The 115740-nt window shown below is 52.1% G+C and overlaps 2 protein-coding genes across 2 annotated transcripts; one reads left to right on the top strand and one right to left on the bottom strand.

Annotated features, from left to right (window-relative positions):
• The first annotated feature begins 10859 nt into the window (after positions 1 to 10859).
• ZNF609 (zinc finger protein 609) lies at positions 10860 to 83316 on the top strand. Its single transcript, XM_075099736.1, has 10 exons — positions 10860 to 11014; positions 25370 to 26234; positions 67365 to 67590; positions 76671 to 76758; positions 77157 to 79509; positions 79835 to 80201; positions 80363 to 80538; positions 81145 to 81361; positions 81564 to 81642; positions 81837 to 83316. Exons 2-9 carry the CDS (start codon positions 25488 to 25490, stop codon positions 81635 to 81637), a joined length of 4248 nt encoding a protein of 1415 aa, XP_074955837.1. The 5' UTR covers positions 10860 to 11014; positions 25370 to 25487; the 3' UTR covers positions 81638 to 81642; positions 81837 to 83316.
• A 2655-nt stretch (positions 83317 to 85971) lies between these two features.
• OAZ2 (ornithine decarboxylase antizyme 2) lies at positions 85972 to 99180 on the bottom strand. Its single transcript, XM_075099745.1, is given in 6 exon segments — positions 85972 to 86782; positions 88526 to 88611; positions 90378 to 90553; positions 95622 to 95702; positions 95704 to 95779; positions 99031 to 99180. Coding segments are annotated over 6 exon segments (573 nt in total). The 5' UTR covers positions 99051 to 99180; the 3' UTR covers positions 85972 to 86648.
• Positions 99181 to 115740: the final 16560 nt, after the last annotated feature.

Below are 115740 nucleotides of genomic sequence, written 5' to 3'. Positions count from 1 at the left end.
CTGTGTTGCTGCGTCTATGCTCATTGCATGTTGGTGTTTGCTGGGCTGGGAGTCTTTCGTGCCATGTTGCTCCAGGCTCTGCCTTGCCGTGGTCTAGGTGCTCCTCATTCCCCAGAGCCCACCCTGCTCCAGAGGGGACCGAGCAACTCCCCAGCACTGCTGGCATCCCTCCTCCTCCTCCTCCTCCTCCTCCTCCTCCTCCTCCTCCCTGGGGATGTGGCAGGGAGCAGAGCAGGGCTGCAGGCTCAGCTGCTTGGCACGGTCACTGGTTGCAGGTTGTCCCAGCCCTCTGCCTCAGTTCCTGTTGCTACCCCAGTGGAGAGGAGGAAGAGGGTGTGAAGCCTTTGTGCCAGCTGTCTGCCTGCCCTGAAACTTGGCAGCTGGACACTGTGTTTTCCCTGGGAGTCATCTTATAGCTCCTCTTTTATGGGATCTCTGGGGCACTGGAGATGGTGGATCTGGATTCCATGCCATTCTTGTTTGGGAAATCCTACGGGTGTTTCACCTCAGGCTTGGCATGGAGGTTGTGGTACAGGAGCTTCTCTTTGGCCTGGCAGAAGAAGATGGGCTTCTCCTGCTTCCTTCCTCCTCTGCCTGTGTCCCCCCATTCACCAGCCTGTCCCTGTCCCTCGTGTCCCACCAGTATGGTCCCAATCAGTTGTGCCGGCACTCTTGGTGACTTCCCTGCACACATTTCTCTTCTTGTATCATGGAGATTCTCCTCTTTTGGGTGGATATTCCTTGAGAGCTGGGGAAAAATGCCTGCGGTGCCCATAGGAGCCGAGCTGGAGAGGAAGGTGGGGCTTGGGGTGGCGTCCCGGGGTCCTGGTGCCATGGGGGAAGGAGGCAGGAGAGGACTCAGTCTTGGTGTCTGGGTGGGAGAGGCAGGACATGGAGGTCACTTCACCCGCAGCCTGCAGCTTCCCAGAGCATCTCTTCTCGAGGTGGCAGGCGTGGACCCTGGAGCAGCCAGCACAAAGGCAGTGCTCGCAGGATGATGGTGGGGGAGAGGCTCTCCCAGGTGCATGGAGAAGCAGCATCCCGTTCTGTGGTGGACAATGTCTTTCACAAAATCTCACTGATGTCTCTGCTGCCCTGTGCCTCACCAGCATGGCCTGGGAGGACCGGGATGCTCAAGACATGGAATGCCCAGAGTGGTGAAGCAGTCAGGGAGGATGTGCTCAGCGCCCGGGGGTTGCACCCAGCCTGGGCTCCGTGTGCCGCAGCCTTGAGGTTTCCGGCTCCTACTCCTTATCCCAGGAACGCAGCACCATTGGACAAGGCCATGACAGTGGGATCTTGTCCCATCCCCATGGGACAAGGGGGCTGTGGGGTTCATGTCCTGTCCATCACACCTAATTCCCATCAAAATCCCCATCTCAGGATGCCACTTCTCAGGATGGGTTGCTTGCCCCCCTACCTAAGACAGGCTTTTAATACGAGCCTGCAATTTGGCTTTGTATTAAATGAGATCCATCTTCTGTATCCACCTCCATGGGAGTGGCAGCTGCTCTTTATCAGTTCCCTGTCCTTTATAGCTCTTACAGCTCACATCTGCACGTCACCTAATGGCGTCATCCCCAAGGATTTCATGTTCTCCATCAGTTGTTGGTAAAATCCATGGAATCCTGCTGGGCTGGCAGCCCAGTGGCAGGCCTCCAGCAGCCCCAGGCAGGCTGGATCCTGGATGCCACTCATGGTCACGGTGAAATGTACCATTGGAGGGATGCTGAGGTCATTTCCAACGAAGCTGCTTTGCTCAGTGGTGTTTGTATTTTCTTCCTGTATTAATTACATAATTTATGGTTTTAGCCGGGAAACGAGCAGGCTGATGCATCTACCCAGCCCTGGTTTATTCTGCATTCCCAGCAGAAGCTGGTTTTCCCACCCTTTGGAGCATCATTCCTGGTCTGGGATGTGCTGAAAATCAATACTAACTATCCAGAATAGAATCACAGAATCACAGAATGGTTGGGGTTGGAAGGGACCTTTAGAGGTCACTGTGCTGGTTTTGGCTGAGAAGGGGTTAATTCTCCTCACTGTGGGGGTCAGCTACCTTTCCAGCTTCCCGCGCTCTGCCGCGTGGCGTGGCAGGGGGGGCTGGGAGGGGCAGGGCCATGGTGGGGGCGGCTGACCCCGACTGGCCAATGGCAGGTTCATTCCATACCATGTGACACCATGACCAGTATATTGAGGGGGGGCAGTGGCAGCGCGCAGGCGGCGCGGCGTCGGGTCGGCGGGCGGCGAGCGGCTGCGGCGCGTGCGGTTTGTTCCGGCGGTTCGTTCCCCCTCTCCCCTCCCTTTCCCCCCTCCCCCGGGGCTTTGCGCCTCTCGTTGTTCTCCTTTACATTGCATTTCTACTGTTGTTTCTTTTAATTTTCATTATTAAACTGTTCTTATCCCAACCCACGAGCGTTACCCTTCTGATTCTCTCCCCCATCTACCGGTGGGGAGTGAGCGAGTGACTGTGTGGGGCTGAGCTGCTGCTAAACCACGACAGTCTTTTTGGCGCCCAACGTGGGGCTCGAGGGTTGGAGATAACAACAGCTGCTGGTCCCAGCACCATGTTGTCCTTTTTGCAGTTGGTGTTAAAAATCGGTGTTGGTTGTTTGAGTCTGCTGTGTTCTGCTGTGATTAGTAATGTTTTGCCTACGAGATTTGTTATACAAACACTCGTTTTCAGCTTTATCTGGTATTTGGGGTTTTTGCTGAAACCGTTACTGTACTTCGGATACCACCTTGTTGAGGCAATTAGCAATTATACCTCCTCCTCTGAGAGATTTTACATGGAGGAAATACAGAATTGTACCTTTGCAACTTTGTTCTATGATGTCTGTGCCTTTGTTACAACAACCTTTATGTATCTTGAACATCCTTGGGTGGTTAAGGTGCAGTCATTGTTAGTTTTTGGGCATGTTGTTTTGGTTTTGACTAAGCAACTTAAGAATATCACCCAGAAATCTGCCCCGAGGCTTGATAGTTACGAGTGGCAGGGCATGTGGGATAGCATGGGCAAATACCTAGGGCAGTGGGCACCCCCAGTGTTTTGGAGTTTCACCCCCGAGCAAGTGCAGAATCCTAAAAAACTAGTAGAATATTTGGAGAAAGTATGTTGTTACGCTGGGAACTCCAGAGAGACACAGATAACTGCAACGTGCTGGGGTCTGGCCCATGCATACCGAGCCCTGCTCAACAGTATTCAGTGCCCCCAGGGGGAAGAGAATGTCTCTGGATTGAAATGCAAAGTGACTGGCACTGTAGACAATCCAGCCCTGACAACAGGCACTGCAGCCACTCAAACCCCCACAACAAGTACCGGAGCTAGCTCAGAAAATAAACCCGTACCAGTATCAGTTGCCCCCATACATAAGACGAAATATTGGAAGCGGACATCAACTCGTTTAGAACGGGATGATGAAGAACCAGGGCCATCGCGGGGAGAGGAGGGAGAAGTAATAAATGAAATAGAGACCACCCGATCCCTGTCCTTAAGCGAGTTGCGAGATATGCGAAAAGATTATAGCCGTCGTTCAGGTGAGCACATTGCCACCTGGCTGCTCCGATGCTGGGATAATGGGGCCAGTAGCCTGGAACTAGAGGGAAAAGAAGCCAAACAATTGGGATCCCTTTCTGGGGAAGGGGGCGTTGACAAAGCAATTGGAAAAAAACCACAAGCCCTCAGCCTCTGGAGGCGACTCCTGTCTGGAGTGAAGGAAAGGTATCCCTTTAAAGAAGATGTTACATATCGCCCAGGAAAATGGACAACTATGGAGAAAGGCATCCAGTATCTCAGGGAATTAGCTGTGTTTGAGGTGATTTATGGTGACCTGGATGATCAACGGTCATCCAAAGATCCAGATGAAGCCGAGTGCACACGACCCATGTGGCGGAAGTTTGTACGGAGCGCACCATCTTCGCATGCAAACTCATTGGCAGTGATGTCCTGGAAAGATGACGAGACACCAACGGTGGCAGAGGTGATAGATAGACTCCGGGATTATGACACAAATATCTCTTCCTCGCTTGTCTCTGCTGTGGAGAAACTATCCCAAGAGGTCCAGCAACTCAAAGAAGATCTGTCCTACTCCCCACCTCGACAGAGCAGTGTCTCAGCTGTTAGGAATAAGCGTCCTTTGGCTCAAAGAAGGGGATACACACCACGGGCCACCCTATGGTTCTACCTGCGTGACCACGGAGAGGACATGATGAGGTGGGATGGCAAGCCTACTTCGACCCTACAGGCACGAGTACATGAACTGCAAGGAAGAACAGTCACTCAGGGAGGTTCTTCCAGGAAAGCTGCTGCTCCAGTTTCCAGCGAGCAAGTCCCCAGACAGAGGAGTAGAAGCGCAGATTTTATTTCTAAGTGTAATAGAGGGACTCCTGATTCACATTTACAGGAAGTGAGTTGTGACTGCCATGATCAGGACTAGAGGGGCCCTGCCTCCAGCCGGGTGGAGGAAAGGGATAACCGGGCTTACTGGACTGTGTGGATCCGATGGCCTGGCACGTCCGACCCACAGGAGTATAAAGCTTTAGTGGACACCGGCGCACAGTGCACCTTAATGCCATCAAACTATATAGGGGCAGAACCCATCAGCATTGCTGGAGTGACAGGGGGATCCCAAGAGCTAACTGTATTGGAGGCCGAAGTGAGCCTAACTGGCAATGAGTGGCAGAAGCACCCCATTGTGACTGGCCCAGAGGCTCCGTGCATCCTTGGTATAGACTACCTCAGGAGAGGGTATTTCAAGGACCCAAAAGGTTACAAGTGGGCTTTTGGTGTAGCTGCCTTGGAGACGGAGGAAACTGAACAGCTGTCTACCTTGCCCGGTCTCTCAAAGGACCCTTCTGTGGTGGGGTTGCTGAAGGTCAAAGAACAACAGGTGCCAATCGCCACCACAACAGTGCACCGGCGGCAATATCGCACCAACAGAGACTCTCTGATCCCCATCCATAAACTCATTCACCAACTGAGGAGCCAAGGAGTCATCAGTAAGACCCACTCACCCTTTAACAGTCCCATATGGCCAGTCCGGAAGTCTAATGGAGAGTGGAGACTAACAGTAGACTATCGTGGCCTGAATGAAGTCACTCCACCGTTGAGTGCTGCTGTGCCAGACATGCTAGAACTTCAATACGAACTGGAGTCAAAGGCGGCCAAGTGGTATGCCACAATTGATATTGCTAATGCATTCTTCTCAATCCCTCTGGCAGCAGAGTGCAGGCCACAGTTTGCTTTCACATGGAGGGGCGTCCAGTACACCTGGAATCGACTGCCCCAGGGGTGGAAACACAGTCCTACCATTTGCCATGGACTGATTCAGACTGTACTGGAACAGGGAGAAGCTCCAGAACACCTTCAATACATTGATGACATCATTGTGTGGGGCAGCACAGCAGAAGAAGTTTTTGAGAAAGGTGAGAAAATAGTCCAAATCCTTCTGAAAGCTGGTTTTGCCATAAAACAAAGTAAGGTGAAGGGACCTGCACGAGAAATCCAGTTCTTAGGAATTAAATGGCAAGACGGTCGTCGTCAGATTCCAATGGATGTGATCAACAAAATAGCAGCCATGTCTCCACCAACTAGCAAAAAGGAAACACAAGCTTTCTTGGGCGTTGTGGGTTTTTGGAGAATGCATATTCCAAATTACAGTCTGATCGTGAGCCCTCTCTATCAAGTGACCCGGAAAAAGAATGATTTCAAATGGGGCCCTGAGCAACGACAAGCCTTTGAACAGATTAAACGAGAAATAGTCCATGCAGTAGCTCTTGGGCCAGTCCGGGCAGGACAAGATGTAAAAAATGTGCTCTACACTGCAGCCGGGGAGAATGGCCCTACCTGGAGTCTCTGGCAGAAAGCACCTGGGGAGACCCGGGGTCGACCCCTAGGGTTTTGGAGTCGGGGATACAGAGGGTCTGAAGCCCGCTATACTCCAACTGAAAAAGAGATATTGGCAGCATATGAAGGGGTTCGAGCTGCTTCAGAAGTGGTTGGTACTGAAGCACAGTTGCTCCTGGCACCCCGACTGCCAGTGCTGGGCTGGATGTTCAAAGGAAACATCCCCTCTACACACCATGCAACTGATGCTACGTGGAGTAAATGGGTTGCACTGATCACCCAGCGGGCTCGAGTAGGAAACCCCAGTCGCCCAGGAATCTTGGAAGTGATTATGGACTGGCCAGAAGGCAAAGATTTTGGATTATCACCAGAGGAGGAGGTGACACGTGCTGAAGAAGCCCCACTGTATAACAAACTGCCAGAAGATGAGAAGCAATATGCCCTGTTCACTGATGGGTCCTGTCGCCTTGTGGGAAAGCACCGGAGATGGAAGGCTGCTGTATGGAGTCCTACACGACAAGTAGCAGAAACTGCTGAAGGAGAAGGTGAATCGAGCCAGTTTGCAGAGGTAAAGGCCATCCAGCTGGCCTTAGACATCGCTGAACGGGAAAAGTGGCCAGTGCTCTATCTCTATACTGACTCCTGGATGGTGGCAAATGCCTTGTGGGGCTGGCTGCAGCAATGGAAGCAAAGCAACTGGCAGCGCAGAGGCAAACCCATCTGGGCTGCCACATTGTGGCAAGATATTGCTGCCCGGGTAGAGAAACTGGTTGTAAAGGTACGGCATGTGGATGCTCACGTCCCCAAGAGTCGGGCCACTGAAGAACATCGAAACAACCAGCAGGTAGATCGGGCTGCCAAGATTGAAGTGGCTGAGGTGGATCTGGACTGGCAGCATAAGGGTGAACTATTTCTAGCTCGGTGGGCCCATGACACTTCAGGCCATCAAGGGAGAGATGCAACATACAGGTGGGCTCGTGATCGAGGGGTGGACTTGACCATGGATATTATTGCACAGGTTATCCACGAATGTGACACATGCGCTGCAATCAAGCAAGCGAAGCGGGTAAAGCCTCTGTGGTATGGGGGACGATGGCTGAAATATAAATATGGGGAGGCCTGGCAAATTGACTATATCACACTCCCACAGACCCGCCAAGGCAAGCGCCATGTGCTTACAATGGTAGAAACAACGACTGGCTGGCTGGAAACATATCCTGTCCCCCACGCCACTGCCCGGAACACTATCCTGGGTCTTGAGAAACAAGTCCTGTGGCGACATGGCACCCCAGAGAGGATTGAGTCAGACAATGGGACTCATTTCCGAAATAGCCTCATAGACACCTGGGCCAAAGAGCACGGCATTGAGTGGGTGTATCACATCCCCTATCACGCACCAGCCTCTGGGAAAATTGAAAGGTACAATGGACTGTTAAAAACCACACTGAGAGCAATGGGGGGTGGGACATTCAAGCACTGGGACACACATTTAGCAAAAGCCACGTGGTTAGTCAACACGAGGGGATCTGCCAACCGAGCTGGCCCTGCCCAGTCAGAAATCCTACATACTGTGGAAGGGGATAGAGTCCCTGTAGTGCACACAAAAAGTATGCTGGGCAAAACAGTCTGGGTTCTTCCTGCCTCTGGCAAAGGCAAACCCATTCGTGGGATTGTTTTTGCTCGAGGACCTGGGTGCACTTGGTGGGTGATGCGGGAGGATGGAGAAATCCGATGTGTGCCTCAAGGGGATTTGATTTTGGGTGAAAACAGTAATGAACTGAATGGCACAATGTGAACTGCTATATAATATTGTGTGTCACCTCTGTGTTGTATCAATGATATCAGAGTACGAGCCTCCCAACCCATGGAAGATCAACTATGAAACAAGCCGTGCAGCAGTGATGGAACGATGACTGACTCGGTATGCAGCAACCCAACGCCACACACCATCTCTCCCACCCGGAAAGACTGATACAACAGATGGAGCCCAGAGTCATGGACTGGGTGAACTCAATGGACATTTTAATGGACATTTTACAGGGAAGGTCCATGAACTAAGGGAATGATGTCTGTGTATTATGTTAAAGGATGGGAAGGGGAGGGGTGGTGGTTGGTACGGTTGTATTGCATCATATGGGACCTGGGCATGGTGTAAGTGGTATGGAATAAGGGGTGGAGAATGTGCTGGTTTTGGCTGAGAAGGGGTTAATTCTCCTCACTGTGGGGGTCAGCTACCTTTCCAGCTTCCCGCGCTCTGCCGCGTGGCGTGGCAGGGGGGGCTGGGAGGGGCAGGGCCATGGTGGGGGCGGCTGACCCCGACTGGCCAATGGCAGGTTCATTCCATACCATGTGACACCATGACCAGTATATTGAGGGGGGGCAGTGGCAGCACGCAGGCGGCGCGGCGTCGGGTCGGCGGGCGGCGAGCGGCTGCGGCGCGTGCGGTTTGTTCCGGCGGTTCGTTCCCCCTCTCCCCTCCCTTTCCCCCCTCCCCCGGGGCTTTGCGCCTCTCGTTGTTCTCCTTTACATTGCATTTCTACTGTTGTTTCTTTTAATTTTCATTATTAAACTGTTCTTATCCCAACCCACGAGCGTTACCCTTCTGATTCTCTCCCCCATCTACCGGTGGGGAGTGAGCGAGTGACTGTGTGGGGCTGAGCTGCTGCTAAACCACGACAGTCACCTAGTCCAAACCACCTGCCATGGGCAGGGACATCTTCAACTAGATCAGGTTGCTCAGAGCCCTGTCCAACCTGACCTTGAATGTCTCTAGGGATGGGGCCTCCACAACCTCTCTGGGTAACCTGTTCCAGCGCTTCACCACCCTCTTTGTAAAAAATTTCTTCCTTACATCCAGTCTAAATTTACTGTCCTTTAGTTTAAAACCATTGCCCCTTGTCCTGTCACAACAGGCCTTGCTAATGAGGTTGCCCCCATCCTTCCTACAGTCCCCCTTTAAGTACTGGAAGGCCACAATGAAGTCTCCCCACTGCCTTCTCCAGACTGAACAATCCCAACTCTCTCAGCCTGTCCTCATAGGAGAGGTGTTCCACCACTCAGATCATTTTTGTGGCCGTCCTCTCGACCCAGTCCAACAGGTCCATGTCATCCTTGTGCTGAGGGCTCCAGAGCTGGATGCAGCACATCCAGCTGGGGTCTCACCAGAGCAGAGCAGAGGGGCAGGATCACCTCCCTCGACCTGTTGGTCACGCTGCTTTTGATGCAGCCCAGGATACAGTTGGCCTTCTGGGCTGCAAGTGCACATTGTTGGCTCATGTCCAGCTTTTCAGCCACCAGTACCCTGAGATCCTTCTCCTCAGGGCTGTTGTCAATCTCTTCATCCCCTAGCCTGTATTGATATCAGGGGTTGCCCTGACCCAGGTGCAGAACCTTGCACTTGGCCTTGTTGAACATCATGAGGTTCTCACAGGCCCACCTCTCCAGCTTGTCTAGGTTTCTCTGGATGACATCCCATCCTTCCAATCCTTTAAAAATTCCCAATCCTTTAAAAAATTTAGGTAAAAACTGATGTGAATTTGTTAACATAGGTTGTCTTGGGGCCCACCAGGGTTGGGTTTGTGCCATGTGAGGACAGTTTATCCTCATTGTGATGAAGAATAATTTCTCCTCTTCCTCTCCCTCAGGCTAAACCAATGCTCTTCTCATCCCTCTTTTCGTACTGCTGTGCTCCTCTCCCACCTGCTCCAGCCCCAAAAGCCAGAGAAACAGGGTGATGGTGCCCAAACCCAGCCCTTTGTGGCATCCCACCTCCTTCACCAGGGCTTTGGGTCTTGCATTGTCCTCTTTTGGGGGCAAAAAAATCAGAAGAAATAGGTGTCTCCCTCGGCATCATCCTGAAACCATGCCAGAGGAGGAGACCCACTGACCCCAGGGATGGTGGCACCTCTCTGGGCTGGGATGTCTCATGCTGGAGCCCTGGTGGGTAGAAGGAGGTGGCATTCCCTGTTCATCACCTGTGCTGGCTCCAAGCTTGGCACTGCCGGGTTGCCGCCTTAGATCATATGTCATGTCTTCCATTTTCACAATTGCCATGCCGGTTGACCTTGCTCGGGGCAGGTTGCTCCTGTGCTGGGCTGATTTTGGGGTGTCCTGGGGCCAGGGCTGGGACACCCCTGGCTGTGGTGAGCCCACATCTCCTCACTGGCCAGTGTGGGGCTGGCACTGGGGCTTTGGGTTTGGGGAGTGGAGTGTTTGGGGGGTGCAGAGGGCTGGGGATCCTGATGCTTTTGGGAAGCAGGAAGATGCTCCCTCCGTCCAGCACCAGAGACCCACCGGGGATGAAAAATGACCGCCTAGGCATTGATGCCGTGGGTTCTGGGGGTTGCGTGGGTACTCCAGGGCGCACCCCGGGGCCCATCCCCTCCTGTCCGCTCCCACTGGTCTGTCTGAGCGCTTCTCTGCCGGCTCAGTGAGGCGAATCGGCGGCGGTGCTGCTGCCGGCGCCCCCGAAAGCACAGCCTTGGGGGGGCGGGCCGGCAGGGCGGGGCCCACACGACACCCCGCAGCGTGTAAAACACCCCCAAAATTTTGCCTCCCCCACCTTTCCGAGGTGACACCGCGGCGGCTCCGGCTCCGCAGGGAGAAAACGTTCCGCTCCGGGCTCTGGCCGCCGCTCCTGCGGCCCGGTTCCCGGTCGCGATCGGGTCTCCACGTTTTCCGGCCGCGCCGCGCCCGCTTTTCCTCCCCGCTGGGGAAGGCGCTCCCGGTCCTTCCCGCTCCTGGATCCACCTTCCGGGTTTTGTCTGGCTTCCGCGCCACTCCGCTCCAGCTGCCGGGCGAGTTCCGGCTCCGGACTGCGGCGTCCGAGCCGAGCCGAGCGGGGGCCGAACGGTGCCGAGCAGGGCCGAGCCGAGCCGAGCAGGGCCGAGCCGAGCCGAGCAGGGCCGAGCCGAGCCGAGCATAGCCGAGAGGTGACGAGCGTAGCCGAGCGGTGTCGAGCGGCCCCGAGCTCCCGGCCGGCCCCGCCCCGCCCTGCCCCGCCCCGCCCCGCCAGGCGGACACCGGCGCGGCCTGCGCGGCGCGGCGCGGCCCACAGGCGCGGGCGGCATGGCGGCCCCGGCGGCCGGCCCCTAGCTGCCGGCGGAGCAGAGGAGCGGCCAAGCGGGCTCCATGGAGGAGACTTAGGGCCACCGGGGACGGGAGCGGAGCCGGGTGAGTGGGGGGCCCGGCCTGGCCCCGCGGCGCTCCGGCCACCCCGCCCCCCACCCCCCCCGCCCGCTGTGACCGTTGGGCCCGGGTCCCCAGCGGCTGTTGTGGCACCGGTTACCACTCGGGGGCCGTTGGGGCCTTCCCCCGCGGCCGTTTGTGCCGGGACCCTCTCGGGCCCCCTCCGCCGGTTGAGCCCCCTCCCGTGGCGGGGCGCCGCCACCGTGGCCCTGGTTCGCCCCGGGACTATCGGGCCGCGGGGTGTGTGCCCCCCGGCCCACACCCCCCCGTGGTTGTCGGGTACCGCGTCCCCCCTGCGACGGCGGGGTCACCTTCTCCGCGGCCGTAGGACCCGGAGGCACCCACAGGGCGGCTGGGGCTGGGGTCCATCCTCCCCACTATGATGGGGGGGCTCACCGTATATGTGGGGTACGGATTCCCCCGGGAGGGGGTTTAGGGGCTCGGCCCCCAGCGCGTCCCATCGCCAGGGTGCATGGGGTGGTGTCACGGAGCCCCCACAGCTGCGGGGTGTGTGGGGGGGAATCCTCCCTATGTGGGGTCACCGCAGGGCATGTTTTGGGCTGAGGGTCAGGGCTGGGACACACACACGCGCACGATATGTCCGGGCCGTGGATCTGGAGTGGTAACTGGACACGGGGGTGCAGTTCCCGAGGGGGTGGCTGCGTCCCTGTGGGGGAGCGGGTTGTGTGTGTCCCTCAAACCTCTCATCCCCGCACAGAGCGGGTGCGGGGGAGTGGAGATGCCCCGGGAGGGCTGGTTCCTCTCGGACACTGCACCCTAGACCTTTTGGGGTGCTGGGGGGAGTTGGGGGTACAGCCCTTCGCGGGGGGTTTTGGGCCCAAATCACGTAAGAATAAATTTTCCCAAAGGCATTTAGCAAGCACGAGTTGACTGTGTGCACTCGGAGAGGGGCAAACAGTGAGAATGGAGCTCCTCTGGCGGGGGGCTGGGTGCCAGCCCCCCTCAGCTGCACTTCAGAGAGGGCCTGTGGGGCCCCTGGGTGATGGTGACCCGGTACTGCAGGTGACCCGGTACCGCAGGACGAGCGGCTGTCCTTCGAGCCCCTCACGTTGCCATTTTGAGGGCCAGTGCGGTGGGGCCGATCCTGGGACAGGGATGTGGGTGGGTGACACCGCAAGTGACAACGTGGCTGTGCTGGCGGTGAGGTGTCCTGTAAAGGCTGTGGGTTTCTGTGGGTGAAACGGGGGGCTGAGGACGGCTGCTTCTGCCATGAAGCTCTCCTGTCGTCTGTTGTGTGCACAGGGAAGGTCACAGGTTCAGGTCTGGTCTGTGAGGCTTGGCTCCCCTCCATCTCCCAGCAGCCCTCTAATTTTTTTTTCCCTTTCTTTCCTTCTTCCCCCCCCCCCTTCTGGGAAGGCCCTTTCCATTGCAGGAGGTGTCAGACACACATGTTTTTCATGGCACACACCAAAGAGCTCGCATGCCTTTTTTTTTTTTTTTTTTTTTCCCTCCCTTCTCCAGAAGAATTAAGGATGCAGGCATTGGGGCTGGCTTTCGGGCTCAGGCGCGCACAGGGACGGTGCGGGTGCTTGCAGCCTTCCTTGCCTGGACATCCTCAGGAAAACCTATTTCCACGCTTTGTGCGATGACTCTGGCATTGGATTATGCTGCACATTTCTAGCTCTTTGTTGGCAGTATGCGGCCGCACACACAGAGCACTCAAAAAATCCAGTCAGCTTATTTATTGATTAGCTCTTGACCAGAAATAATTTATAATTTATTATTTTGAAGCCATTTCGCTCTCAAAACAAAAATCTTTGCCCTTTTATGCCCTCATTCATCCAGCAGTGTTTTCTCCTCTCCCTGTGTCCCTGCAGGGTAGAGCTCACTGGAGAAGGGAGTCATGCGCAGCACCAGGTGCGTGGCCGTCTCGGTGGCGCAAAAGGACAGGGATTTAATGTTTCACCTAAACTGGCCTCGCGTTCAGGACAGGGGCTGCAAGCCAGTTAGAGCCACCAGAGGAAATTGATTATCAAGCAAGTTCTGATGATATGTAATTGAGTATGTCCGGGAGGCCTTTTTTATTTTTTTTTTTAGGTTTCCAGCAGAGGGTCTGTTTTGTGAGTTGCTATTAGGCTGCTCGTTAGCAAGAGGGGCTGGTGCGTGCCCATAGACGCGTATAGGTGTCTCTTAATACATACATGTGCTACCCTGTTGCACAAAGTGTTGGGTTTTTCTGAGGGTGGGAGAAGCTGCTGCGAACAAGGGACGTTTGTCCGTCTGTAGCCCTGTGCTGCGGGCTGAGATGGCAACTGCAGATAATGTCTCTCCCTCGCTGCAGCTGCAAGGTTGCAAAGTCCCCTCGTGCTCGCTGTGCCTGACTTGTCGAATGTCGATGGGCATGGCATCTGCTTCTGTTGCCTCTAAAGCTTTTTCCCTTTAAATTGTAAGGCTAGCTGAAAGCGTGCCTTTTTCGGCAAGAAAGGGTTCGCAAAGTCAAAAGGCGGTTGTGTTGGAGCTACCTAACAGCTTCTGTGTCTTTATTATGTATGAACAAGAAGGAAGGGCTAGAGTTCGCTCCATCTCATTTATTCTCTTTGAGAGTGGGACCGTGTTGAATTGAAATTTGCTTCCAGATTATATTTACAGTATCTGTTTAATTTTAATTGCATAAATTAAAGAAAACCAGAAGCTGCCTTGTCTTTCTAGCGCTTCCACGTAGGCATCCCTACCAAACCAAAGTCGATGTCTGTGAGTCATGTCTGCCATGGCAGAGGTTGGAGACCCATGGCTGGTATCCCAGGGCTCAGCCACAATAGAAAGGCAGTCAGGGACCAGAGTTGCATGTCATGCCCAACACTGTGATTTACTTGGTATTTCCTGGGAGTATGCTGCCTAAAAAAGGGATCTTCCTCTGCTTGCTCATGGAGGGAAGGAGAAGAGCTGGGCTGTGCTGTGTCGCTCTTGACCTTGGACGGGCTGGGAGTGGGGATGCACCTCGCTGCTGTCCCACTGTGCCCCATGCGGCAGGGCTCTGATTTGGATTAGGGCCTCTGGGCGCTGATGCAACACTAGTCCCAGATGTAATGCAGTAAGCCTCTTTGTCCCCTTTATCCAGAGCATTATGTAAATAAGATGGTATTTATGGTCCCAGGTATGTTGTTCTGGGGATGTGTGACAGCCTGTGTGCGCAGCTATGCCCTTTGAGTGTTGACGCTGTTGCTTCTGGCGGGCTTCTCCAGCTGGAGGCAGGGACCCGCTGGGGACAGGCAGTGAGAGGACAGATGCTTGTGGGGAGCATGTCACGTGCCAGCTTTGTACTGAAAGGAGGTGAGGCCGCAGGTGACCTTGCTGGGGCTGGTGACAGTTTAACTGTGCTTGGTTGCTTGTACACAGCGAACACGGCAAGCAGATCAGCTTTGCGTAGTCTGCAGGAGATGGGGTGCTTTCCCAATGAGTTCAAGGTGAGGTCTGTGTTTATCTTTGCAGACTTGCTGCAGAATATAGGCTGATGTTTGCCCAGCCTCAGGGCCGTGAGAGCTGTGGGTCCATTCCCAAACTTGACCCATATTTCCTTGTGGCTGATGGTGTTTGTGGAGAGATTTTTACGAGAAGCAGCAAAGTCCCTGAAGCACTTGGAGATGGCATGGGCTGTCCGCAGTTCTCCTGCAACACCTCTTCTGATGCTTCATGAACCATGGGTCAAGCGTGCCTGGACTCTCCGTGTGTGAGGAGAGCTGGTCCCTTCCCCATGGAGCTTGCCCACTTATTTGGGAAAGTCATAGTTTGGATGCTTGTGCTGCGGTGGTAGTGGCTGGAGGGAGGACAATGCTGTTGCGTGGGGGTACCTGACTTCCACAGGGTTTTGGGGATGTAGGGGTATGTTGAGGAGCTCATCTGGGCGTGAAGGGTCTTTCATAAGATCAAAGGGAGGTAGGTGAGCTTGCTCGGGGCTCACTGGTGGCCACGTGTAGCTACTGAACTGGAGCTTTGGCAACCCTGGCAGCAGCTGGTCTGTTCCGCATCCCCGTGCCAGGTTGGTTCAGGTGGGGAAGGGATGCTGTTGTTTTTGGAGAAGGGAAGAAAAAAAGGTCCCACCAGGACGTGGCTTCTTTTGCTGTGCAGTTGCATTGAAAATGCACTTTCCTGCTGATGAGGATCAGTGCCTTGGTGTGATGCAATTTCAGAGGAAAGAGTGAGGTTTTGCGCTGATGGTCCCATGGTAAAGAAAATAGGTGATGGCTGCCTGTCTGGGGAGCTTGCTCTGTGGCTGCAGTTACTTATGCAATTTCTTTTCTTTGAATTTATATTGTTTCTTCAAAGGAAATACCTATTTCACTTCTGGGTTTTGGTGAAAAGCCAGTTTTCAAGATGAAACCAAGAAGTTGTTTTGCTTTTGCAGCTCAGTGTCCTTCATGTGCACAAAAGTTACTGATGTAGCTGCTTAAGTGTCAACTCAGGTATTGTGTGGTGGGAGTTGTGTAGAGAGGGAGTATAAAAGGATGCGAGTGCATTTTTGTGGATGCACAAAGATAATTTCAGGAGAATCTTGATATTTTGTATTTAAACATCAAATGCTCAACTTCCATAACTCCTTTCCTTGTTTATGGAGTAAGAAAATAAATGAAAAGGGAAGATAATAGTGTCCTGTTATGCGGCTCCTTCCCCAGCCATGTTGTGTACACAGAAAGGTTTTGCGGCATCGGATTTTCCGAGCTGTTCCTGGGCCCCCTCGGCCACTCCTCTGAGGGCTGGAAGGATGACATCTTTGTACCGTGCTATATCACACGCAACATCTCGTTTCTTTGAGTGGCTACGCTGATTTATTGATAACAAAACAAAGCAGTTTGAGAATGATTTTAATAAATTTGCTGAACCTCTTTGTGGTTTTGATTAATAGACCGTTTCTGGCTTGAGCCGAGTCCAAAGATTTGGCTCGGAGTTATCCCAGTGCTTCTCCAATGGGAGAAATGGTGGCTCTGAAGGAGTCTGCTTTGCAGATTTTAAAGGAGTGAAAATGAGGTGTGTAATGACTTCCCTAACATTAACTGCCATGAATTCAGTTGAAGAGGTAGAGTCTTGCTAATCTCCATGAGAATTACTGCTCCTTCCCCAAAGACTTAGTAGCTGATGCCATGATGAAGTTTTTTGTCCTGAAGAGCTCCTGTTTATTTTTTTTGGGGTTCGCATCTAATCCGTACCTTCCCTCTGTACCTATCACCACAAGTATTTAAAAGTGCACTATGATTACCAGAGTAAGCCAAGTACAATTTGATGCACAGTTCTTGCTGCTTTTTATTTTAGTCCTTTACATGCTGGCTAATTCACAAAATTCAGCAATTTGCAATGGGTCATTAGCATGAATTAGCAACTTTCTGATCTATACCATAGCTTTGCAAGATGTGCTTTATTAATCTGTTAAATACACCTATTTATTAACCCTCCCAAGGAAGGGAGTTCTTTGTATGGTACTCACTGTGCTCACATTTGTCTCTGTCTGTGTACGCCTGCATTCCTTCTTTACTTTGCAGTATGGATGTTTTTTCCTAAAGCGTTCCCAGGCTGGTGACTTGACAGCAAGAGAGATTACAGCCACACGTATGGTCCTCTGCTGCAAATGAAGCCTTAGCTTGTGTAGCCAAGGTGCCCTAATTGGTTATTGAATGAAGGGAATTAAAGGCATTAATAAGTGAAGTGGTTAGGAGCAGAGGAGAGAAGTTCGTCCTCTTCTGAAGCCTGCAAAACAGCCAAGGCTGCCTGTGCGCTCTTCTAAAAGAAAAAATAAAGCCCTGAGGCTCTCCCTTCTCTGGGAGCGAGCAAGCGAGTGTCTGCCTGTCCTCTCCAAATCATGCTGCTGCGTACCCTTCTCCTGTCGAGGTGGGGCTGTGGCTGGGAGCCGCTACTCAACAGCATCATTCAGCTGAGATTGCTCTGGCAGTCTTCCTTTGGATGGAGAAGACAGAAATGAGGTGTTGACTTTCGGCATGGAGCCCTCCCTGCTCTGCCAATGCAGCCAGTGGTTTCCTTTGCCTGCTGTACTTCTGTGGAGGGTGATCCTCATTGGAAACACTTGGTGGTGTCCCAGCTTAGGACTGCCATGGGGTTAGGGGACAGCAGGGGTACCAGGGTGGCTGGGAGCGAGGCGAGGGGCCTTGCTGCCTCCAAAGCCCATAGGGAAGGGTACAAATGGCTGGTGCAGAGGCGCTCGGGCTACTGCCAAAACTCTGTGTGCCTTTCTGCAACCCTGCTGATGGTGCTGGGTGAGCAGGGGGAAAAGGGTGAGTTCCTTTTTTCTGGTGCTTACTCCAGCAGTTATTTATGCCCATTGGTTGTCTTTGGTCTTTGTCAGCTCTTTTTTCTTCTCATCTCCATGACTGATGCTTTGGGGATCTTTCCTGGTCACATCCATCTTGCTGTTTCCTCTTGCTGCTGACTTTCTTGGGCTGCTGGCAGTCTTTTAGCCTGCATGGAGCTTTATCTGAAATTTGAAAGCCTTTCTGGTTATTTTTTCATGCTCTCTACCGTCTTCTAGGTTGTGTATGAGGACAGGCCACTGATTCAGATATCTTTAAGCCTCTTGTAAATCAGTTTGCTTCTTCGTTGAGGTTAGCAAGGCAGTAACCAGACAGGTTTTAAATTCACACGGCTGGTCTACTTTCCTGGTGCACACCAGCTCTCTGCTTGAGGGGCAATCAACCCCCAGGTTTGTCCCTCTGGGAGGCATTGCGACTCAGAGCTTGGTGCCAGACAGGCTTCCTCAGATGTCCTGTTTTGAGTGTTTAATGTTATTTTTTGAATAAGGCAGCAGCGGCATGGCTGTCTGGGTTCAATCAGAATGGGCTTTGTGGTGGTGGGAGAGCACTGGGGCCATGTCTGGTGCTGCTGGCAGCGCCTCCACTGAGCCATAGCACACCGGCTTGTGCGCTAGACTCACAAGCTTAGACTCAGCTGAAGTGCTTCTGAGTTAATTCTGGCCAGTTATTGCTCATGGGGTTGCTTTTTGCTTTTGCCACTATGTAGCTGCCAATGGTCCATGTGTCAGCCTTCAACAGCCAAACCCTGTGTTGATGCCTTTCTGCTCTTACAGCACTGACCGTGCCTGCCAGGCACCCACTGGGTGCTGCGTGCCAGTAATGCCATGACATCTGCAGTCACACAGGGTGGCATGTAGGGATTGTGGGGCGAGCAGGGGATACTGGCTTTGGGTGAAGGTGGGGCTGTAATTCTATTTATTGTTAAACCATTGTGTGCAGGTCTGGGCACAGCGATTATGCAGCGATGTCTTCCAGGATGCAGACACAACACTGAGGGGTAAATCCCTGTTCAGCACCCTTAATTCAGGATAGATGTGAGAGCTGAACTTGCAGGAAGGAAGGTGGCTCTGTTGTTTTACCCACTGAATGCTTCTCCCATGCATCTGGGTTTTTCAATTCCTCTTTACCAGTACAACTGAATGTTAAGAGTGCTGGGCACCAGTTTATGTTTATGGATGTGGATCTGAGTGATGGGGTTGCTGAGAAAGCTCTTGGCCATTTTCAACTGTCAGAGGTTTTGAATTCTGTGAGGTCCTGCTTGCTGGAAGAAGCCTAGCCTGGCATTTTTGGGCAAGCAGGCTATGGCCAGCCAGCATTCAGAGGAAGATCCAAGCCTGAACCTTGCTGCTACCTGCACATCTCTGCACCAGAGGCTTGGGAAGGGGATGTGCCTCACACAGGACAGTGCCATGAGAGTCATAACAAAGTGCTGTTATGGTTCTTGTCTGCCCTAGTTGTGCTTGATGCTCCTCTAGTCCATGCTGCTGCATTATCCCATCACTGTGACCCTCCCTGCAAACCTAGCTCCTGCCCAGCAGGACATCTGTCAGCTCTCCAAGGGAGGGCCATGCATGCAGGCAAGCCACTGGACTTAAAGGGCGGCTATGAAGGACGGAGCCTCTCTTCACAAGGAGCCACATGGAGAAGTCAAGGGGCAATGGATACAATTTGCACCGGGAAAGGTTTAATCTCAACATAAGAAAGAAGTTTTTTACAGTGAGAACAATTATTCACTGGAACAACCTACTCAGGGATGTGGTAGAATTCACATCGCTGGAGGTTTTCAAGATGTGAATGGACAGAGTAGTAAATGATGTTATCTGTGCTCCCTTTCCCGTGAAAGGTTGGCCCAGGTAACCTTCTGAGTTCCCTTCCAACCTGGACTGCTCTACAGTTCTATGACTTGAGTCGTGTTGACACATATGTTCTGGCTTCTGTGTAAAGATGGTGCTTGCTTGGCTTCCTACTGGAGAAGTGACTCCAGCAGTATGATTCAGCAGAGGGCAAGTGGGAGTACAGAGAAGATGATGTTTGCCTGTTGTCCTCCATAGGAACAAAATGAAGTGACATTTGGTGCCTTTGTGTGGATCTGTAGATATGGATGTGCCTTCTGCTTGAGCTGAGGGCCTTGAGTGATGTTTCTCACACCGTTAGTTTTCTTGAAATATGATGCTCTGGACTTCACTGTGTGTTGGTGGAGGAAATCTGAGTTGCATTTTATTCAGTACAGAGGTAGGTAGGTTGAAAGAAACGCCAGGATTAAGAGACATAAAAATTAAATAACTGTAAATCTGAAGATCTGCTGGCTCTTGAAGCACAAACAAATGAAAAATGGGGACTTTGGTGATGACACTTCCAAGAGTGAAGGGAGGATTAGAGAGGAACTTGTTCCAGTTTTCTCCATTTCGCAAAGGTGAAGGAAGGCCTGAAACGTTTCCTTTTTTTGTTTTTCCCCCTTATTGTGTACCTCACATATTGGTGATGTCGCTGCTGGTTGTGTTTGGCTTGTTGGGAGTTGAGGGAAATGAGGGGGTCTGCCGAGGGTGGATTTGCTATCGAGCCATGTTCAAGAATGTTGGGTTTTTCAGCCCTAGATCGAGGTTTCTCCTCAATGCCTGTTTGGCATCGAGATTAAAGAGGTGTCAATAAGAAGCAAACGCTGAATTTTAGCTAATCTGGTGAAGTGTTTTCTTCAAGCACAGCCAGGTGGAGATCTGGCACCCCATGTCTTTATCTTGTATCTACAGTTTTGCTGGAATTACTTGTGTGCTATAGTCCTGCTGAATGTTGCTGTAAAGGTTGTGTGTTAAGTTTGTGAGCGGATGGGGGTGGATGTGAGGTTGAATTTTCATCTGAGCTGCATCTTTGGGCTGATGATGAATGTGATGTTGACACTTGAGTGTGTATTTGGTAGCAGGTGCATGTTGTAACTGATAAATCTCCTGAGATTTGCTCCAGGTAGAGCGATTGCCTGGCCACCCTTAGACTGAAGAGGTCTTTGCTAACCTCTCCCATTTTCCTCCATCTCCAGCCTCTTCCAGTGACCTCGTCTGCCCTGCTTTTGTAATGCATGGACTCAAATATTTCAGGCTTTTCTCAAGAATGCCAACAAATGACTCATGACTTGAGCGCTGTCCTGTGTCAGGTTCATCTCCAGTGTCAAGGCTCAGCCTACGGAAACTTGGAGTCCTGGCATAAGTTTCTCAACATCTCTCCGGGTGCTCTGGTTGCAGTGCATGCTGGAAGATGTAGTCTTGGTGGGGTGCACCTCCATATTAAAAAAAGAAGGGTGGCTCCATTTTATTCAAATTGGATTCAGCCTTCTCCCTCCTGGCAGCTTGCTGGCACTGTCCCGCATGGCCCCGAGAGCCACCGAAGTTCTCTCAGCGCCTTGTGTGAGTGAGGAGGTAGAAGCACAGCTCCTCCGTTCAAAATCTAGCTTAATTCCACATTGAACAGCTTGTTTTGAAGCCCTGTGCTTTAGAGTGTTTTGCAACAGCTCGGACTCCCGCTGGGCGAAAGCGATTGTGGGATCCTGCCCCTGTTGGGTGGCAGTTCTGGAGGGTGTCATGGTAAATCTCCTTTGTCTGCTATGGCTTGACTGATGTATGGGGGAGAGCAAACCCTCCTCCCCTGCGTGATTTCTTGAGCTGAAAGCAGCAAGTGAGTGAGGAAGCTCCTTTGTGCAGATTTCTCCGTCTCCTCTTGTGCGTGCCAGCTGGCTCATGTTCAACATTTCTCTTTTTTTCTCTTTTTTTTTTTTTTCCTCCCCCATCTCTAGAGAGAGGGGGCGGGGAGAGAGGGGAACATCTTAAAAAGAAATCCGCAGAAAAGACATGGGAGTTACTTAACAAAAATCCAACCCAAACAAGCCCAGCTGGGGGATTACAAACGTGGTGGTAGGAGCTGAGCAGGGAGCGAGTGCGGCAGCTCAGGAAAGGCAGGCATGTTCCACCCTCCCCCCCCAACACCCCCCCCCCCCCCCCCCCCCGAGTTTCTTTAGTCGTAAAAGGAAACAAAAAGGGATCTTGTGTAGAGGCAGCGTATGGGGAGAACTGCCGGCTGGCCGCCAGTGGTGGGAGGAAGGGCTTCGGCATTGCAGCCCCTCATGCGGCTGCCTTGGTGGAATGGGGCCGGGTTCTTGGCAAGTGGTGGGGGCCAGCATCTCTTCCATGGATGCTCTCCCCTGGCTGCCAGTGCTGTCTTTGCCTCTGCCTGGGAGGGAGCAGGGGGGTCTGTTTGCTATCTAGGGTCATTCCCAGCCAGGGCAACCATCTCGCTGGAACCCTCTGCTCCCTCCCTGCCTTGTGCCCTGCTGGAGGAAATGCCGTGTCCTGGAGATTCCGCCCCCCCCCCCCCCCCCCCCGCACCTTGTCTTTGCCACTCCTTCTTGCGGGCATTCCTGAAAGTTAATCAGGGTGAAAATTGCAGTCGGTCATGTCTGGAAGCCACCAGAGGCTGATCTTGGAGCGCTGCAGGCTGGAGCACATGGGTATGAGACAGTCCCCCTATGTGTGGGCTGGTTGTTGCCAGGAGAAGAGCTTTCTCCTGCATCTCGCCGCCCTTGGGTGTTCAATCCTTCCCCACCTTGGTTTCTTGGCCTCCAGTAACTGGTAGAGAAAGCTGGAGTGGCACGGTCTCAGTGGGTTTGCTGCCGAGCATCCTGCACATGTTCAGCACAAAGAGCCAGGGGCGCATGCGGTTTCCTTGCTCCCTTTTTGAAGACAAGCAATTCTGTTTGAATAGCTTTCTCTAGGTGTGTTTGCAGCTCTGAAAGTGAACTTTCAGGTTTGTCTCTTGGTTGGCTCCATCCCAGCCCGTGGATGCGGATTGTAGAGGTCTCGGCACCTAATGGAGCTGAATTATTCATGTCTGGTGCTGTGTGTGCACAGCATTCCCAAGCAGAAAGCTGTCTCCTTGTAGGATCTGCGCTCCAGGACTGCTCTTAAAATGCTTTGTTGGCAGGTCTCCAGGCCAACAAGTGAGCACATGCTTTTCATGTTGCACAGGGATCAATCCCCCGCGATGGCAGGAGGTAAGGGGAAGGACACGTTTATAGCTGAATCAATCTCCTCAGTCTGTTTTCTGAGACGCTGTGATTTGTTATCCAAACACACCCCACCCCCACTCCCCCCCCAGCAGGAGAGCAGGGAGGGTCTGGATAGCACCCAGTGCTTCTCCAGCTTGGGCAAACCAGGCAGTGGGAGAGGGACCCCTTCTCTGTACCACAGGCTGCGGTAGCCAGGGGTTCCCATCTGCCCCAAACAGTGATGGCATAGCAGATCGGGGATCTTGCCTGGGAGAGGGACCTGAAACACTCCTCTGGCTGCAGAGGTTGAGCCTGCGAGGTTGGCTCTTTGGAGAAGAGAAGTGGGGAAACTGGATGGGAATTTTGGTGAGGGGGTGTTTGAACTGCAGGAAATGCTTTTAGAGCCACGTGCAGTGGATGGCTTGCAGGAGTTGCTCCCCAGATCATGTATTGGGGTCCCAGCCTTCAGCCCTGGTCTGGAAAGATCCCTGCCCAGGTCCCTCTTCCCGCAGCGGCACGTCTCAAGCTCCCTGCCCTGCTCTCGGCTTGACGCGCCTTTCTTCCGCTCTTGCAAATCCAGCCTGTTCTTGTCTGTCCTGTTTGCGATTCCCTTCCCTCTGCATTAACATTGCTCGTGCTCCCTCAATGCTCCCTCTGTAGGGTGAATGTTTTTCTCCTCTTGTTTTCTAACCCTTTGATTGTTCCTGGCTCCCTAATCGCTGGGGACCCAGCAGACTTCTGGTCTCCTTCTTCCTTTTGTTGTGATAGGAACTGGTGAACGCTGCTTGTGTTTGCATAGTTTCAGACCAAAGTCCTGCTCATCTGCTGTCCTTATTTCATATATATGAATAATATTTGTGTATATGTGTGTGTGCATATATATATGTACACATGCAGGTAAGCTGTGTGAGCTCCCTGGTGCGAGCTGAGAGCCACCCAAGCCAACATCATGGAGGTGTTGCATGGAGTGGGTGATGCTTTGCCTGTTGCAGTACAACCCTATGGATTGTCCATCACCTAACTGTGACTGCAAGGCCAAATCCTGGACCATGTCTCCTGATCTGAGCTGGCCGTGGCCCTTTGTATGCTCCAACCTTGAGTAGGCAGCCCTTGGAGTTGGAGACTGAGCCTCATCCTCTCCTGGTAGCTCATGTGTGGCCGAGCCCTGTCTGGCAGGCTTATGGCTGGACCCTGTGCTTCAACTTTGGGCTGGGAGGGGGCTGTTACTGGCTAAAAATCTGGTTCATCCGCCTTGTTACTGGCTTTGCCCACCCAGACAAAGGAATCGCTGCGGATCCGCAGCACAAAGGGAGCTGGCTGTGGCAACATGTGCTGGCCAGGGAGGTCTGTGATGTGCAGAGATGAGATGGTTGCTGCTGATCACCAGCCTCATCAGTGGTTTGGAGAGAAACTCCAGAGGGGCAGGTTGGCGAGGTTGGGCTGGATGCCCCAGTTCGGGGCTGGGGAGTGGGTGCTGGGGCAGGAGGAGGAGGCAAGAGAAACATGCGGTGCGGCTTTGGGAAGCCGTTAGTGACTCTGGTGCAGAAAATGATCTCCTGATTCCGCACTTTCTCTGCTGCTGAAATGAGAGGTCAGTGCTTTTCATTTCCAGCTTGCATGCTAGCCTCTGGCTCCTGGGGTTAAAAATATCCGTAATGACCTGTCAGAGAGTGGATTATTAGCTGTACAGAGCTGAGGATGCTGTGGGGAGCAGATGGAAAATGGTCTGGCTACGGCAGCCTGTCTGATGAAAGAATCCCTGGCATTTTTACAGTGTTTGCATCTCTGGAAATGCACCATGAAGCTGCTTTCCAGGCTCCTGCCTGCTGGGGTTTGAAGAAATTTGTGCATGTGGGATTTTTTTCTTCTTTTGTTTTTCCCTCTGCATCTCATTTCTCTTTGTCACCTGTTTTTGAAGTGTTGCTCGTAAATAGTACCAGGAGCCGGCAGGCCTGGAGCTCAGCAGGGAAGGGGAGGACAGTGCTGCTGGAGAGGAGCTTCATCCAAATGGGTGGCCAAGGATTTCTTAAGAGATCTGGAGAATGGGCAGCTGGGGCTGAGTAGCTGGCCGGGTGGCTGCTGGGAAGAAGCTGTTTCATGTGTTAATGATGTCTTGTCAGTGTAATTGCCAGGAGCTAATCTCAGTGAGCAACTCCGGTGCTTTTACGGTTTCTGCGTGGGTGTCTTTTTTGTTTTCCTCCTGCTGCTGCTGCTGCCTCCGAGGACAGGGCAGTGTACAATGCATGTGAGAGCAGGGAGGGCGAGGGGCTGGGAAGCTGGGAGGAGAAATTTTGGGCTAGCTGGGGTTGGCCATGGTGTGGGCAGGTATGGCTGGTCCCTCTCTTCCCAGTTAAGGCCAGGTACCCATGCAACTGTGCCTCAATTTCCAATCCTTCAGAGCCTGCTACATGGTTCGTCGTGCTGGAGGTGATGGCAGTTTAATCTCCTAAAGCCAGGTGCCGTGTTGCACTGCCTGGAGGTGCGGGATGGAAAGCCAGTGCTTCCCACTGCTGTTTGGCCTTCAGCGACCGCTCTGATGCATCCCAAGTGTCACGGGCATGCTGAAGCTCAGGATTTATTTACCACCAAGGTACTTGACTTCCCTGGCAAGTGGCTCTTGTCCCTCACAGCGAGGCTGGCGTGGAGTGGAGCCCTCCCCCCAGGTGGCATCAGCAGGAGAGGAGTCAATCCTCCCTCCCAGGGGCAGCACTCGATAATCAGAGGGAAATGGTGAACGGGGAAATGTGTGAGTAATGTCATGTTGGAGCTGAGAGCCATGACCTGCCAGGGCCGGTATTGATCGAGGGACTGGTGCCAGATGGCTGCTACTGTGGGGACAGCCGAGGAGCAGCCTCCAGCCCTAAGGGGGTGGCAGGAGGATGCTGCCTTGCATTGTGTGATGGGGGATTTGGGAGGCTGGGGGCTTTCATCCTGCCCAGGACTTCTGCTGCCTGTGCATGTGGCTGCCGATGAAGGTAGATCTGCCTGCCTGGGTCTTTTCGTGTGTAACCCTCTTCTCTTTGCTCTCCCTTCCAGCAGCGATGCCGTCACCTGGGCAGACCCCGAGAGCTGGAAGCCCCCCGAGGACGTAGGTGACCCCCAGGGCGTGGAGGCAGGGAAGAGCCTTGAACTGTGAGGGGCCGTTAACTCTAAGATGTCCTTGAGCAGCGGAGCTTCCGGAGGGAAAGGAATTGATGCGAACCCGGTTGAGACGTACGACAGTGGGGATGAGTGGGACATTGGTGTAGGGAATCTCATCATTGACCTGGATGCTGATTTGGAGAAGGATCAGCAGAAATTGGAAATGTCGGGCTCCAAAGAGGTGGGGCTCCCAGCACCCAATGCGGTGGCAACCCTACCGGATAACATCAAGTTTGTGAGCCCAGTGCCGGGCCCACAGGGCAAGGAGGGCAAATCCAAGTCAAAAAGGAGCAAGAGTGGCAAGGACAGTGGTAAGCCAACCCCAGGGACCTCCTTGTTCACTCCCAGTGAGGGAGCTGGTGGCAAGAAGGAGGCTCAAGGACGCTCTGGGGACGGTGCGAACTCGGGTGGCTTGGTGCCTGCCGTCACCCCAAAGGGCTCAGAGAAATCAGCCAAGGCGTCTCGCAGTGTGGCCGGCTCCAAGAAGGAGAAGGAGGGCGGCTCATCCAAAAGCAAGAAGGAAAGGAGTGAGGGTGCTGGGGCTGTGGCAGAGAAGGAGCCCAGCATGCTGCAGCCTCTGGCCCTGGCAGTCAGGGTGGGACAGTATGATGGGGGCCAGGGGACAGAGCCAGCTGCTGCCGAGCAGCTTGGGAGTATAGCTATTGACACAGGAGCTGCACTCAATCCCTTGGGAGTTAAGTCGGAGCTGGAAGATGGGGAAAATGAGTGCCGGCAGCCGAAAAAAGTGAAGTCGGAGAAGGTAAGAAAGGTGTTGGGGTGTGGGTGGAGGCGGCATTGCTGCTCGGCTCTGGCAGTTGCTCCTGTGCCGGGACATGCTGCTGCGGGTGACAAGGGAGCGGGAGCTTACAGCAGGACCATGTGTCTTGTACTGTTGGGGGCCAGCACTGATGTGCGGCTGGTGCCTCCTGGTTGTGGTGTGAAGATGGTTTGGCTGTGTGATGTGCCAGGGTTTGGACATAGCAACGGGAGGGCACTGGTCGAGGTGTGCCTGGCTTCTGGAGATTGTGCACCAGCAAATTGCTTGGAGTCACTGCATGTCAGGGTACCATCCTTCTGTACTCTTGGGGATTTGGTTTCTTTGGTGCTGTGGCTGTGCCGAGCAGGTTCAAGCCTCTCCAACTCCTGTTACTCTTGGGAGGAGCCTGGGCTGGCAGTGAAGATGATGTCCCAGTCCTGTGCCTGCTCCAGCTCCCAAGAGGACAGGGCAGTGTCTGTTGGCTCCCATACTCTGCTTCCCAGTGGCTTCACCTTGTGTGTCAAAGCTCCCTGCAGCTCCCGGAGGAATTAATTTCTTTCTGATTGCATCATTTGCAGGGAAGGGGACCTTAATGTGTTAGTACATGTGGGATCTGCATGGGTGTGCGGGCAAGCACAAGGTGCAGGGTTGACAGGAGTTACCGCCGCATTTTTTGGTCTGCTGTTGCTACGTGGGCTTTGTCCCTCTTGTGATGATCAGCCTCGGGCCAATGGGTGGCTGTGTGTGATTTTTTTTTTTTACGTGTTGCTCCTCTGCTGACATACAGTGGCAATGCTGAGCTGGCAAAGCTGCTCTTCCAGGTCACCGGGGCGTGAATAGTCTGTCTGTCTGAGCTGGCATTTGGCTCTGGGTGGCTGCACAGCTGTTTTTGGATATGGCCGCTGGAGCGGCAGCTCGGTTAGCTTGTTTCTTAGTAATTGCAGCGGCTAATGGGATTTCTGTGGGCAGATGGGGGAAGACTTTGAGTACACGTAGTTCTTTGCGCTTGGAGGAGCCAGTTCTCTGCACTGGCTGCATGCATGGTGTTGCCAGTCCATGCCTATGAAGCCACACGTTTGCCATGCATGGGGTGAGCATCATGAGTATGTGTGTTTGGGGTGGCTCAGCCCTATTCCCATCAACACATGCTGGGGTATCAGGAGAGAGTCTGGGGGGGTGTTGAGGTGTGCATTGCCATGTTTATAGCCAGCGGCTCCCTGGGAGGATTTCTGCTTTAGTGTGGGGATCATGGTACTGGGAAGGGAAGGGTATGGAGCACACAGTGGATTTGGGAGAGTTGCTGAGACCAGGGAGATGTTGGGGAGAATATTTTTTTCATTCGCAAAAAGATAGAGCATATACAGGGAGAAGAGTGGTAGGGATGGCTGGCCATGGGATGGCTCTGGCAGAACAGCTGCTAAGTAGGTTGGTGCTTCCTCCACTCAAGAGGAAGACTCCTGGGGCAGGCGACTGAAGGCTGTAAAATGAAGGAGTGGTGTGGAGACAACATGTTGTTTTCTTGTCCTTTCTGGCAGCAGAACCAGAGTGCGTGAAACCAGGAAGAGAAGCAGATGCTCTCTTGCATGATGGACTTGAATGCTGCTGCAAAAAGCTGCAGATGTGGGAAGTTCACCAATGCTCTGGGGCACCTGCATGGGTTTGTGGAAGAGGAACCCATTGCGGGGGGGGTGTACAAGGCAATTTCTTCTGGCTGGGGAAAATCCCAAAGAGGGCTGGAGCTTGGGAAGCAGTTTGGGAAATATGTCAACATGCTTGGCTGTTAGGTTCCTTCATAGCCATCTGCTGCTGGCCGCTGTCAAAGCCAGCATGGGAGCTGGCTGGACTTTTGGTCGTACCTTGCATGGCTTTTCCTGTGTTGTTACTATTAAAGATTTATTTCTTTTACTGATGTAGCTGCAGAAACCCTCTGCAGGTAGGAATGCCAAAGCAAGGTGGGGATTATGAAGGCAGAGACCAAACATCATGGATGTCAACAGGCTTGAGGAGGAGGCCCATGTAAACCTCCTGAAGTTCAACAAGGCCAAGTGCAAGGTCCTGCACCTTGGTCACAGCAATCCCCGCTGTCAGTACAGGCTGGAGGGGAATGGGTTGAGAGCAGCCCTGTGGAGGAGGATGTGGGGTTACTGGTGGGTGACAGATTGGATGTGAGCTGGCAATGTGCGCTTGCAGCCCAGAAAGCCAGTCACATCCTGGGCTGCATCCAAAGCAGCATATCTGGCAGGTGGAGGGAGGTGATGCTCCCCCTCTTCTCTGTTCTCGTGAGACCCCACCTAGTTTATAGGGGGCTTCTAAGAAAGATGGCGAGAGACTTCTTACCAGGGTTGACAGTGACAGGACAAGGGGTAGCAGTTTTAAACTGAAAGATGGTAGGTTTGGATTGGATATAAGGAAGAAATGTTTTATGATGAGACACCGGAAGAGGTCATCCAGAGAAACTGTGGATGCCTGGTGACTGGAAGTGTTCATGGTCAGGTTGGGACGGGGCTTTGAGCAACCTGATCTAGTGAAAGATGTCCCTGCCTGTGGCAGGGAGGTTGGACTAGGTGATCTCTGAAGGTCCCTGAAAACCAAAACGATTCTATCATCTCTGTACAGATACCCACTGAGGATGGTTCTGCCATTTTACTTGTCCAGATTCAGGTACATCCAGATTGATGGAGGCTCAGCCTGGAGGGTTGAGCCCTGTTCTGAGAAGTGGTTTAAGGTCTGGATCTGTAGGAAAACATGTTGTGTTTGTATTCAGGAGGAAACATCAGCTGTGTTTCATCAGCCTCCTAGGGACTGGTAGATGGCTTCCTTTGGGTTGGGAAGGCAGTGGGTGAGGAGAAGGAAGGTGTTGGCATGGCAAAGGGTAGGAAAGCAGTTTTGTTCCTTGAGGAAGAGCCTGAGAGCAGGCTGATGGCTGCAGCAGGGTGGAGGACAGAGGGGATGAGATGGAGGTGAGCGGTGGTGTTGGGCTCTTCCTGTCTCTTGAAAGCTGCAGAGATGCCCCAAAAATGGCATGTGGAGTCCAAAGGACAAGTGAAGAGTGGAGGTGCATTCTGGCTGTGGGATGGCAGCTCCTCTGGGGAATGCATGGGGGGGACAAAGGTGACAGGTTCCTGCAGGCCTGGGGACAAGCCCTGCCTGAGAAGTGAGAAACTTGCTCAGACCGAAACAGGAACAGCCACAATGTGACGCAGACCAACCTTTGGCCTTCGGCAGCTTGTCCTCTGCTTAACCCTGTGCTGCTCCCACTTCCGTTTTGGGCAGGGAGGCTGGTCTCCATCTGGGGATGAAGAGAGACCATCTCTCCCTCCATCAGCTTCAGCCTGGGGAGGTGACCTCCCCATAGGTGTCCTCCCCATAGGACCTCCCCATGGAGGTGACCTCCCCATGCATGCTGAGCAGTCAGCCTCTAGCCAGGAGGTTTTGTTTTATCTCCTTGGCTGGATTGAAAAGCACTTCAGTAGTGAGTATTTTTCCTTGAAGAGGTGCTTTGGTAGCACGGTCAGCTCACCATTTGCCCCTCTTCCTGCTTTTGTGCTATTTAAATATCTCACTCTAGGGTTTTGTAGCCTTCCAGTCCTTGCTGGGCTAGAGAAGAGCTTTGCTTTGGGGTTTTTCAGACACCCTTTCATGTCAGCAGGAGCTTGAGCTGGCACAGTGTCTACAGGTGAGATCACCTTTTCTCCCTGTCTGACATCGCAGCGGCGGAGCCTGTGGACATGGCCCATGGGCTCGATGGGACCTGTTTTGCTGTTGTGAACCCATGGCTCCTCTCATCGCTGCTTCCCAGGGTGAAGCCTCAGGAACTGAATATTCCAAATGCCCTTTCTCTAGGTGCATATCTTGGCTGTATCCAGCCTCCTGTCTTGTTACATACCCTCCTCAAACCTGATGTCATCGGTGTGTCGGTATATGCAAGCAATAACTTAGGCAAGGATGGGGCTGATAGTGGTGAAAACTGTTGACAATAACCCTGCTAAGACCTTCCAGGGTCTCTTGGGTGGGCTGAGCACCTAGCACAGGTATGCCTTGGGCTGTGGTTTGGTGCCGGGGCAGTTCCTTGCACCAGCCCAGGCAGCTGGAGCCCCAGAAAGATATCTTTCGTGGGAGTGGGAGCTTAACTCTTCTTGCAGCAGCAACAGAAGTGAACCTGTACTGATGTACCCACGTCCAGATCATGTGGCCCAGCAACTGGGTCTGTCCCCGACTTGGTGGATGGCAAGCCGTGGATCACTGCGGGTGGCTGGAGCTGAGCTGGGGTTTGGTTTGGGGGGATGCCAATGTCTGGGAGGGAACGGCTGCTCTCGGTGAGCAGCCATGCTCAGCAAAATGGCCGTGCATGGAGGAGCAGTGCCAGCCCGGCTTGGGAAGCCTGTTTTTGCCGCCTCCCCTGCTGGCTGCTTTCATGTGGCCGAGCTGGCCCCGGGGTCTGTTTGCTGGGATGGCAGGCACTTTCTTTTGCTGGCTCTTCACTCTGGCTCACTGCCTGTGCCATTGCCCCTGGCAGCCTGCTCCTCAGTGCACTGGGGCGGGCTGGCCCGGCCAGGGGATGTTAAGCATTAAACAAAAGAGCCTCCCAGCTCTTGGCTGCCGCTTGGGCTTTGTTTTGATTGAGAGGTTGTTCAGCAGGAGGAGGGCGTGTTTTTTTTCTTTTTTTTTTTTTTTTTTTCTTCCCCTCCTGACGAGGGTCCAGATGTGACGCTGCTGCAAACAAGGGAAAGGCAAACAGAAGCTGCTGGAGACTTAGCTCTTCTGAAAAGCCTCTCTGGGTCACATGCGCTGCTGTTTAGGGCAGCCAGGAGACTGGATTTGGTTATGTCCCTCTGTGGAAGAGGGGGCAGAAGCCACTGGTGCACTTTTAGCCCTAAATTTTCTCCCCCAAACATAGAGTGGTTATGCCTTGCATGCCTTCAAGCAGAGATCCTCTGCTATGGGTGGCATAATGGTGAGGGAATGTTGTAAGCTGGGGGACACCATGGAGGATGGGCCCATGTAGTTTGTGTGAAATTACATTTCTGGTTCTGTGGGAGGACAGTGTGACATTGGAGGTGGTGCTTGAGCAGTGGCTGGGAGTTCAGACAGTGGTGGAGGAAGTGGGGTGGCTATGCTAAGCCGGTGGCAGCTGCCAAAAAAGAAATAGTCCCCAAAAATACATCCCTGGGCTCTCCCTACTGCTGCTGTCTTGTCTGGCAGTCTGCAATGTGGCTTTGGTGTCACCTGTGTAAACCTTCTTCCCCTAAACCCTTAGAGGCAGACCTGCATGGTGTCTTCAGTGCTGTTCCTACAGTTGTAATGGTCTCAGCCTGGCTGGGGGATTAATTCCTTAACTGGAATCAAAACACAGTTGCCTTCTTTTTTAAAGCCATTTTTGGTGGGAGGGATGAGGTTTGGTGGTGGATGGAGGGGCAAGTATTGGGGGGAAGAGGTGCTCAGATGACACCAGCTTGAAGAGGTGAGATCTGCCCAGAAGGCAGTAGCTCTGCTATGTCTAAGCCTAACAGGAGATGGCCATAGACACTCTTAGGGACATTTCTGTAATTGGATATTGTATTTGCTTCCAGTTTTGTATCTCAAAAAGAGAGAGATGCTCTGTGTAGAGCCTGGAGACTGCTGCAGGCTTGGCCCCAACCTGATTGTGGAGGCAGCTCCTTGCATGTGGATGTGGAGATGGGGCCACTAACCCTGTGCTGCTGCTTTGCATCATCCTGCTGGTGGGTATAAACATCTCCAGCTCTGCCGTGGCCTCTTCTGTCACAGTATCCCAGCCATTGGCAGCTCCTTGCTGTCCCTTAGCGCTTGTCCTCTTCTCCCTTGCTAGCTGACTGTGGCACCAGTAAAGCAGCCCCATGGATTCACATTGCTCAGAGCTTCCAGCTCTGCTCTCTGTGCATCCTTTTAGGCCTCGATCTCACCTTCCACCAGCAGCTCTTTGTCTCTTGCTCCCATACAGAATGGTTCAAATGCTGTTTGACCACCAGGCTCCTGAGGAATGGTGCGGGAACAGGGAGCTGCTGGGCTGTGGGCTCGAGCCCTCTGTGTGCTGAGTGCCTTCTGTGCTTGTAAAAAAACCCAACACACCAAAACAGCTTTTCCCACCCTAATTGCCAAGACATTTGATACGAGGCTTTGGCAAAACCTGAGCTGCTCTGACCCAAGATCCCCATCAAGGTGAGGATGAAAAGTGCTACTCTGTGTTCAAGGTGGTGGTTTGGAAAGCTGAGTCACTTGATGTGGGGCAAAGCCAGGGTGGGGTGTTGCACGCTGGTCCCAGCCTTGTGCTGGGAAGGCACGCTTCTGATTTCCACCCAGATGTGATGGGCAGGGCCCAGCATGGGTTTGCATGTTTTGGGGACAGGGTTTGGAGGTAAACCTCCCAACAGAGGTGTTTCAGTGAAACTGCCCTTTACTTTACAGCCCACTGCAAAGCTCGCTCCATCCATCCCTTTAGAGCTGGTGTTAATCCTGTAATTCCTTTTCCCCTGGGATTTTTAGGGCACGTGGGTAGCCAAATGCTTGGGGTAGGGACCCATTTGTACCAAAACCAGCAGGCAGAAGCTGTTTGCTTGCCATCCCAGTGCTGCTTCCACCCCTTACTCTGCAGGGCTTGGCTCTTTCTGGAGAACAACAGCCAGAATGGCATTGGCAGCTCAAGGAAGTGACAGGCAGTGGGGGGTGCCAGCAGCTGTTGGCTCTTGTGGGCTTCTCTTGCCGTGGTTTCTTTTCTCCAGCCACGATGGAATCAGCCGCTTCCAGAGCTGCTGACAGGGCTGTGTTGGGAGGCCTTAGGAATTACACCGCTCATTTCCTTATCGTCCCCGGACCCGCCACCCAGAGCCTTCTGCTGCAGGAACAAGGCAAGAAGGGGGCACGCAGCCAACATGTGTCAAGAGCTACAAAGGAGGAAATTGGCCTCCTTCACTTAAAACCATGGGGTTAGTCTTTGAGTTTTGGCTCCCGCTGAGAGGTTATTTATATGTGGGCTTTTTTTTTTTTATAACTGCTAGATGTAGAAGGCTGGGAGTTTCAGCAGATCCCACCTCTGAAGGTTTTATAAAGAAAAATTGCATCTCTTCTTATTTGCTTTCCTGGCTGGCAACATGAGGAAGGACTAGTTAAGGGGTGAGTTAGTTTTGCTGCCTGACCCATTGGCATTGCTGTATGCCATTTAATAGGTCGTCGTGCTGAAACACAGCCCCATCTCTGCTGGAATGAGAAGCAGGACCTGTGTCAAGGACACAGGAAATGGAGCCGTGCTGGGGAAGGGGGAAAACATTTCCCCATTCCCAAAGCGTGAGAGTGGAATGACAGTGCGCTAACAAGGAGCCTGACAGAGAGGGACAGCTCCTTCAGTGCACTGCTTCCTTGGCAAAAGCGAGCTGCAAGTCTGCTGTCCTGATGCTTTGATTAGAGATTTTGATGAAAAGGCCAGTGGGTGATTGATCCTGCTGACTCATGGACATGATTTCTTCTCCGATGGAGACAGTAACCGCTGGAGATGGGTCAGATTTTGAGGCTAAGCAGCTCGGGTAGACTCTTGTGTTTGTTGCTTTGCTTCCAGGCTGGCGGTGGCTGCTTATTAGCCTAATGACCCCAGCTACTCAGCACCATTTATCTGCCTGAGCGAGATTTCTTTAAAGGAAGATTTGCACGTCTCGAGCACCGTGTGACGCCGAAGGCTTCAAAACCTGGCGAGCTGCTCCTGCAGCCCTGCCGGGGAGCTGATGCAGGGGGAGTGTGCCAGGAATAACCCACTAATGAGCAAAGCTGCTCCTCCACCTGGCAGCTGGGGAGGCTGCTGGAAAGGACTGTGGAGCAGAGCACTGCCTGCTTTTCCCTTCCTCTGCTTTTAAAGGCTGACTTGTTGGGGATTCACTGCCTTTTCTCAGTCCTGCAAGCATGATGTCTTCTGTGTCATTGCTTTCCTGATGTTTGCCATGCAAATGCAGCACTCTTCTCTGCCACTGTTCTTGAAAATGCTTTGGGCTGGAGCTGGGAAATCCATCTCACCTGTGAGTCCTTGTGTGCAGGCAGCCTTGAAGATGTGCTGGGTGAGAGGGCACCCAAATATACAGGCAGCACCCCTATGCAGGAGAAGAGGCAACTGGCAATGGCAGTGGACTTTTTGGGGTGACTTCTTGTGATGTTCCCACCTTGTGGTGATCAATGCCTGGAGCTGGAGACCTTGGTGGGCTGCAAGGGGAAAAGCCACCCCAGGTCTCATATAGATGTTGAGCCAGCAGCTAGAGTTGGAGAGCAGGGGAGACGCAGTCCAGGGCTGGAAAGAGGTCACTGGGCTCCAAAATGATTTAAAGCTACCAGCAGCCTGATGATATGTTGTATTTGGTGGCAACATCTGCTCGAGATATTCCTGTCCCTGTTACTCATTCCTGCCCATGGACCAGATCAGGGAACTGATCTGATGTAAATAAACACACTCGGGGTTTTCTAGGGTGAGCTCAGGTTGCGGGCTGACACAGGTGGGCATGCAGCACCACTGGAATGGACAGGATCCCAGGCAGCAGTGATGCTGCCCAGGGCTGGAGATGGGGGCTTTACTGGGGCGATAACATGGTGTAAAGGGTCAGGGGCTCTGCCTGGCTGCCAGCCTCTTGCAGGACTTTTGGTGACTGGAAGCTGGCTGCTCACGGCTTGGACAAGTGCACTCTGCGCTGAGTTAAAAACTGGCTGGACGGCCGAGCCCAGAGAGTAGTCAATGGGGTCAAATCCAATTGATGGCTGGTCACGAGTGGTGTTTCCCAGGGCTCAGTGTTGGGGCTGGTCCTGTTCAATATCTTCATGATGGATGAGGGGATTGAGTGCACCCTCAGTAAGTTTGCAGATGACACCAACCTGGGTGGAAATGTTGATCTGCTGGAGGACAGGAAGGCCCTACAGAGAGACCTGGACAGGCTGGATCATTGGGCCAGAGCCAACGGTATGAGATTCAACAAGGCCAAGTGCCGGGTCCTGCACTTGGGTCACAACAACCCCATGCAACGCTACAGGCTTGGGGAGGAGTGGCTGGAGAGCTGCCTAGAGGAAAAGGATCTGGGGGTGTTGGTTGACAGCCGGCTGAACATGAGCCAGCAGCGTGCTCAGGCGGCCAAGAAGGCCAATGGCATCCTGGCTTGTATCAGGAATAGTGTGGCCAGCAGGAGCAGGGAGGTGATCGTGCCCCTGTACTCGGCACTGGTGAGGCCGCACCTGAAATACTGTGTTCAGTTTTGGGCCCCTCGCTACAAGAAGGACACTGAGGTGCTGGAGCGTGTCCAGAGAAGGGCAACAAAGCTAGTGAAGGGTCTGGAGAACAAGTCTTATGAGGAGCGGCTGAGGGAGCTGGGGTTGTTTAGCCTGGAGAAGAGGAGGCTGAGGGGAGACCGTATCGCTCTCTGCAACTACCTGAAAGGAGGTTGTAGCGAGGCGGGGTCAGTCTCTTCTCCCTAGTAACAAGCGATAGGACGAGAGGAAATGGCCTCAGGCTGTGCCAGGGGAAGTTTAGGTTGGATATTAGGAAAAACTTCTTCACTGAAAGGGTTGTCAGGCATTGGAACAGGCTGCCCAGGGAGGTGGTGGCATCACCATCGCTGCAGGTATTTCAAAGAAGGGTAGATGTGGTGCTTGAGGGTACGGTTTAGCAGTGGACTTGGCAGTGATAGGTTAGCGGTTGGACTCGATCTTAAGGGTCTTTTCCAACCTTAATGATTCTATGATTCTATGACTTTGCCAGCACTGCTCAACCCAGGAGAGTGTGTGCTGTCCATTCCTCTTCCTCCCATGCCCTCCCTCTTGCCCCCATCTGGCTAAATGGTGCTGGCTCCATCCCAGTGCGCTGCAGACAGGATAAATCCCTTTGCAGGAAGATGTTAACCACAGAGCTTTTACAGAGTGTGGTAGTGGTTCATGCTCATACCTGCTGATGTTTCCCCTGTGCTTGATGCTGAAATTGGTTTAAAACTCAATAAGTGTCTAGATTTATTTTAAAATATTGCCTGGCCCTCGTTCACTTGGGGTCTCTTGAAAATGTGCCGTGATGAATAATGCGGAGAGCAAGCCTGCTTTGTAGGGTTAAGCTTTAATTCTGGTCACGACATAGAGGTTGCCAATTTTACATCCCATCAAGAAGGTGGGATGTGATACAACTCAAAAGCACTTTCTGTCTGGTGCTGATGGAACAAGAGAAGGTGTCGGGGCTTTTGGCTGCCCTTCCTTCATGGAAAAGCTGGAGCCTCTGTGCCTCAGTTTCTCCCATCCTCTGCACGGATTGGATGCTCCCGTTAGGCACAAACACGGACTTTGTCGGGGAGAGCATTCAAGGTGCTCCAGGGGGAGAAGGCACCATGACAGCTACCAATCCTGTGGTTGTGGTGGTGTCGGGGTCTCTTGTTGTGTTTTGTTTTTTGTTCCCCCCGCCCCCTCCCCCCCCCACCCAAGCCAGAAAGTAATTTCATTCTGGGAAACTCGCTCCCCCAGTTAGCTATGTAAATGCAGTGTTGCATTTTTTTTTTCTCCAGTTGCTATGCAAATAGATGCCGTTCCCAGACTCCCCCTGCTTGCCCCCCACCCCCCCATCCCTTCTTCCAGTTGTTGGGATGCAGGTATGCTGCCTCCTGTGCTGGGAGAGGCCCTGCTCATCTGTTTAACAGATGGATGTGGCTTGTTCTGGACTGAACCACGTGCCGCATGGCTGGTGGCTGCTGTCCTTGGGCTCGGCCCTTGAAAGAGGACCCCAGAGCTGGAGCTCGGTCCTGAGTTGAAGCCTGTTGATGGCCAGGCTAGCGAAGGGAGAGCTGCATACCTCCGGCAGCTCATCCATGGATGGTGTCAGGTGGAGGCATGGAGTGTGTTGTCTGAAAGGGTCTTGTTACCTGGGGAGGGCATCCCAAAAATCATTGGAACTGCTAAAGCTGGTGTTGGTGCCAAGATGCTGCATTGCTGGCACGGTGTGGTGAAGGGGCTGTGATGTACTTGTGGTCCCACACCAACCACGGTGCATGCCAAGAGCCACAGCTAAGGTGACTATACCAGCTCCAAGTGAGTATTTCTGGCTGGTGCTGCCCTGCCAGCTTTGGATCCCAACCCGCCCTCCCCAGTGGGGTGCACAACCCCAAGTGTCTCCTCTGGTCCTTCTGCCAGTGCTTCTGTATCTCCTTTACCCTCCACGGTGAGATGAGAGGGGCCCTTTGCAGGAAGAAGGGAGCAAAGGCATGGGAAAGAGGAGGGACATCTGTGCCAGAGCTGAGCTCCAGCAGTTGAGCGGGGGAAGGAGACTTGGGGTAAGAGGAGAGGGCTGGGGCCAGGCGTGCATGCTTGGGGGCTGGGGGAGATTGCTTTGGAAGGCTGAAAAGGATCCTGTAAGGGGAGGAAGGCTAGGCACCAGCCAGCTCTTTGAGGTGGTAACAAAGTCATCAAGAAATGCTGGCATGTACTGGCAAAGCCTCTCCTGTCTGGTTGTTGGGGAGAGGAGCAGATCTATAGGATGTCTTGTAAGTAGAGTGGTGTTTTCAGGTTTCCAGTGCTGTTTGCTGTTCTGTGGCTTGGAGGGGAGGAAGGCAATCGTGTGCATATATATATATGTCTCACAGATCTGAGCAGTTTGCCAACAGGAAAGTTTCTGTTTTTTTGCTTAGGATTAACATTTCAAGGTACAGGAACTCCTTAGCTATTTAGTGTTTTACAGTGTTCCAGACCAGCTATTAATATTCTGCTTTGTGTATGGGGTGAAGGGAGCTGGAAGGGTTGAGCTTTGAATGTCCCTTTGAAGGAAATCAGCCGTTCAGTAGGAACCCTACAGCCATGAGCAAAGCATTTCTTAGCTGCCCTGACCTGGGAGAAGAGTTAAAGCCCCTTGCTAGTGGGGAGAGTGGGTGGTTCAGCTCTCAGGCCATGCTTTGTAGGTAATGGATCTTGCATCAGAAAAGCAAAGGCTGCACGTCCAGTGTAAGGGTAACTGAACGTGCCGTGGTTTTGTCGGATTGCTGCTTGGTTCATTTGTGGAGGAGCCACGTCCCAGCAAAAGGCCCTGCTGTTGAGGGGCTCACAAACTCTGCTCCTCTTTGCTCTGTCCTACAGATCCAAAAAACAGGAGTTGTCGGTGTTCCCTGCAACAGATAATGGTAGCTAACAGTAGCTTGGACCAGCTTGTGTGTTGTCCATGTGGTCTCTGTAAGTGGGTTCAGTGTTCACCCATTCCCCCAAGGATGTGAGGAGGCATTAAAAACTTGGAAGTTTTGGGATTTCCAGGCTGGCTGTGAACTCAGCAGTAGTGCCTTGGCTCCTGGCAGGAGCCCCTCCCTTTGTGGGGCCCTTCAAAGATGGAAGACACAGTGGGGAGGGCAGCAGCAGATCTGTTTCTGGTTTTTCTTGTTGTGTGAACAGAGGCTGTTTTGGGGTTCCTGTTGCACCACCTCTGTATCTGACGCTCCCAGGGTGCTTGAGTCCTGGGGTCAAGCGCATCTGCCTTCCTGCAGGGAAGGGGCTCTCCTCAGCTGCTCTTGGCCAGGAGAAGGGAATGGGTGAGATGCACCACATCTTCGTGGCACCCTGATGGTCTCCAGCATTTGGCTGCAGGAACGAGAGTGACCAGTCTTGCAGGTGCCTGTTGTTTCTGGACAAGAAAACCAGTGGCTTCATCCTCTAGGCCACAGAAGCAGCCAGATTTTCTGGGCAAAGAGGGGGATCCAGTTTGGCATAGATCCCAGGCTGGTAGTGCAGGGAGCCCATAGTGAGAGGTTGGCTCTTCTTTTGAAGCCATCATGATGAAGCAGAGCATATGAAGTTGGGGCAGGGGACTGAGGTTTTGTTAAATTGGACGCTTCTGGGCATGGAGACCTGTGTTATGCTGCTGTGCTTTGCTCCTTACCCACTGCTCCATTGTTGTCCATTGCCCGAAAGTCTTTGGGAACCACCCTCACCAGCCAATCCATTTCAAATGCAGCTCTAAAGCAATGCCTGGCAAGAGGTGCCTTGATAGCCCATGCTGACTGAGCAATTCTAGCCTCCTGCCAGCGAGCGGGGCCATTAAACCCCAGTCTTCTCTGGGAACTGATGGTCTGATACGGGAGATGGGAAGAGAATCACTTTCAATTTCCCATTGATCCTAACGAGCCAGTGTGGGAGACTTAGATGGCCTGGCTGTGTCGGCAGCTATTAGCTCTGGCACTCAGTGTTGCTCTCAGGTCCGCTTTACTTCTCAGTTCTAGGAAATTGAATAAAGAGAAAGCCATTTAGGAGGATTTTAATCAGAACTTGGCAGAAGAACTTAAGGAAACCCAAGAAATCTTCTGACAACAGTGCTTCATGCTGAGATTGCTGATGAATGGAAAGGGCAAAGACGGGGCTGTGGGTTGGGTTTCTTCTGGTGTGTTTAATGGGATTGTGTTAAGTGTTTCTGCCCCCCCCGGGCTGGGTGAGAGGAGGGAGGAAATAAGCTGCCTTCAACGGGCTGGAGACTTGCTGTCAGCTGGAAGTGAGACGGAGTCCTCTGGGAGCAGTTGATCAAAGTCATCCCAGAGCTGCTGGATATGGCCAGCCTGGCTTGAGAGGAGAAGATTGCTTACTTTATAGTAATAGTGGCCTTGCAGATTGGGGCAGTAGTGTGACACATTTGGATTTCTTGAATAAGTTGACCTTGACAGGCTTGAGGAGGAGGCCCATGTAAACCTCCTGAAGTTCAACAAGGCCAAGTGCAAGGTCCTGCACCTTGGTCACAGCAATCCCCGCTGTCAGTACAGGCTGGAGGGGAATGGGTTGAGAGCAGCCCTGTGGAGGAGGATGTGGGGTTACTGGTGGGTGACAGATTGGATGTGAGCTGGCAATGTGCGCTTGCAGCCCAGAAAGCCAGTCACATCCTGGGCTGCATCCAAAGCAGCATGTCTGGCAGGTGGAGGGAGGTGATGCTCCCCCTCTTCTCTGTTCTCGTGAGACCCCACCTGGAGCACTGCATCCAGCTCTGGGGTCCCCAGTGAAAGAAAGACAGGGACCTGTTAGAGCAGGTCCAGATGGGGACCATGAAAATGGCCAGAAGGCTGGAACACCTCTGCTATAGAGAAAGGCTGAGAGAGTTGCGGTTGTTCAGTTAGAGAGGCTCTGGGGAGACCTTACTGTGGCTTTTCAGTATATAAAAGGGGCTTATAAGAAAGATGGTGAGAGACTTTTTACCAGGGCCGACAGTGATGGGACAAGATTTAGTGGTTTTAAACTGAAAGGTGGTAGGTTTGGATTGGATATAAGGAAGAAATATTTTATGATGAGGGTGATGAGACACTGGAAGAGGTCATCCAGAGAAACTGTGGATGCTTGGTGACTGGAACTCTTCAGAGTCAGGTTGGACGGGGCTTTGAGCAACCTGATCTAGTGAAAGGTGTCCCCACCCATGGCAGGGAGGTTGGACTAGGTGATCTCCAAAGGTTCCTGCCAACCCAACCATTCTATGATTCTATGGAGCTAAGTTGCTGATGGTAATGGTAAATGCTGTGGGGCGTGGGAAGTGCTCCTGTGAGGTTCAAAGCCCTCGTGGATGACCTCTGGGTTCAAACTGAGGCATGTGTGAGGAGTGTCTCATTGCTTGGACAAACTTGTTGTTGGTATGGGAGATTAATATCAGGTTTCTAGACCCTTGCTTCTGATGGTGAGTTTCCTTTAACATCTTCCCAGCTCAAGTTTCTTATTTTGTGGTTTGGCTTAGTTGTAACTCCTTCTGTAAGTTGTTATTTTGGAAAATTTGATTAAAAATCCATTGAGTGGTACGAGTCACTTGACCATTTTGGGGAGGAGAGCTGCAGGAATAGTTCTTGTGTGCACATCCTGTAGATGGGTAACCCAAACCAGCTTTTATTTCTGGTTCCAGGCGAGATGAGCATGTAGTTCTGGTTTATGAGTGTGGGCCTGGCACTGCTGAGCAGAAACCCCCCCAAAGTTGTGTTTATTTGTAAAGAGCTCTTCAAGACTGCATTGTACCATTGGTTTTTGTTTTATTGATATTCCAACATCTGGACTGTTTTTCTAAATGTGCTTTCATCCAAGAAGAGGTTAAGGAAGTGAGAACTGTTCTGATAAAGCTGCCAAAAATAATCTTTGCTTTAGACTAAGTACTGCTCTTGGGAATTTCTCCTGTAAAACAATTTGTGGGTGAGCACGATGAACAACCCTAGGAAGCCCCTAAACGCTCCAGCTGGTTGTTCCTGCTGGGGGCTATAGGACTGTAAATTCTCCGCAACAGTATTTGAGTTTGTCACATGATGCATGAGATGATCTAATAGTGATCAGGGAAGTTGCAGGAAATTGTGGTTGAGGTGACAGAATCCTCGAGAGGAGGGGTCTGCATTCACCTGGTCAGGTTGATGGGAACAGTCTGGAACCTGCTGATGCACGCATCCATCTTCCTCACCCCCCCGCAATGAATTGCTTTTGCTCCTTCAGGATGCTGTCTGATCGTACAACAAGCTGATGTAATGAGCCCAATAGCTGTCATAGCTTTAGGTGCTGAGGATGCAATGGTGACAACATGATACGGATGTTCTTTAGGGTATTGTATGAAGAGCCATCTGAAAAGTAGGTTGGTGCAGCACCGGAGCTGAGTGTTTGGCTCTTGGCACCTGGGAATTGCAGAGCTAAGCTCTGTGCAGCAGCCTTAACTCTGCCCCTTTCGTCATGCTCCTTCTGGCAGTGTTTTCGCTAAAAATCACACGTCTGTATGCTGTGACTTTGTATGACAACTTGTGCAGTGAAAAGGAGCTACACTTCTTCCTTGATGAGACGTGTAGGTATACGCGGCATGTGTTCTCCAAAGTTGCATGGCCATGAAGCAAAATGTTTTTGATGCCATCTGCTTTGTAGGGGACAGAATTAGATCCATTGGAGGAAGCTTAATATACTCCCCTGGCTTGCATGGGATCCAGCCTTGGCTTTGTGCTGTACTATGCCTCTCCTGAAGGACCTGGGATTGGTTGTTTTGGGTCAGCCAAATTCAGTTAATTCACAATTAACTGAATGCAGACAGCTCTTAAGGCGCTATTAAGAAAAATGTGCTTGTAGGAGGACTTTCTTCTGAACCTCTTGGGCTGGTGGCTTGCATACCCTGTCAAGCCTTAGGGTTTATGTTTTGTAGGTGGCTCTTTCCTGGTGAGAACATCAGTGGCTGTCATGTCCCACTGAATAATATGCAAAGCCAGGCCTTGAGTGTGCCCCTGCTCAAGTTTGTTTAAAAAAGCCAGTGGCTTTGGGAGGGAGCAGGAGTGAAGAGTGAGTGCAACCAGGGGATGACACCACCACCAGTGAGTGGAAGATTCAAGTCGTGACCAATAGCCTTGACTCCATAAACAGTTTTGATACTAACTTGGAGGAGGTTGCATCGGTGGTGTGACAGCGTGTTCCTTCTCAGGAGCTTCTCTTAGCCCTAGAAACATGAACACACATGAAAGCACCATTGGGCTTTGTGGCTCTGCCCACAGAGCTCCTCAAAGCCCTGGGTTGGCTGGACGCATCTACGCTGGCCAGGAGCTGTGCTGGGAGAGTTGAGCAGGACGTTGAGCCCAGCTCCAGACACTCGCTGGAGGACTCCAGCTGGCTTGTAATCCAGCGGGGCTGAAAGCAGCCACTGTTCCATCTGGGCCAAGAACTTCTTGCTACATAATTGGCCTGTCCTGGTGCTGGGCTATAATGCCATACCAATGTCAGATTTATTGCTATTGACAGGCGGTTGCCCGAGTGCCTGCTGCAGCTTCTGCAGCTCGTGCGTTCCCAGTGGGCCAAATGCTGCTTGCTTCTTCTGGACTGAAATGAAGATCTCAGTATAGGGTTGCTCACTAAGCTTTTTTTAAGGTCTAGTACTGCGCATCTTGATGCTTCTTCTTGTTTCTTGCGGAGAGGTGATCATACAGTGTGTATTTTTGAGTGAAGTGCGATCAGTTTAGTGAAGATTTTGGTCCTTGCTCTTACTCAGACCTCCTCTGCATGGAGGGAAGGAATCCTTTACCTGTGTATATTTTTCATGAGCACATTAGCAGTATGTGACCTGGGCTTCACATGCCTTCCTGGGCTGTTTGAAGCCTGCTGGTATTTTGCTGGGAAGAAGCTAGCTGCTGTAGCAGAGCTTGCTGAGCTTCACCTTGCGGAGGAGCTGCATTTTTGGGGGGCTCAGGGGGACTGCCCTTTGTTTGCATCTTGGTCTGAAGGATGATCTGCCCGTATCACAGCAGGACACGGGGTGCTGGCACATGGATGTGAGTGTGCTACCCAGGGAAGATGAGCTTGGCTCTGGAAGGTGATTATTTTAGAATGGTGGTATGTCACACTACAGGTCTTTCCCCCAACATCTAAGCCTGTTGTCTTGTCTCTGCCTTTCTCACCTGTTGCCCTTGTGGGGAGGCAAGGGAACTGGAGGAGGCAAATTTGGTTTCACCTTTGGTCTCAGTAGTATCTGACTTGCAAACCCCTTGGACGAGTGGTGCTGTACGAGAGCCTCCCATGCCTGAGATGATGGTCCGGGAAAAATCTTTGTGCTGAGGTGCTGGATTGGGATTCATTGGTAAAGGAGGCAGACCAGCCATGTAAAACACTCCCTTTCACGTGCCCTAGTGGTTCCTTACTGCCAGGGTGTCCTACCAAAGCCAACTTGCTTGTGAAGCCAGCAGTGTCAGCATGTGGGTGCATGCTGAAGCACACCTGCATCTCGGGACATTGCATTCTCCTAAGCTGAGTGTGAAGAATAGAGACTGCAGATGTGCTGACCAGCTAAACTGTCCCAGCTGAAAGTCTCCATTTTCTTAGCTCTTCCATAGATCTGTCTCAACATCTGAAGTGGACTGATCCACCTCCTCTGCCATGTTGTAGCTTGCTTCCCTTGCTGGCATCCTCTGAGTGCCTACACACAGCTTGCCTGTTGCTTGGGCGCTTGCCATTACTCTTTGTGCCTTTATACTTAAGAGTTGGGTTGTCCTAGATGATGACCAGCTGAGATGCGAGGTCTTGCCGTTCTCCCTGCTGCCCAGGGGAAGACCACAGCCCTTGGTCTTCCTACTTGATGGTTCCTGCTTGGAGAAGGAAGCAGAGTATGTGGGGACAGGAGGCAGTGTTGGGGTATTGTTCTGCTTTGGGATCTCCAGTCTTTCCTGTTGTCGTGAACTGCTTTCAGTGCAGCCAGGTTTCAGGATACAACACTCTGGACACAGCGGATATTTGGTTATGATCTCTTGGAAGATGGGAAATCTCACAAAGTTCATGTTTAGCCTGAGCCTAGGCACAGGAACTTTCCTGCCTGCTTGCGTGATGATCAGAGCTTTGCTGCTATACCAGGAGCTGTCCTGCCTGCTCTTGGCCACCTCTTCCCACACTGATGCTCAAGGGTTTGTGCAGCCATGTGGGGAACTGGGTCAGGGAAATGATCCAATTAAAAGCTATGGTGAGCAACATCAAAAGCAGGTTTTAACCAGGCGGTTTCCAAATGCCGCACAAATGCTTCTCTTGGTAAAAGAGGGCTTTGGGCCAGGGTAGGAATGGGCAGCTGTGGATAGAGTGTGGTGAGATGGTTTCTTCTGGTGGTGGTGCCAGTTGATGAAGACTTGCTGAACGTGGCCTGTGTTGATAGGCAACTGTAGGGACAACAAACCTGACTCCTGCTGCAATTCTGGCTGTAGAAGCTTTGTTTTTTTCCCAGAGAGCCCAGCCTTGCTCCCTTGCCAGACGGGTTGATGTTTCAAGGCTTCTGCTGCTCATGGAGAGCTTCCTTGCCATGCTTTCAGTAGACTCTTCTCCCAAGGGTGCAACTCAAAGGGCTCTGGGCGCAAGAGGGGAATGGTGGAGCTGTACAGCACTCATGCCTATCCTCGCTGCCTGGGGCGTGGGGGGTTGCCTTCAGTAATCCTGACTAATCCTTTAATCTGTATCAACACTGATAGGTATTAAAGCAGCAGATAAGGTTCAGACCATGGCTTGGAGCTCAGCAATATCCCCACCCTCTTCCAGCTAAATCTATGCTGATTGCGCTTTCTCTTAAGGGGACCGTACTTGTTTGCTGAGTGGCTGGAGTGTGTTGAGCAGGTAGATTGGCTGCTCCTAGCTGGAGCATGCCCCTGTTGCTGGGCTCCAGCTTGCCAGACAAGTCCATCGATCTGTCTACGTGTGTTCCCGGTGACCAGCATCCTGTGCTTGCTGGAATGAACCCCTCCAGTTGCGTGTTCCTCTGCTGATCCAGAGCAGGCTTTTTATCTCTTATGTCCAGCTGGATATAAGCCTGATTTGGCTGTAAACACTTCATGGAGCTCTTAGGCAACAAATGTGAAGCTTTCCTGGATCAGATGGTGCTGCTGATCTGTGGTTCCATGCTGCCTGATGCTCTATAGCAGGATTTCCCTCCTACCCCACCTACAGACCAGGGATCCTGCTGCCATGTCCTCCTCCTCCAGGCCTTCTGTACTCTCTTCTTCTTGGGCACCTTTACTCATGACTGAGGGCTGTGATGTTCTCACTTGTATAGCATGTGGACACCTTTGATTCCACAAATGATCCAGTGTTCTCCCATGAAGGTGGGACTCTAGAGCTGTCCACCGTACTTGGTGGACAGCAAATGAAGGTTGTTAATGCCTGGAAGAGCAGCTCCTGGTTGAGTTCCCTACACAAAGCAAGTGGTCCCTGTTTTTGCTGTCATAGGCTTGTCCTCCCTTTCCCTGTCCTTCCAGCTTCTCCCCATCCTCACGGGATTGCTCTGAGTTTGCCACTGGTTTCCTCATCAGCAAAGCCACAGTTAATCCTTCCCTTAAATCCTTTAAGCTGTCAGCAAACAACCCCCTTCTTACACTTCTGACATGCAAGCTTGGCTGGGACAGAGCCTGGCTCACAACCCCAAGGTTTTATTTTTATTCCTAGATTATCAGCCCTTGGTCTCAGTTTTGGCCAGCACTGGAGGCTCCCCTCACCATCACTATAGAGTAGTGGGTGGCTTGCCTGTGCGTGGCCCGCAGTGATATATCCTAGGTGTAAAAATATTCAAGTTCTTAGTTACCTAATGACAGGTTCCCAGCGTGTCGTGTTGTTTGAAGTTGCCGGTGAAGATTTGTTGCTTAGATTCAACATGGCTGAGGTTTCACCTCTCTGGGGAGCCTCTTGTCCCACAGGGCAGCATGCATTGGCCTTGCTTCCGATCTGCATGGGCTGGGTAGGGCCAGAATGGGCTAGAATTCTAGAATAAAGCTTTCTCCATAGGCATGCTCACCTCTCTGTATCCGAACCCTCAAATCCTTGCGTAGCTGTTTCACTCTGAGTGGTGATGAAGGTGCATTGACAGTTTGGCTCTTCCAGGTTTGTTTATTCCTTCAAAACACAAGGTCGTATCGTTGCTTTGGGTCATATTTTCATCAGTGATTAGGTTAGATGCTTCAGTTGTTGCACATCGTGTTGTGGAAGATCTCTGAATATCCCCTTCTCAGAAAATCATTATCCTCTGAGGCATTTGGCAGAACCCAAGGGAACAAAAACTCAGCAAGCGCTCCTCAAAGTTTCAACCTGTGTGTCTTGAGTTTCTCTCCCATGTAATTTGGTTTGTCTTAAAACTCTGCGTGAAATATGCTTCAAAAGTGATGGGATTTGCATTGCACTTGCTCTCTAGGGCTGTCAAACAAGCACCCTAAACCTTTTCCCACTCTTGAACCCCGGGGGCGGGGGGGGAAGGCTCGAAGCCTCCCTGAGGAATATCGAATGGCATCTTGCCACAGAGTGGCTGCATCTGGGGCTTACTCAGTAAAACAGAAAAGAATGAAAAAGAAGCTTAATACAGCGTTGGCAGCGGCAGCTCCAGAGGCTTGCAGTCTTCAAACTGCAATGGTTCAGCTTGGTGACTCTCAGCTGACTCAGGTGTAGCTTATCTCTCCAGTCTGACAGAGGAAACAGGATTTGGAAACGGCATTAAATTTGAGTTTCTGAAAAATTAATTTTCTTAAAATTGATTTCTTAAAAAAAAAAAAAAATACAGTGTACTTGTTAACACAGACTAATTGTGAAAGCTGTGTGGCTTGTGAGTGTGGACCTGTGAACACCCTCTTTTTGCACAGGCTGTTTTGCTACTTGTTCCTCTCCTGGCAGCACAGGAGAAGGCACCGCTTAGTTTCGTGTTCAGGCAGCATCACACCAGCGGTGGGATTCATGGAGCAGCCAGCTCTGCCTCTGAAGCCACAAAAACCCTGGGCTGAATTTGGGGTGAGTTGAAGTGGGAGAACACCCACGGGCAGGTGTTGGGCAGCTGCAGAGCTGCTCCCATGAGCAGTGCTTCTGCCTGCTGGTTGCCATCACTCTTTCCAGGAGCTCAAGGGAGGATCAGCCTCCAGGCATTACATGCTTTCATGCAGGCTGATGTGCTTGCTCACCTACCATCAGCAAGCACAGGCTTGAACAAAAGCTGGTTGCCTCAATCTGCGTGTGTTGTGGTTTGTGTTTGTTTGTTTTTGTGTGGTTGTTTTTTTTTTTTTCCTTTCCAAACAAGCTGGGTGATCTCGGCCTGCCTGTTGGCACCGCGTCTTGCAGCATATGACAGATAATTGGCCTGGCTCCCTGCCCGCGGAGAAGGCGAGGCTCCTATCGATATGTGACCTGGAAAGGCATGTTGGCTTTATAAATCACTGCTTGCTGCTGACTGTGCTTTGTGCCTCTCTCCTGCTTCTTGGCAAATTCAGTATCTGCTGTGAAGCTACCCAGTTGCACATTGCAGCTGGGTGGGCATGCTACTTGTGATTGGAGTCTGCCTGGGGCGAGGATGCAGGGCAGGCTTACCTTCCAGTCCCCTCTCCTAACGTGGTTTCTCAAGGGATGAGCAGAGAAAGTAACTCTAATAAACTGCAGGCTGGAGGTGAGGCTCACCCATCTGTCTGTGCTCCTTGTGGTGTGGAGGATGTCTCCTTACTGACAGCAGGACTGCCACCCAACCCCAGCCGACAGCCTAAATCTTTAAATGCCAAGGATCAGCGGGTGGGGGATGGTTTTACTGTAGCAAAGCTTGGATTTTGAGCAGTTGGCTGGTGCTCAGTCTTGGGGTGCCTCAGGTTTCCAGCTCATAGGGCTTGAACTACCCCAGTTCCCCAGTCTCCATGATTGGTCACAGACTGACCCAGGAGCAACTGCATGCTGGAAATGGTGTCTGTGCCTCTGATTCTTTTTGCTAGAAACAGTGAAATCAATGTAGCGAGAACGTTGTGGCTTCTCCTTTGGGGGTACCAAGCGGGCTATTCCTATGGGTATCTTCAGAGACAAGCCTCTGCTGCCAGCTGAGCCTTTCCTGCCAGCTCCCTGCTCGAGCCAGCAGCTTTCTAGCACAGAGCACCTTGTGCTTTTCCTCCAAGTAGACCTGAATTTGGAGCCCAGCCTGTTGGATTTTTGAAGACACCAGCAGGTTTGCTAACAAGCAGGAGAAGGGCTTGGGATCTGTCCAAGGACCCCACTTGGTTCCCTCCTTGATGGGTTACTGGAGCTGAGTTTAGGGTGTCTCAGGCTGTCCTGTGAGTTGTAGGGAGCAGGGGGAATGAACCCCCTAATCTTGACAGGGTTGTTCTAGGCTTGTTAATGAGCCAAAAGCTGTTTTCTGTTGCCTGATGAACTGCAGTGGGAATCGTTCGGCGGGGGCACGGTCAGGCCCTGAGCTTTGCAAGTGCTGGCTGTCTCTCCCGCACTCGCTAAACAGAGCAAAAAATTGCTGTAGCGCTTTATTCCAACAGCAGGAGCAGAGGCGAGCAGAGCTGTCAGCCTGCCTGCACTCAGCTGAGCACGGGGAGACTGCCGCTGCCTGACTTTGCCATCCTGGAGCAGGCAACATCTCCGGGCTGGGCTGCTGGACATGGTGAAAAGGAGGGTTAGGTGAGAAGGCTGCAAACTGTTTGGTGAAGAAATTACCATGGCTGCTTTCCTCGTTTGTCTACGAACCTTTTCAAGGCTAGCTTTTCAAGCTGGGGATCAGAACCCTTCCATCCTTCCTTGAAGGTTTTGCTTCAGCTTTTGGTGCTGTTGTATTCAAGCTTTTCTTTCGCATCCGCTCCTCGTGGCTAAAGATGCAGAAAAGCTGGTCTCAGATCCTGGCACTTAGTTTGCCCCTTTTTGGCAATGATGCTTTTCTGGCATCCCAGTGCCTCCACCTTCCAGGCTGCATTTGGGGAACTGCAATCTCTGGGATCAAGCCATGGAGGCTTTGAAGGATGACGTCTCCCATGGATGAGCTTCACTCTTCTGCTTGCTGTGGTCAGTGGGACAGGCAGGGGGCGATGATGGGGACTGGGAAGTGCTTTGGGTGGGAGCTGCAGTGCCTTTTCAGGCCAGAATGCCATCATGGTGGCGGGAGGCTCCATCTCCAGTCCCTGCTCAGCCTTGGTGGTGGTGTTTCCCTGACCTGGGGTTTTGTGATGGCTTGTGGCTCTTGGGAAGTGTGTGGGAGGGTTGGAGACCTCTGGGGCTAAGAGGTGACTTCAGGAGAAGGGGTTTGGGGCTTAAAGCACAAAGACAGACATGTTAGTGGTATGGGTACAGCTCAAGAGATACTCTGGGAGCAGGATGTGGTGGGTGAGGCCACCACAGCTGCATCTGCAGCTGTAAATAGTGCCCCTCTCCTTAGGGAAAGAGTAAATCATTTCCTCTTGCTTGCTACGTCCCTTTCTCTCTCCCAGTGCCCTGTTCCTCCTCCTCCCTGCCATTAATTGCTTAGTGATTGCTGATGCAATTAAAATAAGATGTGTCTGCAGTCTCTGTGCTTGTCTCCCTCCTCTGGGGTCTTCCTCTGCCTGCATGTGAGGAGGTGGGAGCTGCTGGCTTGGGAAAGCAGCTCAGGTCCCTGTGTTGGCTGGGTCCTGCCCACAGTGTTGGGCAGCAGCTGCGCAGTCCTCCTGGAGCAGGGGAAGCAACAGAGACAGGGCTTGAGCAGGGGTGTCTCTCCTGGCTCAAGAAGGTGGCAATTTGACTCTTGCTGCTCCTGAAGATGTAAACAAGCTGAAGCAGAGGTTGGCTGGCTTCTTACGGTTAATGTCTAATGGAAAATGCATATTTTCCTTAGCTTGGGGACCAGTGTTTGGTTTGCAAGCTCAATGTTGTATGTGTCAGCCTGATGAAGTGCTGGGCAAACCCTCCAAGACTGGGGAAGACCTATGTGGGGGAAGCAGAAGGTGGGAAGCCCACCCCTTTGGGTTTTTTCGGGTGGTCTCCATGCTCCAGAGCATTTTCCTGCTCTCCAAGTGCTGTGCATGTGCTGCCATGGCCTTTAACGTTACAGTCATGCTGGAGCTGAAATCCTGAGCTGGGCTTGTCCCCTGAGAGGACTGTGGCATTGGTTGTCCCATCGAGGCCGTATCTGGACTGGAAAACAAGTAGTGTTGGATTGGCCAAGGTAGGGCTCGTAGAGGAGGGTGGGCAAGTGGTCAGACAGAGTGAGTTTTAGTAGAAGGGTGGGATGCAGTTGCTTGTCCTGCGATGGCTGGTAGAAACATTCCCAAGGCAGCAGAAGTAGGGGTTCCTGTAAGTCTTGCATTTCTAGCTCCAGGGCAGCCTTCAGTTAACGTGTACGTGAGGTTTGCCATGGGTCAGCAACTCGCCGGTGGACCCACGGCTGGCCGCACTTTTACTCTTGCTTCTGCCCTGGGGTTGTGATGACTGATGGGTAGGACATCTTATGGGACTGGGGATCATTTGTGCAGCAGCTAAAGCTGGATGACTGATGAGTCACTGTCACTTGGCTTTCAAGGAAAGAGTGACAGCCATGAACCATGGAGATGCTCAGCTAAAGGAGGAGGACCCTGGCTCAGTAATGTCTCAGGGCGGCAGCTGCAGAGACTGCAGGCATGGAGACCAGAGAGCACACAGAAGACATTTGCTCCGCTCTGAGTGTGAAGGGAGGTTCCTCATATAACGGAGAAGGGCTTTTCTCCTCTAGTAGTCTGCACCCCACATCTCTCCCTGCTTGCGTAGTGCTGCCCAAGGCAGTGTCCCCTGGTGTGACTCTGAATGGGCACCCTCATCTCTGTCTCTGAAACCTTGTATCTTCTGGTCTCTTCACTTGCTTTTTCTGGAAGTCAGTGCTGTTCCTCCAGCGCTGTCTGTTGGCTTTGGTGTGTCACTTTGGCTTTTTACATCCTTATTTGTGTTCCTCTGGTTACTGTACCTTATTCAGGGACGTTCTTCAGATCCCCATCTCCATTGTATCCGTGGTGGTGTTCTTCCACGTGAAGGGAGTAATTTCTTGGCTTTTTACCAAGCTTTAACTCTTTAATCCTGTTGAATCCCTCCCAGTCCCTAGTCCTTTCCTCATTGCCAAGCAGCTTTGCTAATGATCCCTGCAGCCATCAACTTTCTTCTCCAGGGCAATGCCATTCAAATGACAATGTTTTGTCTTTAGTCTCCATGGCCCAGAAGCATCTCTTGGATCTGACATGTTGGCCGTTTCCCTCTCTTCCTGGCAGCCTCTGCTGCCATGCATGTTTGATCCCTTGAGCAGAGGCATCCCTGGCTTCAGGTCTGGGGCAGCATGGCCTCTCTGAAATACTGTGCTTTGCTTCCTAACTGCCCCCCCCCGCCCCCCCCGTACTTCTGTTTTTGTGGTGGGAGTGGGTTGGGTCAGCCAAGGACTGTGTCCCTGGGTGGTGCCACTGGGCTGCCTTATGTTGGATGCTCTCAGTTGTCTCTGCATGAGCTACACAATATTGTTTAGGGGATGTGGCCATGGCATCTGCTGTGGAGAGGAGCTTGACAATGTTCAGACAGTCTCTGGGGCATCACCTTCGGCCTCTGCTTTACAAAAGCCACCATCAGGTGTGGATTTTGGCAAAGACCGAAAGAGATGGGTGATGAGGACTATCGTTGGGCTTTTGTGGCCCATACCACTCTAAGCACAGGAGTTGTCCCAAACAGCTATCTGTCCGTCTACCTCTTGCCTTCCTGCCTAATCCCAGGGTGTCCTACAGTTGTGCAAAGCCCTGCTGTTCCTCAGCCAGTGTCCTACTTCATAGCCCCGATCTGGGACAGCCCTGCCATCTGCAGACAAGCAGCCCATTAGCATGCCCTGGCACCCTGGAGCTGCTAGTTGGCACATTGGGGAACCTTCTTCCTCAGTCCAAATGATGTCTCATATGATTATTGTCAATACAAAGCTGTTACTCCTTTCCAGCAGGTACAAGGCAAGAGTAGATGGGTGTGTACAGACACACCACCTCTGTGTTTTCAAGAGAGATGGTGTGATTAAAGGTCATATTGGTTTATGTCAGACAGAAATGCATTTCTGCCTCTTCAGGCTGAAGTAGAGGTATTTAAAGTGTTGGTCCACCATTGTGGTAGTCCAGTAGCTTCCAGTGTAGGCTCTGGAAGACTATTCCATTGGTAATGGGGAATCCTTTCTTATGGGATGCCATTGGGTCACAACACCGATCCAGGACAGCCATGTGAAAGGGATGTTCTTGGGAGGGACTCTGGCATCCTGTCTTGTCCCACTTGCCTTGGTTTTGTTTTCCTGGGTTTTTTTTACCCTCCTCAAGAACCTGGACCTGAAAAAAAAATCCCTAATTAGGAATCAAAGGCTAAGAAACACTGTGGGACCAGTTTCTCAAGGAGCCTGGGAATGTGGCACTGTAGGATAGTGGTGTCCCTCTATGATAAGGGCATCCTTTTTAGGGAAGAGACCAGAAGGATGACTTGAACAGCATGTGATGCCCACCTGTGGCCTCCAGGCCAGCTCTGAACCCTTGGTGGAGTCCAAGTCTGAACCCTTGGCATTTCTTGGATGACTTTTTGATCATCCCTCGAAGCCAACTCTTGGGTGTGGAAAGCACTGGGGAGCAAATAAGGGATCCCCCATCCCTTCCCACCTCTTATCAAGGCAGGAGAGGAGGATAGAGGAGGTGGAAGCACACAGCCAGTAGGTAATTAACCCCAGTGCTTGCTCCTTGTTGACTTTTTTTGCCTTGGAAGAGCTCTCCACAGCTGGGAGCGTCTGCATGCGGGGTTCAGGGTGCTCAGCAGCTGTGCTGGGCTTCCCCCCTCACTGAACCCATGGCTGCTTTCCCGGGCCAGCTAGGGTGCTTGGGGTGCAGCATGAGCACACCCCATTCCTGCCAAGGGCTTCATCTATTTATATTGACCTTGCTGGGTAAAAACACTCCAAACTCTGGATTATGACTTCGTTGCGTCTTTCCAAACAGGACTTGTGTTCTTCTCTATGGGTTGCCTGTTTCACCTGAGAGTGGCGTGATCCCTCTTGGGCCTGGGGGAGCGATGGGTTTTTAATGACGGTTGTCTGAGCTGGGGGCCATAGTGGCCAGCAAAGCCTGATTCATTGCAGGGCTCCTCAAGTGTGCGTCCTTGGTGCTAAAATGCCCATATTTAGTAGTATTCAGCTATTTTACATGATGTTAGGATTGTTCTGCCTTAGCTGGTTGTTAATTTGAAGTCTCAATTACATTTCAGTGGGGTGGGTAATAAAGTTGGTGAAGATCTGGGCTTGTTTACGGTACATCTATCTCTAGCAGCGTCTTTGCTTTATTTTATGTATTCTAGCTAAAAATTCAGCGTGTTGGTTCAATATAACCTTGGCTGGCTTTCAGCCCTGCTGCTGCCCTGACCCCTGTGCCTGCCAGCCCTGGCATCTCATTTTTGCTCCTTCCTGGAGCTTAATTGGGCTAGAAGAAAGATTCAGCTGTGGGTGGTGTCAGCATCCCCCTTTGGTGGGGGCTTATTTGGATTTCAGATACAAGCTCTTCCGCTTGCTACTACAGTCCAGAGGAGCTGATGAAGCAGGCACTTGAAGCTATTCTTCTATTTTTACATCAAGTGCTCTCAAGGAGGAGCACGGCTGCGGGCAGCATAGTCCTGTGATGCGAATCATGAAACTCTGCTCCCTGAGATGTGCTGAAAGCCTCCAGGCTGGCTCCATCGCTCTCCGGCTGGTAGGTAGCCTGCAGGTGATGAGTTATGGTCTGGCTCAGCTCTAGCTCATCTCTTCTTCTTTCCGGCTGCTCAGCTTCCCCACCAGAAATCGATCCTCTACAGTCATACTGCTCGACCACTGGCGGCAGTTGGTTGTCAGCACTAAACCTGCCGGGTGATACCTTCAGGCATCGCAACCCAGCTGTGTCCAGCATCTGGGGCACTGGTGGCGTGGGATTTGCAAGGCAATGTGGTTAACACAAGGGGTTTTTTTTTGGCACAGGCAGCGCAGGAGATACTGGATCAAGGATGAGTGCCCAGGGCTTCCCTCATGCTGTCGTAGGGAGGTCTGTGGGAGCCGAGGTGCCTTGCTTGACACCATCATGCTTGGGGTGTTACAGATGGGCAGCATCAAATGCTGCAGATCTGAGCAAAGCTGCAGTTATCGAGCAGGTGGGTACAAACCAGACTTACACTGCAGGAGGGTTCATCGGCAAAGCCTGGCTCAGGGTGGGATGTTCCCCCTGGCCCATGCTCCTGAGGCAGAGCTTGGCTCAGTTCACCTGCCTCCTAACAACTGCTTTTGATCAGACCAAGGCACAGAGAGGTATTTGAGCTAAAGAACGAAGAGCTGCTTTTCACTTCCAAGGCAGAATTAAAATCTGGAGTGATGGTAGGTGATGGCCGTTTGTTGGTTCATGTGCAAAGCTCATTCCGCCTCCTCTTGTGAATCATTGTTAGAGATTTCATGGCAGTGCAAGCACGTGTCATGCTGCTTTGGGGTCGGTGGGTGCGACTTGGCACTGTTTGCTTGGGGATTAGAGAGGCAGCAGCTTGATTTCAATAATTAAAAAAAACTTGGGGATTGGCTTGAAAACCTTTCTGTTGAAATCACTGCATCCTGCAAGCCCCAATGCCTGCATGTTCCTGACAGGAGCTGATGGACATGGGTGCAAGCCATTGCTGGAGGGACTGGGGAGAGCACAGCTCTATCAGCCAGAATAGCAGTATTGGCTTGTGCCACTTTAAAAATGGCATGTTTGAAAATTTGCTGGAAAGCTGGGATTTGGGGAGTGGAGGGAGACATAGGATTTGTGGGACCCAGCACAAACAGTGAAAACATTTGTCCTTGTCCATATTAGTGTGAAGCTTTTGTCTTGTGCACTGGGGAGACAGAGGCGTGCACTCAACAAGTGATGCTGGGAGCTGCTCCTCCAGATAGGAGTTCCTGAAGGGTAGCACCGTGCTCGTCCCTACTCTGTGGTCACCTTGTATGGGACACACATGGTGACACCCTCCTCTTGCTTGCCCACATCCTCATATATCATGTGATTGGGCTTATTTTTTGCTCGCTCCCCTCCTGTAATCTCCCCACAAGGCTGTCAGACAGAGCTGGCTTTGTGTCTGGAAACCACCAGGATCTCTCCTGGTGACTTGAGCAAAACCTACAAGGAGGAAGAGATGAGAGCCAAGCAGGCAGCTTCTTAAACGTGCAGCCTGCAAGGGCTGGGATGTGAAAATCATACCAAAATGGGGGCTTTAATATTAAATAATGGAAGGAGGATGTCTCCTCTTGCCTGAGGGATAAGTAGATCTGAAACTCCTCCTAGACTTTGCTGCTTATCACATCTGAAATGTGTGTCTCGCCCTGGAATTGAGCCTCTCCAGGAGCTGCAAATACCCATCTATGATGCATGCGTAAAATGCTCCTGCTTTTGCGGCATGTGTGCAGTGTGCCGAAAAGTCTTTGAATGCAGCGCCCAATGAATGGATTTGCTTCTCTTCTCCCAGATCCATAGCTGCGTGCACCTTGCAATCTGGACAGAGGAATGAAATGTGATGCTTCTCAATGTGCCACCAAGGCAAGTGTTGAAGCTGGCTGCAGTCTCCTGGTGCCCGTAAAGTGATGCTCCCCTGGTGCTAGATCCCCTCCAGGAGCTGTGCAGGTAGCTCAGGAGATCCACCCTGCCTCACAGAGACCTTGTGTCGTTTCCTTCCCCACCACCCCTTCCCCAAGCAAATTTTCTAGGTATGAGTGCTGAGCACACAGCTTGGCTTCTCATGCCTTGGAGACAAGAGTCCATGAGACCTTCAAAACCAAATGTTGTTGCTGCAGGCTATTGGGTTTCTTGCACAGGAAAAGTGCTTAGAAAATACTCCAGCGTGCTGACTGCCTTTTGTAGGTAGATTGATGCGATGAGAGAAGGGTTGGTTTTTTTCTTACATGCTTGGCCATGGACCTCCTGGTCCAGCCATAGAGGTGGACTTCTCTGCTGAAGCTGCTCTCATCACAGCAATGCTTGTTATCATTGCTGCAATGTGGAAGAACCTCAGGAGAAGATAGTCCTGCCAAAATTTGGCCAGCCTGAGATTTGCTGGTGCCTTGTCTGAATTTGGGCAAGTCCAAAACTGCTGGGTGTTGGCTCTCTGTGGAAGGACGAGGACCGCTGCCATGTATCGGGAGTGCCATGAATGTGGCTGTTGGTGATTCAGAGCCTGGCATGGGGGGGATCTGGGGTGACAGCAGCACTTCGGTGCTGAGGGGGTACCATGGGGAGTGATGTGGTTGCCTTATGGTACTGGTGGAGGGACGAGGGGAAGGAGGGGACCAGGGGAAGGATGAAGGATTTTCCCACCTGGAAAATACTAGTGTGCCAGGAAGCTGTGGCTGACATCTTTCTTAAATATTCCCATCCTTGATTCATCCTGTTCCTCCTTGCTGTCACCTCTGCATCACACTGTGTATTTCCCCTCCTTTGGTGTTTTTGTGGCCTGTGCATTTGTAGATTGACTGTGTCCCCATGTCGCTGTTGCTGTACCAAGTTATCTGTGGTTAGCTCCTTTAATCTTCTCTTCCAAACCAAAGACTGAGGCGGGATCTCATCAATACTTATAAATATCTAAAGCATGGATGTCAGGATGACGGGACTGGACTTTTTTCAGTGGTGCCCAATGACAGGACAAGGGGCAATGGGCACAAGTTGGAACACAGGAAGTACCACTTAAATATGAGAAAAAAATTCTGTACTGAGGGTGACAGAGCAGTGGCACAGGCTGCCCAGAGCAGTTGTGGAGTCTCCTTCGCTGGAGACATTCAAAACCCACCTGGATAAGTTCCTGTGCCCCTTGCTCTAGGTGTGCCTGCTCAAGCAGGGGGGGTTGGACAAGATGATCTCCAGAGGCCCCTTCCAACCCCTACCATTCTGTGATTCTGTAATCCTTTCAGCCTCCTTGTTAGTTTTGTTCCTCTTTCCTGAACTTCCTTGAATTTGTCAAGATCCTTTTTGTTCATGAGATGTCCAGAACTAAGTGCAATCGCTGCTCTGCTGAGAAGAGCCATCAGGGCTAAACTTAAATTTCTCCTTCTCTAGTACTCAGCTGGGGTAGGGAGAGGTGAGGACAGTTTGGTGTAGACGTGGCTGAGCAAAGTACTGTTTGCTGCTCCTGGCTCTGCCTCCAGGTCTCTTTTGAAAGCTGGTCTCAACAGATTAGTGCCTGGTTTCCCGCTGACTATGGAAGATAGGATGAGTGTAGCCATGCCAGCTTGGTGATGCCTATGTGTCACCACTGTGCTTAGAGGAACCTCTAGGTCATGTTGCATGGACTGAGACCAGGAGGATAAATGTAGGTTGAACACGAGGAAGAAATGTTTTATGATGAGAGTGGTGAGACATTGGAAGAGGTCATCCAGAGAAGTCGTGGATGCCCCATGACTGGAAGTGTTCAGGGTGAGGTTGGATGGAGCTTTAAGCAACCTGATCTAGTGGAAGATGTCCCTGTTCACAGAAGCGGGGTTGGGCTAGATGATCTTTGAAGCTCGCTGCCAACCAAAATCATTCAGTGATGCTAAGAGGTCATCTTGGACAGGAGCCCCCTCTAGAGCATCACAAGGACCACTTTGGGGTAATGCTGAGCTGACTTACGAATGTCTGTAACTCCATATCGCCACCGCTTCTCTTGCGTGGTGACTTCAAGTGTGACTGACACTTGCTTTTGTGCCCATTTGCACCCCTTGGATGTTGAGAGATGCAAACAAATGCTGTAGCTCTGGCTGTTGTGGAAGGTACAGCTACCCCCATGCCACAGTTACAGCTTGGCTGATGAAAACACCAGCAAGTCAAGCCCATCTTTTGCCCCACACCCCCTCTGTTCTTTCTGGGCTCTTCTCTGAAAACACAGGGGCCTTTTTTCACACCACCTTCTGTGCTTTACCAGATGTAAAAGTTGGTTTCTTAGCAGTGTGATAAAACCACATCTGTGCTCATGGTTGAGTTGTCCATCACGGGTCCTTTGGCTTGGCAGCAACAGCAGAGCGTTTGCAGTGGTGTATGGGCTGGGCTTTTTCACTTTTCACCTGGGAATGGGTGCTAGCAATGCAGTTGCTCTGGATACTGGAATTGATGTGGAGAAAGGTGGTCACTTGATTGTGCACCCAGCAAACAAAGAAACTCTTCCTAAATGAGGCAGGTCGGAGGCCGGCTTATTTTTGCTGCAAGTCTTGGATCCATCTCCTCCCTCTAAATTTACTAGAGTGAAGTTTTATACCAAAATAGTAAATCCTGAGCTGTGTCTCCTCTGGTTGACTTATATATACTGCAGCTTTCCAAAGGTTTGCGCAAGACATTGTGCTGGATGGAAATAATGAATTAATTAAAATTATTTATTTATTAATGCTTCAAGCTTGTACACTGGTGTGTGTGTGTTTGTGTGACCATGCCCTATGCAAATTGCTGGAGGCTCAGCAGCCACAGCATCTGGGTCTTGGAGGTTTAGACTTGCAAGACCGAAGTGGAGAAAAATCGGGGGGAAAAATGAAGAAAAGGGTGTACTGGGTAGGTGGAACTGTGCCATTTCCTAACTGACAGCTTAGTTGCTGTGCCAGCTTCTTGCACTCAGCCCTGACCTACCAAGTGTCTGCCTTGGCTTGTGGTCCTTGGTTGCTAATCCTGGTCAAGGTTTATTGGTAACTTTTGGGTTCTCATCATCTCCAGAGGGACTGTTCTCAGTTTCTTTTATAGTCCACAGTGGGTCGGGAGTACTGTGGTTTTCTGACCTCTTTGAAGGTGGTGGAGGCTCTGAGAAGGACCTGGCCTTGGGTGTTTGTGTGGTGACCTCTAACTGCAGTGGGAACCTGCTGTCTAGGGTTTGTGTTGGTGTGTACCTGGCATGGCGATGCTTGCAGTAGGAACTCAGTTCAAGCATAAAATCCTTCTCCTTAAAAACAGAGATTAACTGCTTTATTTGTAGCTTCCTGGGAGTTACAGGATTACCCTGTAACTGCTGACCCATTGATCTCTGTAAACGGAGATGCCAAGCTCTGTAAGATGTTCTTTGTCCCTAGGGCTGCTTGGGTGGTGGGTCATTGCTGGATGAACCTGTGGCCCTGGTGCTCAGGATCCCAGCCAGGGTGCTCTGTAGCATGCGACAGACTCCATAGGTCTCGTTGCCTGCTGGGGAGTTAGCAGGATTAAAACATCTTGCCATGAAGATGCTGCTTTTTTTCGTATGATTTCCCTTCCCTGCATCGTGGGTGTGGGTTTTAGGGTTGTCTCTAGCTTGGCTCTTTGCAACCCCTGTATCCTTTGGCTGGGTTTTAGGTAGCCAGTGTTTATCAGTAGGCTTTTAATGGCAGCTGGAGCTACATCACATGGCAAGTGGTTTGTGAAAGACCTCCCGGATTTATCTCCTCCTTCCAGGAGATCGATGCATTGAGGCGCTCATGCAACTTTTTATGTTGCTCCTTTGCCTGCTCTGATGTGCTGGTCAAAGAGTGCTAGTATTAATGGTGGCCGTCTGAGCACTGCTTGGATTTGGGCATGAATTTTACATGGTACAAGGAAGAAAATGTGTCAGCCTCGCTGTCATTGTGGCTTTGGTCCTCTTGCTTCTAGTCTTCCTATGTGAACAACTTTTAGTGGGAACAGACCAGAAAATGAACATAAGGATGGTTAGTTGAGAGCGGCTGGGGAATGGCAGCTGGAGAAGCCTGGTGTAGATGGACGTCATGAGCTGGGGCGGTTTCAGGGAATTGAAGAGCTGTGTTGTGCAAGAAGGTTGAGTGCAGGGCTGGGACCTTGCTGGGGAGCCATTTCCCATGGAAAAGATGATGGCCTCCAGCGCAGAAAGCAAAAAGATGACATGTATGTCTCTGAAAGGAGGCACTGAAGAGCTGGGCTGCACTGGTGGTTGAGAAGGTCTGCAGGAAAGGGGCTTGCTGTGTCTCCCATGGAGACAAGGAAGGATCCTTCTTCTGCTTGCATAGAGTTGCTGGATTGTTTTGTGGGGTTTGGGGGAAAGAAAATAAATAAAAGCAAGACTTTGCCCCATGATGGTTCTTCCACTTAACATCCTGTCTTGAAGGACACATGGCTGGTGTTGGCAGTGCAGGGGGTGCTGGAGGTAGAGCAGCAATGTAAGAAGCCAACCACGCATCAGAGGTGTTGGCCATGTTGACAGGAAGGTGAGCATGGGATGGGAGGGCTGGCTTAATGTGAAACCTGGCTTCTCAGTGGGAAGCTGCTTGCTGCTATCAGAGCTTTCCAGCTCAGACAGCACTGCCAGAGATGAGGATGACTTTGGTGGCAGGAGCAGCCTCCGCACGTCAGCAGCAGTGCTGAAGAAGGGGCCAAAGGCTGGGTTGGTCAATGCGAAGGATGCCTGCAGCCATCTGCAGTTGGGCTCTGTGTTTTCAGCCATCTCTGCCCTCCTTTGGCCCGGACACATCTCTAGTGGTTTTCAGCATGGGATCTTTTCCCCTTTTCACCACCAACTGAGCTGCTTCACATTTTAATTCAATAAAGGAGGTGAGCCTGGTGTAGCTGCTCTGTGGGATATCAGTCGTTGGCAGTATGTGAATCGAGACCCCAACAGTGCGCCCTCAGTCAACTGGTCCAATGCACCAAGGTCCCCACTTCGATTTCTTCTTTCCCATGTCTCATGTCTCACTCACATCAACTGTCTCCTTTCGTTGCTGCTCTTCACTACCTCTCCTCCTGGAGACACCTTTCCTCCCTACCTTCCCTTCCTGGAGCAGATCTGATAGTCTTGTAAGCGGTTGGAGCAGGTGACTTGGTGCCAGCACGTCTGTCTTGGATACTATTCCTGGCTTTACTGAAGACGTAGTAATATGCAAGACTGCCTCTGCGGTGTCTGCCTCCTCTTGATCTTGAAACGCTGCAAGCCCCGAGATAAGACCTGTTGTGTTCAAGCAGGGATTTTATTCCCCTCTCTGCCAGAGAGTGGCAGCCTGGGGAGAGAAAGCAGCTTGTTGGAGGTTGTGCTGGGTAATATTTTAATTTCTCCAGCAGTGTGGCTGGGGTTGATATGCATATGACTGTCTGGATCACCTGGGAGCAATGCTTGGATCAGTCCCTCATTGCTGGTTTGGTGGGAGGTTGCAACTCCAGCGCTACTGTCTGGGCTGTGGTGCCCTGATATACCTGTTACCACAACTGGGGCCATAAGCTTTGTGCAGAAGTCCTTGTCCAGGCTTTAGTTTTTATGGCATGCTATCGTGTGGCCAGGGCAAATTTCCAAGCTGGGTCTTCCCCAAAATGCCTAGATAAAGATGAGTCCAGGTTTGAAAAGTGCCTGCTGACCCCAGCCGGTCTGCTATGTTGTGCTGGCTATTTGGCCACTATCTCCTCCCACTTTTCTGCAGGGACTTGCTGGTCAGGGAAGGGGTTGCATGGATGAAGCCCCTCCCCACAGGGGACAGCTGGACCTCGGAGCTGGGACGTGGATCATGGGCATGCCTGGGAGAAGTGCAGGCAGCCTTTTGTACGCAGAGCCTTCCTGTCACACCATGCTGTTAATGGCCTTGTGGCTGGAAGATGCCATGAATCTCAAGCAGGTGTCTCGGGGGTGAGAGCAGATGGTGAGAAGCACCGGGGACAAGCCACCAAGGAGCATGGGGGGAATCGGCCTTTCCCAGTTTGGTTTCAGGGGGATGGTGAGAGTCCTGGGCAGCAGAGCCAGTCTAGACCATCTGGGCGTGTGCTTGTTGTCTCCCTCCCAGCCTGCCATGCAGCCTGGGGACTGGCTTTACCTGCTGGCTCCCAAGGACAAGCTGCATCATCCCAGGAGGGAAACTGGGACCATTGCTCCTTAAAAATCCTTCGTTCCCATCCAAGTTGCCTGGCTCTTCTGGTGGTGGCGCTGTCCACAAGGTCCTATGCTCTCTTCTTCTCTCTGCAGAGCGAATTTGGGGAGTGCGATACTGAGCCTGCTCTGCTCCATGACATGGGGAAGCATCAGTCCTTCCTCGTGGCATTTACTGCTGCTTGCCAGGGGAGGGGCTGTCAAAAACAATGATCCTCCTTTTTTCTTGGACCAGCTGCCCTGATGTCCTCTGGGCTCAGATTTGCCGACTAAGAAACCAAATGTCCTCCCTGAGTGCATTACTGTAGAAATAACTGGCTTTGTTTATTTAAGCTGGCATTTTTCCAGGGAAGGGAAACTTTCTTCTAAAACAGGTTTCTTTTTTTACATCTTGATGTTAGCAACCTCAACCTCCAGCTAGCAAGTGGGGAAGAGCAATGGGCAACAGTGCCCCAAACCACGCTCCTGGCTCCATCCTTGGACCTGGCGCTTGTGCCACCCTTATTTCCCTGCATGCAGCATTTTGTTTGGAAGCTCTTGTTGGCTACTTTCTTGCTGGGGTCCAGAAAAATCCAGCTAGCAAACAGGGTTCACTGCCACCCATGCTATTCGGGGGGGGGGGGCCCTTCTGGAGCCTGCTCCACACTGCCTGGGGTTGTGCGGCTGCAGTGTGTCAGGATAGTGTTTCTGGGGGATGTGACCAGGAGCTCTGGGCGAGCCTGTTGGAGCTTATTGAGCAATGCCTGCAAGAAGATTCAAGATTGAATCGTAGGCGTGGTGGGCACTGGTGCCAACAAAGGGATTTGTCTTCAGGCTCTGCATAACCAGCTTTGGGGGTCAGACTGGAGAAGGCTTAGGTTCCTCTTTGAAATCCTTGCCAAGCTCACTGGCAGTTGGGGAGAGGCACCTTAGGGTGCTGCGGTTTTGAGGTTTTGAGGTGCCCACCAAAGACACTCATCAACTGGATGGATCTGCTCCATGCTTATCTGTCTTAAAGGAGCTGGAAGCTCATGTTCCCAGGTCCTACTCTGAAAAAGCAAAGTTGTTGGTTATGTGGTGACCGAGTGGGACAAGAGTGACAACATCAAAGCTTGCAAATGTTGGGCTAAGCCATGCAGTAACGTGGGAAGTGTCACCTGCAGCCTTGAGCAGTGCTTCTGTGATAGAGCAGTTTTTGGTCTGTGCTTTGTCTCCTGGCACACAGCAGTGAAGTGTTTGTGACCAGTAATGAGGCTCCCCCTTGGCTTTTGTTGTCCATCTGCATTTGCAGGAGCTGAAGGACCCTTCTAGATGAGAGAAGTGGGCCACTGTGCTGCATAGCTCATTAATGTGGGGATACACCTGAAGCCTAGCACCATCTCAGGTGTATTGATGGTCTCATGCTGACCACTGCAAAGCCCTCGCTGGCAAAGGGGGTGCAGCTTTGTAGGTGCCCTGCACCACATGATTGTTCACACCCTCTCTGTCCTTGTAGATGCACCACAAATATCTCTGCTGATTGCCCTTCTCCAGGTTTTTCGTGTCCATGTTGGCTTTTATTGCTCAAAAATGCACTTTTCTTGCCTAGTTGACTTCGATTATTGGGAGTAAACCAAAATACTCATAAATATGATTGGGTGGTCTGGGTGGTTTAGGGGTTGGCATCAAAATTAGTGCCATGTTTTTATTTTTGTTGTGTCCTCTTTCTCCCATTAGCTAATTGCTGCTGTGAAACCCCCTTAATGGTGGCTGATGTTAAAGAAGCCATGCTGGCATAGGTCTAAGGTGGCAGGAGCTGCTTTGTGTGCATCCCCCTATGCTGGCACCCACCGCCATGGTTCCCTTTATGCAGAACCCTGTCCCACCTTCGAGCATGGGCTGTGACAAGGGGTAGGTTTTAATTAACCCACCTGGAGCCCTTTTCCCCAGGACTGGCATTGTGTGGTGCCATCGGCATCGCCCTGGGCTCTTGGTGGATTTGCTTTTTCCTCATCAGGCAGTGCTTGTGCTGGCTGCTGCCTGGGCTTGGCTCCGTTCCACTTCTGTCCTTGGTGGTGAAAGCACATTCCTCGTGATGGGAAAGCCTCTGTGAGAAACACAAAGGGCTTTCATTAGGGGAGGCGGTGGCGGGCGGATGTGGATGGCCAGCGCTGGTACAGGGAAGCTTCACCCTGTCTAACTCTTGCAGAGGAGCTGCTGGAAACACATTAAGCTTCCTCCAACTGTGAGCGTGTAGTGGCTGTGTTTGTACTCACCAGTATTTAATCTTGGAGCCTACCCGGCCAGGAAGAAGAAATAAATTTTCCTCCCATCCAGAGCATTAAGTAATTTGCTGGGGCGGGGCAGTGTGCATCAGAGCTGGAAGCCAGGAGGGTGCAGGGCTTGCTCTGGGGAGCCAGAGATCTCCTCTAGCTCCATCCTTGCTATGTGGAGCAGATGCAAAAAACACTGCTCGAGGGTATGAGTGCTGCCCAATGGCCCTGATGCCAGCATCTCATTTGGCTTCTGGCCCAGCAGAGGGAGCTGGGTGCCTGCTGATAGTAAGAGTGGCCGACAGAGCCACCCCAGCTCCCCCAGCTCCCCTGCAGTCACCAGTGGGTGAATTTCCTGACCTTGCTTGATAAAGCAGGAGAAGAAAAAGCTGTGGCATTGGGAGATAAGACAGGCAGGGGAGGGGGCTGAGTTCAAGGATTGATCCATCTGCCCATTCCTCCAGCATGGCTTTCAGCTTTTTTTGGATGTATCCCAGTGAGGCGGCTCCGTTCCTGCCCTCACCCTCACCCTCAGAGGTCCACCCTGGGCTTTTTTATTTTGCTCTTGAGCTTTGGGTGAGGGAGCAAGAGAACTGCCTTCTCTCACCATGGTTGCTAAACGAGGCTCTGTTTGTTCGAGTTCAGGGTGAAATATGAAATCCCATCAAGCCGCCTCACTTATTAGAGAGATCTCAGCGAGTCGCTTATTATGCACTGTGGCGTAATGCAGATTACGAATGTGACCAGGCGATAATTAGCAGAGCTGGAACTGTAATTAAAAGCTCCTGTGCTGCGCTGTGATTTCTGTCGCAAAGTGGAAGGAAGCTGAACGATTTCAAGACCTGCAGGTCCTCAGCATGCACGTTGTGGTCATTGCTCCAGGGGCAATGAGGCAAGTGCTCCCTATCACTTCCTGGGCTTTTGCTGCTGCCCACCAAAGTCAGGCAGCCCTGTCTGGTTCCTCTCTGGCTATTTCAGCTGGAGCACCAGCTGTGGGGCAGCCTTGGAGGCAGGGGCAATGGAAAGCTCCTGGGTCCTGCCAGTGGGAGGTCAGAGGTGGCACATGGGGAAAAGAGCTGTGGAGCAGGAGCTGTGCTGCTGGTGGAGGGGACTTAGTGGTCCAGCCACTGCTGGACCAGCCACCCCCAGGCCACCTTTAACACTCAGTGGAGTGCATGTGCTCTGATGAGCCATCCAAGGGCAGGATGGACACAGGATGAGGGAAGTGATACAGGCATGCAGGCAGAAGTTGCTGTGTGTTCTCCTGCTGGAAGAGCAAATCCATCCACTCTGGCAGAGCCAGAAGATCTACAAGTTGTCCACAGGGGTCATTCTCATGTCCCCCGCTCCAGCCACCACTGTGGGAGCAGGCAGAAGCTGCTGGGTGGATGTGGTCTCTTCCTCTCTGCTCCTCTGCCTAGAGATTTGCCTCTTGCACCTTCTCCACTTGCAAACGGTGTTTGTGTCACTGAGGATGCGGAGAGGCTTTGTGGGGTCATGAGTTTCTCAGAAAGATGGGATGCTCCAGCCACTCGCTGTGGTGCATGGGGCTGGCGAGGCTGATGTGCAAGCTTCTCCTGGGGTTATTTGTCTTGCTTAAAGGATGGAGGCACGTGAGCAAGACAGCAAGTAGATAATTTTGGTGGCTGGTCAGGACCAGGATGCCAGTTCAGGGTGGGAGTCTCACTGTTTGGTGGCTGTCAGCAATATTGGCCAAGGAGGGGCAGCAGCAAGATTGGACGTGATTGTGGGCTGGTGTCTGTGTCCCTGCTCGGTGACCAGCAAGCTTGGCCTCTCCAGGGTTATAATCATCTCTCCTCAGCAGAGGCTGAGGAGGACATCTCTTGGTGTAGCACTGGGTAGTCTAGGGGGATCTTCCCCTGCTTGAAGCCAAAACCCAGGTCAGCTCTTGCTGCTGGTTTGGTTAGTTCCCTCAGTCTGCTTCTGTTTTGAGGTTGCTCAGTATCTTATCTCGATCATACACCAGAAAGAGAGGAGATCTGAGCAGAGAATGAGAAGCTAGACCTAAAACTGCTGCAAGTCCTTGTGAGCCAAGATGAGGGGATGGCTGACTACAGCTGGCTTGGCTTATGAACCCTGAAGGACAGGAAGGTCTCCACCCTACCCTTTCCTTGGCCAGCAGCAAAATCAGCCTGTCAGCCATCCTCCTAATACCACTGTAATCTGCTAGCATGGCAGAGTGGCTGAGGACCTTGGCTTGTCAGTGGCAGGGTGACTTGGCTGTGGTTTCACTTGGTGTGTTGGCTTTCCAAGCTCAGGTCTGGCCATGAGATGTGGTTTCCATGCTCAAGGAGAGCATGACGGCTGGTGCTCTGTTGGCTCAGCTGTCAGGCAGATGCTGGTGCAGAGAAGAGGGCTGTGATCTGAATGCCTGCATCTTCAGGTGGTCACAAGGTAAACTTGGGAAGAGGAGGATGTTGGTTTTCATGGGTGCTAGAGGGAGACCACTACTTGTTTGTCTTGTCCTGCCAGTAGAGCAGAAGCCTGCAATTTTTTTTTTCTTCTAATGAGCCACCAGGTCCAAAGTCGTTGACTGTGTTAACATCTGAGCAATAGCCAAAAGGCACCCCGACCAGGGATGATTACACAGGTAAAAGCTGTCAGGGAAGGAACTTTGCACAAATGCTTTCGGCAGGAGAGCAGGTGTCTCCTGCAGAGGGACTTTTGGGTGCGATCTATATGACTACAAAGGAGTACGTGGGTATGGGCACGCTAGGGTGGGAGAGACCTGCGAGATCCTTGTCCTCTGACAGGGTGTGGGACTTGAACTGCCTACTGGCCATAGGAATTGAGAAGGTGGCAACCCTGGGCTTGAGGTTCTCCAGGAATGTAGATGCCTGTTGATACTTGATCTCCTTCCTGTATTCCCAGCAGTGACTGGCATGTTTTTCATTCTCCACAGATGGAGTCTCCAGTCTCTACACCTGCGGTGTTGCCCTTGCACCTCCTTGTCCCTGTTGTCAACAATGACATCTCATCACCTTGTGAGCAGATCATGGTACGCACCCGCTCAGTGGGAGTGAACACCTGTGATGTGGCCCTAGCCACCGAGCCTGAGTGCCTGGGCCCCTGTGAGCCTGGGACCAGTGTGAACCTGGAGGGCATCGTCTGGCAAGAGACAGAGGATGGTAAGTGTCACCAGAGAGCTTTTGCTCTCCTGCAATGTCATTTTGGAGTTATGGCAATCCCTTCCTTCCTGTGTTCCTGCTGTGTTGCTTATTGGCATGTCCTGGGCTTTCCCCCCACCATCTGGGTGGTCAGGACACAGAGGAGCCCTTAATCTGCCCAGCAAAGGGAGTAGCAGGCCAAAACTTGTGTCAGACCAATGCGTTCTGTTATCCCCTTGCCCAGACAGTGGATGAAAATCTAAGCTGCCATTTCTTTGCCTTTCTGCAAGAGCTAACTTGTTCTGGAGGTGCCAGAGGAGAGGCTGTGACAGTCTGCATGGGAACTCAATGGAGCTGACTTCATTTCTGCTTGGCAACCCACAGGTCCGTCACAAAACCACTCAAACCCTGGGAAGCAGCAGAAATCGCCTGCTGGGTTAAAAAAACCCAGCGGAGCTTTCAAAATCGACTCAGCAGGAGATCAGGCTCTTGTCTCTCTTGCCAAGCCAATTGAACCTTTTTTTCCTCTGGAACCCGTCTCATCTGCGCACAGCTTGGTTTGCTTTCCCAGGTCCTTTGATGGGTTTTTGTTGCTGTTGGGGCTCTGCCAAGTAACAGGGGGATAAATAGGTGGCTCAGCGGACCACAGCAAGTGCTGGAACCTGGCCTTCCCTCCAGCCTTGTTGGGATGCTGGAGGTTTCTGCTTTGGGGGGTTCAGGGTGAGCTCCTCCTACTTGTGTCTGGCTTCACCTGGAGTCTGGAAGCAGAAACAGCCCAGAAGCACAAAGGTGACAGAGAGCAGTGGTGGAGACCAGGTGGTGATCCACTTCGGCTGGGTAACCAAGAGCTCCTCTTGGATGTCTGCTTCTGCTCTTCTGTCACTGCTGCATGTGTGTAATGAAGCTATTGGCCTTAATCTCCTGGCCTCACTGTGACTATCTCAGTTATCTCCAATGGAAGCTAAACTGAAACCAGCATTCCCACGAGCTGCTGCTGGGGGGCTCCCTTCTTACCCTGTGCTTTGGGAAGGTGAGGATGGGCCAGTTTGCCTTTCCTCTCTTCCTACTGGGAAACTGATTTTGAAACTGCGGTTGATGCAGGACCAGGTGCAGTGGTGGCCCCTGATATGGAGATGTACCACTGAAATTGTTCCCATTACGAAAAACGTTGTGACCTGAGGTATTTGGGAAGAGAGGAGTGCATGGACCATGCTGGTGGAGACTGCTAGCTTGGGATGGTGACCTCCGTACTCCTCTATGTTCTGTACTTCACTGTCCATTCAGTATGCCCAAACTCATCCAGATTGAGGCTGCTGGGAGCTGTGTGTTTCTTCTGCTGCTCTGAGGCAGAAAGACACCACACACTGTAAAATCAGACCCAAGGGTGATCTTTGAGCTAGGCTGCTGGTGGGTGCAGGAAACACAAAGCAGGAGTGTTCAGGAGCCCTGCTCTGCGCACCCCTGGGCTGGGGGATCTGCTGGGGGAATTTGCCTAGAGGAAACCTGTGGAAGGTTTCTGGGCACTGGCACTACTTGTTCAGTGTCTGCAAAGACCCTGATAGCTTTACAAGAGGTAGTACCTTCTGGGAAGGTATTACTAGCTCCCTGGGAGCTAGGGAAACTGAGGCACGGCCAGGCTGAGTGTTGGGACATGCAGCAGTGCAGCCGTACTTTTGGGGCTGCATGCTAAGCCCACCACCACCTTCCCATCCCTACCACGGTGCCATTTTAGTGTGATTTCCCTCAACCAAAAAGTCCCGGAGCTGCAGAGTTTGCTAAAAATCCCAGGACTACTGGAGACCCCCCCAGGCAGCAGTGAAGCTGATGGAGAGCTTGAACATTGTAGGTTTTGGGGGATTTGGGGGTTTTTTGGGTGTTTTTTTTTTTGGGTGGAAGTCAGGAGAAAAGGATTTTAGTGGGTAGAGGAGCCAAGTGGCTGTGCCAGGAGGGACAAACAGAGCATCCCTGAGACAGGGAGCACAAAAAAATCCTCCCCCACAAATCCTGGTTGAGAGGTAGTGATGTGGGAGTGGTTTTGGCTTCTCCTACCTTTCCTCCTGCTCCTCACCCCACTGTGAAGCTCTGCAGCCTGTATTCCTGCCATCCGCATTACCCCTTGCTTCCACAGCCACCATTTCGGAGTGTGCCTCAGAGACATCCTCTGATTTCCCACAGCCTGGCTGTTTTTAGTCTGCAGTAATTCAATGAACTCATGCAAAGGTCCTTCTCCCACTGGCTGCTGCTTGGCTGCCACTCTCAGGAGCTGTGGCACCTCTGGGTCTTGGTGAGCCCACTGCCACCAGGCAGCATTGCCAGTGGTTCCCACTGAGCCTGTCAGGAGATAAGCATCTCTTCTTGGCAGTGTGATGCCTCCTTGAAAATTGGATTTGTGTCGGACGTGCTCCTTAGACTCCCACGGTAATTGCTCTGACATGGACCTTTTTGCAAGCTGCTCTTCTCCCAACTGTGCATTAATGGTGTGTGCCCCTGAGACGAGGGGATCTGCATTTCACTGCGCACACTGGCAAAAGCATATTTGGGCTCAGGTGGTTGCAAAACTTCCCTTCCCATGGGGCTGGGAAGAGGAAGGCAACATGGTTCTTTGACCAGAGCTCTGCTTTTGTAGAAAGTGGCTTTTGGGTTGGCTGTTGGGCTGCGAAATCAGGGAGAAAGGCTCCTGAAGCCAAAGCCTGGCAACGCTGGAGTGACCTCAGCAGGACAAGCTGGAGCTGACCCATCTGAGATGGGAGCACAAAGCTCTGAGGAGTCCCACAATGTCCCTCCTGCCTCAAACACTGGCTTTGTCCTTTTCCCCCCTCTAGAAAGCCTGCCGTGAGACTGCAATTGCTGCCAAAGGCATCCTAGCAGGCTCCCACCACCAAACATCTGGTGCTGGGCTCATGGTCGGTCTGCTCCACCACTGCTCCAGGTTGGTGTTGAGCTGAGGTCTGGTCTTGCCAGCGGCAGGCACCAGTTGTATGCACTCTCCTATAGCCACGCTGGTGACACTGTCCATTTGCTGAGCCCATCTTGTGCAGGGAATGTGTTTTATTGAAACGCCTTTGGTGGGAGCAGCTGTCTTGGCAGTTCCTGTAATTCTGCTAGGTGTGATTTCAATCTGCAGGAACTATTAACTGATCTCTTTATACTGGAAAGCATCACTCTGCTGCCTCCTTAACTGCCAGGTCTCCTCCATCCCCCTCTGTGGAGCTGGTGTCACCTGGCTTGGAGCATGTCACCTCCTTGCCTCTGCTCACAATATGGACTGCATCCCAACACCACCCTGGTGCCATTCACAACCAAAATAAGCCAGTGTCTGATAGGCAAGCTCTCCGAGCAATGAGGATTGCAGCATGGCAGCACTGCAGCAAACTCTCTCCGCATCCCTTCCTCCAGCTCCGGGCTGGAATGGCAGTGGCAGGTCTCTCATGGCCAAGCTTCACGTGCTCTGGATAGATTGCACTTTTGCAAACATCTCTTGAGTGTATAATGGAGTGTTTGTGTCCTCGCGGTCTGCAGATGCCAATGTGGACGTGTCCTTGCATGGAACAGGAGGGAGATGCAGTAGGTTGTGAGGATGGAGAAACTCCCTGAGCGCGGTAGCTGCTTGTGTGTCGGTGTAGAGAAGCAGAGCTTTATTATGCATCATTCCCTTGTGCTCCCCTGGCACCACCACTTCGTGTCTAATACCTGCTGGCTTGACAGTGTGGGGAGCTGGAGGAGAGCTAATGCACTGTTTATCACTCTTGAAGCATCTGTCAGCTTTGTACAGAGGTTGTTTTATCAACAGGTGAGCAATATTCTACTCCAGACAGGACTGTTGCTTGCGTCCATCTCCCTAAGGCATGTCTGTAGCTGCCCCAGGTAATACCAGCTGGGGCTCCTGCTTTAGCTGCCAAGCACTGGATTAAAGGGCTTGTTTTCATTGAGGCTCTTGAGCACAAGCCGCTCTGCCATGCTTTCCTGGGAGCTAGATTGGTTTAGATTCCTGTTTCCCTTCTCCAGGAGCATGAGGATGGAGGTCTGGACTGCTCGCAGGTGGCCCTGGGGGCTTGGTGCTGTGGCTGTGCTCTGCCTGCCCTGCCAAGCTTTGAGAGGCATGAAGGTCCTCAAAATCCTAGAGGCATCTCCTGGGTAGGCTTCAGGCCATGGAGAGGGGGCTCCGGCTCCCAGTCCCATGCGGGTGCTGGCCAGTGTGGGTTGCAGGGGAATGGGCCATCCTCTTGCAGGACGATGTCAGGACCTTGCTCATAGTCGCATTATTACTCTTTGCCAAAAGTGGATGCTTGTTCCGGGATTTGAGCAGGAGCATGGCAGTGGGTGTTGTGCATGTTCAGCAGGTGCTGGTGAAGTAAATGCCCATCACATGGGATTGGCAACAAGTGGTGCAGGTTACTTTGGTCACCAAGACCCACAAACGCACCCTTGCTGGCTCCTTGTCCCTTGGTGTGATCCAAGCTGAAGGTTTTCCTGCTGCTTTTCCCATGCTCCAGAATCTGAGGCCCCTCTCATAGCACTCTTGTCCTTTGGAAAGCAGGGCATTAGATGGCCAGTAATAGTGATCCACTGTCTAAGCATCTATCCCTGCATGGTTTAACGGAAACATTCTGTCTCCCTCTGACCCTGCCTGGGAGACTGTACTGGGTTTGTATGGCAAGATTTTGGCAGAAGGGGGCTGCAGGGGGTGGCTTCTCTGAGAAGACAACAGAAGCTTCTTGTGTCAGACAGAGCCAATGCCAGCTGGCGCCAAGATGGACTCACTGCTGGCCAAGGTAGCCCTCTGCAAGAATATATTTTAGAAGGGGTAAAAAACTGCAGTGCAACAGCAGCTCTGAGAGAGGAGTGAGAATATGTGAGAGAGTCCTGCAGACACCAAGACCAGTGAAGAAGGAGGTGGAGGAGGTGCTCCAGGAGCCAGAGCAGAGATTTCCCTGCAGACCATGGTGAAGCAGGCTGTCCCCCTCCAGCCCATGGAGGTTAATGGTGGAGCAGATGTCTACCTGCAGCCCATGGAGGACCCCATGCCAGAGCAGGTGGATGTGCCCAAAGGAGGCTTTGACCCTGTGGAGAGCCTGTGCTGGAGCAGGCTCCTGGCAGGACCTGTGGACCTGGGGAGAGAGGAGCCCACACTGGAGCAGGTGTTCTGGCAGGACTTGTGGCCCTGTGGGGGAACCATGCTGGAGCAGTCTGTGAAGAACTGCAGCCCATGGAAAGGACCATGTTGGAGAAGTTAATGGAGGACTGTTTCCTGTGGGTGGGAGCCAACCCCATGCTGGTGCAGGGAAGGAGCGTGAGGAGGAAGGAGCGTCAGGACAATGCGTGATGAACTGACCACAACCCCCATTCCCTGACCCCTTACACTTCTCAGGGGGAAAAGGTGGAGAATTGAGGAGTGAAGTTGAGCCTGGGAAGAAGGGAGGGGTGCGAGAGGTATTTTAAGATTTGGGTTTTATTTCTTATTATCCTACTTTGATTGGACTGGCAATAAATTAACTGTTCCAGTCGAGTCTGTTTTGTGTGCAATGGTAATTGTTGAGTGATCTCTCTCCTTGATGGGTGAGGTGGCCCTTGTGCTGGCCAGCCTCTGCAGCAGTGGAGCTGTTGCATGATGGCCATGTAACACCTTTGGGGGTTGTGTACTAAAACCTGGCCATTACGGGTCAGGCCAGGCTCCCTGCACGTGAGCAGCAGGGCTCATGGCAAAGCTGGAGCATCCTAAAGGTGATGCAGCTGGAGGAGAAATTCATGGAAGAAGGACAGTGAACAATTCCAGGTGCTGGAGGCTTGGTGGTGCCCTGGAGGAGGATCAGTGCAGGATGGATCCCTGCTTCTGCTTTACTGGTTCAGGTGGGTTGTGGGGCTACACCAACCCTGGATTTGAGCTGGTTCACAGACCTGCAGGCAAACTGCCTCTCCTCAGGGAGGGAAATGCCACTGGCTGTTGTCCCATTGCCTTGCAGAGGTCCCCTGTACCCCAAAATTAGTAGAAAGCTAGCAGAGCTCTCAATGGGTGTCCTCTGCAGCTGGAGAGGCAACACTAGGATGGGGATGTTCATCCAAGCATGCTCATCCATCATAGTGGTCCCCACCGTGCTTCAAGACCTGGCCTTGCTGGAGACAGCTCAATAGCATCATGACTGGGTAGTGTTGAGCCACATGATGAACTGGCTGTGTGTTGAACTCGGAGCATCCCTGCAGTGTGGGTGCCGGCACCCTGGTTTCTCAGCAGGATTTGGAGATGTTCTTGGTTGGGTTTAGGGGCTTCATCTTTGCAAAGGGGGGAAATGCGCTTGAGGGGAATCTGGGACACTCTTAGTGCCCATGGCCCCAGTCTGCAAGCACACACCACCATCAACATTTTAACATAGAAGAGCTGTGCCCCAGCAGGGACCATCCATCAGAAGGGCGTAGTCTAGTCTAATTTAGGGCTGCGTTGGGATAGAAGACTTAATTCAGCATTGTCCTTGTCCATCCATTGTCCCCTCCAGTTGGGTGCACCCACTGAGCCTCAGCTCTGCTGCTACAGAACACCCATGTGGGGACCGTTCAAGGACCAGGAGTTCTTGCATCTCCCAGCTCCCTTCATCTCTTAATCCTGTAAAAATGTATTATCTCATGCACTGTCTTCCTAGACAGTAACCCGCCATGGTCAACCCACTGTTAATTTTTCCTGCCAGGGTACAAATCTGCAGTGATGTGAGCGCTTGGCAGCTGGGATGCTGAGTGGTTTGCTCCCAGATTTGGGTGGTATCTGTTGCTTAAGAGCATCCAAGGTGTCACCTTCTGTGGGACTGGAGTGGGATTTCTCTGCAAGAGCATCTCTAGCCTTGGAGACATGAGGGCATTGCCTCCTCGCTGCATGCCCTTGCCCTGCCAATGCCTGCTCATCATCCTGCTGTGGGAGGGGGACATGGTGGGTGAAAAAAGCTGCTTAGGATCTATCCCCAGGGTTTAAATTGTCCTGGGTTATTGTTGGAGGATTAGGAGGGGATTTGGCATGATTGGTGGCAGTGGGTTAAATATAGGCTGGTGTGTGCTGAAGGGTTGATGCTGCAACGGGGAGGGAAGGGAGGGACAGCTATGTGCTGGCTCGCTTCACCCCTTCATCTTTCATCTCCCTCCTGTGGTCATGGCAGCAGGCAAAAAAATAAAAAGCCAGTATATCCTTTCTAATATTGCATGCTGGCCCCGGGATGCGCAAGAGACTCTGGTGGCTTGTGAAATTAACTTCCAGCGGCGCACATGGTCTTTTCCGGCTTCAAAAAGGGATTAAACTGGTGCTGGCTGCGTGGTGGAGGGGGCAGAGGGAGTTGCTCCTCTGGGCCCTGTGGCTGGGAGGGGGGACTGGTTTGGGGCTGCTGGTCCCTCAGCTGTCACTTGGTCCTTCTGCAGCTCCTGGGAGCATTCCATGGTGATTCCATGGTCCTGGGGATGGTGGGTTTGGGCTGGTGTGCAGGACACAGCTAGCAGCTTCTGTGGGTTTTAAGGAAAGGGGGAGCAAGTTCCTGCCTGCCAAAAAAAGTCATGTTAGGAGGCATGGGGGATGAAGACCACCCTCTGCACACCCTCCTTGGGATGCCTGGCATCCCCCTCTCTCCCTGCGTGGGGCTGTGGGGTCCCGGCAGTTGGTTTTGCTGCTCATTTCTACCCTCTTTTGTCTCTGGCATCACGTCCCGGCCACATCCGTGTTGAGGCAGGTCCTCAGCACCTTCCTCCAAATGCAGGACCCAACCTCTCCTGCTCGCTGGGATGAGCTGGCTGTAGGTCTTGGCCATGTGCCAGCACTGTGTCTTCCCATGACCTCCCACTGGAGCACCCAACATTTTCCAGGAGGAGAAGGGGGAAGAGAAGACCTGCATTTCATTTCTCTTTCCAAAGGAGACACACGTGTTGGACCTCAGCTCTGTATATTATCCCACCCAAAGCCTGCTGCTGGCACAGCACAACGGGGGATATGGGCTGAGATTTATAAACTGTGCTTCAGGCACAGCTGCTCTGGGCTCCCTCAGCTCCATCCATCTCCTGGGGCTGCATGGCTGTATATCCCGGCGTGCTCATCAACCCTTGCAAACGCGTTTCCTATCTCCTGAGTTTTACCTTGCTCAGATAAATGTGTGCGGCGCAACGGACTCCGCTCCCAGTCAGATTAGCTCTGCAGTAATCAGAGTGGTCCATGGCGGTGAGGAAACATCCCCAAAGCTGAGTGATGCTGTGAAAGACCACAAACACACTTCCAAGAAGAGATACCAAGGGTCCATGTCCTTGGCATGGGTGTGATCCAGGCTGCTTGTCTTCTTGAACTGGCATGAAAAAGCTGAAACCACTGGGTTTTCTGAATGCCTGATGCCTTTGCTCCATGACAGGGGGAGATGCGGCCCCATGGATGGTTCTTCAGGCAGAGATACGGGGCTGATGGGTGTCCTGGGGGTTGCAGAAGCAAAGCAAAGCCAGGGAGACAAGGGTTGTTCTCCCAAGGTTGGGTTTTCTTGCCAGGGGTCGTTGCCTGTGTGGGGATGCTGGGCTCAGCTTGCCATCTAGTGGCAATAACAGCCTTTTCCAGAGGGCTGTGGGGTTCGCTGCTGCACGTGGGGCAGGGTCGTGGCCCTGCTGTGGGGGTCAGCAGATCTGCATTGGGGTCCACAGCCTTGCTGGGGGCTGTCTGCATGTCCCCTGGGGGGTTCCCACCCCTCACTCCCCAGAGATTGCCTTTCCTACCCTGCCTGAGTGCACATGGAGCCAATGGGGATTTTCAGGACCCCCCCAAATCTTGCAGTATTTTGGGGTTCACTTGTTTTAGCATCCCCATGAAGATAGGGAAGAGTGCTGAGCGGCTCAAGGAGAGGTTGGGTGGATGCCTGCCAGAGCTGTGCCAAGAGGGGGGATGAGCCAGGGCTCTCCAGCTCCCACCTTGGTGCCCCTCCATCCCAGAGCCCGGGGTCTCACCTCTCCAGAGAGCCCAAGACCCCTTGTCTGCCTTCCTCTGGCCCTAGAGCTGAGCTCTTCCTCCCGCCTATCTCGAGGGATAGATTCCCCTTTGCCCTGATGCCCAGGGAAGGTCACTCATGCCTGGCCCTGTCTGACCCTCTTCCCTCACCTTACAGGTATGCTGGTGGTCAATGTCACATGGAGGAACAAGACATATGTGGGGACGCTGCTTGACTGCACACAGCACGACTGGGCACCTCCCCGGTAAGCAGCTGGTGGGGTCTGGCAGCGCTTTCTCAGCCCCCTCCTCTCAGGGACAGAAGGCAAACCCAGCCCCATACAGCCCCTGTCGTACCCAGTACTCTCTGTCCTGGGCCCATTGGGCTGCCATGGGAGTTATTATGTCCTCCTTGCCCAACCCAGCTGCTCCCGTGGCTCTTTACCTCTGCGGTCAGAGGCTACTGTGTCCTGGAGACTGGAGATGGTCGAGCGTTTGCCGATGGATCTCTCTTGCTGATTCCTCTTTAGCAGAGCAGCGGTGGGGATTAGCCTGTGGGATTGACAGTGAGGGGAGGAAGGGAGTCCCTGCTGCGCAGTGGCAACGGTGTAGCCTGGCACAGCCATCTCTCCATTAAAACCTCCATTGTCCTCCTTCCCCACAGGTTTTGTGACTCTCCCACTAGTGACTTGGAGATGCGCAATGGCCGGGGCAGGGGCAAACGCATGCGCCCCAACAGCAACACACCCGTCAACGAGACCACTGCTGTCTCAGACAACAAAGGGACCAGCAACAGCAGCAAGACCCGGGCAGGAGCCAACAGCAAAGGGCGCCGGGGAAGCCAGAACTCCTCGGACCACCGCACGCCGCCCGGCAGCACAGCGGAGGATGTGAAGGCCAGTCCGTCCTCTGTCACAAAGCGGAAAAGCAAACCCCTCTCTGACATGGAGCTGAACTCCAGCTCGGAGGACTCTAAGGGCAGCAAACGCATCCGCACGAACTCGATGGGCTCGGCAGCTGTGCCACCTGCCACGGTCAAGGCGGAGCCAGCTGTCCTTGACCGAAACTGCCCTTCTCCCATCCTCATCGACTGCCCCCACCCAAACTGTAACAAGAAGTACAAGCACATCAATGGGCTGAAGTACCACCAGGCCCATGCACACACAGATGATGACAGCAAGCTGGAGGCGGACGTGGACAGCGAGTACGGCGAGGAGCCGTCCCTGCACACGGACATTGGGAGCTGCAATGGTGCCACCGTCTCTCAGAAGGGCTCGCTGTCGCCAGCTCGCTCAGCCACCCCCAAGGTGCGCTTGATGGAGCCCCACAGTCCCTCCCCATCCAGCAAGTTCAGTGCCAAGGTCCCCTGCAAGAAGAAGCTGGGTGGGGAAGGAGACACTGACCCGGGCGCCCTGTCCAATGACGGCTCTGAGGATGGTCCCTTGGTGGCCGATGAGACAAGTAACGATGGCTTTGACTCTCTGGAGAAGCGATGTGTTGATAAGGACAAGTCAAAGAAGGCATCTGGTGCTAAGCCGGAGAAGATCCCTTCCAAAAGCTTGAAGTCTGCCAGACCCATTGCACCAGCCATTCCCCCCCAGCCAATTTACGCCTTCCAGACAGCCACCCTCACCACAGCCAGCCCTGGTTCCTCCACAGGTCTTGCCACCACCGTGGTACAGACCATGCCCAACAGCCCTCAGCTCAAACCCATTCAGCCCAAGCCTACGGTGATGGGAGAGCCCTTCACGGTGAACCCTGCCCTCACCCCTTCCAAGGAGAAGAAGAAGAAGGACAAGAAGAAGAAGGAGCCCAAGGAGGTAGAAAACCCTCTGACTCCTGGCAAAGCCTGCAGAGCAGAGGAAGGCAAGAGCCCTTTCCGGGGAGAATCCAGTGACCTGGGGACAAAAGGCGAGGGGCTGCTGAATGGTTCATCTGACCCCCACCAGAGTCGGCTTGCCAGTATCAAGGCCGAAGCTGATAAAATCTATAGCTTCACCGACAATGCCCCAAGCCCCTCCATCGGTGGTGCCAGCAGGCTGGAGAACACCAACCCAGCCCAACCCATGACCCCACTGCACGTTGTCACCCAGAATGGGACAGAGGTGAGCTCAGTGAAGACTAACAGCCCAGCCTACTCGGACATCTCCGATGCTGGGGAGGATGGGGAGGGTAAGCTGGAGAGCATGAAGGCAAAGGATCCAGAGCAGCTGGTCAAGGAAGGCGCCAAAAAAGCTCTTTTCCCCCCACAACCACAGAGCAAAGAGTCTCCCTATTATCAAGGCTTTGAAACCTACTATTCTCCTGGCTACCCCCAGGCAAGCCCAGGGCCCCTGAACCCTGGCAGTCAGGCCACAGCTGAGACACAGGCCTTGAAGCTGAAGAAGGACGAGGAGCAGGAGAACCCAGAGGTGAAGGTGAAGAGTGAAGGCTGTGAAGAAAAGAAGGCTGAGCTTGGCAGCTCCAGCCAGCAGCCCTCAGTCATCCAGCAGCGTCCCAACATGTACATGCAGTCCCTCTACTACAACCAGTATGCTTACGTGCCCCCCTATGGCTATAACGAGCAGGGCTACCATGCTCACCTGCTCAGCACCAACCCTGCCTATCGCCAGCAGTATGAGGAGCAGCAGAAACAGCGGCAGAGCTTGGAGCAGCAGCAGCAGCGGGGGCTGGAGAAGAAAGCAGAGCTGGGCTTAAAGGAGAGGGAGGCAGCGCTTAAAGAGGAGTGGAAGCAAAAGCCACCCATGCCCCCGACGCTCACCAAGGCCCCAAGCCTCACGGACCTCGTCAAATCGGGGCTGAGCAAGGCCAAGGAGCAGGGAGGTCCTGACATGGCTAAATCCGTAATCATCCCCAAGCTGGAGGACTCATCCAAGCTGGCTGGCAGCCAGGTTGCTGAGGGGCTCAAGGTAAAACTGAGTGAGGCCAGCCACCTTGGGAAGGAGACGACTGAGACGAAGGCTGGCTCCGACTGTGGCCGGCAAGCGGAGGTGGACCCTGTGCTCTGGTACAGACAGGTAATGCTTATCCACTGCTTGCTCGGCTCTGCCCACCAGCCCAGTAGTGGGCTTTCTGCTGGAGGAAGCCCCTCACTGTGGCTTTGCTGCAGAGGTTTGCTGGGGCCATCACCTCAGAGAACATGCATTGTCCTCTGCTTGTGATGGGAGTCCATGAGGTTCCCTTGGAGCCAGCAAAAGGGTGGAGCTGGGAGGCCACAGATGGGCCAAGGAGAGCCCAGGGAGAGGGAGTTGGGTTAGCTGGACTCCTCCAAATCCAGCCTGGTTTTGGGACAGGCAGGGCTGGGGGGAGGCAGCTGCTCTGATGGTTGGCTGGTTCTTGCAGGAAGCCGAGCCCCGGATGTGGACCTACGTGTACCCGGCAAAGTACTCGGACATCAAGACAGAGGACGAGCGGTGGAAAGAGGAGAGGGACCGAAAGTTGAAGGAAGAAAGAAATCGAAGCAAAGAAGCCACATCTAAGGAGGATGGGAAGGAGAGTACCAGCTCCGAGTGCAAACTGACCCCCACTGAGGAGGCTCGCATGGTGGGGAAGGACCCCAGACCCAGTGTCCATGTCCCTGTGTCTTCACCCCTCACGCAGCATCAGTCCTACATCCCGTATATGCACGGCTACTCCTACAGCCAGTCGTACGACCCCAATCACCCCAGCTACCGGGCCATGCCCACCGTCATGATGCAGAATTACCCAGGTAGGGAGTTGGGGTCTTCTTGGGGATGTCCCTTCCGAGGCTGCCCCTGCTCCCGGAGCAGGGAGTAGCTATGGGACATCATCTCGTTCCTGGAGGTGCACGTGCAGAGCTGTGTTGCCCGAAGACTCCTTATGCCCTGACTGCTTTTTTCTCCCCTCCAGGATCATACCTACCCTCCAGCTATTCCTTCTCCCCATATGGGAGCAAGGCATCCAGCAGCGATGACAGTGACAAGTCCCGAGCCAGTCCCAGCGTTAGTTTTAAATCCAGCTCAGAGTCCAAGGCCCTGGACATCCTGCAGCAGCACGCCAGCCACTACAAGAGCAAATCACCCACGGTGAGGGTCAGGAAGGTGCTGGCTTTGTCCAGCTCCGTGCATGAACTTCGGGATGATCCCTGGATCTTATAACCAGCCTGGAGCAACTCAGCCTCCCATGGGTTTTTGCCATTCCTGCTGCTGTAAGAGATCTGGGGCTGAGGAGTAATCCCACAGCATAGCCTGGTTGGGATGGACAAGCCAAACCTGTGGGCAAGGCTGGCCCAGATGAGCACCAGGGCTTGTCCAGGCCCTGCAGAGTCTGGGCAACACTTTTCCTCAGGCCTGGAGCTGGTGGGTGAGATGCAGGAGCTCTCTCCATCCCACGGCACTGTAGGGCTATGAGCTCCTCCTGGGCTAAGCTGGGATGATACAGTGGCAGCAAACTCTAGTTTTGGACAGGAAGGAGCTGCTTGAAATGGGACCTGTGTCTGCCCTGCTGCTTTTGGGCTGCTCACCGGCTATCCTGTCATCCCCCAACAATGTCATGGGGAGCCTTTGGGCGAAGGCAGGGAGAATCTCATCCCAATGGGGCAGCCCTGAGTGCCCAGCATGGGTCTGATGCTGCCCTGTGCCCCAGGGTGGCGGGTAGCATCCCTCAGCATGCGCCTGCTTTCCTCTCTCCAGATAAGCGAGAAGACATCTCAGGAGCGGGACCGCAGTGGCTGCGGGGTGGTGGGAGGCAGCGGGAGCTGTAGCACTGTTGGAGGAGCTGGCGGAGGAGAGAGGAGCGCCGACCGGCCCCGCACCTCACCATCTCAGCGCCTGCTCTCAACGCATCACCACCACCACCACCTTGGGTACTCGCTGCTGCCAGCGCAGTACAACCTGCCCTATGCAACAGGTGAGAGCCAAACCTCCTCCCAGCACCCAGCCAGGGCCACAGCCATGGCTCGGGGGAGCTGGGAAGGAGCCATAGCGACTTTTGGGCAGCATGAGCCCTCACGCTGAGCTTTGCTTTGACCAAATATGGCACTTTCCCGCTCCTGCGGCAGCTGGCTGCCCATCCTGGGCTGCTGGCTCCTGACACCACTTCTTCTCTGCAGGTCTCTCCTCCACAGCCATCGTTGCCAGCCAGCAAGGCTCCGCTCCCTCCCTATACCCACCTCCCCGGAGGTGAGAACGGTAAGGCTCTCTTCCTGTGGCACCAGCATGGTCACCCTGCTTCACCTGCAGGCAACCAGGCTGGGGTGGAGGTGGCTGGGACAGGTGTGCTGGAGGGGGTGCCCTTGAGGGCAGAGGGTTTGGGGTTTGCCTATCGCCCCAGGGCTCATGGGGCTGCCAGCGACAGGAGCTGACTTGACCTTGGGTCGTGGCAGGACATAACATGCCGGGATGCCTGGGCTGTACAAGACATGTGACTGGCTCACATGGGGAACCGCTGGAGACTCCTTTAGACATCAGTTGAATGGTGTTAATTGTTCTGCTTGACGTTCCTGCCGTGATCCGAGGCAGACTCTGTCTTCTCCCCCCCTGTTGGACACACACTGACTCCCCCCTCTACACTCTCCCCTTTGGTGAGTGGGTGAGCTGGTACCTGCGGAAATATTTATTCTACTGGGCACCGGCACTTGGGATGGAGGTGACTCGCCTGCCTGGTGCATATGAAGAGGAAACGGAAGCACTGAGGTTTCTAGATGGATTTGGGACCCCACTGTGTCTCTGCGAACTGCTGCTTCATGATGGGGCTGAGCGCCATGCGACTGGGGGCAGGCAGGGCCACTGTCTTCTGCCTGATCCTTAGTGGGGCTTGAAGTGCAAGGCTGAGCCCGTCGTGGAGTTGCAGTCTCAGGAAAGGAAGGGCTGGCTCATGTGGGTGTTAGGGAGGCTGGTGGGGATGGTGGGCGGGGGGGGTGTCAGCCTGACCGGAGGCGGCTGTGGGGCATGGGGACATGCTGCATGTGGGGCGCACCCTATCCCAGCCCCAAGGCTGCTCCCATGCCCCACAGCAACCGCTGCACTATGCCTGTGTGGGCAGGAGCCACCAGTGCATGGTCTATGGCTGAAGTGGTGGGTTGGGGAGCCTGGGCTGCTCTTGGCCCCAGTGTAGCAGCCTCTGTCCCTGCCCCGCACCCCAGGCAGCTGGGGCTTAGCTGGACTGGAGGCAGCCAGGCACAGAGCTGGGGGCTGTGCCCATTGACCAGCCGGCTGCCAGCGTTCCTCCCCAGTGCCTTGCACAGTCCAGACCTGCCTGAAGCTTACGCTCATGGCATTCAAGTTGGTTTCTGAGCTGTGACTCTGCAAACCCCCTGGCCTCTCATCTGACCCCACCCCCACTCTGGCAAGTGCTCCCCAAACCCTGGGTCACCACATCCCTACTTGGGAAGGGGTGGGGTGAGGGCTGCGGCTCCTCTTTGCATCCACCTTCTGCTTTTAAATCGGCTTCCTCAGGCCATGAGCTGAGCCCAGGGAGGAACAAGCACGCTTAGGTTCTGCCAGAGGCACTTGAGGCTGTGCTAGTTCCCCCTCCAGCCCCATGCCAGGGCTCAAGGCACCAGGCCTTGGAGGAAGCTGGTCCCCACTCCCGGCTGCTCCCCAGCACCCAAGGACAGGGGCTTTCTGGTCCTCTGCTCCCCCAGCCCCAAGTGGCTCTCCCCAGGCCGATGCTCTACCTCGGCCCTGCAGCAGCCAGGCCACCCCAGCTCTCCCCGCTGCTCCCCACTGCCTGGCCAGGGGAGCACAGGGGTCCGTCGGTCTCGGGCGTGTGTGTCCGTGTCGCACCCAGCCCCAAGGGGCCGCTGTACCGGGATGCTCTGCCCGCCGGGCTCTGTACATACTGTAAAAAGGAATTGTTTGAAAGCTGTTGTTTTGGGTTTTGTTTTCTTCCCCGTTTCCCTCCATCCCACTTTACCCAGCTGGGAAGGAGGCGTTCGCTGGTCTTGCACCTGGTCCAGATGCCAGCAGCATGGCAGCCCCAGCCCGCTGTCATTGGGACTCATTTTTCTTCCACTCTTCGTTGTCTTCGCAAGGAGACAGGGCCATATGGCCAGGCACACTCCTCAGGGCTGGGGCAGGCAATGCTGAGCAGCAACTCAACCCACCCCATGCCCGTGAAGGAGCCTCATGCAGCCGCTGGGCTGGGGACCAGAGGGGTCAGGGTGTTGGGGGGAGCCCCAAATCCCACCCACAGAGGAGTATCCCACCAGCTCTTCCTACCCCCAGCCTCAGCTGGTCAGGCAGAGGCTGGCTCCTGGCACGGCCAGGGCCCACCAGCAGCTCCAGGGGTGTGGAGGAGGGTATCCGGTCCAGGGCAAGGGGGTGATGGGGGTGTGCCACAGGCTTTACTGGCAGTCAAAGAGGGTTGGGGGCGGGGGTGGGGAACTGCTCACATCTTCCCAGTTAGGTCCCAGTTGAGTCTCCCTTTAGGTGTTAAATGAAACAACAGTTTATGCAGAATAGGTTTGAGGTTTGATGTTTTATGTTTTTTCAGCTTTTTTCCCCCGGTCAGTTCCTGCCCATGGGGCTGGCCCCCCAGCCCTCCACAGCAGTGCTGCTCCCTGACCCATGGGGCCCCTGCCCCCCGGGTCACCCTCCCCAGCCCTGGCCCCTGCCCACTGGGCACTGCGGGCAGCCAGCCAGGGCATCAAACCATTGGTGTTTATAGCTCATTTATATTGGCATTGCTGTGTTGGGTTTCATTTCAGTCTTCCTGATTCTGCCCTTCTGTAAAGTGTACATTATTACCAAGTTCCTTGTTTTTTTATATATATATATATAAATATATATATATACAAACTGTACTCTTCTTGCCTTTGTACATTTGGGCAAGGGGAGAGAATAAATCTTTTTAAGAGACAATCACAAACCTGTGAGGGTGGCTTTTTCTTCCTGCTCCCCCAGATTCTGGTCCTTTGTCCCAAAAAGCTGTGGCCAGTGATTTTTTTTGTGAGGAAGGGGGGGGGCGTACCCATCTCTGAGGCATCTGACATGGCTTGAGCAGACGTGTTGCTCCTGGTGCCAAGCTCACCAGTCCATGGCCACTGAGGCTGTGGTGGGGTGGCCCAGGGGTGTGTGTGGGGGTGTGTGTGTGTGTCAGGTCAGCTGCCCCCCCAGGACACTCCACTCTCCCCCTAGCACATGCAGCTCCACCTGGGGATGCTGCAGCCAAGCTCAGCCATGACAATTTGGGTCAGAACCCTCTATGCTTGAACCCGTGGGCACCACCAACAGCCAGTTCATTAACAAGCTCAGGAAATCATCCTCCCTCCAAACTCCCAGGAGCAGGCCTTTGCATTCTATCAGTAAGGAAGGAGGGAAGTGGTTCCCACCCCATCACATTAGGGATGTGCCAGTAGAGGAGCCCCATGGGGTGGCAGCAGGGCCCTGGAGTACACAGAAACACCCAGAGAAGGAACAGGGGCAACTCCAGCTACATGAAGGGATAAAACTTGGGATTTTGAAATCCAGACCTAGAAATCAGCATTGTTTCAGCCAGGGAATAGATGCAAGGGCTCCTCTGTCTCTGCACCACACCTGGAGCAAGGAGAGGAGAGGCACTGCCTATTGCAGAGTGACAGCCAGCACTAGAAGGGCTGCTGGCCCCACAATAAAAGCTAGGGCAGAGATGTTCCCAACAGCACAGCCCAGCCTCTAATTTTAAACCAGACTTAGGCTTTAATGCTCCATTGAAGAGGGAGTAGAGGTACCAGCCCTTTGATGTCATTGGAAGGGAAGGAAGGAAGGAAGGAAGGAAGGAAGGAAGACAAACTTTATGATGATTTATTCACACCAACTTGTATCCCAGCCCCACCTCTCTCCCCTAAACAGAAAACACTGACCATGATGTTTATGGAATGGCTTGGCTTCAGCTTTTAACAAAATCCTCCACAGAAGGGCGAGAGCACAACAAAGCACACAAGGACAAGTCCATACGCAAGCAACCATGCCAGCAAGAGAGCTCACGGTACGCCTCCGGGGCACAGCTTATAAATACACCCTTCTCATGTGGCCCTCAAAGCAAGCCAGCCACGTTACATCCACATGGCATGAAGCAAGAGCACAGCCTCATTTTCCAACATCAGAAAGGGTAGGGATGAAATGCGAGCTACCGCCAGCACTGCAGCTCCATTCCAGGAGAGCCCCTGGACAGGGAGGGCATCCCACCGCAACTGGCAGAGCTGCCATCCATACCTGCTCCCACACGCACCCCCCTTTCATTTGGATACAGCTGTTAGCTCAGTGTCTCAAGTCCTGAGATCAGCTCTTCAGAAAGGCGAGGAGGAAGAGAGGTGACAGCCACGGGCCTGCTCCTTACCTGTCCTTGGGCAGAGGATAAAGGCATGACCTGCTCAGGCTCCTTGGACCATCACAACCATCACACCGCAGGCAGGTAAGGAGACGTTCCCCCAAAGCAGAGGTATTGCTCCAAACACTCACTTGATCCTCAAACTATCACAGCCCTACAGAAGGCCCACCAGAGGCTCAGTTCCTTTCAAATAAGCAGCCCCACCTGTGTGAAGTTCATCTGAATGCCCCTTTTATTGAATGCTGTGATAGTGCAGTGATAACATTGAACAGAATTAAGACTGCGTCAAACGAGCTGGAAGAGCAAGAAGTTTTTTTTTTTTAAAAAAAAAGATTAGACCAGTTAAAACAGCATCGGTCACCCCAAAGCGGAGATGCATGGGGGTTTAATGTAGTGTTAAAGGTTAAACTCGAGCATATCTCCTCCATATGCCTAACACCCAAAACATGCCTTCTACTTAAAAGAGTCTGAGTGAAAAATAAAAAGGTGGTCTGTCAGATTAGCGCACATCAGGAGATGGAGAAAGGACCAACATGGGTTTACAGAAGTCAAGGAGTTGATACTGCGCCTACCGTCGCACTCCCCCAGGCACAGCCTGGCACCAGGCGCCCCTAGGCTAACACACCACACAGCTGCACGTAAAGAGCTCCTATGCCAGTTCATAAACATCTTTCATTTACTATTTGGTGATTACATGTGTGTATATATAGTTCTCTAGGCAACCCATTTCAATGAGATAGTCAACTCTGAGGATACACAGGCCAATCTAACAATGAGAAATGCAGTTTCAGTCCAACAGAAGCTTGTTTTGCCTTTCCTCAAGAAAGATGTAACCCTCTCTCCCCTCAACGGCATTTTCAGGTCACACTGGAGTCCCCCGCTGCAGCTATTCTTCATCAGAGGAAGAGTTCTGATCCAGAGGGTACACCATGAACATCACGTCTGGCCGCGACGGGACAGAGGGGTGACCAGGCCTCACAATTTCAAAGCCCAAGAAGCTGAATGTCTTCAGGAGTGGAGCTACCAAAGAGAAGGAAATCCATTACCATGAGGAATAATCCTCTTTACGTGCATCACCTTAGAAGCCACGAATATCAGAGTGTACTGAACACCCCCTGTGAGTGCATCCAGAGCTTCCTGTGCAGATGGAAACCATTTCAATGTGACAGCCCTCTCAAACAGAAGGTTTTGTCTCTTCCTGCATTCATCACAGCTGCTCCTAAGTGTGACAGGGATTTTAGTTGTGCAGCAGAGCAGGTTTGTCCATATTTATCCTGCGATGTCTGTTCTGTCCCCTCAGAGAGACAGCGACAGTTTGTTATCTACCTGCACCAGCTTTCCAAGGATGAACATGGCCATCCTGCTGCATATTTTTATTCTCTACTTACATGGGTCCCAGCACCCTTTGAGCCCTGAAAGGGGGTCAGACAACAGGAAACAGGAATCTACTTACTCAGGGTCTAGGCAGAAATTTGCTGTGTCTGTGAGGAGGACCAGGAGCTCAGTGGAAACTCAAGACAACTCAGCATAGCTCAGTGCGGTCCCCCAGAAAAGCCACCCTCAGACCACAGGTTATGCACAGAACAAATTCAGAGTGGGGGCAGTCCTCACACACACCTTGTCTTGGTCAGGCAAGGTTATATTACATGGTGACTGGACACATGCCTGCTTGTTAGTAAAGCGATCGCTTCCCGGCGACCCATGAAAAGCTACCTGGGTGCAGCATCTAATCTCTACAGCACCCTCTGATGATCGGCTTCCAGCCCCTGAACGGTCATGCAGGAGCTCCTATGTATTTTCAAGACAGCACTGAATTTCAACTGCATAGACAAGGACTGAGGGTCTGGAATGCTCCAGAACTCATATAGATAAGCCAAGTCTAAGACCAACACCTTGCCTGTTTTAAAAACAAAACCCAGTATCAGATGTCTCCTGTAAGCAGCTGCTGCAGAGGTCACCAATGCAGCCTGTGGCAGCAGTGACATTATAGCAAGAACTTAATCTGAGAATTATTCTTGGCATCATAACAGGGAATGACATCTTCCTGGGCTCAGAACAGCTTAGCTCTAATAACGCACCATTTTGGAGAAGACAGTGCAGCTTGTGAAGCAGCAGAGTAAAATTAGAATTAAGGTTTGAATTTCTCCTGCTGTGGCAATTGCTTGGTTACCAGCCTGTGTCTAGGAAGATTTAAAGTGACACATCCATAGCTTGGTACCTCCATAAATCTCCACAAACTTCCGTGCTGTAATCACTCATCCAACATGCCTATCTTTAGATACTAATGCGGCCCCCTTAAGCCATAAAGCATTTATAGCCAGGGCCAGGATTACCTGTAGGTCTAGGAAGGGCAAAACTGCCGGGCAAGCTTTAAAAAGCAGATGAGGACTGGGGTAACAAGCTATAAGCATTCACTTCTCATGTAATAACCTCTCCCTGGTTTCTCCTTCCACATCACAAAAGCCTGGTGCCAAATGGACACCTTTATTCCTTAACCAATTTGTGGACAAGAAAATGGTCCAAGTAATTCAGCAGCAGCTTTCTGCATGAGATCACAGCAGGACAGTAAAGCATACCTGTTTGAGAAACAAAAATACTCCCTTTTAGTCTCAAGAAAGGGCTTATTTCTTCCACAAGAAGCTATTTCTAATTTGTAAGAACACCACAACAATTATGCATATAACAATTACTGCAGCAGGAAGTACCCCGTGGAGCCTTGCCTTGCGTTTACCAGATTCTTGTACAGCCGGAGCAAGTTCTCACCTCTGTCTTCTCTGCTTTTTCTGAAGCAAATAAAGACATAGTTTACTTTCATTTTTTCTTCAGCAAACTCCAACAGTGCTGATAACCTGCCAAGGAGGAAGACGACAAAAGAACATCAGCTATAGGAAGTCCTGTCCTGAGAAAGCCTCTGCGCATTATCAACCGTTGGGATGTTTTCAGACAGAAAGACTACTTGTTTACAGACCCCTTCCAGCGAACAATGGGCGCTCAAACAAAGGGCTTCCTGCCTCACTGTCCAGCCCTGGAAAACTAAGAGCTATCCTCACACCAAGTCACCCAGCAGGTCACTGTCCTCAGCATCCACATACCAGCATGCACAAGCACCCATCCCCACCAGCTAGTGGTTTTGTACAGAAGTCTTTGTACTCAGGAAGCTGAATACTGCAGCTGATCCTGAGCCAGGCTACGTCCCCTCCGCTGGCAACACGCACGGGGGATCTGTGAGTTTTGCACTTTATGGGAAGGGGGGGAAAAAAAAAAGCAAGCTCATGCCAGGCAGAAGAGAAGAAAAACATCACTGAAGGACCACGTGCACAGGCAAAGCTGTTTCCTGAGCACATCAGCTGGATGGCACAGCTGATGCACTCTGAATCCACGCTTCCTGCCTTTCCAGCTAAGTTATTTCTGCCACCTCTTGATGGAAGCAGCACTGCATTAACCCCTCTCTGAGCCCCTGGGATTGGCACAGTGGAGCCATCGCTGTCACTGCTGGCCTTATAACCATTTACAATGCAGGCTGCTAGAGCAGTGACAAACAGGGCTTCAACTGACATCTAATTAAACTGCAGTCAACAAGACTGGAGTACAGAGAGGGAGATTAAATTTGCAACGGTTTTGTTAATATGGTACTGAACTGTTTTAATTATAGCCTCTTACTAGGCTGTTTTACCCAGCTAAAAATAATCTTACAAAAATCATGCTTTAAGTCACGATAACACAGGTGGGTAAATGCCCTCCCAGAAGAACCCGCTCCCAAGAGAGCGGGCACTCAGACAGCGAAAGGATTTACTGGCCAACTGAAGAAATTACACAAAAATTTTCTGGACTTGGAGTCAAGTGACACAAGTTTGAGACCTGCAAGAATACTGGTACTTACTGAAGGTGCCCAGTGAGTGTTTTTTTTTTTTTTCTTAATTAGCTTGTGTCATTTACAGATGAAGCCTACTTGGCGATTTAGGAGGACTTCAGAGAGCTTTGCAGAGGAATCCAGTAAAGCCACACCTACACTACAGTGCTCCCCACCAGTGGGGATCTCTGGCAAAGCACTTGGCAGGAAGAAGCTGCTCTGGAAGCTGCGTTTACACAAACTTCCCAGAGCAGAGCTGTCCTGTATTCTGCCAACAGAGAAAAATCAGAGACTCTGGCAGAGCCCAATGCCTGTGTGGCAGCACTCCAAGAGCAGATCCACCTACTGATGAGAAGAAGCACATCAATATAATGGAGGTTTTTTGCCCCTCGAAGAGAGGAAAACGCCTGCCAAAGTAAGCTTGCCAAGTGGCCAGCAGAACAAAAATCAGAGAAAGAATTGCAGATTTTCCGTATCAAGAGTATGCAAAGAATCACTCTGCTCATTTATTGCTTATTTTTCATTAGCACAGGGACTCAAAAAACAGTAGCCCATCTGAAATGATCACTAAGGGGGAAGAAAATGTATAAGGAGGACTAACAGGAGGTCAATTCTCTGAAGACAAGGGAGTAAGGACATACTTCAGAGACACAAACCAGGAACAGAGCTGCCATACATACAGCCCATTCTCCTCACGCACACAGCATCATTCACGTAAGCAGGCACCTGCTCCCCACAGAACCAGCTCTAGGATCCTGAACTTACCCTTCTTTGCTTCCATCAGCTAATAATCCGTCAGGGATTTCCACAAAGAGGCTCTGATTAGAAAGCACTGCATCCCAGGAGGAGGTCTTCACCTCTGTGACCTTGTACTGGAAGTGGACAATATGAGGCTTCCCTTCATGCACTGGGACATCTTGGTTAACAGTGATCTTCTCGTCCTGCGCAGGGGAGGGAGAAGAGCTCATGAAATATGCTTTAGGCTTAAAGAAAACTATCCATAAGATTGTAGACCAAAAAAACCTGAAAGAGACCATGCTTAAGCAAGCATGCAAAGGGACTGTTTTCAGTGAAACTCCTGAAAAAAGACCAGCCCTTACAGACTGGTGTGCGTTCACAGTTTCAGCCTATCACTAAAATTCACCACTGTGAGTCTCACCATAGCTCATGAAAGTATGTGCAGTTGGCTGCAAACTTGTATCTGAGTCTCAGCACTCAAAACAAGTTACGTGGTCAATACCTATTTTTCTAAGCTGACTGTATTTTGCAGAGTATCTTGCTTTTATTCTAACCTAATACAAAAATAAAGAACAAAGAAGTTAAGTCCTACATACTAAACAGCCAGGGGAGTATAACTAGAGAGATGCAAATGCAAAAATAAATGGTATTATAGTTTTACTAAGAAGAAAATTATACTTTTCCCTTCCCCTTTCACAGGCTCAGGGACACACCACAAGAAGTACGCAGACCTCGGAGTGATTTTTCTAGTCATGTTTTCCTATTCAAGGGAATGCAGTTTTGCATATTTACATTATATTAAATTTCTGGGTAGTGAGAGTCTGTTCATTCACTACAGGTCCCAGCCACAGGGACGGTTCATGAACTACCCTTCGAAGAACATGACGTGAACTGATAAGCTGAAAGAGCATCTGCTGCCATGGTCTGACCAATTTCGTTGTCTCCCCAATCCCCAACAGAGTCTTTTTGTTTAAAGGATGACCACAAATTGCTTTCCTAGATTTTACAGCCAACTGGTATGGCAAATGGTTTACCTCCTGGTTTAAGGGAGGAAAATACATAGCACAGAGAGAATCCCAAAACAGACAGAAGCTACATAGATTTGAAGACTGTGACAAGGTCTTTTCCAGACACCACAAGCGTACGCGTCCCTCTCCAATACTACTCTAACTAGAATGCCAAGCATGCAGACTGCCTCAGATTCAGCTCAACAGTTCCTAGAAAACAATTTCCTGGTTAAAACTTCATTCCTCCTCCTCCTGACAATTTTTGCAGGCAGTTGGCTTGCCCAATAACAATTTCCATATTTCACTGCAAAGAGCCTCAATGAAATGACAATGGAATTAATTTGGTTCCCGAGTTAACGTTGTCAGCTGCAGTGGAACTAAACTGTTCCCATCTGCTTGGTTACAGGCTCATACATCCTCATTCTCCCACATTTACAAAGTCACCTGCACAGCTTTGAAGGGCAGAAGAAACCAGATAATACAAGTCCTGTGTGCTCCGTTCCCAAGTCACGGGAGTGCCCAGGAAAGCTGTGTGCCCCTCTCTCATTGACAGCATCAATGGGTGGGGTGGGAGGTTGTGTACCCCCTTGGGTCACTAGGTGAGCCTCTGGGCATTTTATCAGGGTGATTAATTCAGCAGCTCATGATGAACTCCGATCTGCTGGCAATCAGCTGGACTGGCAATGAAACAAGTGACATTGCTGCAGAAAGACATCATCTCACCAGACTAGGCTTAATAAATCCTTTGCGGTGACATATACTCATCTCTGAGCATACCACATGCAGGCAGCAAATACAGCAAAGAAAATGTAATCCAGTTTGGATCTGCAGAGAAGAAGTATTTACATGAGGGGCAGTACAAACACATTGGCAGCCAACAGTGCCCAGTGAGAGGGGGAAGAATCCTCGGCATTGTGGCTTTTCCAGCAGATGTTTTCTTTAAGCTGTTAAGCATTGCTGAAAGACCAGCGGTTCAGCAAAAACATCCGAGACCCTTTCCAGGCTCCTCAAGCCTCTGTTCCAGTGCTTTAATTCCTATTACCACATGTATTAAAATAGATTCCTCTTAGTTTGACTATTGTGACAAGGAAGGAGCCATTTAGTATGTTAATGCGGGCGACAAAATAACACTGCATACAAATCAGGAACTGCCTGGCTATGCTAACCGGGGCAGAGGAAGCCACTGTTTGTTTAAAGCCCACAAAGCTTAGCTGAAAAACTAAGTTTACACTTCTTCAGAATAAATATCCTGTAGGAAATAAGTTTATTCATCGAGTTTGAAAGAAGTTTTCATGGCTGCGCCTGCTGTTGGGTTTTACTAGTTTTCAGCCAAGTGCTCTAAGAAACCTACCAACAGCTGCTCAAGTTAAATCAGACTGCTGCTGATAAAGCCACCATGGAGCCAGCAGCAAGTCTGACTGGAGCCCTGTTGGAGCTCTGCACTACAGAGGTGTATTTAAAAACAACTAAAACACAGGGATTATATGCACATCCTCCACCAGTGACTTTATAGGAGCCTTTTACAGTTGTTACTGTGCAGAGCGCATTTCTGTTTCAGAAAAGATCCTTCCCTCATGAAAAGCTCACAGATGCTTCTTTTCTTATACTTTGTGAAAAGAAAAACAGGGTGAGGAAGTTGAGAAAAGCAGGCTGGGATTGACACATTAGAGGGGGAGGCACATGCACACATTTGTGCAGGAAAACTGGCAGGAGCCTGCAATAGGAGGGGAAAATCTTTCCGAGCCTTCTGGATTAGCCCTTCTGTCACCAGAAGTTATGCCCGGCACTCCAAACCTAGCAAGGTGTCTCCACTTAAAAGCCCCCTAATGTGACAGCCCACAAACCAAAGGCAGCATAGCAACAGGGATTAAGAGAACTGGTTCTCCAGGTTCAGCGGGAATTGTGTTTACACAGCCTATCTTGGGCAGCTGATATTTTATTTCTAGGCATCAAAATAGAGGCAGCAAGATGCTGGGGAGAGAAGCTGTTCCGGTGATGCAGGAGCCCAGAATCCTTTGGAAGCTGCTCAAAGCAAAATCCTGTTTACCCAACAAATGTTCGGTTTTATTTCACCCCTGCAAAATCCCCTCACCATGCTACTGAGGGGAAAAGAAACCCCACCAGGTATTTTTTATACACAGATGCCTAAACCACTGCTCTCCAGCCCTGGGCTCCATTTCAGCAAAGTAAAGCCGCAAAGACCAGCTTCCCCTTGGTTACAATTCATTGAGCACAAGATTTTCCAACCCAACTACGCTCTTCAGATGTCCCAAGAAGGACAGGGGGAGGCCCCTATGTGTTGGCAGCATAAGAAAGGATGTTATGATCTACCATAGCTGAGCAACTCAAGAAACCCCCTGTAAGCAGCCTACTGTTGGCATGTGCTACACCTGCGCCTCCTGCCAAGTTTGCTAGCCGGAGCACGTCCGTTTGCACAAAGCCCGTCCTGGCTGCGCAGCACTGACGCCAATCACTATTGCAATTCCCAGCTCAAGGAAAGCTCCCCTGATGAAGGGCTGAGTTATTAAGTCTCTTAACATAAAAATTCCAACAGCTATAGGGAGCCCCAGCTGCTTAATTTGTAGCACGGCTGTATACAAGCACTGTGCTGCATGCTCCGAAGGAGGCAGTCTTCTTCAGAAAGGTAATCCCTTGAACTAAAACAGCTGATACAGCTGGAAAAAGTACTTAAGCTTTTGGGTCCAGATGCCTTTCCAGGTCACACTGAAGGTTGCCAGCTGAAAAGCTCAGCCTGCTGTAACTACAGCACCGCTAGACTGAGCGGGCAACTGAGAGGGGCAGAGTCCCAGTAATCCCTGTCTGAGGTTGGACTTTAAACCACTGAGCAACACGGCATGCTTTGCTCTGGGATGAGCTATGTTACAGAAAGGGCTGATTTTCTGAAAGATTCTGCTAGGTTTTGTTGGCAATAAACCCAGCAAGTATTATATCTATATTTCTGGGATGCAGCTATCTAGATGACATCCCCCCAGGCAGCAACCCCTGCCTACACACCACTGCCAAAAGCTTCTGTGCTAATTCAAGGCGATACTGAAATCAAATACTTCAAAGCCTCCAAACTGTGATTCTTTCCACCAGCATCTCCTCCACATCGAGCCTATTTTCTGCCTTCAGACCTTGTCTGCTGCATACACAAGACTTGGCAAAGCTGGCCTGCAGGAGTTCAAGTTGCAGGGTCCACTATTTCTCATTCCCTCCCACCCAGAGGGAATTCATTATTAGTCCGGAGGCCCTCTTGAAGCTATTTATGTATCTTCCTTATCTGACAGGAAGCTCATTGTGGTCGGCTGCTTCTCTGGATTTCATACCCCTCTAACATCTGTGACAATTCAACTCAAAAGCACTAAGCTGATGTTACATTATTATTAAAAGGCTACAGAGGTTGACATTTATTCACAAGGTAAGCAGGTGAGGCACATGCTAAAAATCTGCCAAGGCTGCATTAAAGAAAACTCCTCTGAAAGCAGCCACGAGGTCTGCGATTCTCTCATGAACTTCAAGAGATGACTTTAGTAGCTGTGACCCAAAAGAGCCTGTATCTTTTCATCATATAAAGTCTGTGTGCCTCCCACAGGGTAATTTAAAATCAGGTCCAACACCTATGACAACACTCCTGTCTGAACAGTCAAATTTGCAAGCTTAGCATAAATTTAGGCTACCTCATCTGATAGCACTTTACTCCCTGGCTTGTGGAAAAGCTGCCCCTGTCCCAGAAGGGAGACAGATGTGTGCCACCATAACACAAAGTTGCACAAGTGCCAGTTATTCTACAGCAAGGAATAGCCAGGTCTCCTTTCGAAAGGAAAGGTCCCAGGCCCCAACAGCTTTCTTTACCTTCCATACTAGGGCACCGGAAGGAGCTTATCAACCATTTTCTCTCTGCATTTCACCTTTCTGCTTCCCGCTTCCTCTTTTTGCAAGGCATTTAAGAAGTTGTTTCATGTTTTGACAATGCTGGCTCTGCATACAATAGCTGAAACAGACCTCTGGGAACAGGGCTAGTGAATTATTTCCTGTACACCTTTGAGAAAAGGCCTCTCATTTCTTAATGAACAGGTGATACTTAAGTGGGAGAGTGCTGCATGCAGCTCAGTGATCTACCAACAGGGTAGCTGAAAAATTAACAGATCTCCCACTTATTACCTTGGAGTTATTTGCATTTATTCCCATCAGACTGCAAAAGGAACCGAACATGTTTGCAGCACAGGTACAGGTCATTATTTAGATGTCAGATGTTTCTCACCTTATATATCAGAGCTGAAAGAGAAGGATCCCTGCTACCCCCTCGCCCACCGGGGATCTTCGACAGTGGGTGAGGGGCATCAGGAGCACCACAGAGGCCCTGGAACAATGTGCCTGCAGCACTGCAGCTGGGGACAGTTACTCAAAGGTAAAATACTACTGCAAGAAAAAGAGAGAGAACACCAGGTTATGTTAGCAGGGATCACATTTTAGATGCTACAGCTCCTCATGACCCCAAACCTCTTGTAGCCCTGCTCCTCCATAGTACATCAGAGGCTGCTAACAGGGCTTTTGCACCCAGCCATCTACATTAAAAACACTCGCTGCCCAGGTCCTACCAGAATCCAGCGGTGTTTTGTTAGAAATGGAGGAGGGGCTTTGCATCCAGGAACCTGGGGAGAGTGCTGAGCAACCTCATGCTAATAAGGGATGCCTGGAAGGCTGCCAACAGCAGATGGCTGGAAATGCATGACCAGATGAGCACACATTTTCTATAGACAAACATCTACAAATAGATCAACAGGACCCAGAAGGAGGAGGTTTAAGTTTCACATTTTCAGAACGAGGAGGAGTGAAAGGCTGGCTCTTCAGATATTTTCAACATGCTCTACAATGTCCAAGTTGACATTTTCACATGCAAATGAAACCTCATACAAGCATCCACCACCCCAACCCTAAAAATTACAAGTTTGCCCCACAGATCTACTTTCAAGGGCAAGAAAATAGGCTTCCCTTGCAGTTTTTGTTTGGATGTCCTATGCACAGTCTTTCAGAATCACTTTGAATGCAGGCTTTAATACCTGCCCTAGCTTTTAGGAACTTCACGAAAGCAAATTATTTTAGTTCTGGAGCATCACTCCCTTTACCAGTACTGCAAAAGCTCTTCGCGGAGGCACAGCACAGCTGTGCTACTCTTCTAACAAAGCCTACAAAAGCAACGCAGAGAAACCAGAAAGTCATTCCCCAGCGTTCCCATTATGAAACACACCTGCGCAAAGGTATGCAAACACCACCTTTATTTTAAGGTGAGTGTGAGGGTTTCTAATACTCACACGGAGCAAGGAACAAGGCTGTAAGGGACAGACTCTGCAGACGTATTGACAACTCACTGTCTGTCCTAAAACTTCTCACTTGAGCTGATCCCAGGACGGTGTTTTTCCACTCTAAACCCTCTCTACAAGGGAGACAGGCTTAAGTATCCAAAGACCAAGCACCAAGCTGCACTATCAGAATCACCTGAACCGCCTAGGCTAGAACATATACCAGACTACAAACAAACTACTGAAATTTGGCATTTCTGAATGCCAAAAAAATAACTTGCAAACACAGTTATGACACAGGCAGAATTTACTAAGATCCCGACTTGTCATCTCATACCAAAATAATCTTTGTACAGGAAACACAAATATTCTTCTGCCGCATATTTCCTCCTCCAGGTTTGTGAGACTGGGCTCTTCAGCAGCGCTCCCAAGTGCCATAGGCTATGGCAGACACTGCTTGGAAAAAAGGCTGTTTAAATACCCTAGGAAAAGATACTCAGCGGTTGCACTGAAGACAGCTCAGGGCAAACCCCTTTGCACACATGCTCAGTGGTGTTTTGTGTTAATACAGTCCCTCCTCACGGCATGACTTGGACTATCAATGGACCAGTGTGTATTCAGTAGTAGTGGATGTCGAGAGGCATGACAAAGCACTTTGCTGTGCTGTTCCCCACCCCCAGAAAGCTGTTGGCAGCTTTGTTATTCCCTTCCCTCCTCTCTCAGCCCCAGTCAACAATGTACTATTGATAGCTCTCTCCAACTTGAGGCCAAGGCATCAAGAAGCTGGATAATGAAGTGTAGTTGGGCGGGGGGGAATAAAGAGAGAGAGGCAGTAGTTTTCATGCAAAGCAGTTTGAGACACTTCCCGGTTTTGCTTCCTCTGGCACATGCAGAAGTCAAAACACAAGACCCCTTCAGCCACTGAGCCCTGCCTGTGGCACTGGGGCTTTACCGAGCCCAGACCTGCCACCACCACTATCCTCCCCCCAAACTTGGCAGCAGCAGCCAGCAAGGGTCCCAAGAGCAGAACACACAGGGCAGCGCCATCAGGCAACGCCAGAGAGCAAGTGTGTGTGCATGGGGGACAGACATTTAAAGGGGGTTTGCTTCCTCCAGATGCACGTTAGCATCCTGGGAAGACTTTTGTGCAAGCACCCGACAAAGTTTTGCCCCTCGATGCGTCCATGTGTGAGCAGCCCCCTGCAACTCTGCTCCCTGAGGCCTGTTTATAGCTTAAAAAATTAGGGTAGTGCTCCCTTATAGCCTCTCTTCTGTTTTGAGAAGCTGCTTTCCAGCAGCTTGGTTTGTATTAAGATACATTTAGATCACCAAGGGCCTTTCCCTGAAGAAACTCCCAAGCAAAAGCTTCTCAAGCAAGTCCTGCCTAAAACGGGAGCTAGAACATTTTCAGCCAGTGGGTATAATTTTAACTCGCTAAGCTTCCAGTGATCTCAACCCTGTGCCCTGTCCCTGGGAACAGAGGACAACTCCTCAACTTTTGAACCCTGTCACAGCTGCTCTTCAATTGCCCTCACACCTGAAGCCCCAGACCAGTGCTGCTTTCAGTCCACAACAACCAGCACCTCAGGGTCTGGAAAGCTGCACCATTTTCTTGGGCTTTGGGGGTTTTTATTTGCAACGAACACTTGGTCCCGATGGAAGGATCCACGCAGCTCCCTTGACGTTACTGAAATGAAGGTTTTTCATTTGTTTTCGATACCGGCCCCTTTTTTCAAATAGGGCCTGAAGATACGGTTGCACTTAGCCCACCATAATAAGATATTATACCGCCAGCCATTGCAAGTCATATATGAAGGAACCTGATTTGAGTAGCAACTTGTAAGTCACCATCTGATGAACACATAATAGCTCAAGCGTCTACCCTACACGCAGCGGTCAAGAAACCAGACTGGCTTATACACATCCTCTGGGTGCTTATCTACACGGTATGACAGAGGCTCAGGAAATTACACTTTTCAGACTCTAAACAAGGAACAGACACACAAGATAATTTGGTCAGCTGAGAAAAATCACCACAAATCGAGTTAAGCTCGTGCCTGCTGATAACCGACGTGCCAGGAAGCATCCCCTTTCCTCAGAAGATGCTCGGGGGCTGCGGAGAGGGACGGCACAAACCCTCCTCGCCCTTAAAAGCTTTATTAGCAAAAGGGTGCTCAGACACTCTCTCCTGAAATGGCCGCCCCCCCATTCCAACCCCCGGGGTCCAGCCCGGGGAGCTTCCCCCGCTGAGGAACGTTAGCTCGGGAAAGGCGGAGGTCCCCCCCATCCTCGGCGCCCGCCCGCACCCCAGGCCCGGCCGCCGCCGCCGCCGCCGCTCTGAGGGGCGAGGGAGGCCGCGCCGCCCCGCACCTGTCCTGCGTGTTTATCATCCTCGGCTCGGCTCCGGCCTCGGTTCGGGTTCGGCTCGGCTCTGGCTGGGCTGGGTCCGGCTAGGCTCGGTCTAGCTGAGCTAAGCTAGAGTAGACTGAGCTGGGCTCTGCTCAGCGCCGCCACCTTCGCTCGCCACCGCGCTCCGACTGACCCCGCGGGCCCGCGCGCGGGCCCGCCCACCACCCGCGCCGCGCACCGCGCGCCGCCCGCGCTCCGCCCACCCCCTGCGCCGCGCCGCGCGCCGGGCAGCCTGGGAAGCCGCTGCCCTAAACAAAGGCCTGCGCTGCGCCACACCCACCTTTGCGTCGTGATGGCACCGCACCGCGCGCGGGGGTAGGTGAGGGCCGCTATGGGCCGTTACCACTCCTCGAGAGGGTCTCGGCTCCGCTCCCGCCCGTGAGGCCGGCGGCACCCTGCGAGTGGGCGGGGAGCGCGTGGGCGGTGGAGCCTTGGCGGCTGAATGTCCGAGGTGCCCGGCCCTCCTCAGAGCCCGGCGGAGCCGGGAGGCGGGCCTGGGGCGGCGCCGGCCCAGGGAGCGACGGTGCCGTGGCGGGAAGCTGAGTCATAGAGCCATTAAGGTTGGAAAAGACCTCTAGGATCATCAAGTCCAACTGTCAACCCAACACCCCCAGGCCTCCTAAACCATGTCCCGGAGTGCCATGTCTACATGTGTTTTGAACACTTCCAGTGATGGTGACTCCACCACCTCTCTGGGCAGCCTGATCCAATGCCTGACCACTCTTTCTGTAAAGACATTTTTCCTAATATCTATTCTAAACCTCCCTTGACGCAGCTTGAGGCTATTTCCTCTTGTGCTGTCGCTAGTAGCTTGGGAGAAGAGACCAACCCCCACCTCACTACAACCTCCTTTCAGGTAGTTGTAGAGAGTCAAAAGGTCTCCCCTTAAGCTTCCTCTTTTCCAGGCTAAACAATCCCGGTTCCCTCAGCCCGTCCTCATCAGACTTGTTCTCCAGACCCTTCACTACCTTTGTTGCCCTTCCCTGGACACGCTCCAGCACCTCAGTGTCCTTGTACTGAGGGGCGTGAAACTGAACACAACGTTCAAGGTGTGGCCTCACCAGTGCTGAGTACAGGGGCACGATCACTTCCCTGCTCCTGCTGGCCACACTGTTCCTGATACAAGCCAGGATGGTGCTGGCCTTCTTGGCCACCTGAGCACACTGCTGGCTTATGTTCAGGGGGCTGTTGACCAGCACCCCCAGGTCCTTTTCCACCAGACAGATTTCCAGCCACTCTTCCTCCAGCCTGTAGCGTTGCATGAGGTTGTTGTGGCCCAGGTATAGGACCTGGTACTTGGCCCTGCTAAATCTCATACAGTGGACCATGGCCCATCAATCCAGCCTGTCCAGATCCCTCTGCAGAGCCTTCCCACCAATGAAGCATGCCTCCATTGCTTCTGACACTGGGAGAGGCCAGGGCCATTACATTGACAGCTTTCTGGAGGCATTTTGGCTCCTGTTGAAGTGGTGGGAGAAGAGGTTAGGGAGCAACAAGACTAAGTAACAAACTGCTGGGCCCTGGTGGTACTGCTACAGAACAAGTCGCTGGCTCTGATGTGTGATGTCCTGCTTAAAGTATGATGCTAATGCTTAAAAGGTGGCCTGGGGAACTGCAGGCTCATAACCCGTTTGAGTAGGAGCTAGAATAAGGAAGAGATGAATGGATATGTAGATAACAGGATGTTGAGCTGCCCATGGCAAAGTTCTGCTGGGGCCTGTGATGAGCAACATGCCCATAAGGGAAAGGCAATGGTAGTCACCCAGACAAAAATGAGGGGCCTGGAGAGCCAGGCAGTGTGAGTAAGCTGTGGGATTCAGTCCTGTAGGGCTTGGTAGTCTCTGAGCCTTCACATGGGCTAAGAAACCAAGCAGCTCACTGGAAGAGAAGTTCTCGTGATCCTTCAGGTGCAGGCCCTGCAAGTCAGACTCTTCCTGCGAAACCTCACACCTACTCACCTGGCCTCGTATGGTCCGTCAGCTGGCATTCAGAACACATCAGAGAACACAGGCAGGCCTGGCCCTGAGTGGGAGCGGAGCAGGCTCCCAAGTAACATACATGGCAGCCCAAGGCGCGATACTCTCAGCGAGCTCGCGCACTCCGTGATCTGACAGGCAGCCTTCGGCCTGGGCTTCCTGGTTCCCAGCGCAGCAACGTTGGCCTTCATTCAGCAGGAAGTGACCAGCTGTTCTGCAGAAAGCTGGATGCTGGCCAGAGTCCAAGTTCAAACAGAGCCCGTTAAATGGCCTTTTCCCCCTTTCTCTGTGTTTAAAGCCCTGTTTTCAGCCGTAATTCTATTTATAATACCCAGGAAAAGCAAGCTGAGACTTTCCCACAGTGCCGGCTTCTCAGGCGATTGTTGTTTGGGAAGCTGGAATGTACATGGTATTATTTTTGTATCCCCTTGAGATTTGGGGTTTTTTTTATTGCATGTGGCTCCATGTCCCCATCTGTGCTGAGGAAGGTTTGTGAAGCACAACGTCCATGGCTGCTTCTTGCGGCTCTTGAGTGCTTTGCTGCAGTGCCGCTCGTTTGGGTGCCTCTGCCTGTGTGCCCCTGTTGGGGGGTGGTGGTGGGTGCTCTGAGAGACAAGCTGAGGGGCTGGAAGCCAAAGAGGATGTTGCTGATATCCCCTGTCTCGTTACTGAACCCGGCACTTATCATGTTGCTTGTTTTCTGCCTTAGTGTCCCCCATGTGTGGAGAAGGTACAATAATAGTCCTCCTCAGAAAAACAGGGGCTTGTAATTTCTACCCTGCCTGGGGTTTCAGCAATGAGAAGTGACGTGGTGCCATGGTTTTCGGGTGTCACAGAGACACCACCTGACGCTGGGTGTGATGGCCAGGCTGCAGTGTCACTGTTCGTTGGGGTATTGCTGCCAGCAGAGTCTAGCAGGCTCTTTTTTTGCCTTTCTTGGCCATGTGAGGCTGTTCCCTGCACGGGGAGCTGCCGTGGAATATTCTGGGCCGGCTGTGGGCATGGCTGGGCTCTGGCAGCTCCATGCTGCCCCTGCCTTCTGACAGCTCCCGGCATGCACCCGAAGGCGCCATGCCTCCCAGGCAGGCAGATATTTTACAGAGTGATGAAACACCCTGCTTGGACCCTTATTATGGCAGAGAGAATGCTCTGCCTGTCCTCTCCTTAGGCACTCATCACGTGGCAGCGCAGGAGGGCGCTTCTGCTCTCCTGTTTGCTGCCCTCGCTATACGGCAATGAGGCTCTGCTGGGCGCCATCACCCTTCTCCCCGCTGATCCGTTGCCCTTCTCTCTGTTTTCATTTCTCAGATAAAAGCCATTTGCAGACAAATTCCCAGCTCCAAGAGCTCTGCACTTGATTTTAACCTGGTACTCCAAGCAGCAGCCCAATGGAGTGCTAGACATTTCTGCCATGCTCCAGTTCTGCCAGCACTGCCTCGCTCTTTTGCAAAATAGTTTCTGCCATGTCCTCTTCTGGCCTGGAAACAGGTTTTTTGTCCTGCCCAGGGTTTTGGCAATGAGAAGTGCCATTGCACCGTGTTTTAGGATGAGATTTTTTTGCTGCAGTCAGTCTGATGTAGGACGGGCACCTCTGAATAGCTTTGCCGTTTGTTGCGCCAGGTTTTGGGATTGATTATCCCAAATTATAGATGTGGAACAGATGACATCCATGATGTTTCTAGTTTTAGAGGCTTGCAACATTAGTTGTGTGTCTCCTTAATTATTCTCCTTAATTATTGTGATTGTGGACTATGTAGCTCTTAAACAATACTTTCCAAACAGCAAAAAACTACGAAGAGAGAAGTGATGCAGACTTTCCCAGCTGGGGAATGCAAATGCAGAGTTCATCTGTGCCTGGAGCTGGTAACCACTGGTGGGCTGGGGCTGGGCAGGCAGGTAGCCCAGCCCCTTGGAGCTGCCTGACACTGAGACGGAAGACGCTAGATGGAGACAGGCAAGGACAAGATGACAAGAGGACAACCACTCGGTCACAGCCTTCTTGCGCATGGGACTGACAGCAGAGATGCTGCCCAGATGTTTGGGGCCACGGAGGAAAGTGGGGTCCCTGTGGGACAGGCCTTCTCTCAAATGGTTGCTCTGTGTTCTTCCTTGGCTGAAGTCCTGGCTGCGCTGTCTTTGCCTTTGTGTGACAAATGGCCAGAAGCGAGTTCACATGCTTGACCGGCTCTGTGGCAATGTAGTTGTGGGGTCTCTTGCTGACCTTGCAGTGATGAGACCACTCAGATAAGGAAAACAGTGCTATCGCAGAGGTGGTTGTACCAGGGAAGCGGTAGGCTGTAGCCCTGCCCTGTGCCCATTCCGCCAGCGAGGACTATGCGTCTGTCTCTCGGCTGTGCCCTCCCTGTCGGAGGGAAGCGCAGCCAGTGTTGGGGTCCATGATGGGTGCCATGTCCAGACTGAGCCTCAGATGCAGTTCCTCAGTACCTACAGCAGTGCTGCGTAGCTGGCTGTGCTTGAAAGATGTTGTCTAATGGAAAACACTTTCAAACAGAGGTCTCAAAATAAAGGTAGAAAAGGGTTGGTAGCTTTATATGTAATTAATACCCTATAGTTATTTTAAAACATCTTTAGAAATGTGTCATTCAGAACTTTCTAGGGCTGTATGTGTATCTGGGATTGTAATTATGTTTTCAACAGCAGCCTTTTCATCCCCTGATCTGTGATTGCTCTTTTTTTTTTTTTTTTTTTTTTTTACATGAAGGTCTTGTTTTGCTAAGGGAAAAATAAAAATGAACACTGCCAGGGAATTTTGTTTTCATTCCTCGGTCCTCCCAGCCCAGCTGCCAGTTCGGTCTTCCTGTGCCGACATGTCTATATCATGTTACAGCCGTAGCAGCACCAGGAGTATTCCTGGGATTTTGGCTCCCTGTGTTTCTAGGTGAGCTGTGGATAAATTCCCTAAAGCTGGTCCATCCGTGCAGCCCTGAGGCTGGAATCATGTCTTGAGGTTTTCATGTGAGTCTCCATCTCAGAGGGGGATTTTAATTGTTTAAACTGTTGGACTGTTTAGCGTCACTAAACCATGTCTCCTATCTGCTTCTCGTCTCTAACAAAAAGAAGAGGTTCCTTCCAAGCCATGCTGATAGTTTTCTGCTGTTCCTTTATATTTCCAACGGGATGAGCTGATAACTTGGAAGACCTTCCTGGGGCTGGGGGTCAGATTTAAGGCACATTGCTGACATCAATAGCTTTCTTTTTTAATGACCTTTGTCAGAATTTGTTATTTAGCCATTAAGCGGTGCCAGTGCAGAGTTCATGCATGAGCTGAGTTGAAAATCTGCTAGGTGTGAATTAGTGGTGAGAGAAAACCAGGTCAAGGAATGACTTTTTCTGAGCATGATGACCATCCAGCTTAGCTTGGGCCAGAACTGCCTCGTCCAAGGCCTTGAACCAGGGTAGGGGTAGAACAAAGAAAGTAGAAATCACATCAAGGGATGACTTCCCTCTGCTGTGTGCTGAAGAGGCATCATGCCTCTTCGTGCCAGTGGGATTTGCATGGAAGGTGTTCCCATGCAGCATGAATTTGGGGTGTGTTGGAGGGGAATGAGGTCCTGGATGTTATTGGGGGATGGGAGCAGGTAATACGATGCCACAAGATGGGTCTGTCATGGACTTGTGTGTCACTGATGAGCCCTGCGCTCCGGGAGAATGCTCTGGGCCAGCAACACCTTTGCAGACACTAGAGTGGGCTCTGCTGGGATGATGGGATGGGCACAGGGTGAGATGCTACTGCAAAAGACATGCCAGAGTGAGTCCGTAACGAACCTGCTGTCCCTCCAAGCACAGAGTGTTGGGATGGGTTGCCCTGGAGAGGCAGGCAGGGATTTTACTCGCAAACACCAGGAAAAAGGTAGTCCCTCCACCTGTGATCTCCTGGTGTAACAGAACCTGGGAATGGGGTGTGATGGAAAAAGTAAGCCATGAAGCACAAAGTCTACAGCAAAGACAGGAACGTGTAGGGGCAAGGTTCAGGCATGTGGCTCCCAGCTTGAGACTGCATCAGCCGAGAGCTGGCAGCGATGCATACCTGAGGAGCAGCCCTCTCCCAGCAGAGGTTAGCTTGGGAGGGCACCTCTTTCTTGGTCAAAATAAATGCTCCTGTGTTTCCCTGCCTCTGTTTCCCCTGAAGGAAGAAGCTTCTCTGCATCGTCCCTGCTCCTCTGTGCCCAAAGCTCTTTTCCTTGGCTGCTCATGGAGTGGGTCACGCTCCAGGACAAAGACAAAGCCTCCTAGTGCAGGGTCTGGTGTGTAGCACCAAGAGACAAAAAGGGGGAAAATCTGAGGACAAATTGCTAAAAAAGAGCACACAGGAAAGCATGCAGACAGCGAGGAGGTGTCTTGCTGCTGGCATGGTGCGCTTCTGAATACACCTAGGTCTCTGTATTGATTTTTATAAAAGCTCCTTCAATTATTTTTACAATGAGCTCATCTTTTGTGGCACACCTTTGCTCCCTTGTTCATTTAATACAGGCATGGCAGGCTTTGTTTCACCTCTCTAGTCATCTGCATGTGAACTGGGAACAGGCAGCTCTGCTTGTTGTCCCTGGAGAAAAACAGTTACCTGCAGGGTGTCTTTCCTTGGCTCCTTTCAGACACTGTGTGAAGATGGGATGAATGAAGCTGGAGGTATTTCTAATAGATCTGCCTGAACTTCGCCAAAATCGGGCCCATGTACTGCCTCTGTGCAACGGGACTTGCTCGAAAGCTGGTTTTACTTGTCTGTGAAATCCTGGAGCACTGTCTCAAAACTCCCTAAGGAGAGGGTGCATGATGGTGAGGTGTCACAGGCAGCATGGTAAACCTAGCTCTCCTGTCATGTTAGCAGCACAGAGTTAAGCAGACTTAAGCCTCTCCCATGGGTCTGACACCCAGGTTTTGGTCCCATCCTCCTGCAGGGCCCATGTGTCGGTTTTTGGGGACAGGTCTCAGGGATGCTGTACAGTGGCACTGGATGCCTTGGCATGTCTGTTCCCACAGGGCAGCGTGGGTGCTTCAGGGCCGAGGATTCGCTCACGACTACAAGAGCGCTTGTTTGCTGACACCTCTCAAGCTGGCGATGAAGCTGTTGGAAACAAAGAGCAGAGAAGTGCAAGGATCTGTCCAGGCAAAACGCCTCCTCCATTTGCTTTAATAATTCTGTTTTTCTCAATTCTACACCCCGATTTTAAAGCATGGGATCACTCAGAGGCTTCAGTTGATGTCTGGTACCCAGATATTTCTAGAACCTGATCCTGCCTCTGTCCCATCCTCTGGAAAAGGTAATGTTGTTCCTCTCTTTCCATGCCGCACAAGCAAACATGGACTTCACCGCCTGGGCTTGGAGATGTGCTCCCTGCAAAAACCCGAAACCTGCATGCTTGGATTTTTCTCTTTCGTGGCTCTCTGCGCATGCAAGACTTCTGCTCAGCGTGTTTCCATTCCTGTGCAGTCAGATTCACAAAGCTCGTGTTTTTGTGGCCCCATAGGAATTTGCAGGCTCAGTGAAATTGCTGGGGGCACCCTGCTGAGGCTGGCTGGGTGTTAGCCCTCCAGATCATTTGCAGAGATGGAAGAGCAGATTGCAAAGAGCTGATGGAAGAAAATTTTTCTGCAAAGCTGCCTGCCTTGCTTATGACCTGGAAGACGAAGCATGGCTTCTGGCTCTTCTGCAGCCGCAGCGTGTGAACCACAAGCCAGGGTGCTGCTAACCCTCAAATTGCTGATTTTCTGGAGATGAGCTCCGTTATATTTTCCAAATACTGTTAAAACTGTTCTCTGGATAGTTTTATTATGACTGTATATATATGTAGGTGCTTGTCTCCTAGAAGTTTATGGTTCTTTATGGTCTAATGGATGTCAAGAGATGCAGGTCAATTATTTATTCACAATATGGATAGCTAAATTGTTTCATACTATGTAAACTTAAAAACCTTTCCTTTCTATTGGCTGCTTCAAACCCACCAAATACACCTTTCCCTAGTGATTCAAACTTGCTGTACTCTGTTTTTTCCTATGTGATTTAATTTACTTTTATAAAATCACATCCTTTATTCAGGATGACCCCAGAAGTCGCTTCTTGGGCACGCAGAGAGGGAGAAATGTATTGGATTCTGGAGGAGCTGAAAGTTTAACTCAGCAGATGGAGGGCGGTTTGTGATAAGAATGAGAAAAATGCTATGAGCTCTTTTACAACCATGGTCTGTACTATCTTCATAAAAGACTCAAAAGCTCAACAGTTTGATCACCTATACCTCTGGCAGCAAACAGGTAGAAAGGAAGTAAAAGCTGTGTTTTTCATGCAATTTCCTTTTAAGATAGATGATGAAAGGCTTGGTTTTTATCTTGCAAAGAAGACAGCAAACCCTTTTGGGGGTTGTCACCACACGTCTGCAGCATGCTGGGTGGAATGCACACCCATGTGGGAGAAAGGAACACAACTGGGAAGGTTTCGTGTGCCCATGAGGTGGGAGAGGAGGATCTGTTCACAGAGCACCCGTGAGTGTTTCTGGGTGCCTGAAGTGATATCCTCTGCTCCCCTGTCTGCGTCTGCCTGATGGGCAGTGCCTGCCCTGTCTTGTGCAAGTGCTCTTGCTGGAGGGTTTGCTGCAGGGGTGTGTGCTGCATATTCTTTTCCAGCATTGTTATAACAGCAATGGAAAACAGGGTGAGGGTTTGTTAGCTCAGAACACGTCCAGATGCCAGACCTTTTTGTACCAATTACCTTGCAGTTCTCCTTGTTCCAGGGAAGTGTCATTTGAACACAGTTTTGCATAAAGAAGAGAGGAAAGAAACAAGGGGGAAACAGGAAAAGGGCCTCCCCAAGGCTCTGCACAGCTTTGCTTGTGATCTGGGACAGAAACACCTTTGCGTTGCAGGTGACTCCAGCTGGATTCATCCCAGTATGTCAGCCACTGAGAGGCATCCCTGCGAAACTGAATGCCTTTTTCTTCCAAGAGCCCACAGCTAAAAATATTTCCAGAGACCTCTGTCCTTCATGAGGCCCAAACCAGGTGCACAGCTGGACTGTTATGCTGGTGTCTTTGTGTGCAGGGACAGCCTGCCCTCCCTGGTACTCCAGTTCTAGCTGCCAAGTCTGGGGAAAGGTCTAAATGCTTTGCAAGAAGGAACTTGAGAAAATGCCCATCAAATAGCCAAATAAGGGATTAACGAGCAGGTCATTTGTAGACCTTTGAAACACTGATAAAAAGCTTCAGGAGTTCCTTGCATGGGTGACATTCTCAAATACAGTACCAAAAGCCGAGTGTACACGTGATGCTGGAGCTCACCTGTAGATTTAGGGTATGGATAAAGGTATTGCACCCACTGGAAGTGGCATAATGGCCTCACTACAGAGTGTATGAGTTGGTAGGGAGAGCATGCTGTCCTGTGGAAGGGACTCATGAAGCCTCTCAAAGGAAAGCTGGCCCTTGGATCCTTTGGATTTGAGTTCTTTAATAGCTCTGCCTCACTGTGTGTGTGATTGGAATTATGCAATGTACCTAAGATAGGTGCCACTAGCAGCTCTGGTGCCCAGCATGCAAGGGCTGAGCCTGACTGGGAGGGCATCCTTGCTCCCTACCTCCTCCTGCACATCTATGAAGGAAGGGGTGGGAACTGCAGCAAGACCAGCAGCACCAACATCTGTCTCCTGGAGTGCCCCCTTCAACTGTCCCTTCGTGAGTGAGAGAAAGTGGTTTTGGGCTGGAGCCAACCCTGGGTATTTTGCAAAATGTCATATAATGGCTCTGCTCAGGCCTCAGCCTTGCTCTGGAGATGGAGGAGAAATCACCTGAGACTGAATTTCCTGAGACCTGCTCTCCTGTGACATCCGCAGACCAGTTGGGTAGCAGGCAGACGAATCCCTGTCTGTGAGTGGATCCGATCCTGGGTGTCACAACTGTGGGGAATGCCACATAGAGGCTGTTCCCAGGCTGGGGCCAGCTCTTGGCCTCTCCTTCCACCCAGATCTCAGCGCTTCCGCTACCACGTTCTGGAGCCGTCCAGCAGCCGCCAGCTGCAGGAAGTGCAGTGGGTCATGGGAACTGGCCTGAGGACAGCAGGCTGAGCCGCTGTGGGAGCCAAGAGCATGCTGCCTTCGCTCCACCAGGTGAGGAAGTGCAAAATGACATGAGGAGCTGGGATGCGTGGGGTACACACACCACCGACTTGATTATGCAGCCCCTCATGGGCCAGTGGATTGTGTGCAGATGCATCTCATGCACATGTTCCCACCATGACACCCCACATGCTCCTCACCAAAGTGTGGGTGCCCAGCATCCCTCTTCACTCTGTTCCCTGCTGAGCCATTGTTCCCACCAGTCGTACCCCACCGTCTGGGTGGGCGCCGGTCGCTGAATGAAGTTGGGGAAAGGGGAAGGTTATTATGGACAGCTGAAATCTCTAATGTGCCTTTTAATATTTTCCTCTTTTTTATTGAGTGAAGGGACTCTTCTGAGCGCTAAAACCTCTGAGTACTTGGGAAATATTGAAGTGCCACTTTTGATGCCCTGCCAGTGTCCAGCTTTTTTTAAAGTGTTCTAAAAGTTATTCGCCAAGTTCTGCTTTCAGTTGATTGAAAAATGCCATGTTTTGGAGCTCCTTGTCTCCGATATCTCTCCCAGGGCTTGCTGGGCCCATCATCCTGCTGTAAAAGCCCCAGAAATGTGGGCACAGCAGCGCTCCATCCTCGTCCCTGAGCCCAGCCTTGTCGAGCAGACTTTGCTCCATGACCCTGTGGGTTTTTTTAGGGGATATTCAGCTTAGCCACCATCTCCTGTCTGTTTTCCTCAGTGTGTTTCCAGCTCACTTCTCATGCAGTGGGGCTGTATGCATGTAAGGAGGGTGGTTTGTTTGGGACAGGAGTGTGGGATTGCTTGGACTTTTGGTCTTTTCCCCTGGAAAAGGCCTGGGGGGAAAGGGAAGATGAAGGGAACAGCAATTGGGGGCTGAAATGAAGGCAAAATACAAACAGAGAGTTATTCTGTAGAACTTTCTATTGGTGAAAAAAAAAAGCCCAGGGACTTTCTGGCCTGAAAGCTGCCATTGCCCCTCTGTGCCGGTGCCCCAGGCTGTGGGGCAGATGCAGCCACGGGATGGCAGTGCGCCCTTGCATGCGCAACACCATCTGGCTCTGCTGCGTCTGGGCGCCTGGCCAGCTTTGCTGCTAGCTTAGTTGTCCTCTGTGCGGAACCGTGCCTGGTGGGCGTGGGGTGGATTTCCAGGTGCTTGGTGGATTTATTATTTTGCAGCGCTTCCAGTTTGCTTGGTATTTCCCCAGCTGGTGTCGGTCACTGAGAGTATCTGAACTGGGTGGCGATGGAGTGAACCCAGGCGTGAGAGGGATGCTGAGGGGGCTGCACCCCATCTGCCCCGCTGCTGGAGGGGACGAGTGCGGGACCAAACCTGTGCCCCATCTTCCCCCTCCAGCCACCATGCTACCTCTGCGCCCCAGCTCTGGGCAGTCCCCATCAGTGTACTTGTCACCTCGTCTGATATGCTAAGACACCAGATTGCCTTTGTCTGGTCTTTTGTCTCCCTCCTTGGTCCTCTGTCCCTTCTATTCCCACCAGTGATTGCATTTTCTTCCATTTCATGGGTTTATATCAACTCCAGTGTGATCTTCCTGTAGCCTCGTAGGGGCACAGATGTCAGGTGTGGACCGGGAGGGTGCCTGGTCCCAGGAAGGTGACACCAGGAACAGCAGCATGTCTGCTGCTGGCAGTGGAAGTGGAGAGGTCGATGTAATTAAATCCCACCTGCAAACACCTGAAATTTTGGGGGCTCAAATATATTTTCAAATGTCTTAATGCAAAAACCAGGTTGCTCTCCTCACCAGCCTCTTTCACCTGCCCCACGGTGAACTCCTGCTGGAGAAGGACATGGGGCTATGTCACCTGCAATATGCTGTGACTTTTGTTCCTGTCTTGTGTCTCCCCACAGTGGTTTTATGCTTTGCCCTGGAGATGTCGGCTCTCACTGTCTGGCGTCACACCAGCTGAGACGCCACAGAGGTTTCCTTCCAGCATGACGGTTGGGGTCACTCTTTCACAACGAGTATTTTTCTCCTGAGCATGAGTTGTGCTTTCCAATATGATGAACTCCGAGCATTGCATCCTGTTAATGTTGTGCTGGCTGGGATTTCAAGCTCTCAGGACTACGTTCTCTGGACGAACGCAGGGTCAGCAATATCTTTGATTTTAAATAGCACAGCCACACAGGAATATGCTTTTTACGTGGCCTCAGAAGCTCAATAAATTAGTGTTCAAGCTCCCGGGGCTTCTCTGGGTCTGGATCCAGCAAGGGAGTTGGGATCTGTTAATTGTCTGGCCAGTCCCAGCTGTCACAGTGGGGAGGGAGCGATGTGGCTTAAGCTCACAGTGTCATACCCAGGTCTGGCACATGGCCTCACACCATGGCCATTGTCACAGTCACTGCAGCCCCCTTCATGGTACCCCAAAATTGCTGCGATCCTGGGACGGGGAGAGTGTAGGCTAATGTCAGGACCCTGCTGGGCTTCCTATGGGGAGGGCCCATCCCATACTTGGTTTTATCCACTACCAGACTTATGATTTCTCCTGAAAGAGCCAGTGAAAAATATAATTAGAAACCAGCAAAAAAAAAAGGTCATGGGTCTGCCCTCGCTGGCGTGCCGGCGTGTAGTGGCTGGCAGAGGTGGAGGATCTCCCCCCAGCTTGCCCCCCATCCCTTCCCTCACCCCTGCCCGTATCAGCCCCTTTCATGCCTGCTTCCTCCTCCCTGGCAGTCCTCAAAACACCTTCTTGGTGTGAGCAGGGCGCAGACCCACCAAACCTGTCCTTGGCCTGCTGGCACGTGCCCTGTGGCACCCGGCAATGCTGATGCTGCTGCAGTGCACAAGTCTGGCTTGCAGTGGGCACAGCAAGGTCCCCCTCTGGGGCCAGGCTGAAGCCCGTGGGCTCTTCCCTAGCTTTGAGGGGCCAGGGGTGGCCAGGCTGGAGGATCCTCAGGGGGTCCGGCTGTGCTCCCATCCCGTGTGAATGTGGCCTCTCCCAGCCCGCCTGGGGCACAGGCAACCTTGTGGGAATGTCCTGTCCTGGTGGATGAGGTGGGGAGGTTGGTGAGGAAAATGCAGGGGTGGGAGCAAAGCATTGCCCAGAGATGGGAACTGACCACACCAGGGAAGGGGTCATCAGAGATAAATCTAGTGGCGGTGATAGAGCCCAGCTGGCTCTGGCTGGCTGTGCAACGAGCCAAGCGTGCCAGGAGCGTGTGTGACTCCTGCCGTTGTTGGGTGGCAAAGCCCTGCCAGAAAGCCCCAAACACCTGATGGGGGCAGGAAGATAGGGTGGGACAGGGGTAGCACTGACTCATGCAGCCCCAGCCAGCCATGCCCCATCCGCAATCTTCCTTGGTGGCTCAGTTATCACTCACTGAGGGAAGAGGAGCTCAGAGAAGACATGCTGGGGCTGATTTGGCAAGCAGATTGCCCAAGTACAGGGTGCTTTGCAATTCCAGGGTGGTGGCTTTGTGGTGTTGGGCCGGGGCCTGGCAGTGTTGTTCCTCAGAGGACCTGCCCAGTGCCAGGGAGCTAGCCCCAGCCTGGCACCACAAGGGAGCCATGAGAAGATAATTTGCATTATTAACAGCATGGGGACAGATCCCATCTGCTGTGTGGAGCAGCCAGGCCTGGTGACACCCTGCTGCCATGTCACAGGGGACATGGCACCAGCAATGTCCCAGACCTCGATGGATGGCCAACGCGTGGCGGCACCAGCCAGCTGCTCCTCCTAGCCTTGCAGTGTGGCAGGGGGCTGTGAAGTGCCATACTTACTCAGGCGAAAATGTGGCCCCCTCTGGATTTGATCCTTACAGGGGCAGCCCTTGAACGATGCTCCCCTGGGAGACGGTGCTGGCAGGGAGGTGTTCATGCTGCTCTTTATATATTTCCCGGTGCTTCCTGTCATTCCGATCCTGGAAATCCCATTCCCCGGCTTTTCCTTTGGCATTTACACCCCTGGGCCAGGTCAGGTGATGGCTCACCTGCTGCTGCAGAGCTTAGCCCATCTCTTTTCCCCTACCCCATCCCTACATCTTCATTGTTGTGAAGATGTTCATGTGTACACCTGAACATTGCCCTGAGAGGAGACCACGCTCACATGCTGAGCTGTGCCACCCCCTCCTTGCACCCCACATGTTGGATCAACCATGGAAAACCATCCTTCTCTGACAGTGCCAGGTGTGACAGGCATCGCTCTTTCCCCAGTGCTGCTGACTGTGGCTTTTGCAGGCAACTTTCTGCTGGCCTCTTCAAGCCAAGCAAAACAATTTTGTGCTTTTTTCCTGCATTGGGCAAACGCTTGCCATGTTATTCATTAACCTGGTTAGTCATGTGACTGTAGCACTGGACTAAATATTGTTTAAGCCCATGAACACAAGACTTGATTCACTCGCTCCATTCAGCTCGGAGGTATCACAGCTCCACAGAGGGGAACTGCAACGCATTGGGCAGCGAAGGATTTGCAGGAGGTGAAGGAGCCCTGGTGCAAGCTCTCAGGGGGCTGCAGGACTCTGAGTATTCCTAAAGCCTAGACTTGGTTTAGGTTTGAATGTGGTTCGTTTCTGGGGCCATGCTGGCATCCTTTGCTGCTGCATGTGCCAGCCCTGCCCCATGCCAGCAATGCCGCCGTTCCTTCCACCTCGCTGAACGGCAGCCGGCCCGAGACAGAGCCTGTTTAATTCAGCAAGTCATAAATTCGTAATGCTTATTTACCACACAGGGCCATGAATATTTGATAGCGGCCACCGGCCCGTTACAGCGTGGCTTGCGGAGGAAAAGGGGGTAGCTGGTGGGGGGCTGGCATGGAACAGGGCTGCCCGGGCTAGTGTGGCCGTGCTGAGATGGGGCTGGAGAGACGTGTGCTCCTCCTACAGCCCTGCAAACCTGCTGGTGGTGGGATGAAGCTGTGATGGCTCTGCGGAGAGATGCGTGGGGGGTGGGACTGCAGCTGGAGGCTGTCAGGTTGATGGAGGAGTGAAACAGGGAGCTGGGTGCAGAGTGGGGAACCAGGCGATTGGTGATGATGGGGGAAATTTGGAGTCCCTGTGGGGGGACTTGGTTGTCCCCAGGGTGTCCCAAGGATGACCATGGGGGCTGTTCTCTGTGCATCCCTTGATGCTGGCTCTGCTCAGCAGCGGTTTGGCAATTAGCGCCATGAACTTGGGAAGCCCCTTGACCCTCGACCCCAGCTCACTAATTGGCTGCGGGGAGGAACATTGCTGTTCGTGGAGGGGTAAGGAGGAAGGAAACCTTTTCCAAGAGCTGCCGAGACTTCAAGGAGAAGGCACGGGCAGGGGAGTTTAGCTGTGCAAAGACAATATTTTGCAGTTCACTCCAAAAGAGCCTCTTCCTGCTTATGGATCTTGAGCATTTTGCCCACTGTAAGCAAAAGCTGTTGCAGACAGCAGCTCCCCCACAGCTCCCGCTGGGCCCCTGCTCTGAGCTGGCAGCACCCAGGGTCTCCTTTCTTCCTCTTTTGGAGGGGGCTGCTCTCTTCTGCCTTCTCTTTGACTGAGGTCCCCGCTCCCTTGGGTGCGTGAGGGTGATGGAGTGAGCCGAGCACAGGCTGTGCCCCTGGCAACTCTGGGCTCCCCTACGAGCCATCCTCACTTCCCACCAAAGGGCCGCAGTGGTGGGGGGATGGTGTGCGGAGACAGGGCTCGGCGGCTGGCAGTGCCTGATGGGATATGACAGCTCCAGCCGGGTGTGGGGCTGCAGGTTGCCATCACAGGGAGGATGGGGCTGAGGCAGCTTGGAGGTGGCCCGGTGTGTTGGTGCTTTTCCCAGCACCACTCAGCGAGTGCCAGGGGCTGTGGCATGCCACTGATAAGGTGGCCTTCAGCCACTGGAGCTGCGGTGGCAGCTGCTTGCTGAGTGGTTCACCGCTCTCCCCACTGTGCTGAGACAAACCAGGCCAGCCCGAATGACAGGTCTCCCCTTTTACGGTAGCTTTTATCTGTCCCTGGGGAATGCGGCCCCAGTGTTGGCTCAGCCCACTGTGGCACTGCCGACAGCCGTGCCGCCTTCCCTCCTGCTACCCCAGACTTTCCCATCAGTTGGCCACATCCCTGTTCCACCAGCTTCTAGGCCCACTGTTGCCACCCCTGGGGGATGTAGTGGGAATTAAAGCCCCTTCCCAGCACACTGGGGTCCTGCCCTGCACTAGCTTCGCTGGGAGTGAAGGCAGCATGTGTTCGGTGGTGGCTTGCAGCTCCATGCCGGATTGGGGACAGCAGGATATCAGCGCATCCCTGGGTGTTGCATCTCAAACCCTGCCACCTTTACTCTGCCCTGGAGGCTCCCCCAGCTCGGACGTGAACTTTTCACCCAGGACGTGACTCTGCACACTCCCCTGGTAGTTGCAACACCGGTGCTGATGGGGCTGCTATCGGGGCTGCGGCTTAGGGGATCTGGGAACATGGCAGATGTGGGCAGCTCTGTTTTAATTAATGGTGACAAATGTTTATGGGCCTCATGCTAGAGCCCATACTTCACTGTCTCTGTGGTTGGCTTCCTCCTCTTACAGCCTAGAAAGTACCAGATCATCATGGGCTGGTGCCAGGAGAGGGGTTTCCCATAAAGGCATGCATGTCCTCTGTACCAAACACTGTCACCTTCCCCCTACAGTGAGCCCAAAATGTGGGGTGACAGTGTAGGAGC

The sequence above is a fragment of the Phalacrocorax aristotelis genome, chromosome 7 (assembly GCF_949628215.1).
Source record: "Phalacrocorax aristotelis chromosome 7, bGulAri2.1, whole genome shotgun sequence".
In the NCBI taxonomy this organism is placed as follows: domain Eukaryota; kingdom Metazoa; phylum Chordata; class Aves; order Suliformes; family Phalacrocoracidae; genus Phalacrocorax; species Phalacrocorax aristotelis.
The sequence above is the reverse complement of the archived record's forward strand: the minus strand, read 5'-3'. Positions and strand labels throughout refer to the sequence as shown.

What these genes read in the sequence shown, in the direction of transcription:
- ZNF609 (XM_075099736.1), top strand. Translation starts at nt 25,488, where the DNA reads ATGTCCTTGAGCAGCGGAGCTTCCGGAGGGAAAGGAATTGATGCGAAC. An exon ending in CACGACTGGGCACCTCCCCG is followed by an intron (nt 76,759 to 77,156) that starts GTAAGCAGCTGG and finishes CCTTCCCCACAG; the next exon opens with GTTTTGTGACTCTCCCACTA. An exon ending in CTGTGCTCTGGTACAGACAG is followed by an intron (nt 79,510 to 79,834) that starts GTAATGCTTATC and finishes TGGTTCTTGCAG; the next exon opens with GAAGCCGAGCCCCGGATGTG.